Source organism: Aegilops tauschii, chromosome 7 (genome assembly GCF_002575655.3).
Source record: "Aegilops tauschii subsp. strangulata cultivar AL8/78 chromosome 7, Aet v6.0, whole genome shotgun sequence".
Taxonomy (NCBI): domain Eukaryota; kingdom Viridiplantae; phylum Streptophyta; class Magnoliopsida; order Poales; family Poaceae; genus Aegilops; species Aegilops tauschii.
The window spans coordinates 450301025-450445203 of NC_053041.3; the positions used below are offsets into that span (position 1 = coordinate 450301025).

Sequence of the window (144179 nt, forward strand, 5' to 3'; positions counted from 1 at the left end):
TGGAGGATTTCAGTACATACATGCCCCCCCATATTTGTTGCTTGATCCATATGGTTACAATCCATAAGCATTTCTCCTTTGGATTCATCTGTACTAGTTTTCTTAGGGAACTTTTCATCCACTCCAACATTTTGTGAAGAAGGCTACATTTTTCTAGAATGTAATCAAATGCTCATGTTAATCATGTCAGATCGAAGATGGCATGTTAGTGCATTTTACAAATCCTGTAAACCAAATAGGCCTGTATTAGTGTTCAAAACTGTATGTAGGCACTAACATGTTTTCCTCTTTTGCAGATAAGATTAGGCCCAGTGGTGGATAATGTGATAAAATATAACAATCACGTCGAATGCCTAGATATGCATCTCTCAGAAATTACTTTGAACTCCTACCGAGGGACCTTACTGGGGATTATATTCACCAGGTTCTTTGTTGTCAGAGCAAGGGTGCTGAAGGTAATACGGTTTGCCCTACATTTATTTCGCACAAATGAATGGTTTTTGATCAGCGCCGGTGCCGGCGGCAGAATGGAATAGGCTCCAGAAATGCTGAATTTCATTTTGGAACTTTAGATGATAGAGTAATCGGAAGTCATCGTGTCAACCCCATACATGACTTCTCAGTGGCTGACCACTTTGCAAAAATTATGAGGTTTCGAAACCAGACTTAGAAGTGGTAATGTTAGTGTGAACCTCTCTGATATCCTTGTTCAGTGGATCTGCGTGAGCGTTTGCAGCTGATGAGCTGAATTTCATTTCTAATATCAGTTTGAACCTTGTAATATTCAAATTTGAGCCATATAACTCTGGAATTTGAACCTTGTAATATTTCGAGCTTTTGTGGTAGAGTTGTTGAAATGGCATTGTATGAGACTCATATATTGGTAGCTCTATTTTGACCTTAATATGCAATGGTCTTAGATTTTATTAACCATTCTCGAATTTGTTTACCTTGTCGGTCTCACAACACACGATCTGTATAGCTAACTCGACTTCGGTCTTTGACATTATTGCACACAGTTGGTTTCTTCAACCGTGTGCCCTGTAGAGCGCAGAATTAATTATCGCACTCGAGTGTCAATCATCACCCTTCTATGTAACTTTGACCTCATCACCCACGGGTAAACTTATGACCGAAGTCATTCCACACACTTCATTTTTACAAAGCTTTTTGCCAATAAACGCCCACGATTTGTCCCTCTTCTAGCCGACGCGTGGCCAAACTAGCCAGGCGGGAAGCTTGCGTGGTAGCGCGGCAACAGGCTCACCGACGATACATTTGGCGCCTCTTCGAGCCCACATGTGGTCAAACGAAACGCGTGCGGTGTGGTGTTGTCAAGCATGCACTGGAATCCTCCGCTATGAACGCCATGACAAGACGTGACGATTACAGGTCGGCCCGCCCCCATTTATTACAGTGGCCATTTAACCCTTGTGTATCTTCAACCTTTTGATCGTGCCCCACCATTTCAAGAAGCACACCCACCATGACAAATTCTTAGATGGTATCATGCGCGGATCCAATGGCGCTCCGAGCGGCTGCCGACAACGAGCAGCGGTTCACCATGCATGCCGTGCTGGACACCCACAGAAAGTTCACCCGGTCTGGGTGGAGCACTCCATCCAAATCATGGAGCTGTTTCTTGCGGAAGAGAAGTACAAGGTGGTCGGGTTCGACCTCGAGTACACTCGCGCTCGTGTCGGGTATCATAGCAAGGTCGCCGTTGGCTAGATGTGCGTGCGCTACCACGTCCTCGTCTACCACTACTCCCTAGCCACAAGGCCTTGCGAGCGTTTCGCTTGGTTTGTCAACAACCCCCAATACATTTTTGCTACGGTGGATATCGCCAACGATGTAAAGGCGCTCGAGAATTCGGGTATCGCCTGCAGAATCTTGTCGACATACAGGGCCAATACAAGATCTCGGGCAGCAAGGAGCATGAGAAGGACTCACTGGTTCACCTCGCCGAGGCCATCATTGACCCCTACTACAGAGACATGAAGGATTCCTGCAACAAGGACAAGCGTGCCTGGCACTTGGCCTGGATGGAGAAACTCGACAAAGCTCATGTCGTGTACGCGGCCAAGGAGGCGTACACGAGCTACGACATGTACAGGTGGATCATTGACATGAGGAAGTGCCTCCTTCCCCAAAATGGCAAGGGATCCAGCCGGAAGCAGAGCAATGGCAAGCGTCGTTGCAACAATAAGTAGATGATTAGATCCTCGTCTCTCCTAGTTTAGTATGCATGTAATTGCTTCCTTTGGTGTGTGGAAATGTTATGTGTGTAGTCACTTGTGTAATTATATGCTTAATTTGGTTTTGCAATGCTATCTTTTTAAGTATATATGTTGATGCTCTGGTGACGGCGCAAATCACATCGCACACAGACTAAACAATGGAACCCGTCGGTGATGATTTCATCAATCACTGATAATTGTATACCAGCAATCGTTTGCTCACATCACACACGGCTTGTTAACACGAATCGTTTGTGTTGTTATCGGTCTTCCCACATGTTTCCGATTACAGACCTGTTTCCCGCGTATCACCACTACAAAAAAATACACTTCCATAATGATACGTATTTGTCACAGTAGGTCACGTTTTCTGTCATGCATGTACATCCATGACGATTTTATGATAGAATTAAGATAGTCATACCTGTGCTGTCGTAGAAGTGTTCCATGACATTACCAAAATTATCATCACGGAAGTGTCCACTTCCATGACAATAAATGCCGTGTCAAGGAAGTGCTTTCGTCAAGGGTGACTGACACGTGGCATCCATCGTAATGGGTTGCCGTTAAGCTATCGGGTCCGGTTTTGGATCCGATAACCCGCTAACAGCCACGACCGATGACGATTTTCCACGTGTAAAATTCTCATTGGCCGACGGAACCACATGTCAGCACCACGAAAGGACAGATGTCAACCGCCCAACGGACAGGAGGCGCCTATGATACATCGACACGTGGCAAGGCCCAACAGCGGCCCATTTAGGGCCCAGTCAAAATTAGCGGGCCAACCCATTAACGGCCTGCTTGCAGATGGACCATTCACAGTTAAGGCCCATACGTCTAGTGTCAAATCGACACGTCAACGACCCGTCCTAAACTTGTCATCATCGCAGCCCATGGTCACTTCTGGCCCGTTAACAGTCTGCTAAGTATTTGGGTCGAATTACGGCCCGGCGTGTTTTCGGCCTGTTAAAGGTCCTGCTACATTTGGGCCCATTTATAGGCCATTGAAACTTTCGGCCCATAAACGACCGTGAAGGATTTGGGTCATATTCGGCCATGTCTGACATTCGGCCTGTTAGAGGCCCACTATAGATTTGGGCCACTTTTAGCCTGTTGTGATTTTTGGCCTGTTAACGGCGGATAAAATCCATAGGCCATATGTGGCCCAACGTCACATCTGGCCTATTAACGGCCCATATAAAGCTGACACTAATCAAGCCCGACTGAACTTCCGGCCTGTTAAAGGCCCGTGTAGTAGGTCGGCACATTTAGAGCCCGTCTGAATTTCAGCCTGTGAACGATCCGCATTTTAAATGGGCCACCAGTTCGGCCTACTAATGACCAGTGGGTTATTTGGCACAATCAGGGCCCAATCTCACTTTCGGCCTATTAAAGGCCCATGTTTTTTATGGGCTCAAGATATCTACACATGTAAATAGCCTATTGTTATTGAGGGCCCAAATTATGTTTAGGCCTATTAAAGGCCCACTGTGGGCACAGGCCTACCAAAAAATATGAAAGCTTATGCTGATTAGGCCTAGATATTTTTAGTGGGCTACATGCAAATTACGACCCATAGTCGTTTTTAGCCCAATTGGAATGGGCCTGACGAATGTTGGCACGTTGGGCTCCTACGAAGCTTTCGGCCGAATACATTACTAAGATAAACCTACACTATACAAGCATCATAATTACTGCATCCTTTGGCAGCATCATAAATGATGTATCACAACAAAATAAATTCCAACCATACAACAAAAGGCTTGTTGGCATAAAGTTTACAGTCCTTGCAGAGAAAAGCACCATCAGATGTATAGAAGCACATATCATTTGACCTAAGTGCTAGGTTTCAGGCTGTAGAATATAATGGAGCAGCATGATCTTCCCCTTTTTTCCGCCATTGCTCTTGAACAACAAAGCAAATGTCGGATAGTCTGGTTTCAAAACCATTCATATCTTGACGATATTTGTCAACCACTATTCTTGTTTCTGAAACGACGTCCATTAGGGATTGGACTTGTGTCTGGAGCACAGATATATCACTCTGTCTAGCTGGAAGATTTTGTTCAGTAGGCGATTTGGATGAGGTTACCTTGACAACAAACCCAGAATTAAGCAGGAAGGTGCTTTTTGCATTGTTAGTGGAGAGATACTAACGCACTGCAGCAAGAGGTGACATTGTGCCTATGGTAGCCTCGTCAACTTCAGGTGGTTGTGGCTATTGAATCATTTGTTCCATAGCTTGCTAAAAGTTTGAACTTGTAGATTAGTGTAGCAGATAAGTTACTAATGAGACAAAAACAAACAAAGTAGGTTTCACCTTTATACATAACTTATTTTGGAGAACTACTATAATACATTAGCATGTATTGTAGTGCCAACTACATAATAAAATCACTTTCGGAACATATGTCCATGTAGCATGCCTACTGTATTGTCTATTTCCTCACATTCGTTGACATCTAAGGATAAAGAGACATGGTTTAAAGTAGGATGAACATAATATGCCATCATTCATATCATGGGCAAACAGATATAAACCAAACAGGCTATTGTATCATTGTGTGCACACGTGAACATCACAACTAGATTACAGATCAAGACCAAGAGAATATCCTTCATCTCTTGTAAACCAAGTAAGGTGAAATGATACGTTAAGACAACTATGTATAAAAGCGAACAGAGTAACTGACATTGGCTGCAAACCAAGCAGATAAATGAACACATCACAGTACCAATCAGTTCAAAGGCAGGAGGAGTAAGGACTTACAATAGCGGCTTGAACTGGTGTAATCATGCCCTTCATCTTGCTGGTGTGGCAATCCTTGAAGATTTGCATTGCATTCGGTTCAGGTTCTTTTTGGTCCGCACGGTCTTTCCTCTGTATTTGGAACAAGTCAATATAGATACGATAATACGGCACAGAAAAAAGAAGGAAGTCGCAACTATTTACAAGAGCCTCGCAGTGTGCAATATAGCTACGAGATCCTGTTGTCTGTTGGAATTTCACTTTAGAATGGTTGGTCTTGTTCTTTAAACAGTTAGCCTAGAAGAAGATACACTTGTAAGGCACATACATAAATACAAGTTCAATATGTGTTCTGATCAAATACATATAGCCTACATATGAGACAAAAATTCTGGATAGTGAAATCATAAATTTATGATGACCAACAAAAAATTGCTACGTTGGCAAAATGTTAAACTAGCGCTTATTACGCTAATAACCGATTAGCGATCGCATCTAGTGGCTTCCTACAGTCAGCCTGGCTCTGGTACCAAGGTTGTCAGGACCGGTTTTCCAATAAAACATTTATTGAGAAACCGACCCTTATATGAAACCAGTATAGAAGAATCCTTCTTACTGGTGGACAAATCCTTGATACAGAAATCCAGAAGTACTAAATATTATACAAGGTTGAGCTGAGGTTGCTCAACAATTTATTACAAGCACGCCGATATAATACATAAGGGCGGATATGACACAAGGAGTATGGTGGCATAACTACTGACTCGTAATAAGAGTGGTGGTGGATATGTCACAGCGAAATGGGTGACAAGACTCCTAAATTTTACAGCTCATCGAGCGCCGGAGTGAGGCTCGATGATTTTATTGGTGTATTGGAAGCGTATATAACACAAGTGACCAATTCCAGGATCGCACGGAACTGACTGGGACTCCTCTAGGCGTCGGACTCTCTATCGAACTCTTCATCCATAAGATCGCCTTCGTCAACATCTGGCCAAATCAACAAGCCAGGTGAGTACTTTGAATGTACTCGCAAGACAGTTTGGACATAAGATATAACAAATGCAAACATGATGCACATGAGCAGATTAGTAATGCGCACTTAGATAATAAATTGCACTGCACGATAAATAAAAAGGAAGTCAGGCGGTAGTCCTCCCGAAATCCCAATAAAATAGCTGAAGACCGATCGGGTGTCTGAAGCGACGCCTCGAAAGGTAAAATAAATTAACAATGCCGCAGTCAGGCGTCAGAGCGACACCACATAAAGGGCTCATATTGAAATATAAATGACAGTGCGTGCCACAGTCGGACGTCTAAGCGACATCTCGAAAAGGGCTTATATCAAAAGTAAATAGCAAGAATGCCACAGTCGGACGTCTGAGCGACATCACATAAAGGGCTTATATCAAAGTAAATAACAAGAGTGCCACAGCCGGACGTCTGAGCGACATCACATAAAGGGCTTATATCAAAAGTAAATAACAAGAGTGCCACAGTCGGACATCTGAGCGACATCACATAAAGGGCTTATATCAAAAGTAAATAACAAGAGTGCCACAGTCGGACGTCTGAGCGACATCACATAAAGGGCTTATATCAAAAGTAAATAACAAGAGTGCCACAGTCGGATGTCTGAGCGACATCACATAAAGGGCTTATATCAAAAGTAAATAACAAGAGTGACACAGTCGGACGTCTGAGCGACATCACATAAAGGGCTTATATCAAAAGTAAATAACAAGAGTGCCACAGTCGGACGTCTGAGCGACATCACAGAAAGGGCTTATATTTCATTATTCGAATTCAAGTAGCTCATGAATTTAAATCATCTCAAGGGAATACTCATGTATGTAATAATAAACTGGTTAGTCCATCCACAGGAATAACATTCAGCCGGGTTTACCATTCATGTTTATACACCGGGGATTTCCACTGAGACTAACACAGAGACTGACGCTGAGACGGACGTTGAGACTGATACTGATACTGATATGGATATGTTGACCAAGATCCTTGACCATGGACACGGTTACTCGGATGGGTTTGACTCTGCAGAGTTTGTACTCTTTAACCACAGCCAACGGATTTCAGTAGTCACAAAGGACTAGTTCCGTTTACGGTATTTTAGGAGAAACACATCTAACCAGTACACACCCATTCCACATTCCGCTGCCAGGGATCACCCTAGGCAACGTTCAAGAAAAACTTTAAGACGGGGAGGCCACAACCTCGAGTAGCATGGGATCAAATTTATATCGCGCGCTCTAAGGGGTGCCCCCCTCTCGGTCCCAACTGGAAACACCCATGCCCCCTGACCGGATGACGGGCTTTAATCTAGGGCCATGGAATCCTCATCACGGCCCCTCTATTTGGTGTGTACGAGGAAAGAGGTTTGCAACTTACTAAACCGTATTCTTTGCAGAAAACATGTGGCAGCACGAAAAGGGGACGGACGGTAACGTGGCTTGATCCACGTTAACACTGGAGTTTAACGGTTGACATAAGACTGGCATGCTTCAACAATACCATCTTATCACCTTTCATGTCACCACATGATCATGTTATCTCCCATCAAATGATCACATCAAGTTTCGAAGCATACTGGTAGTTGCCTTGCATGCAATATAACACTCACTGATGCTCATATAAACATGCCATGAACTAACTATTCAAGCAAACATGCAAAACACTCATCATATCAAAGTTTCAAACATGCTTGCCTGGTTCGGAGCAGTCCGTGTCTAGCTCGGTGAAGTTTGCGGCTCCGTCACCTCCTCCGGTATCTACGGTATAAAGAGAACGCGTACTAACGTAAATACCGAGTGTGTATAAAAGTTGTTCCAAATATTTTTCAAATAAATATGATAAAAAAACTAGACAGAAAAATAAAGCTGACAGAAAAAGAATCAACTCAAAATCATCTCTCGTTTAAAAGTTATTAAAGTTTTAGTCCAGGGACCCATCTGTAATGAAACAGAAACTTTCCAGGGCTAGTTCATAAAAAGGACAGAAAACGCCTCAGTTAGAAAACGTATTTTGCCCGAAGGCGTTTTCAGAAAACGTTTCGAAAAAGAGAAAAAGCTGACGAGGGGGTCCCACCCGTCAGGTTTGAATTTCAAACAAAGCACACCAGCGCCCGAGGACCGCAGTGGCCGCCGGCGTCGATCCCCGGCGAGGTAGGGGAAGTGGTTGGTACCTACGGACTCACGGTGCTCTTCCGCACCTGTGGGTGGTGGAGTTGGTCGTCGGCGAGCACCACGTCAACGGCGGCCTCTACTCCGGCGGACGGTGGTCCGGGTGGTGATGGATCTCGCCGAGGAGGGCTGCAACCATCAAATTGGGGCTCGGGTTAGAAGAGTGGGTGCATGATGAGGCTGCTGGCAAGGTTTGGGAGGCGGGGGTGGTCTCACTAGAGGGAATCGTGCCGGAGCCCAAAGCGGATCGGGGCGGCCGGAGTCGGGGAAGAAGGCCTCCCCGAGGTCTCCCTAGTAGCTAGGCATGGCTCTGGTGAGGTGTAGGAGTGGTGCTGGGTTGAAGGCGAGCTCGAGGCTCCCTTTTATAGCCGGTCCGAGGCGGTTGCCGAGAACGGGATAACTCCGGCGATGATTACGGCGAGGCAGCGGTCGAACGGGGGTTTTAGGCGACTGGGCAGGTACGGATTGGTCTACTAGTCCCATCCAGAGGCTAATCTTGGTACAACTTGGGCGATACTCCAGGCCTTCGACAGAACGGCCTCACGAGCTCGTCGACGGCAGAGAGCACGCTCTGCGCATCGCAGGCCACGGCGACGGTGCTGCAGCGCGTCCAGAGAAGAGGACGGCCACGCGGAGGCTCCTGGTGGTGTGGGCGGTGCTCGACGGCGCCGTACCTCGCTGAGCTTCTCTGGCGGCCGCAGCGAGCGTTGCTGTCGCCGCTCACGGGGGCGGTGTACCTCTGCCAGCTCACCGCCGATGCTCGCAACCGTCCAGACGACCGTGCGGTGCGATGGATAAGAAGAAGGAGCAGTGAGCAAGAGGCCAGAGCGAGCACTGGTGAGATCTACGCCGAGGCTGTGAAGAAAACGACGCTGTCGACTGAACCCAACACTGGAACTCTGAATTTTCTGAATTTGAACAAAAACAGTGCATGCCAACTGTTCGATGAATGATTCTGGCATGTGGAAATTTTTTCTAGAGCTGATCTTTGGTGAGGTGGTCTCTCAATACATCTGGGGGCTGCCTGATTTATCTCAGAATTTTTGGAGAAGAAAAATAATGAATTTCACCCAAAATGGCAAATCTGGTCCAAACTTGCAGCAAGCAAAATTTGAAAAATTTGAATTGTGGACAAGTGGATCTTGAGGGATCTAGGTTGGGGGTACTAAGGACTAGTTAGAGGAGTTTGTTTGGAACCAAAACTCAAAAGGGATCTGGTGGTTCCTTTGTAAATCACTAAGGTTCAAAATAAATGACAGAAATAGTTTTGAGGATAAAATAAATAGAGTCAAAATCAAAATGGGTGGAACTTGCTGGGATTGGATATTTGACTTGACTCAAAGTGGAGGGAGGGGTTTTGGAAGAAAATTTTCAACCTAGGTCATGGCAAGAAAAAAAATTGAATGAGGAAGAATCAATTCATAAGTCATATGGTTATTTTTAAAAGAAAGGATTTCAAAGACTTTCCCAAAGAAAATATTTGTGTTGAGTCAACACTAAATGAAAATCCCTCAAGACCAAAGTAAATGTTGGGAAGAACACATAAAATACTTGCCTTAAAGGTTTTTGAGAAGGAGAGGTTTAAAAAAAATTAAATAACCTCCTTCCCCTAAAAAGGAAATTAATAAAACCAAATAAATTTTTTTGGGGTGTTACAACACCTACCCCCTTAGGAAAAATCTCGTCCCCGAGATTTCAGCTGATCCTTAAATAGGTGTGGGTACTCTGTCCGAAGAAAATCCTCTCTTTCCCATGTTGCTTCATCCGCGGTGTGATTGCTCCACTGAACCTTGAAAAACTTAATTGTTTTCTGACGGGTCCTCCTTTCAGACTCCTCTAGTATTTTTATTGGACGTTCCATGTAGGTGAGGTCTGGTTGCACGTCAATGTTCTCATGAGACACCTGCTTCTCGGGGTTGCTTACACATTTCCTTAACTGTGAGATGTGGAACACGTCGTGGATGTCTGACAGCTCTTTGGGTAGGTCTAGCTGGTAGGCTACTGTGCCTCTTCGTGCAACTACACAGAAGGGTCCAATAAATCTTGGGGCTAGCTTTCCTTTAACCTTGAACCATTGCAGGCCCCTCATAGGAGATACTCGTAGATACACATATTCACCGGGTTCAAAGCTGACTTCACGATGCTTTCGATCGTAATAACTCTTTTGTCGGCTTTGAGCTGTCTTGAGTCGGTCCCTGATTAGTCTAACTTTCTCCTCGGCTTCCTTGAGCATGTCTGGGCCGAAGATACGACTGTCTCCTGTTTCTGACCAATTTAATGGAGTACAACATCTCCGCCCGTACAAGGCTTCAAAAGGTGCCATTTGTAGACTGGCTTGGTAATTGTTGTTGTATGCGAACTCGGCATATGGCAAGCTTTCTTCCCAACTGGTTCCATACGTGAGAACACATGCTCTCAGCATGTCCTCTAGAATTTGGTTCACGCGTTCAGTTTGTCCATCAGTCTGGGGGTGGTATGCTGTACTGAATGCTAGTCGAGTCCCCAGAGTTTGTTGTAAATGATCCCAAAATCTAGAGACGAATTGAGTGCCTCTGTCGGATATTATAGTCTTTGGAACTCCATGCAGGCAAACTATACGGGAGAGGTAAAGCTTGGCAAGCTTCTGAGTGGTGTGGGTTGTCTTTACCGGGATGAAATGTGCCACTTTAGTTAATCTATCGGTGATGACCCATATGGCATCATTTCCGTGTTGTGACCGAGGTAGTCCGACAATAAAATCCATTCCAATTTCGTCCCATTTCCACTCAGGTATCCTGTTTGGCTGTAATACCCTTCTGGTTTTTGGTGCTCGGCTTTAATGCGTTGACATGAATCACAACATGCAATGAATGTGGCTATATCCCTCTTCATACCGTGCCACCAAAAAATTTCCTGGATGTCCTTGTACATTTTGGTCCCTCCAGGGTGGATTGAATATGGAGCGGTGTGGCCTTCGGTTAGAATTTGCTGTTTGAGGCCCTCTATGTTTGGTACGCAAAGTCTGTCCTCGTACCATAATATTCCCTCATCGTCTACGACGAATTCTGAAGCTTTGCCCAGACTCACTTTTTTCTTTATGCCTTCAATGCTGGGATGTCCATGCTGAGCTTTCTTAATCTATTCCATTAGGGTGGGCTGTATTTCCAGATTTGACACGTTGCCCTCAGTGACCATCACCAAGTTGAGTTTGGCGAACTCCTGCTGAAATTCAGGCCTCAAGTTCTGTAGACTGTCGTTGCCCGAGCTGGGGTTTCGACTAAGAGCGTCTGCCACTACATTCGCTTTTCCTGGATGGTAGTGAATGCCAACATCATAATCTTTGACTAATTCCAACCAGCGTTGTTGCCGTAAATTGAGTTCTGGTTGTGTGAAAATATATTTGAGGCTTTTATGATCCGTATATATTTCACAACGATTCCCAAGAAAAAAGTGCCTCCACTCTTTGAGTGCATGGATGACTGCTGCCAACTCCAAGTCATGAGTAGGATAATTTTCTTCATGCTTTCGTAGTTGCCTGGAAGCATATGCGACAACTTTGCCGTCTTGCATCAATACGCACCCGAGGCCATTCCGGGATGCGTCACAATACACTTCAAAACTTTTGTGTATGTCTGGCACAACCAATACCGGTGCTGTTGTTAATTTCCTTTTGAGTTCTTGGAAACTTTTCTCGCACGCTTCAGTCCATACAAATTTCTTATCCTTCTTGAGTAACTGTGTCATTGGTTTTGCTATGGTGGAGAATCCCTCAATAAACCTTCGGTAATATCCAACCATTCCTAGGAAACTTCGTACATCTGTTACGTTGGCTGGTGGTTTCCAGCCAAGTACGGCCTTGACTTTTTCTGGGTCTGCGGCAACACCTTCTTGGGTCAATACATGGCCTAGAAAACCAACCTGTCTTAACCAAAATTCACATTTGCTGAACTTGGCGTATAATTGATGTTTCCTCAATTCTCCCAGTACAATTCTAAGATGTTCAGCATGTTCTTCCGGTGTCTTTGAGTATACCAGAATATCATCAATGAACACCACAACAAATTTTTCCATAAATTTCATAAACACTTTGTTCATGAGGTGGACAAAATATGCGGGGGCGTTTGTCAGTCCAAACGGCATTACTGTAAATTCATACAATCCATATCTCGAGGTGAATGCTGTCTTGGGGATATCTTCTGTCCGTACCTTTAATTGATGATACCCCGATCTTAAATCAATTTTCGAGAAAACCTTGGCTTGTGCGAGCTGGTCAAATAAATCATTTATCCGTGGCATCGGATATTTGTTTTCGATGGTGACCATGTTGAGTGCTCGATAGTCTATACATAACCTCAGTGTCCCATCTTATTTCTTTGCAAATAATACTGGTGAACCCCAAGGTGAGGAGCTGGCTCGTATAAATCCTTTGTCTAGTAATTCTTTTATTTGCTTCTTTAATTCTACCAACTCGGAGGGTGCCATTCTGTAAGGTTTCTTGTAAATGGGGGTGGTTCCAGGTGCTAGTTCAATGATGAACTCTATTTCCCGGTCTGGTGGCATGCCTGGTAGTTCTTCGGGAAATACGTCAGGGAACTCACACACCACTGGAACTTTTCTTAACTCTGAAATGTCCACCTTGTTCAACTTTGGTTGTCGTGACATTGGTCTTTCTTGAGCTGCAACTTTTATCGTCTTGCCGTGATGATGAGTAAGAATTACCGTCCGATTGAAGCAGTCGATAAATCCCTTGTTGGTGGTTAACCAGTCCATTCCTAGGATAACATCCAGTCCTTTATTTTCCAATACAATGAGTTTTGCCTGAAACTTTAGTCCTTCAAACTCAATAACCACACCTTGGCAGTAACTCTGAGTGATTTGCTTATTCCCAGGGGACTTGATGATCATGGATTTTTCCAAAGGAAGCATCGAAAAATCATGTTGCAAAACAAAACTCTTTGAAATGAACGAGTGAGAAGCTCCAGAATCAAACAAAACCGTGGCAGGTATTGTGTTGACAAGGAACGTACCGAGTACAATATCCGGGGCATTCTGTGCTTCCTCCTTGGTCACATGGTTCAAGTGACCCTTCTTGTGATTGTTATTGGGGTTGAAGTTGTTACGCTTGGGAGCTGGATTATTTCCACCGTTGTTCGGCTTGGGGCCCGAGTTCCTTGGTTTTGGGCACTGTTTGGCATAGTGTCCTTCCTCTCCACAAGCATAGCAAGTAACACCTGGGCGATACGTAAAATCCTTGTCCCTTGCATGAATTTTTTTGGTTGGGCTTGGAACATTGGTCGTGGATTTGTTCGCTCCATTTTTCTGAAAATCAGTCTTGTTCCGGTTGTTGCGAGCATGAGTAGTCTTGTCCCTTTTGCGCTTGCGAAAATCCTCCAAGCTGTGGCGCTCATTTTCCAATGTAATAGCCTTGTCCACAAGTGTTTTGAAGTCTGGAAAGGTGTGTACGACCAGCTGGCATTTAAGTGCTGGTGCCAGACCGTCCAAAAATTTCTCCATCTTTTTATTTTCAGTCATATGCTCTTCGTTGGCATAACGAGATAATTGAGTAAACTGACTATTGTACTCAGTCACTGTCATGCTTCTCTGCTTGAGGTCATCAAACTCCCTTTTCTTGATCTTCATAATGCTTCTGGGAATATGCGCCCCACGAAAACCTTCTTTAAATTTTTCCCAGGTGATGTTATTTTCATTGGGGTGCATGTGTAGAAAATTTTCCCACCATGATGCAGCTGCTCCAGTGAGGTAGTGAGGTGCATAAAGTACCTTCTCACGGTCCGAACATTGTGCAATAATTAATTTCCTTTCAATGTCTCGAAGCCAATCATCGGCCTCGAGAGGTCTATCAGTGTGAGAGAATGTTGGGGGACGTGTCTTTTGTAGTTCAGACAATTTGGAATGCTGCTGGTATGGTTCACGGTGATTTCCCATATTGATAACATGGTTCATCATTTCTTGATGCTGCTGCTGGCTTTGCTCATAAAGGCGGCATACTTGAGAAAATGCTTCTTCACTGCCTTGCTGACTTGACTGCCCTTGTGTGAAATTGTGGCTTGTCTGGGTACCATAATTTTCTTCCGGCGGACTTGGCATGGAACGAGTCCAGGGACGAGGCATTTTCCACTCTGGGGTATTTTTGCAAAACTCATGAGAAAAACCGAGTGGCAAAATGAATAATTTTGCAAAGGCGGAATTTTTAAAGACTCCAAGATTTTTCAAGAAAAATACTTGATTGCGCATGGAGAAGGACTGCTCAGTACATATCTTACACGCGAGTCGTAATTATACAATACATCACTCAGGATGTGCGTACACATTCCTGACATGTTATTTAGGCTAGTGCACTTCTCTGAGTTCCTACATGATGCGCACACAAACTAATTCTCACTAAACCTACGTACATATAAACATATCATACAAGCTGGCACATCGCACGGCTGCTAGGCGCACTCAGTCAGAGATGGTGAAAACTTCCCTCGGCCTGCCGAGGGTAAGACCCAGTGGTGCAGGAGACTCAACCTCCTCCTCACTAATAGGCTCCAGGCGCGAAGTACTGCGTTGAGGAGTTGGTGTGGGTGCGGTAGGTGGTGCAGCTCTGACTGGAGTAGGAGCAATGACTTGGTCAAACTCCTCAGTGGTAGGCAGGCGGCGAGCGGTGGCTAGGATGGCAGGTGCATAGGATGCTGAGGACGAGACGTAAGTCAGTGGTGGTGCTGTATGGAGGAGCTCCCTCCTGTTGGCGGAACAACCCTGCACGAAGTCCATACGAGCAGCCACAAAGTCGTCCACGAGGTTATCAAAAGCTGCCTCAAGAGCTTTGAGATACTCAACAAGCATCTCAATAGCCTCATCTCTCTCTCCCCTAGCGCAAGCGAATGCATAGTGACATGTGTAAGGCACGTGGCATGGGAGGTAGCGGTAGCGGCGAGTCTTCATCGACGGGAGCGCATCCCGGAGATGAGCTATCGCCTCACGGGCAGCCATCTGCATGGCATGCCTCTCCGTAGGCATGGCCCTTCCCACAAAACGGAAGCGGCGTGACTCAGAATGTCCTCCCTTTAAGTGCACCACGGCCTGGTGCATAGACACGCTGTCGCTGATCTTGTGCTGTCGCTGAACTCTGGACGAGCCGATGGCCCGATCGCGAGCTTGGTGATGGAGACGAGAAGCTTGATAAACCCCTCAGGCACATTGGCGAACACCTGTGACTCGCAGTCGTTGCCAGCCATCTACAGAAGTAGACAAAAATTCTAGATAGTGAAATCATAAATTTATGATGACCAACAAAAAATTGCTACGTTGGCAAAATGTTAAACTAGCGCTTATTACGCTAGTACCGATTAGCGATCGCATCTAGTGGCTTCCTACAGTCAGCCTGGCTCTGGTACCAAGGTTGTCAGGACCGGTTTTCCAATAAAACATTTATTGAGAAACCGACCCTTATATGAAACCAGTATAGAAGAATCCTTCTTACTGGTGGACAAATCCTTGATACAGAAATCCAGAAGTACTAAATATTATACAAGGTTGAGCTGAGGTTGCTCAACAATTTATTACAAGCACGCCGATATAATACATAAGGGCGGATATGACACAAGGAGTATGGTGGCATAACTACTGACTCGTAATAAGAGTGGTGGTGGATATGTCACAGCGAAATGGGTGACAAGACTCCTAAATTTTACAGCTCATCGAGCGCCGGAGTGAGGCTCGATGATTTTATTGGTGTAGCAGAAGCGTATATAACACAAGTGACCAATTCCAGGATCGCACGGAACTGACTGGGACTCCTCTAGGCGTCGGACTCGCTATCGAACTCTTCATCCATAAGATCGCCTTCGTCAACATCTGGCCAAATCAACAAGCCAGGTGAGTACTTTGAATGTACTCGCAAGACAGTTTGGACATAAGATATAACAAATGCAAACATGATGCACATGAGCAGATTAGTAATGCGCACTCAGATAATAAATTGCACTCCACGATAAATAAAAAGGAAGTCAGGCGGTAGTCCTCCCGAAATCCCAATAAAATAGCTGAAGACCGATCGGGTGTCTGAAGCGACGCCTCGAAAGGTAAAATAAATTAACAATGCCGCAGTCGGGCGTCAGAGCAACACCACATAAAGGGCTCATATTGAAATATAAACGACAGTGCGTGCCACAGTCGGACGTGTAAGCGACATCTCGAAAAGGGCTTATATCAAAAGTAAATAGCAAGAATGCCACAGTCAGACGTCTGAGCGACATCACATAAAGGGCTTATATCAAAGTAAATAACAAGAGTGCCACAGTCGGACGTCTGAGCGACATCACATAAAGGGCTTATATCAAAAGTAAATAACAAGAGTGCCACAGTCGGACGTCTGAGCGACATCACATAAAGGGCTTATATCAAAAGTAAATAACAAGAGTGCCACAGTCGGACGTCTGAGCGACATCACATAAAGGGCTTATATCAAAAGTAAATAACAAGAGTGCCACAGTCGGACGTCTGAGCGACATCACATAAAGGGCTTATATCAAAAGTAAATAACAAGAGTGCCACAGTCGGACGTCTGAGCGACATCACATAAAGGGCTTATATCAAAAGTAAATAACAAGAGTGCCACAGTCGGACGTCTGAGCGACATCACATAAAGGGCTTATATCAAAAGTAAATAACAAGAGTGCCACAGTCGGACGTCTGAGTGACATCACATAAAGGGCTTATATCAAAAGTAAATAACAAGAGTGCCACAGTCGGACGTCTGAGCGACATCACATAAAGGGCTTATATCAAAAGTAAATAACAAGAGTGCCACAGTCGGACGTCTGAGCGACATCACATAAAGGGCTTATATCAAAAGTAAATAACAAGAGTGCCACAGTCGGACGTCTGAGCGACATCACATAAAGGGCTTATATTTCATTATTCGAATTCAAGTAGCTCATGAATTTAAATCATCTCAAGGGAATACACATGTATGTAATAATAAACTGGTTAGTCCATCCATAGGAATAACATTCAGCCGGGTTTACCATTCATGTTTATTCACCGGGGATTTTCACTGATACTGACACAGAGACTGACGCTGAGACAAATGTTGAGACTGATACTGATATGGATATGTTGACCAAGATCCTTGACCATGGACACGGTTACTCGGATGGGTTTTGACTCTGCAGAGTTTGTACTCTTTAACCACAGCCAACGGATTTCAGTAGTCACAAAGGACTAGTTCTGTTTACGGTATTTTAGGAGAAACACATCTAACCAGTACACACCCATTCCACCTTCCGCTGCCAGGGATCACCCTAGGCAACGTTCAAGAAAAACTTTAAGATGGGGAGGCCACAACCTCGAGTAGCATGGGATCAAATTTATATCGCGCGCTCTAAGGGGTGCCCCCCTCTCGGTCCCAACCGGAAACACCCATGCCCCCTGACCGGATGACGGGCTTTAATCCAGGGCCATGGAACCCTCATCGCGGCTCCTCTATTTGGTGTGTACGAGGAAAGAGGTTTGCAACTTACTAAACCGTATTCTTTGCAGAAAACATGTGGCAGCACGAAAAGGGGACGGACGGTAACGTGGCTTGATCCACGTTAACACTGGAGTTTAACGGTTGACATAAGACTGGCATGCTTCAACAATACCATCTTACCACCTTTCATGTCACCACATGATCATGTTATCTCCCATCAAATGATCACATCAAGTTTCGAAGCATACTGGTAGTTGCCTTGCATGCAATATAACACTCACTGATGCTCATATAAACATGCCATGAACTAACTATTCAAGCAAACATGCAAAACACTCATCATATCAAAGGTTCAAACATGCTTGCCTGGTTCGGAGCAGTCGGTGTCTAGCTCGGTGAAGTTTGCGGCTCCGTCACCTCCTCTGGTATCTACGGTATAAAGAGAACGCGTACTAACGTAAATACCGAGTGTGTATAAAAGTTGTTCCAAATATTTTTCAAATAAATATGATAAAAAAACTAGACAGAAAAATAAAGCTGACAGAAAAAGAATCAACTCAAAATCATCTTTTGTTTAAAAGTTATTAAGGTTTTAGTCCAGGGACCCATCTGTAATGAAACAGAAACTTTCCAGGGGCTAGTTCATAAAAAGGACAGAAAACGCCTCAGTTAGAAAACGTATTTTGCCCGAAGGCGTTTTCAGAAAACATTTCGAAAAAGAGAAAAAGCTGACGAGGGGGTCCCACCCATCATGTTTGAATTTCAAACAGAGCACACCGGCGCCCGAGGACCGCGGTGGCCGCCGGCGTCGATCCCCGGCGAGGTAGGGGAAGTGGTTGGTACCTACGGACTCACGGTGCTCTTCTGCACCTGTGGGTGGTGGAGTTGGTCGTCGGCGAGCACCACGTCGACGGCGGCCTCTACTCCGGCGGACGGTGGTCCGGGTGGTGATGGATCTCGCCGAGGAGGTCTTTGGTGAGGTGGTCTTTGGTGAGGTGGTCTCTCAATACATCTGGGGGCTGCCTGATTTATCTCAGAATTTTTGGAGAATAAAAATAATGAATTTCACCCAAAATGGCAAATCTGGTCCAAACTTGCAGCAAGCAAAATTTGAAAAATTTGAATTGTGGACAAGTGGATCTTGAGGGATCTAGGTTGGGGGTACTAAGGACTAGTCAGAGGAGTTACCAAAACTCAAAAGGGATCTCGTGGTTCCTTTGTAAATCACTAAGGTTCAAAATAAATGACAGAAATAGTTTTGAGGATAAAATAAATAGAGTCAAAATCAAAATGGGTTGAACTTGCTGGGATTGGATATTTGACTTGACTCAAAGTGGAGGGAGGGGTTTTGGAAGAAAATTTTCAACCTAGGTCATGGCAAGAAAAAAAAATTTGAATGAGGAAGAATCAATTCATAAGTCATATGGTTATTTTAAAAAGAAAGGATTTCAAAGACTTTCCCAAAGAAAATATTTGTGTTGAGTCAACACTAAATGAAAAGCCCTCAAGACCAAAGTAAATGTTGGGAAGAACACATAAAATACTTGCCTTAAAAGGTTTTTGAGAAGGAGAGGTTTTAAAAAAAAATTAAATAACCTCCTTCCCCTAAAAAGGAAATTAATAAAACCAAATAAATTTTTTTTGGGGTGTTACAATACATAAATACAAGTTCAATATGTGGTCTGATCAAATACATATACCCTACCTGATACTCTGGATCAGACCAGTGTTTAACACGGGTTGTCCAGTCTTCATCTGTAATATATTCCATTGGAGATGGTTGGGCAATTTCATTGTTAGCCTTGCCTTCAAAGTGAGATTTTCTAAGGTGGTACCGATACTGTCGCAGAGCAGACTGAAAAACATGAGTGCATGCTTGTTTAGTTGCATCATCTTTCGGATCCAACTTGAACCTCATCTGTTGAAAAAGAATGTGAGTCTTATTAGGAGGAAGCTATAAAGTATGGGATAGAGCAAGACAATATTACAAATTGCGATGAATAACATTACTTGCGGATAAATGCTCAAGGAAGGTGTACTGGATCCACGTTGGGCGGATACATGCATGACACCTAATGGCAACGGCTGCCTCTGATACTAACTTGGCTGACTCTGACGTGGCCTTTTTAAACCTGCCTCAAAATGGATCTCCATTCGTCCTCCTTTAGATTTTGTTAATCTGTCAAGCATTATCCCTGATGTCTATTTTTGCTTGTGCCATGGTGCTAGTTCAACAACGAATATGGAAAGTGTTAGTGCACATCAAACTGTGAGAGTACATATAAAGGAGCATGGAACTGCAACTTGACTCGATCAGGTACTGTCTGGGTGTTGATGCTCATGAGGTTCATCTGATCTTGCCAAGTCCTGTTGTGTTAGCAGTGCTTCGGAAGTAGTGTTAGGTGTCAAGGAAGCTTGGGAACAGGCCAGTTCCAGAGCAAACGAACGAGTAACTCATTGAGATTCTGGTACAGTTGAAGTGGATTCTGCAGCTGGTGGAGCAGGTGATACTGTGTTTGTAGATTTAGCCGGTGGACTTGGACCTTCTACAGCACTATAAATACCAGCAGAATCTCGAGGGCAGATCCTTTTCCGTTTCACTCGACGAGTAACACCATTCCCTACTATATTCTTTTCCTTGCTCTTTTTTGACTTTTCCATGTCAAGCCGTACCCACAACACAAAAGAATAAAATCGCTCTTCAGAACTCATTGATGCATGATACAGAGAAGCAATACTTTGATGTAAGACAACCCTATGAGGATGGAATATGTAAGAAAAACAGGACGACGTGACATATTCGTAGCTACAATGTGTAAACTAAGCAGAAGGATTTTCAAGAAAATAGAAGTAATGCAAGCTAGACACCATATGAAAGATGCAACCAATATCACTCATCCAAGTTAAAAGTGTCTTGTCATAAGTGGCATTTCAAAAAATTAGAAGCAGTACAGCGTAGAAATCAATGCACGAAACCACTATCAAACTGCCATGTTAAAAGTGTCCAATCATGAGTGACTAATGCGGGATACACAACAGTAGTACTTTGATGTAAGAACATGGTATGATAGATAGATGCAGTGTATTCTAGACACAGAAAGGCATGTCATATGCACATGTATAACGTATAAACTCAGCAGGTGCAATTTAAACAAAATAGAAGAAATACAGGCTAGACAACATATGCAACATGAAACCAATTATCACACTGTCAACTTAGAGCAAGCACCTGCGATGGTGGAGTACGGGAGATGAACTCATCATGTAGACTTGGGACTTCAACTTCATTAGCAGTAGCACAGGCAAATCTAGAGAGTCTTTGTTTGCGTCAGTCTGGAGGACCACCAACATCCCCTAACTTACTCTTTTCCTTCCTATTTTCTAATATTGCCTTATGAAGTCAAAACCACAAGAAGATGAATAAAATTAGCTCTGCATAACTAGTTTATGCATGATACAGACGAACACTACTTTGATGTAAGGCAATTGTAGGATAGGAGGATGGAATATATACAAAAAACAGCATTGCATATTCACACGTACGATAGGAGGATGGAATATGTATGAAAAACAGTACGCAGAAGGCATTTCAACAAAATTAGAAGAAATGAAAGCTAGGCACCATATGAACATGCAACCAATATCACTCTATCAGGTAAAAAGTGTCTCGTCGTAAGTGACATTTCAAGAAATTAGAGGCAGTACAAGCTCTAAGACAATGCAAGATACAACCTACATCACACTCCCAAGTTAAATGTGTCTTATGGGTAAGTGATCGTTGCAGGTATAAGTTGTAAGCTACACAGATGCAATTCAACACAATGAGAAGCAATACAAACTAGACATCATACGGAACAAGCAACCACATATAACAGTTCCAAGTTAGAGCAAGCCGTTGTGATGGTGGAGTAGGGGAGATGTGCTCATCATCTACATGTATGTTCTAGAAATAGGAACACGTGTCATATTCACTTGCATTATGTGTAAAGTAAGCAGATGCAATTCCACAAAGTTAGAAGCAATACAATCTACACATCATACGCAACATGAAAACACATATAATAGTGCCAAGTTAGAGCAAGCACCTGTGATGGTGGAGTAGGGGAGATGTGCTCATCATCTACACAGCTACGTTGACTGTCCAGCCTTGTGTTGTCTTGCAAATCTTGTTGGGAGGATGGCGGAGTAGAATCTATAGAGACCCTCTATTTGAGTTGCTCCGAAGGACCACCATCATCCAGTGCCGGACTAATTTCCTTCAGCTGTATTGATTTTGCATTGTGAAGTCAAACTGATAAGAAAAAGGAATAAAATTCGCTCTTCAGAACTCATTCATGCATGATACTAACGAACACTACTCGGATGAAAGGCAAACACATGATATGAGGATGGAATATGTATGAAAAACAGGACGACGTGACATATTCACACCTAAGATGTGGTAACTAAGCAGAAGGCATTTCAACAAATTAGAAGCACTGCAAGCTAGACACCAATATCATTTCAACAAATTAGAAGCAGTACATGCTAGAAGTCATATGCTAGACACAACCAATATCACAGTGGCGACTTAAAGGAGCCTTATCATAAGTGACTGATGTGGGATATGGAAGAACAGTAGTCTGATGTAAGAACATGGTGTGATCAGATATAGTATGTTCTAGAAATAGGAACACATGTCATATTCACAGGCATTATGTGTAAAGTAAGCTGATGCAATTCAACAAAGTTAGAAGCAATACAAGATAGACATCATACGCAACATGCAACCACATATAATAGTGCCAAGTCAGTGCAAGCACCTGTGATGGTGGAGTAGGGGAGATGTGCTCATCATCTACACAACTACGTTGACTGTCTAGCCTTGCGTTGTCTTGCAAATCTTGTTGGGAGGATGGCGGAGTAGAATCTGTAGAGACCCTACATTTCAGTTGCTCGGAACGACCACCATCATCCAATGCCTTACCAATTTCCTTCCGCTTTATTGATTTTGCATTCTCAGGTCAGACCGACAAGAAAAAGGAATACAATTTTCTCTTCAGAACTCATTCATGCATGATACTGACGAACACTACTCCGATGAAAGGCAAAGTCATGATACGAGGATGGAATATGTACGAAAAACTGGATGGCTTGACATATTCACACATATGATGTGGTAACTAAGCAGAAGGAACTTCAACAAATTAGAAGCACTGTAAGCTAGATAACATATGGAAGGTGCAATCAATATCACCCTGTCAAGTTAAAACTGTCTCCTCATAGGTGGCGTTCATCAAACTAGAAGCACTACATGCTAGAAAACATATTCAAGACGCAAACCAATATCACACTACCAACTTAAAGGTGTCCCATCATAAGTGACAGATGCAGGATACACAAGAAGAGTAGTATCGTATAGTATGTACCAAAAACAGGAAAGCGTGTCATATTCACACGTATCATGTGTAAGCTAAGCAGATGCAGTTTACACTAATTAGGAGCAATACAAGTTAGACACCATATGCAACATGCAACCAGATATCACGCAGATGCAGTTTACACTAATTAGGAGCAATACAAGTTAGACACCATATGCAACATGCAACCAGATATCACACTACCAAGTTAGAGCAAGCACCTTGGATGGTGGAGTAGGGGAGCGGAGACTTGGAACTTGTAATGCATTAGCAATAAAAGGAGAATCCGTACAGATGCTCCATTTACGTTGCTGCAAAGGACCACCATCATCGCTTTCCTTACTCTTTTCTTTCCTCTTTTTTGATTTTGCCTTGTCAAGTCAAACCCACAAGAAAAAGGAATAAAATTTGCTCTTCAGAACTCATTGATGCATGATACTGATGAACACTACTTTCATGTAAGGCAGCCGCATGATAGGAGGATGGAATATGTATGAAAAATAGGACGTCATGACATATTGACATGTATGATGTATAAAGTGTAAACTAAGCACAAGGTGTTTGAACTAGTTAGAAGCAATGCAAGCTGGAAACCATATGAAAGATGAAACCAATATCACTCGGCCAAATTAAAACGGTGACCTAACAAATGTATTTGACCAAATTAGAAGCAATATATGGCAACATGCTAGAAATAATATGCAATACACTACAAAAAAAGACACATCTGTGACATTTTGGATCGAACAATTTTTTTTTCTGTCATACTTATGACACTTCTATGACTATAATTGTGACAAAACCTGGTATCATCATAGATGTGGTGGGCTCCTACTTCTATGACAAAAAATCATGACAGAAAATGGGCTTTTCATCCTGGACGGGCCGGAGACGCAGTTGCATGACATTCTTTGGGCCGTGTATGACAGAAAAAACCGTGGTAGAAGTGAGGGCGAGGAAAATATCAGGGAGTTCCCGGTTACGATGGGTGCGAGACATTGGGCTCTAACTGAACCCGAGCGAGGCATCGCCTAACTGAACCTGCGAGATTGCACTTCAGGCTACGCGTTACTGAACCCGAGCGATCGAGTGATTGCTTCGCTACTTCTGCTAACTGAAGCCGATCGATGCTGCCTCTGCATGAACAATGAGCGTTCCCGGGGGGGGGGGGGTTGGATGAATAGTTCCCGGTGGGGGTTGGATGAACAGGACCCCGTGGTGTTGCCGCTGGATGAACAGGACCCCGATCGATCGAGCCGGTTGGGCGTGGATGAACAGGACCCCGTGGAAGGCTGGATGAACAAGACCCAGTGGAGGGAAGGTTGAACAGTAGCCGGTGGAGGGCTAGTTGAACAATAGCCGGTGGAGGGCTGGATGAATAGTAGCCCGTGGAGGGGTGGTTGAACAGGACCCCGTGGAGAGGGTTGGTTGAACAATAGCCGGTGGAGGAGCACGCGGTGGAGGCTGGATGAACAGGAGCCCGTGGATGAACAGTCGTAGGTGGAGGCTGGAGGAAGTCGGTGGATGAACAGTATCCCGTGGAGGCTGGAGGAGGTCGACGGTGGAGATGAACAGTATCCCATGGAGTCCCGTTTCGCGGTACGCCACACCCCTCCTGATGAATAGGACCCCCATTTCGACCGTAGCGCTCCAACACAAGTCCGTTTCCTCCGTTTTGCGGTACGCCACACCCCTCCCGATCAACAGGAGCCTGTTTTGACCGTAGGAGGTCCAACAGAAGTCCGTTTCCTCCGTTTTGCAGTACGCCAGACCCCTCCCGATGAATAGGATCCTGTTTCGACCGTGCCAGTCGAACACAAGGCCGTTTCCTCCATTCTGCGGTATGCCAGGCCTCGTTTCCATCGGTTGTTCCGTCCAAGGTTGTTGGCTCCCGATGAACAGCACACATTCCATTGCCTCCCGATGAAAACGACGCGTTCCGTTGCCTCCCCATGAACACGACGACAATGCAGTTTCTCCGTTCTGACCCAGCCATGTACACGAGCACTGGCCGTACGTACACGCGACTAGGCGTTCGAGACCCCGCCCGTATGTACGTATGTGGCCGTATTTACTTTCTTGCACCCTGGCCGCTGTGCGTACATGTACATGCTATGTGCGCGCCTCTACTACGACACGTGCACGCCTCTACTACGACACGTGCATGCCTCCACATCGACCAGTATGTACATACACTGTCGGATTACGGGTTCCGCAAACTTTTGAAAGGTTCAAACTCTGGGGTGTGTCGTGGAATTGTCACGGCAGATATCCTCGAGCTAGGACTTAGTCGTGGAGCCATCGCAGCTAGGAAGCTTGAAGGGGTTAAGTGGGACAAGGAACACGAGGGTTTATACTGGTTCGGCCCCTTACGGTGAAGGTAAAAGCCTACGTCCAGTTTGAGGTGGTATTGATTAGGGTTTCGATGACCAGGGAGCTTAACTGCTATGCCTGGCTCTCGATGAGATCTTTCTTGTCCCTAAACCGCTGCCGGGTCGTTCCTTTATATAGGGAGGCTGACGCCCAGCAGCTCTCAGAGTCCCGGCCGTCTCATAAGAGTGTCCGGCTCGGACTCTCAACTATTCTTGCCTTACACTACAAGTTCTACCATAATAATGATTGTAACTACGGGCCTTAAGCCATATCCGGGTCTTAAGCCCATCTTTGGCCCACCGTCTTCAAGCTTGGCGACGGGCTTCTGGCAATGACCATTAAGAGTAACCCGGCCACTCCTGGCGGGTGACTCTAAGGTCTATATCCTCAACATTAGGCCCCAGATTGATTTGAGCCGGCTCATGTCAATCTTCAATTCTTTCGACAGAAAACCTCAGGCTTACCATTGTGTGAGAGCCATAACCCGGCGTGACGTCATCCTCTGGACTCCGGGTGATCCGCCGTGACGTCATCTTCCATTAAGTCCATTTTTTACTCCGCCAGATCCGCAACGAATCTTATCTTTACTGCCATCCCAAAAATCGAGGCGTTTCGTGGGGAGATAACCACGCCGCGGTCTCCTTGTTTCTCGCGCCCACTTATGAGCTCGCCCTTATAAATAGTCCGGCCTGACGGGCCTTCAGCCACTCCTCTTCTTCGTCTTCTTCCTCTGTCACCCAAGAGCTCGAACTCCGCCGCCGCCGCCGCGCCCCCGGTCTTCGTCAACCTTGGCCGCTGCATCACCCTGACTCGGTCCAGACAAGCGGCAGCAACCTCCGCATCTCTTCAGCACCGGTGAGTCCTCACTACTCCATAGGGCAGATCCGCACTAGGGCTCCGTAGTTCTTCCTCTGTTCTTCGTAGTTCATCGCGGGCCTTCGGTAGATTTGATTTTTACCACCCCTTTTTGATCTTAGACTTGTATAGAACCCTTGCAGTAGCTGTTTAGCACCCATTTCACATGCAAGTAGCCTTCTTTTTACTGCATAAGAGCCTTGTTCGAGCCCAAGAACTTCTCCAGCGTCTGTTTTTAGGTCTAGAAATTTTCCTTTTAGCCGACTGTTTTGATCCAAATTAGTCACTGCAATGTGTGAAACCTGTTTTCACCACACTTAGTAAAAACTGCGCTCGTTGAGTCATGGCGGTTTACATTTCCGGTTTAAAGAAACCACGCGCCGTAGACCTTCCGGCTCAAAGGAGGCTATGCGCCATAGAATTTTCCGGCTTATCTGTGATAAGGCCGTAGACAATCAAATTACTCTCAATACCTCGGGCGGCTTAAATAACCTGATGTACTTAGATATATGTCATTAGTCCCCTCCATAAGCCGCCACCTTAACATTGAACTGTAAATTTCCTCCGGCTTATAATTAAACCGGACGTTTCCTTTTATCATAGGCTGCCGACTTTCACCATGCCTCCCAAAGCTCCTAAAGCCTCCATCACTTGCAACTGGATGAGGTCCAATGTCACCAACGAGACTTTAGCAGATTTTGTCAAGTCAGGCTACCTGCCTAAGAAAGACGTCATGTCCTACCGTGCCCCTGACCCGTCAGAAGAGAGACCACAGCCAAAGGACGGGGAGGTAGTGATTTTTGCGGATCATATGAGCCGGGGCTTCGCATCACCCGGCTCAAAGTTTTTCAGAGACGTGCTAAACTTCTTTGACCTGCGGCCACAAGATATAGGACCCAACTCGGTGTCCAACATATGCAACTTCCAAGTGTTCTGCGAGGTTTATCTTGGAGAGGAGCCCAGCCTACTGCTCTTCAGAGAGCTCTTCTACCTGAACCGTCAGAATGAGTGCGCCAATGGGCCAAGTTTGGAGCTTGGTGGCATCTCCATTCAGCGGCGGAGGGACTGCCTTTTCCCTTACGCAGAGCCGCCAAGCCACCCCAAAGACTGGAACCTGACGTGGTTCTATTGCCAAGACACGTCGCCGACTGACGAGAGCCCGCTGCCCGGCTTTCGCCCTTCACGTCTGGAACCGACTCACCCTCTGTCTGACAAGTTAACTCAGGCAGAGCGCCAACCTCTGCTCCCCACCATCAACAAGATCAAGGCTCTCCTGGGCAATGGTCTCAACGGAATCGATCTGGTCCGGGTCTGGATCTCGTGGCGGGTGATCCCATTGAGCCGCCGCCCCGGCTTAATGTGCGAATACACGGGCCGAAAGGATGACCCCCAGAGACACAGCCGCAACGATCTCCCTGAAGATGTTGCTGAGGATATGACCAAGGCTCTTTTGAACGAGAGTCTGGCAGACTGCGGGAGGACCGGGTTAGCCCCCTTCTGCAAGACCAACCCAGCCCCAGCGATAAGCCGCTGATCTGAACATTTTATCTTCCTCTGCAGATAACCTTCATCTGAATCTTTAAGAAATCATCATTGTATTTTTCAGGCTGATGACAAATTCTGGAAGGTCAAATATGACCACGAGGCAGCCAAGAAGGCCAGAAAAGCGAAGAAAGCCGCCAAGAAAGCCGCTCCCCGTAAGAAGGGAAGTAGGCCTACTGCTTCAGAGCTCATGCAATTAAGCGATAGCTCCGAGTCAGAGGTAACCCCTGAACCTGTAGACTCTGGTTATATTTGTTATTTATTTCTGTCCACCTTATCAATACTATGCATCAACAGGATGACACCGGCGCAAGTAACCCGGTGGTTGAAGAGGTAATGTCACTTTCCTCCGACTCGGAGCCCTTGCCAAGGCTGAAAGTCCGAAGGGTAACCCGGAAAGTAAGCTTTTCACATCCTTTAGCTTATCAAGATCCTCAATTTATTTTGAAGCGACAGGTTCATGAGAGCCGGCGTCACACCCGGACCAACAAGGACGCCGACCTCTCCTCCGGGTTACCTGAAGCATCGAGGAAGCGCCGAACTGAGGTTATCTCCAACTTGTACCCTTTTCATCCTTTGGCGGGTGTTATACGTCAGCCGCTCAATTCTTCTGACTCAAATTATCAGGAGACTTCCCCCTCTTCGGGCGACTCTATGCAGTCGAACCTGCCGGCTTTCAAGACTGTGCCCGGGTAATAATGATCATCTCATGTTGTACTTTGTCTTTACTTACACTATTGTGCTTAACCTTTCTGTCTTTTCAGTGCCCAAGCAAAACTCAGCAAAAGGGCGAAGAAGAACAAGCCGGCCGATGAGCCGGACTTGCCTGAGCCGGAGGTAGCCGCTCAAGAAACGCCAGCTGCCTCTGCTCCTGAGGCTGCTGCTCCAACCAACAAGTCCATAGCAGAAGCTTATGTTAACCCGGAGGCCTCCAGCTCGGCTCAACCAGCAGATGACCCGGATGTAGTAATCACCCGGACAGAATTCGTTGAGCCGGGGAGACCTACTGCGCTGGCCAAGTGTTCTGTCAAGGGGGAGCTGCTACAGCCCCGCCGGGTTAATCTGGACCTCACTGACTACGCCAACCTGAGCATCGGAGAGCTCGTCTCCGGCTACATCAGCCAAGTGCACAAGAGCCGGGATGCAGAGATCAGCATGGTGAACCAGATTCAGCAGAAATCAGAGGTACCACTCTTCTTTCTTCTTGCTTACTGTATAGCTATCTTGTTATTCTTACCATGCTCTAGCCCCCAAGTCTACGACTTATGATAGAATATGCTGTAGACTTAAGTTCCGGCTTACTCAATTGAACCGGCAATTTGTAGATAGAAACGTTCAATATGCATTAGCCCCCAAGTGCCAAGTGTCTTTGCTTGGAAAACGCTTGGGACTTTTAAATTTGCATAATAACTGTTCATGCTATAACCCAGAAATTATGCAGGCTGCGGGCAAGAAGTTTGAAGCTGACATCGCTGATCTCAAGACCCGTCTGAAGACGTAAGAGACGGAGACCCGGAAAGCAAACGCCAAATTTGTGTCCAGCATTGTTGCGCAAGAAAAGCTGAAAACAGACTTTGACGCTGAACGGAGAGCCTGGGCCGAAGAGAAGGCCACTCTGGTGAACCGGGCCGAACAGGCGGAGAAGGCTCTCTCAAAGAAGACCGCCGAACTCTCCGGTTTAAAGCGCCAAGTGTCCCAGATGGTTGCCGCAATCTTCGGTAAGTCATGTCACCGGCTTTCATCAAGTTTAGAATCTTTATATCTCATAACTCATCCTTGTCGGCGGCTTATCTTATTCTGTTAAACAGGTCCCAGAAGCGCCAACCTCAACCAGAGTGTGGTAACCAAGCTGAAGGCCGTGTACACCCTGGTGGAGCAACTCTACACCGGGTCACAGCGTGCCTTGGCTGTGGTGGCCCTATCCAACGAGGTGCCGACTCACCTGGCGGAAGTCCTTCGCCAGCTCGCCGTTCTGCCTCAACGCATCCAAGAGCTGCGTCAGGCCTCTGCAAGAGCCGGAGCTATCGCCGCGCTGAGCCGGGCCAAGACGTTCCTTCCAGAGTTAGACCCGGCGGACATCGCCCTCGGCTATCCAAGTTTGAAGGAAGACGGCACAACCTTCGACCAAAGGGACATTGCCGCCTGCGTGAAGATCGTGCGCCCGGTGGCCACCCTCATTGGAAACGACACAGATCTGACCAAGTACCAGCCGGGTTACAATGCGGAAAATCAGAGGATCCCGACCCCGCGCTATGAAGCCCTCAGCTTAATCCCGCCGGCTCGTCAGCAGACCTTCGCCCCGGAGATTGACCCGACCGGGTTAATTGACGAGGAAGCTCAATTCGAAGCTCTGAGCGGCATTGACTGGAAGTCATCAACTTTCCAGGTCTTGGGAACAGCCGGAGGAGAAGAGAGGGATGAGCCGGAGACGTCAACCCAGCAAGCATCTTAACTCTGCGGGCGGCTTATAAAACAATGCTCCACCCTTTTGGACTCGATGAGTCTTGTAATAGAGTAGGATCAATACTTTAAATTTGCCGTGCAATCATGCACGCGTTTGAATGCTGAAGTCCATTGAAGTTGTTTCCTTTATATTTCTCCGGGTCATAATCGATTATTCATTTTCCTTAAGCTCAAAATAATTGCCCTTAACTATCCTGCATAGAAGGACAAATCACAAGTCTCTAGGCGGCTTACAACACTGAGAAGCATAGTTTTAAACGTATAACCCGGAATATGAATCAAAAAGGACTGGTCCTCAGTTATGTCCTTGATATAAACGTAACAACACACTTACCAGCCTGCAAGCACACTTCCGGCTTAGATAACCTGGGCAATGGTACCTCAATTCCGGTTTACCAGCCTTAATGACTCCGGTTGTATTCGATTAACCCTGTAAATCAAAGGTAAGCCGGCAAAGTGAAACCCGGTCATACACACTTTGAAAATAATCAGAAGAAACTCACTATAAATCAGAAAAACTTAGGGGCTTCCAGTTCGAATACGACCAGAGACCCATCCCAAAGGGGTTATGCTAGGATTCGAATACGATCATATAGCCCCCAGTGGGTGTGGCGATGCCAATCAAAAGGGTATCGACAGCTATGTTCTCTTTGGTTCGAATACGACCCATGTTTGAACAGGAAGCCCCCAAGTGATTTTAAGAATTGTTTAACGACGCTGATTCGAATAAGATCCATGTCGGTTCCCAAAGGGGTTAAACTATGATTCAAATGTGATCAAAGAAAACTCCCCAATGAGCTCGGCACTTTGCCAATCAAATGGGTATCGACAGCTATGTTCTCTTTGGTTCGAATACGACCTATGTTTGAACAGGAAGCCCCCAAGTGATTATACTGCGTACGGCTAGATTCGAATACGATCATACGCCGGATCCTCCTTCAAGTTATCATGTGATCTTGTAATGAAAACAACACGTTCACCTTTGGAGGAGAAAAAGGACAGAGGTCCTGCTTTATTGCTTATCATAATATATACATGGCTTATAGAAATATGTACATCATGAGAGCCGGCGGCTCAAGTGTAATAAGGCCGAAGCTGAGCTATGTTCCACGGCCGACGGGTCTCTTCCTCCGACTTACGTGAATCTTTGTGCTCCCGAATGTCAATGAGGTAATATGACCCGTTGTGCAAGTTCTTGCTGACCACAAAGGGCCCTTCCCAAGGTGGGGATAGCTTGTGCGCATCTGTTTGATCTTGGATGAGACGGAGCACAAGATCGCCTTCCTGGAAGACCCGGGTTTTAACCCGGCGACTATGATAACGGCACAGGTCTTGTTGGTAAATCGCTGAGCGAGCTGCTGCCACATCACGCTGTTCGTCCAACAAGTCAAGAGCATCTTGGCGCGCCTGTTCATTGTCCGCCTCAACATAAGCCGCCACTCGAGATGAGTCATGTCGGATGTCACTGGGGAGGACTGCTTCTGCCCCATAAACCATGAAGAAAGGCGTGAAACCTGTAGACCTGTTAGGAGTAGTGTTGATGCTCCATAACACGGAGGGCAACTCCTCCACCCAACAACCCGGCGTCCGTTGCAAAGGGACCAAAAGCCGGGGCTTGATGCCCTTCAGGATCTCCTGATTAGCTCTCTCAGCTTGACCATTGGATTGAGGATGAGCCACTGAGGAAACATCAAGTCGGATATGCTCTCGTTGACAAAACTCTTCCATGGCGCCTTTGGATAGATTGGTGCCATTGTCAGTTATAATGCTGTGCGGAAAGCCAAAGCGAAAAATCACCTTTTTCATAAATTGAACCGCCGTGGCCGCATCACACTTGCTAACTGGTTCAGCTTCCACCCACTTTGTGAATTTGTCAACTGCCACCAAGTGGTGGGTCTTCTTATCCTTGGATCTTTTAAAAGGCCCAACCATATCAAGCCCCCAGACCGCAAAGGGACAAGTAATTGGGATCATCCTCAGCTCCTGAGCCGGCACATGAGCCCGTCGTGAGAACCTTTGGCAACCATCACATTTACTGACCAAGTCCTCCGCATCAGCATGAGCCGTCAGCCAATAAAAACCATGGCGAAAAGCCTTGGCCACAAGAGACTTTGAGCCGGCGTGATGGCCACAATCCCCTTCATGAATCTCACGCAAGATCTCTTGACCTTCCTCAGGGGAGACACAACGCTGAAACGCTCCTGTAACACTGCGGTGATGTAACTCGCCATTGATAACAATCATTGACTTAGCCCGCCGGGTTATTTGTCTGGCCAAAGTTTCATCCTCAGGCAACTCTCCCCGGGTCATGTAAGCCAGATAGGGCATTATCTAGTCCGGTATGATGTGGAGAGCCGCCACCAGTCGTGCCTCCGGGTCAGGGACATCCAAGTCTTCCTCTGTAGGCAACTTAACAGAAGGGTTATACAGGACATCCAGGAAAGTATTAGGCGGCACCGGCTTTCGCTGAGAGCCCAGCCGGCTTAGAGCATCAGCCGCCTCGTTCTTCCTGCGATCAATGTGCTCTACTTGGTAGCCCTGAAAGTGCCCAGCAATGGCATCAACTTCGCGGCGATAAGCCGCCATGAGAGGGTCCTTAGAGTCCCACTTGCCTGATACTTGTTGAGCCACCAAGTCTGAGTCACCGAAACACCTTACCCGGCTCAAGCTCATCTCCTTAGCCATCCGAAGACCGTGGAGCAAGGCCTCGTACTCAGCTGCGTTGTTGGTACAAGGAAACATCAATTGCAGCACATAATGGAACTTATCACCCTTAGGGGAAGCCAATACGACTCCAGCCCCCGAGCCCTCCAATTGCCTGGACCCATCGAAGTGAATAGTCCAGTATGTGTTATCCGGCTTTTGCTCGGGCACTTGTGACTCTGTCCAATCATTGATGAAATCCACCAAGGCCTGAGATTTAACAGCAGTGCGTGGCACGTATTTCAGACCATGAGGTCCAAGCTCTATAGCCCACTTAGCCACTCTCCCTGTGGCTTCTCTGTTTTGAATGATATCACCAAGAGGGGCAGAACTGACCACAGTGATGGGATGACCCTGGAAATAATGCTTAAGCTTTCGGCTCGCCATGAACACACCATAAACAAGCTTCTGCCAATGTGGATACCGCTGTTTGGACTCGATGAGCACTTCCCTGACATAATAAACCGGCCGTTGAACCGGATGCTCCTTGCCCTCTTCCTTGCGCTCCACCACCACAGCCACACTGACGGCTCGTGTGTTAGCAGCCACATACAGCAGTAAAGGCTCCTTGTCAACTGGAGCAGCAAGGACTGGGGGCTCGGCCAGCTGCTTCTTCAAATCCTCAAAAGCAGTATTGGCTGCATCATTCCAGACAAAGTTATCAGTTTTCTTCATCAACTGATATAATGGCATGGCCTTCTCACCCAAACGGCTTATAAACCGGCTCAAAGCAGCGATGCGACCCACCAAGCGCTGAACGTCATTTATACACGCCGGCTTAGCCAGGGAGGTGATGGCCTTGATCTTCTCCGGGTTAGCTTCAATGCCTCTGTCAGAAACCAAGAAACCTAAGAGTTTGCCTGCAGGAACACCAAAAACACACTTGGCCGGGTTAAGCATCATCTTGTAAACCCAGAGATTATCAAAGGTTTCCCTTAAATCATCTATCAGGGTTTCCTCCTTTATGGATTTAACCACAATATCGTCCACATAAGCATGAACATTGCGCCCAATCTGGTTATGAAGACAGTTCTGCACACAACGCTGATAAGTCGCCTGTGCACACTTGAGTCCAAAGGGCATAGACACATAGCAGAAGGCTCCAAAGGGAGTGATGAATGCCGTCTTCTCCTGGTCCTTGACTGCCATTTTAATCTGATGATATCCGGAATAAGCATCCAAGAAACTTAAGCGCGCACAACCTGCCGTAGCATCAATAATTTGATCAATATGGGGAAGGGCAAAAGGATCAGCCGGACACGCCTTATTTAAGTCCGTGTAGTCCACACACATCCGCCAAGTGCCGTTCTTCTTGAGTACGAGCACCGGGTTAGCTAACCATTATGGGTGAAAAACTTCAACAATAAACCCGGCCGCCAAGAGCCGGGCCACCTCTTCGCCAATAGCTTTCCGCCTCTCTTCATTAAACCACCGAAGGAACTGCCTGACCGGCTTAAATTTCGGATCAACATTGAGAGTGTGCTCAGCAAGTTCTCTAGGTACACCTGGCATGTCAGACGGCTTCCATGCAAAAATGTCCCTATTCTCACAGATGAAATCGATGAGCGCGCTTTCCTATTTTGGATCCAGATTGGCACTGATGCTAAACTGCTGGGATGAATCTCCTGGAACGAAATCAACAAGTTTAGTCTCATCGGCCGACTTAAATTTCATTGCCGGCTCATGCTCCGTAGTCGGCTTTTTCAGAGAGGTCATATCTGTTGGGTCAACGTTGTCTTTGTAAAACTTTAACTCCTCTGTTGCACAAATAGATTCTGCATAAGCTGCATCGCCTTCCTCACACTCCAGGGCCACCTTCCGGCTTCCATGAACCGTAATGGTCCCATTGTGACCCGGCATCTTGAGCTGTAAATACACGTAACACGGCCGTGCCATGAACTTGGCGTAAGCCGGCCGCCCAAATATGGCATGGTATGGACTTCTTATCTTGACCACCTCAAAAGGTCAATTTTTCCACCCTGTAGTTGTGCTCATCTCCAAAGGCCACTTCCAACTCGATCTTTCCGACTGGATAGGCCGACTTACCAGGTACCACACCGTGGAAAATAGTGTTTGACTGGCTGAGGTTCTTATCAACCAACCCCATACGACGGAACGTCTCATAATAGAGGATGTTGATGCTGCTGCCTCCATCCATGAGCACCTTAGTGAACTTATATCCTCCCACCTGAGGAGCCACCACTAAGGCCAAGTGACCCGGGTTATCCACCCGGGGAGGGTGATCCTCCCTACTCCACACTATAGGCTTCTCAGACCACCGCAAGTAGCGTGGAACCGCCGGCTCAACAGCATTCACATCCCTCTTATGAAGCTTCTGATCTCGCTTGCACAGACTAGTGGTAAACACATGATACTGTCCACCGCTAAGCTACTTTGGATTGGTCTGATAACCCCCCTGCTGCTGTTGATGACCCTGGCCTGACTGCTGATTAAAGCCCCCTTAACCGTTCTGAGGATTAGAATTTGAGCCGCCGCCCGGGCCATGAAAGCCGTCGGCGCCTGAGCCGCCGCCCGGGCCATTGTAATTCTTAAAGGCCTTCATGATTGCACAATCCTTCCATAGATGGGTAGCTGGCTTCTCTCTAGAGCCATGCCTTGGACAAGGCTCATTCAACAGCTGCTCCAGCGTCGGGCCTGACCCGCCGGCTCGGGGAGGGGGCCTCCCCTTGCGTCGCTGGTTATTACCTTGTGAGCTGGCGTTGGCTACAAACTCTAGGCTGCCATCGGCCTTGCGCTTGCCTCCTCCTTGGTTTCCCGGGTTATGCTGAGGACCCTTGCCATTGCCGTTCTTCTTTCCCTTCCCTGTCCTTTCATCATCTGAAGCGGGGTCCTTGGTACCATCAGAATCGGCGTACTTGACAAGAGCCGCCATCAGTGTACCCATATCATTGCAGTCGCGCTTAAGCCGCCCGAGTTTCATCTTCAGGGGCACGAAACGACAATTCTGCTCCAACATTAAGACTGCAGAGCCGGCATCCATCTTATCTGATGAATGTATGATCTCCTTGACCCGGCGAACCCAATGTGTCGTGGATTCACCCTCCTGCTGCTTACAGTTAGTCAAATCCACAATTAACATAGACTGCTTACAGGTATCCTTGAAGTTTTGGATGAACCGGGCTTTCAGCTCAGCCCAAGACCCGATGGAATTCGGTGGTAGCCCTTTCAACCAAGTGCGGGCAGTCCCATCTAACATCATGGTGAATTACTTGGCCATTGCCGCCTCACTGACCTCCAGCAGTTCCATGGCCATCTCGTAACTCTCGATCCAGGCTGCGGGTTGTAAGTCAGCCGTGTAATTAGGCACCTTCCTAGGGCCTTTGAAGTCCTTGGGTAGACGTTCATTGCGGATAGCTGGCACTAAACAAGGGACACCCTCAGTCCTGGTAGGGATACCCACGTCGACGGAAGTCATCGGATAAGCCGGGGGAGTTTGGTAAGCCGTCAACTGAGGCACCTGCTCCGCCACTTGTCGCGCTCTGTCTTGGTCTACTGCGTGAAAGGCTCCGTTATGAGCCGGGCCATGGCCAGGGGGCGGGTCATGGCGTCGGACATTACTTGAGCCGGTCGCTGAGACCATGTGTCTGCTGTAACTCGGGCTCCGGCCTGGACGAGGGGTCGAGTGGATCCTGTCCCGGCTGTAGGAGTACGCCTCTTGTTGCGCCACTGCTATCTAAAGGAGTTCCCTGATCCGGCGGGTTTCAATAGCCGTTGGAGAGTCACCGTCAATTGGGAGAGCCGCCAGTCGTGCTGCCGCGGCGACCATGTTCTCCAGCGGGTTAGCATAATGACCCGGTGGTATTGGCATGTACTGGGGCGTGGCAGGGTGCACCTGAGGAGGCCCCATCACTTGCGGCTGAATAGGTGTCCCGGACCCGGGCACTATGACCCCTGGCGGGTTACTAGACCCTGCACCTGGCGTGTTGAAGAGGTTTCGTGGATCGTAAACCGGAGGGAGTCGAGATTGGGCCTTTTGATGCCTCGTTCTCAGGACCTCATTGGACGCGTTTTGATCCATCGTGAGCCGGAAGGACTGCGCTTGAATCAATTGGGTTTGGGCGTCGAGAGCCGCCCTCTCCGCAGCCATCCTGATCCCTTCTGCTGCCAGATCCTCCTTAGCTTTCACTAGATCTAACTTTAACTATGCCACCTCCGCATCATGCTGAGCTTGATCCGCCGGGTCAACCGTGGCGGTTAACAGGGCCGTCATCTTGTCCGTGAGATCCATTAGCACCTGAGCCGGCGAGGGCACCGGGTTTCCCGCTCCAGCAGCAGGGTTCTGAACAGGCTGCGCACCGGCCATGAAGATTCCAACCCGGCTTGGCGGCTCAAACGGGTCCGGAATACTGTCACCATCGGAACAACCCATGAGCCTGCCACTTTGAAGCTGATACAACGAGTTTGACTCATCGGTGGACGACTCGCCGTCAGAGCCAGCGGCCGTCTCATCACCAGATCCAGATCGATCAGAAAGCCCTCCATGGATACATCCCACAAAAGCATGCTTTAAGGCAGGCCGGGCCCGAGCGGGTCGTGCACGCTGAGCCGTCTCGATGAGATCGGCGCAGAGATCCGACTCAGGGTCCGGCTCACCAATCTTGCCAATGAAAAAATGAATTCCGCCGAAGGGGACCCGGTACCCGTACTCAATTGAGCCGGCATCAGGGCCCCAGTTTGCATCGTCGATGTAGAGCTTGCCGCGACGACTCTTGGTCATCCGGCCCACAGTGTATCCCTTGAGCCCTTCGAAGCTGCCCTTCAAGAACTCAAATCCACCGTGCGCTGGCCCCACGGTGGGCGCCAACTGTCGTGGAATTGTCACGGCAGATGTCCTCGAGCTAGGACTTAGTCGTGGAGCCATCGCAGCTAGGAAGCTTGAAGGGGTTAAGTGGGACAAGGAACACGAGGGTTTATACTGGTTCGGCCCCTTACGGTGAAGGTAAAAGCCTACGTCCAGTTTGAGGTGGTATTGATTAGGGTTTCGATGACCAGGGAGCTTAACTGCTATGCCTGGCTCTCGATGAGATCTTTCTTGTCCCTAAACCGCTGCCGGGTCGTCCCTTTATATAGGGAGGCTGACGCCCAGCAGCTCTCAGAGTCCCGGCCGGCTCATAAGAGTGTCCGTCTCGGACTCTCAACTATTCTTGCCTTACACTACAAGTTCTACCATAATAATGATTGTAACTACGGGCCTTAAGCCATATCCGGGTCTTAAGCCCATCTTTGGCCCACCGTCTTCAAGCTTGGCGCCGGGCTTCTGGCAATGACCATTAAGAGTAACCCGGCACTCCTAGCGGGTGACTCTAGGTCTATATCCTCAACAGGGTGGGTGCGGAGATCTCAACCTACCCAGCCTGCCTACTCGCGATCCTCCTAAGCCTAGCGCGACGGGCTCAAAGAGACAAAGAGACATAACAGTTTATCCTGGTTCGGGCCACCTTGCGGTGTAATACCCTACTCCAGCGTTTTTGGTGGATTGCCTCGAGGGGCTGAGGATGAACTAGTACAGTGGATGAACTGGCCTCAGGAGTTGAGATGTTCTTGAGCTCAAGAGAGCTGGTGAGATGGATCCGATGCCCTCGCTCTGAGCTCGATTCGATCTTCCTTCTATGGTGGTGGCTAAGTACTATTTATAGTGTCCTTGGTCCTCTTTCTAAATGTTGGCGGGAAGGGATCCCACAACGGCCGGATTTGAAAGCGGACATGTAGTACAACTTATCCTCACTAAAGTGGTCTTCGCCTGCGAAAAGCCCCTGGTCATGACGATGCAGTGGGCTCGGTGATGACCTCCGTCCTGCCGTCCTGGCGGTCTTGGTCTCGTTGCACCATAATGGAAACCTTTGGCTGATTCCTCGAGACTCCATGCCTGTGGCTTGCCTCCCTTGCGCCGAAGAGGAAACTGGTGCCACCTGGCCTTGGTCGTCATGGCTCACGTCAGCTGAGCCTCGTGAGGTGCACCTTGCATAGAATTCTCCGCCCCTCGGGAGCCAGCCTGAAGAGGCCGATCCCCTCGGGGGTCTTGGTGTCATCCTCCTCGCGAGGGTCTTGAGTCGTTGATGCTGAAGCTGGGCCGTACCAGGCCGTTGGTGGAGCCACGTGGTGGGCTGCAGGCAGGCAAGTCTGGATACCCCCATATCTAGAACGGCGATAGTAGCCCCAGGGCCCAAGGCGTGCTCGAACTTGGCTTCTGGACAAAGCCAAAGGACAACTGTGGAGCGCCGGGGGCCCTAACCGCCTGCGGCCTTGATGACGTGTGGCGATTAATGGGACGTGGGCGTCTCCACTTCCCCACGGTACCTCGGCAACTGTTCGACTTCACGGAATGATGCGGCATGCAGAAGATCATCATGGGGCGAGGTCGTGGAGGCCCGCGGTTGGCCTTCCTTGGCTATAAATGTGGGAGAGGGGCAGAGCCCCCTCGCTCATCTCTCCTTCGTCTTTTTCCCACCCGCTTGTTCTCCTTCTCCGTCTTGCTTCCATGGCGCCGCCGAGGAGGTTCTCAGCGGCCGAGAAGGGGAAGGCTTCTAAGGAGGGACCAGCCTCTCCGCCTCCCAAGAGAGGCCGCGGCCGTCCCCGTAAGCACCCCGCAACCCCCGCAGTGGCCTCCAGGGGGCGCGGGTGTGCATCCCCCAGGGCTCGCGTTTCTCTTGGTGCCCGTGATGGTACCTCTTCTCGCAGCTGGGGCCACTGGCTTTGGAGCAGTCTCCATGACGAAGGAGGCGCGCCGTGATCGTGTGCCCTCCTCGACCGCGCTTCTCCTCGCTGGACGTGCTCCCAGAGTTCGTGGTGTGGTCGGAGAGCCCGGCCGGCACCTCGCTCCGGCTTCCGTGCTTCTTCTCTGGTGAGCTTCCATCCTCGGGGCTCGATGGTCTCTGGCTGCAGGCTGACGGCTGCTGCAGCAGAGCTTCGTGGGTCGGGATGGAGGTCGCCGCCTCTGGTGGCGTGGTCCTTACCCGCGGCTGGCAGACGTTCGCCCGCGCGCGAGGCCTGGGCGGAAGGTGCACCCTCCACATCAAGTATGATGGCTTGGCGACGCTCTACGTGATGGTGTTCAGGGAGGACGGCCGCCGCGTGGGGTGCAGCCCGAAAGACAGCATCGACGACGAGGGTGGCAAAGGTGAGCTTATCCTTGGCGGTGTGCGCTCCTCTTCGCGCGAGAGCAGCCCTTCCTTGGATGAGAGCTCGAGCAGTGGCAGCTACGACCGGCCCCCACGCCGTCGCGCTCGGGTCAAGGACGGCGGTGGTTCTTCCCGCTGCAACGCTCCGGTGAAGCTAGATAGGAGTCCGGCGTGAGCCTGGGGCCGCCGAACTTGGACTCAAGACCGGCCGTGGCCCCAGGTCGCCTATGGAGGAACTGGTGGAGCGCTGGGCCACCTTGAAGTGCTGCTTGAGGACGCGGCACTTGTGTCGGGTTCGTGCGTCCTCGGGTATTCTTTGTTTAGCCTTTCCTTTCTCCTGTAATTCGGAAAAAAAGATAGTGTACCCCGCCGGGGCATGTAATGAACTGTGGTAGTTATGCCCTTTATGCTATGCTTGCTATCTTGATGTTGTGTCGTAATGTTTGTGCTCTCAGTAGGCCAGGATAGGAAAACTTAGCTTGGTACGCGTGCAGTAGCTTTCTGCCTCACGAGGATTTGGCTTCTGGTGCCCAACGAGGCCCCCTTTCTTGGGAGCTGGAGGTCACAGACCTCGGGAGATGCCTCGGGGTCTCGGGAGCCACCGCGGAAACCGCTGCAGGGTTGTTTTTAAAGGAAATGGAAATCTGACGAGCACCTCATTCCTCCTTATGCGAGCCCCCTGTCATAGATCCTCTCTGGCTTAATGCACCGCGTCGCGTTGCCTGGGGGGCACGGATGTAAGGGGTGCTGATGCCTGTGAGCTTGATCGAGGGATCCTCGCGAGGATAAGGCCGAAGCACCAGGGCAGCGGGGTTCGGCGTGGTGTGTGCGCGCGAGGGCAGGCCCCAGGCGCACACACCTACCTAGCCCCCACGCGCGAGGAGCGCGAGGGAGAGTGACGGGCAACTGTCACCTCTCTCTTATCCTTAGGCTAAAAAGCAAACGAGCGGGAGGAGAAGAATTCAACTCGGCGAACCGAAACACGAAAGCACCAAATCCATAGAAAGATTACTAAAAGACTGCAAGCAACTTCGGAAAGCAATTGAACAGCCGCGTCCGGCACCTAATCTAGTCTTCTCACCAGCGCAGAGCTAAGTGGTTCCACTAAGACGTGGGAGGGAGCCTCATGAGGCCCCAGGGCGGCTCTCAGGAGACTCCGGGGCGTGTACAGCCCCACTCATTATTACGTGAGAGTGTCACGAGCGAAGACCTTCACAGGCCGGAGCCTTGCTTCACAGGCCGGAGCCTTTCTTCAAGGGTAGAACTTCTGGAGGTGCTGGATGTTCCACGCGTTCTGGATGGGGACCCCGTCCTGTGTCTCCAGGCGCGCGGCGCCAGGCCTGGAGACACGGGCAATCCTGAACGGGCCCTCCCACATGGGAGAGATCTTGTGCAGCCCTTCCCTGGGGAGCACCTGCCTCAAGACGAGGTCGCCCACCTCTAACGTCTTGGAGCGGACGCTGCGGAAGTGATACCGCCGCAGTGCCTGCTGGTACCTTGCCGCCCGGAACGAGGCTTGACGGCGGCATACCCCAGCACGAGATACATCCTCCGCGTGGCGTCCTGACGTCCCTCGTCAAACGCCAGGACCCGCGTGGAGCGATGCTTGACCTCATGTGGTAGAACTGCTTTTGCTCTGTACACAAGGAAGAACAGCGTCTCTCCCGTTGGCTTGGTCGCGGTGGTGCGGATGGACCACAACATGGATTGTAGCTCTTCCAGCCAGCCCCTACCGCAGTCCTCGAGCTTTTTCTTGAAGGTTCTTATCTTGAGGCCCCTCAGGACTTTGGCATTGGCCAGCTCGGCTTGGCCATTGCTCCTGGGGTGTGCCACTGAGGCATAGCATATCTGCGTTCCAAGGTTAGCATAATGTGTTTTGAAAAGGTTGCTAGTGAATTACGAGCCATTGTCGCTGATGATGCGGTTAGGATCCCCAAACCAGCTCATGAACTTGACGGCCGATCCAGCTGGGATGGCGCGGACAGCTTCTACTTCTGCCCGTTTGGTGAATTTGTCGATGGCGACGTAAAGGTATCGGTAGCCCCCTGGCGCTCGAGGGAACGGCCCCAAGATGTCCAGCCCCCAGACCTTGAACGGCCATGTGAGCGGGATTGTCTGGAGGCCCTGCGCAGGCTGGTGAATTTGCTTGGCGTGGAACTGGCATGCTTCACAGGAACACACCAGCTCTGTGGCGTCGTTGAGCGCAGTGGGCCAGTAGATGCTGCTGCGGAACGCCTTGCCCACCAGAGTGCGTGATGAGGAATGATGCCCGCAGTCCCCACCATGTATGTCCGCTAGCAGCTCAAGTCCCTGCTCCCTCTTCTAGGTATGCCTCCATGTGCTCGTCCTTGGGTGTGTACTCCTTGTTGGAGAAGTTGATAAGGAGCTGGGAATCGCCCTTGATGGTGATGCGTTTCACCCCCAGCTCCGCCGCGGCCCTGAGACCAACGAGCAAGCCCTCGAACTCCACGATGTTGTTGGAGACCTTCTTGCCCTGCTGGAATTAGAGTTGTACCGCGTAGTAGAGCTTGTCCTTGGCGGGTGAGATGAGGACGGCTCCTGCTCCTGCGCCTTGCCATGCGAACGCTCTGTCAAAGTACATGATCCACCCATATGGTTCCTCGTCCCCACGTAAGAGGGAGCGGTCCTCGCTCACCCCATGGTCGGGGATGTCAGTCCATTCGGCCATGAAGTCAGCGAGGGCCGCACCCTTGATGGCCCTAGTGGTGCTGAACTCGAGATGGAACGGCTGAAGCTCGATGTTCCATTCTGCAACTCGCCCGGCGGCGTTCGGGCTCCGGAGCACCCTCTCCAGCGGGTATGCCGAAACGACTTTGATGGGGTGGCCTTGGAACTAGTGGCGCAGCTTTCGGGAGGCGGCGAGGAGCGCGAGCAAGAGTTTCTGAGGCATGGGGTAACGCGCCCATGCCTCCCTCAGCACCGTGCTGACGAAGTAGACAGGGTGCTCGACGAGGGGAGAGGCATCGGTGGAATCTTGTTCTTCTTGAGGACGTGGGCCTTCGGTGGCCTCGCGAGGTCCGTCCTCTGGAGCCCCCCCCAGTTGTGGGGTCAATCGCAGCCTCGGGAGGGATATCGGCCGCTAGGTTGGCCGACGCCCTAGGTGCGCTGTCCTGTGGGTGCTGCACTTTGCTTGGCGGTTGAGCATCCTGTCGAGGGTCGTTGGACGGGCGCTCCTTCCTTAGCGCCACCAGGGCGGCACTGGCTGAGTGGCGGTGGCTGCCAAATAGAGCACCAAGGGCTCGAGAGGGCGTCGTGCCACCATCACTGGTGGGTTGTCAGGTATCTCTTGAGGTCTTGAAAGGCTGCGTCTACCTCTGGGGTCCACTCGAACGGTCCCTCCCTTTTCATCAGCTTGAAGAACGGGAGGGCGCGCTCCCCCAGCTTGGAGATGAAGCACCCCAGTGAGGTTACGCAGCCCGCCAGCTTCTGCATCTCCTTCAGGGTCTGCGGGGGGCTCATGTCTTCTATTGCCTTGACCTTCTCTGGATTGGCCTCGATCCCTCTATGCGACACCAGGAAGCCCAGCAGCTTGCTTGAGGGGACCCCGAATACACACTTCTCGGGATTGAGCCGAACATCCACCTTGCGCAAGCTGGCAAACGTCTCCTCCAGATCTGCTATCAGGGTCCCAGCCTCCCGAGACTTCACTACTATGTCATCAACATAGGCCTCTGCGTTTCTCCCGAGCTGCGTCCCCGGGGCGATATGCATCAGCCGCTAGAAGGTAGCCCCGGCATTGCGCATCCCGAAGGGCATGCAGGTGTAGCAGTACACCCCGCAGGGGGTCAGGAACGCCGTCTTCACCACATCTTGCATGGCCATCTTGATCTGGTGGTAGCCTGAGAAGGCGTCCAAAAAGAACAATAGGTCGCATTCGACGGTGGAGTCCATGATGTGATCGATGCAACGAAGCGGAAAGGTATCTTGAGGGCAGGCCTTGTTGAGGTAGGTGAAGTCCACACACATGCGTTCCTTCCCCCCTTTCTTGGGGATGACAACGGGGTTCACCAGCCACTCCGTTGTATGGCATGACGATCTGGGCGATGTCGAAGTCGATGAGCTCGGTGCGGTAGTTGTCGCGGGTCCCGAAGGTAACGGGGAGACCGATTTGCCCCAGAGGGCGGGTGAAGCTGCCACCGACCCCGGAGAAGGGCTTGGTGGGGCGGAGCCGGCCGGGAGGCACGTGCAGCTGGCCGAACGCCTCCGCGAAGAGCACGTTGAGGCCAGCCCCGCCGTCGACGAGGGTCCTGGTGAGCGCCATGCTGCAGATGGTGGGGGTGCAGAGCATTGGGAGCGCTCCTGCTCCTACCGTGGTCGCTGGATGGTCTTCTAGGCCGAAGGTGAGGTCGGCCTTCGGCGCTGCCCAGTCCGGGGGAGCCCCTGAGCTCACCTGGGCGACGCTTACTTGCCGGTAGAATTGCTTGATATGCCGATCAGAAGGTGGTGCCTGTGAGTCGCCTAAAAGGGCCGCAACGACAGGAGGCACCGGTGCCGCGAAGCACGCAATGAAGAGGCTACGTAGCTCCTCTCAAGAGGCCACAGAGGACTCCGGCAGGTGGAGCAGCCAGGCGCGCGACACATCTACAAGGGCCATGGGGAGCCAGTTGGCCTTCACCTTGTCATTTCCGCCGGCCGCCCAGACTGCCTCCTCGTACGCCTGGAGGAAGCCAGCCGGGTCCGCCGTGCCGTCGTAGCGTGGCGGCAGCTCGGGCCTGAACTTGTGCGGCCATTCCACCCGTCGCAGGGAGGGGGTGAAAGGGCGCAGCCCCAGCGCTTCTTCGAAGGCGCGCGTCGGTCGAGTCGACGGAGAAACGCCCACCATTGAAATGGCGTGATCTGACGGATGGAGCAGAGGATCTCCGATGACCCCCTACCTGGCGCGCCAAATTTTGGATTATGGGTTCCCCAAACCCTTGAAAGGTTCGAACCCTGGGGTGCGTGCGGAGATCTCAACCTACCCAGCCTGCCTACTCGCGATCCTCCTAAGCATAGCATGATGGGTTCGAAGAGACAAAGAGACACAGCAGTTTATCCTGGTTCGGGCCACCTTGTGTAATACCCTACTCCAGCGTTTTTGGTGGATTGCCTCGAGGGGCTGAGGATGAACTAGTACAGTGGATGAACTGGCCTCATGAGGTGAGGTGTTCTTGAGCTCAAGAGAGCTAGTGAGGTGGATCCAATGCCCTTGCTCTGAGCTCGATTCGATCTCCCTTCTATGGTGGTGGCTAAGTCCTATTTATAGTGGCCTTGGTCCTCTTCCGAAATGTTGGCGGGAAGGGATCCCACAATGGCCGGATTTGAAAGGGGACAAGTAGTACAGCTTATCCTGACTAAAGTGGTATTCGCCTATGAAAAGCACCTGGTCGTGACGCCGCGGTGGGCTCGGTGATGACCTCCATCCTGCCGTCCTGACGGTCTTTGTCTCGTTGCACCAGAATGGAAACCTTTGGCTGATTCCTCGGGACTCCGCGCTTGTGGCTTGCCTCCCTTGCACCGAAGAGGGATCTGGCTCTCTGCGCCCGCTGGCGCCTGCCTGGCGCCCGCCTGGCCTTGGTCGTCATGGCTCACGTCAGCTGAGCCTCGTGAGGTCCACCTTGCATAGAATTCTCCGTCCCTAGGGGCCAGCCTGAAGAGGCCGATCCCCTCGGGGGTCTTGGTTTCGTCCTCCTCGCGAAGCTTGGCCCCTCGCGAGGGTCTTGAGTCGTTGATGCTGAAGCTGGGTCGTACTAGGCCGTTGGTGGAGCCACGTGGCGGGCCGCAGGCAGGCAAGTCTGGATACCCCCATATCCAGAATGCCGACATATACGTTCGCGACCAGAATGACAACGCTATGTATGCTTCGACCAGGTGGGGCCCGACTGTCAGGCACTACCTTGCGTGCGAAGATGTAGCTGGTGGGTCCCAGCAGTCAGGGGGCGAATCGTTTTTTTCCATAATATGGACGCACCTCCTTGCGTGCGAAGATGTAGCTGGTGGGTCCCAGCAGTCAGGGGGAGAAAACGTTATTTTTCAGGGTAAAAAGAATGCAGTTGCATGCATGCGTCCATGGGCGTGGTGCGTCCCCACTGTTAGCCTCTCACATACAGTCATCTTCTGATGACTCTCGTTTGTTGACCACGTTGACCACACCGTGCCGAGCGCACCAAGGGCGGTGGACGACGGCGAGGCCCCATACTGGAACGACCCAAAGATGGGGAAGACGCGGCAGTGGAGTCACAGATGGAGAGGAGTGGGAAACTTGACTGGTTCGGGTGCGCGGCAGCACTGCCGCCCACGGGAGATAGGAGCAAGAATAGAGGTTGAAGAAGGAGCACAACTGTTGGATTAACATCCAATGGTCCAACTGCTAGATTATCAATTTTTGATTAAGTTGACAAAGCCCTGTGTACACGTCTGCTTAGTAGGCCCACAAGTCAGCCGCCAAATCTGCCGTGTCCCAGCTGTCATCGGGAGAATAGTTTTTTTTCGCATAACAAGGAGGCACTTCCTTCCGTGTGAAGATACAGCCGGTGGGTCCAAGCTGTCAGGGAGAGGAAACAACTTAATAGGGAGGAACTTTCCTTGCGTGCGACCATGGACCTCATGGGTCCCAGCCGTCAGGCTCTCACGTACAGTCCTCTTCCGATGACTCACGTTTGTTGACCACTCCGCGCCGAGCGCAGCAAGGCGATGGACGACGGCGAGGCCCCAGACTAGAGCGACCCGGAGATGGGGAAGACGCGGCAGTGGAGTCGTAGACGGAGAGGAGTGGGGAACTTGACTGGTTCGGGTGCGGGGTGGGCCTACAATCGGCAGAGAATAACAGGAGGTGCGGACTAAAGGGATGGCCTGGTCGCCGGCGAGGTAGCGTTTCGCTGCGAGGCGCGCAAAACAACACCACTGGATGCCGGAGGTTGGAGCAGGCGGTCCCGGCAGCACTGGGGGAAGAAGATGAGAGATTGAAGAAGAATGTCGGCGTTGGAGGTAAATCCAACGCCTTGCTTAGGCTTTGACCTACTGGCCCACATGTCCGCGGACTTGCTGGGCTGGGTGAAAATATCATGTTGGGCTGGATGGGGAAATGTTATAAAAATGTAAACACATGATTGCACATCTATTACTGCATTGGCCAGTAAAATCTTTGCAAGCTTATGTACGCAATCACTAGGAGTTAACTTGCCAAGTTATATATAAACAATTATTATTATTATTTTGTAAGAACTTTCAATTTATAAAATAAAATATCATTTTAATTTGATGAGTTAATAGGACGTGGGGTATTATTATTTTTTAGGCTAGACGTGGGACAATTGAGTTGGTTCTAGGGAAAAGTACTGGTAGAAAACTCAGTTTACATTGAAAAAGAAAGTGGAAGAAAATTCAGATATAGGATTAATGAAAACGAAAAATAAAGGAAGTGGGAAGGTCTATAAAATGGTTGGACGAACGATAGGTTTAACGGAACCTTATGTTGTTTCTATTATATATATATATATATATGTAATAAAATAAGATATATATATACACACACTATTATAGAAGGGAAAACATAGGTTCAGTTTTGCATTCTTATAGAAAAATAGAACTGATCTGTGCGTCGTCTTGAAAAAACAAACATAACTTGGGCTCCTGATGTTATAGACAAGCTAGGTTGGGAGGCCCAGAGGTCGCTTGATCCAAAAAACGTTGAAACATGTCGTGGGCTGCCCATGTTAAATAACAAAACCTAGGCCATGGACCTAGTGGGCCCGGGACTGTCAGCCTCTCGACGAACAGTTGTCTCCCGATTCCTCTTGTTTTGCTGACCATGTTGGGAACGACAGACGGCGGCGCCGCGGCGAGAGCACCAAGGCGGAGGACGAGGTCGAGACCGCGGACCGAACGAACCAGAGCGGGGGAAGACGCGGGCGGAGGGGAGTACGAGGGTTGACTTGTTCAGGTGCAGGGTGGGTCGGTGGAGTTGCCGCCGCCGGACAATGTGTGGGAGTAGAGGGATGGCCTGGCCAACGCCATAGGCTATGATGGCCAGCAGTTGTACAGGAAGAGGACGAAAGATTGAACAAAATAAAGAAATACAAATGGATAGGTGGTTGGTCCCATATGTCTGTGTACGAGACCTGCTGGGTCCACCTGAGAAGGGGAATATGTTGGGAGGAAGGAGATTCAAAGCACGGCAGCCGAGTGAACTAGTTTTTTTTAAACGGACGAGTGAACTAGTTACATACATAACCAAATAGCCACTAAAAAAAGCAAACAGGTTAACGGGTTCTTAGAAGAAATATTTCGGACAAAACAGATAATTACGACACATAGACTAATGCATGAAACACTCAGATGATAAAGGTGCTTAAACAGATAAAGTACAACATCTAGACCTTCCTTGCACGCTTGATCATGACGTTGTGGCTGTCCGTGTACTCGTCGGTTACGGGAAGCAGACACACCCCCATGTCCAAGATCCGCCTGTACATGTCGTAGCATGCGTATGCGTCCTTGGCCGTGTAGGTTATGTAGGCTAGATTCAGAGGTACCTCCCACGTGTTCAGGTCCTTGGTATCGTTGTCTTCTTTCATGTTGGCGTAGCACGGGTTGATGATGGTGTCGGCGAGGTCAACCACGGAGTCCTTCTCCTGCCCGTTGCCGATGATCTTGTATTGTTTCTGGATGTCGACAAGCTTGTTGCACCAGATGGCCGAATCGTCGTGTTCTTCCTTCTCTCCACTGTAGTGAAGGTGCAGTCGATGCTACCGATGAAATGGGCGAATGCTCCAGAACCTCTGATGGCCCTACAGCAGTGGTAGACGAGAACCTCGTCTCGCACGCATACCTGGGCAACCGCGATCCGATGGTCCCTGTTAGGAGATGAATGGATGGGCACAAGGTCTAGTCATGCGACCTTGTGCTTTCTCATCCTGTAGGTACTGCTTGAACTCGGCGAGGCAGAGCTTCACAGAGTCCGGGTCGTTGGTGTAGATCACATTCAACTTGGTGCAGCCATGGGACTGAACAGAGAACTCAAAGGTGAACTCTTTGCTGAAGTCCATATCCAGTAGGCTCACCCCTCAGATCGCCATTGGAGTCTCTTCAAGTGAACGGGTGAGTAGGCAGCAGCAGTTCGTTTTTCAGCTCTTGTGGAACTGGATTCAACAGTAAACTGAGTGTGTATAGGCGACAACAGTTACTACCCCTCCCTCGCCCGCTGCATGCCCGGTAGAATATGCATCCTCGGCGCATTCAAACGCCTCCATTAAGAAACCTATTCCGGCCACACACGTCGGTTCATGAGTGGCTCTGTATTGGTATTGTAATAACAAGTGTTAGTGGTCACTTTACATAAATTTAATTAGCTTTAATTATAATATATTCTTGAAACAAGCAATGCATTGGCTCGTTCTATCAGTGCCACAGGATCAACATGCACAACAATTAGAATTATTATTCTCAGGACGCACATGATCAGCACATTTGCCGCACTTTCACACAAACAATACTGCCAAGTTTGAACAGTTTGTTATGGTTGCTGTCCTCTGCATCATCATCATGTGTTTCCCAGCTTGCAAGATTCAACAACAAATAAGATTCAAATAATAAGTACAACAAAGATGCCTACACATCTCATTGATTCCTAGCTTCCAAGATTCAGAACCACCAAATAAGATTCAAATAATAAGTGCAACAAAGCTGCCTACACATCTCATTGCTTCCCAGCTTGCAAGATTCAGAACAAACCCATTAGAGCCTTTTGATAAAGTGAATATCGGGATTAAATCCATGTTGGCTAGCCGTGTCATACAACCCAAGAACTTGGCGAATGCTCTTGACCATCACAACATCTGTAGTAGAGTATTCATGTTTGCACAGATAAGAAAGAGCATGGATTTAGGACTCTAGTAGCCGTAGAGATGGTTCTACAAACATTGGCCTTTTCTTTTGGCCACCAATTCCATCTATGTTCCTGATGCGTCAATCTTTGACGCATCCATTGAAATTGCTATAATAGTGGCACGAGTTGAAGCAAACTTTGTTTCCAAAACAAGAAAACATTGCGATAGAATAGCTTTATTTAAAAAATACAACGTTGGCACAGCATGAGAAAGCACAATCATGTTGATAAAGAAAAATACTGACCGGTGTGAGGGGCCCTATGCCGCCATAACTCGATCTGGTGAACCTGCAACTCCACTCTGATGAGGTCAACCTGCAGCTCCATGATTCAATTCATGCGCCTTTTTCTACAGTTCACCTAAAATGAAGCAAAGATTCCATCATTCAGCTAGCAAGAAGTACTTGCTCTCGTGAGATGGAAGGTTCTTCTTTAGTAGTTGCACTAAAATTGAGCAACATTAAGGTTAGCTGTCCTGCTCATGTAAGGTGCAACTATAATCTCCTTATCCTTTTGTGCAGTTCCACGAAAATAAAGTGCCATTGTGGTGACAGTGACGACTCATCTTGCAAAGGCTAATAAAATGTTGCATGAGATTACCAACAGAATTTGACAGAGATTTTGGAAACTCCAGTCACCATTTTGTGCAATTCAACCAAAATTGAGAGATCTTGGCCATGTGACATTTTAGTTGAACTGCACAAGACACTCATTCCAAAAAAGTGCTTTGTGCAGTTCACCAAAAGGTCACAATAGCAACAAGGTGAAATGGATATCCCTATCTGCACAAAAGATAGAAAGTAAACAGTTGTTGGTCAACAAGTATATACGAAACATACAGAAAATGAAAAGAAGCATTTTAATTATGTTCATGGCAATCAGGCAAGCACAGTAGAAATTTTAAAACGCAAGCAATGCTTCATGTTACCGGAAGCATTACAATCAACTATGACATTCGTCAAATATGGGATTACTTTAATGGTGGCATTGCTTGTTTACCAGATACAGTAAATCAATAGCAGCTAAAGAGTTGGTTTAAGGTCATGGGACCATGGGGACACCAGGTCACTCAGCGGCGTAAAGAAGCAACTTACTTATCATACTGGGGAAAACAGCAGGAGTACCATTTGTTAACACAGTTTAATTGCATCATATCACTGGAGGCATTAGATTAACAATAACATTGGTTAGACATATCCTTAAGGTAACAGTGTGATCGCTCCATTTTACATGCGCCCTTACATTAACAACAACAAAAGGTTGTATAAGGGCATGCGACAGTGGACGCATCAGCACAATGTACCTACAAGGAGGGATAAAGTGGTGATGCCGAGTTTGTTCATGCTCTGTGAGGGCAGCAAATCTAATCCTGGAGAAGTTTTACTATGTGAGGGCAGCAAATCTAATCCTGGAGACCTTTTACTATGCGTGGGCAGTAAATCTAATCCTGGAGACCTTTTACTATGTGAGGGCAGCAAATCTAATCCTGAACATACTCTGTTGACTTGTTGACCAGCCGCCACTTTCTATCTTTTTTTCAACCAATAATAGATTTGTTCCTTATCCCGTTTGTATTGAGTTTTCCCATTATTTCCCTTTTCAACCAAGAGACCGGTTGGGTATCCGGTCTCTACTACTTTCCCCATGTTATTTCCTCTTTGAATCAAGTCCTAGATTCATGCTACGACTTTCCCCCCTTTCTTCGTTGTTTGAACCAAGTCCTAGATTCGAATGCATGAAGTAGCTTTACCTCTAATAATAGTAAAAATTTAGGTGGATTTGGAAGAGATGATGGAAGTAGAAAAAGATGCACATGTAGAAACATGGGGAGTGGGGCAGTAGAGCAAGGCCGCTTTCGAAGAACTTGTACCTGAGGTTCGTCGGGATGTCGGCGGCGGCAGGTCCGATCTGTGCACAATACGGCAGGGAGGAAGAAGGGTCAGAGGACCTCCCGAGCCGGCACTGTGTCGGAGAGAACGGCACGGGTAGAGGATCGGGCCCCGCCGACAGCTGTGGATTTCCTCCCTCGGCGGCGATGACCGCGTGAACGATGCACCTTTTAGTCCTCTACACACACCGGCCATAGGGATCCGGCCGAATCTGTGACCAGCAGTGAGCAGAGAGAAAATGTCGCTACCGCTGTCTTGTTTAGATCTGGAGAGGATGAGAGAATGAAGAGAGAAACCCTAGTAAAGCAAGCGCTCAGGCCCCTGCGTACATATATAGTGGAGTGATTATCTTTTTCTCTCCACAACAAGCGTTGAAATTTGTGTACGTGGCATTAAAGAAAAGAAACTCTCTATTTAAGGTGACTAACTATACGACTCCTACTTACTACTAGTAGTACTAGTATTGTTCGCTTGTGCTCCCCAGCCCTCCATTCATTGAACAACCCCACGGGTGAATAAACATACAGTACTAGTATTTATATAGAATGAACAAGCTTGAACTATTTTCGCGTAGTTAAAAGTTGAGGGCGGGGCTTTTCCCGGGCAGTACACGCGTCAGTTTTTGTGTAGGCGATTTGACAGAGAGGCTAGGAGGGTGAGGAGTAGCGGATTCAATTTACTTATTGTTGGAAAGGTTGGGCTGTGCGATTTGGCGGCGCGTTACTGCTGGAAAGACTTGTGATATGACTAATCACTATAGTCATGAATTACTGGCGCTACGATCGGGGTGATGCCCCCCTTCCGTTCCGCACTCTAATCTGGTGCATGACACGTCGACCCGGATGCTGGCTCTCCCACATGTTGGTGAAGTACATAGTAAGAAGGAGAAAAGAATCATGCGGTATATACTACTACTACTCATGTCGGAGGAGTGCGAACCACGGCAGCCTAGTGCAGTGCGAACCACGACAGCCCAGTGAACCTGCAGTAGAAAACAATGTCGTGATATGGCCATAAAAAATGTCCTATGGTCCAGACTGTAGCATGTACAGTACTACTCCTCTTTGTTTGGATCCCTGAGTTAGAGGTAGTTTGGGTTGAAATAGCATCAAATTATCAAAACAGGAGCGGTTAGTTTGAGCTAGTTTGCTCTAACCCAGTTAAAAAAAAGCCCGGTGGAGAGGTTCTAATTGGGTTAGTTATCCTCGCGCCCACTAAAAGAGAACTAAAAAAATATCCCCTGCCCGCACCAGATCGCTCCCTCCGCCCCCTCACACGACTCCTCTCTGTTCCCCACTGGGCCACTGCCGCTCGCCCTCTCTCTCCTCCAGCCGCTCTCTCCCTTTGGCCTCTGCCGCCCTCCTTCGGCCACCCTCTCCCTCCGGCCTTCGAAGGTCGCCCCGCTCCCCCTTCACCGGTCGTTTTTCTCCCTCTGTCGTGTGTGGCGGCGGCGCATCTACCAGGGAGGTCGCAAGAGCGGTGACTTTGTTTGTTCCTTCTCCGTCTCACAGCCATATCATTTATCTTGCTCGCTCTAGCGCTAATTCTGAGTTGGAAAAGTAGATCCTAATCAAACTTGGTATAGATTTGTGGTGCACACATGGAATTGTTTGATGCTACTTGAGGAGGTAATAAATCTTTCTAGAGGCCCAAAGATTCAGTTCACCATTCTAGGTATTTCAGTTTCGGGTTTGCAATATTTCTAGAGGCCCAAAAATTCAGTTCACCTTTCTAGGTATTTCAGTTTCAGGCTTGCATTATTTCTAGAGGCCCAAAGATTTAGTAAACCTTTCTAGGTATTTCAGTTTCAGGCTTGCATTATTTCTAGAGGCCCAAAGATTCAGTTCGCCTTTCTAGGTATTTTAGTTTGAGGCTTGTATTATTTCTAGAGGCCCAAAGATTAAGTTCATAGTCGTCGGCAAGCGGCCCTGCTACCCATGCCGGTGTCGACCTCAACTCGCAAGCGCCGACATCGGAGGGGTTCCCGGGGCTTGGCTCTACAGAGCCTTCCTCCAGAGCGACGATGACGAGCTCCTCCCTAGGTGCGTGAGGGGCTCCGGGCTCCCTCCCTATCGTGAATGACTTCCGTGATGAGTTAGCTCATGCTTTGTTTCATGGAGTGTATTTTTTGTGAGGCTTTATTGACGACTTGTATGTTTAAGGGGGATATCTCATTTGTATGGACAAAGTAAAATTTATCATGTTTTGCATGCTTGATTTGTAAAGATGGTTCATTTATGTCAATTGCGAGCAGGAGGAGGCCACAAAAGAGCCGGCCACACCAAATCCGGCAGGAAATTGGGTCCAAAGTAGTCAAATGATTGCGAAAGAGCATTTATTGTCAATCTAACCCTGCCATCCGTACACCTCTTTGGTTTTGAGTTAGTTCAGGGTTAGTTTAGGGTTAGAACCTAACTCTAACCTCTAACTGAGTTAGAGTTCTCCTCGTCTCTGTTCATCGCCATCATACTTTCCCCATTCCAGTGGTTGCGGTATCCTGCGAATCAAAGAGGCCCTTTTTTTGCGGGAAAAATCAAAGAAGCCCTTAGACGTCCGGTAATTTTTTATAAACGTGTTATGTCCAAAATTTAATGAGCGTGCTCCGGTTTCTACGAAAATAATCTACCCCAGCATATGCTCAGAGTCGTGCATGCACTACGACCCAGATGCTCTATGTCCCACATGTCGGCGAAAGGGAGCACGTGAAATAGCCTAGGAGTACATATAGGATTATAAATGCGTGAAAAATATGTACTGTGAAGCGTAGTTGCGGTTCGAAAAGGAGACCTAAAGTGATGACAGCTATAGGTCGTACGCACCCAACTAGAGGTACTAGACATACGACTATTTTTTCCCTCAAAAAAAGAGGTACGAGTGCTCAGTACTCCTATTCTATCAACACGAGTCCCATCTGACAATAGCGTTCGTGCTACAGCTAGCTCTTCTCGCTCGTTTCTCTCTTCTAATTCTAAACTCAGCCGACGCCCGGTGGGCGGGGTGGGGATTTGCCGATGGTCGGTTTGCTCAACTGCGGCACCACGTCACAGTGAAAACGTTATGACTGGAATAAAAATGCTGTATACTCCCTCCGTTCCTAAATATAAGCCTTTTTAGATAGTATTTCAACTGGAATACAACATGCGGATGTATGTAGACATATTTTAGAGTGTAGATTCACTCATTTTGCTCCGTATGTGTCACTTGCTGGAATCTCTAGAAAGACTTATATTTGGGAATAGAGGGAGTACTATACTAATAAAACATTAAGGCCATGAGGCGATGCAGTGCTGGTTGCAGGAGGCAAGAAGAAGAGATGCATCCATCGACGACGTCCACCTCCTCGACTCAGGGCGCCGGCCCACCGAACGGCGGCTAAGTAGCAACGGCTTTCGTGGCCAGGTCGACGTGCTTCTGAACAATGGTGTCCAAAGATTCCAGCCGCTGGAAGAAGGCCAACGTCTTTCTGTCCTCGCTTGCCTTGTAGTGGCCTATGTAGACGATTTCCTCGTATATGTGGATGTGCAGGTCGACGGTTTCTTGCATTGCGAGGCGCTGCACAGCGAGCGCGGCCTCGAGGTGCACATTCATCGTCGCGACCTCCGGCACCTGCAGGGCAACCAGGGCTTGAAAGAGTTCGTCACCATGGAGGCCGATGAGGGTGGCAGGCAATGAGGAGCCTGGGCGCATGGGCTGGAGCAGTACGGCAAGGCCGTCCGCGCGCTTCTTGATGGCGGTGAACTTGCGGATGGAGTTGACCATCATGTCGTCCATGCAAGAGGCGAACCCGGCGTCGGCAAGGGCTACGACGCCGGCAGTCGCCAGCCCCGTCTAGAAACACTGCGGCTCGCATCCATCGCCTTCATAGGTGCTTGTAGCTTCTGGTCACTTGGTCTTGGATTGGGGTGAGCAATGTTGCGCAGATACTAGGAGTAGATGGATTGGAGTGGTGGGGCGCCTTCATATGAGAGTCCAAACTCTGTTGCATTTACATCGTGCTGGCTCTATTCTGCTTCTCCAGTTAATTACCTCTGCATGTAATTGAGGATGCATTATTGACCGTTCAACGTCTCGGGAACTGCTACCCTCTCCCTCCTTCGCATTCAACAATGGAAGCACCTGTGGAGGCGACTGCCACTCGCGTCTATCGCGTGTCAGGAGACGTTCCCGTCGACGACGAGGTGCCTATGGTGACTTCGTAAATTTCAAGATGATAGTGTCGGCTCATCTTTCGGAGGTGCTCATAGGGGTAGGGTGTGCGTGTGTGCGTTCATAGGGGTGAGTGTATGCGCGTGTATATGAGCGCTTGCGTCTGTACTATGAAAAAACGTAAATGCGTGTCAAAAAGAGACTAGTCAGTATACTCAATATTGTGCACCGCGATCAAGGCGGAAAGGAAAACGAGAGAACTATGTATTTATTTACGGTGCAGATTCACTCATTTTGCTCCATATGTACTCCGTATCGGTGTAGTCTAGTCACTTGTTGAAATCTCTAGAAAGGCAAATACTCCGTTTTGGTTTACAGGGCTATACTAGCAAGTACTACAATAGTGGGCTCACATAGCAATTTTGTCTCATGCAAGAGCCTGGCTATATGCGTGCTCCAAGGTTCGCAACCGCCACGTTCGGGTTGCACTTGACTCTTCGCCTCTTCGAGAAGACGAACAATGATGTTACTACTACTGCTTCTACAGTATCGAATCCACTACTGCATGTCCGTCCACCGTGAGCGGGAGGGGTAGCTTGTTGTAGTACTATAAGCAAAAGCCTGTCCTTGTCTGCGAGCCACCGCATGCATGGGCAAGGGAGAAGGCGTGTAGTAGTAAAATCAAGGTTCTCCTCGTTATACGAGTTGACGCGACACATCATAGCACTGTCCCCACATGCATGCCTCTAAACTTGGCTGAAAGACCCGCAGTGTACAATATATTTGCTGCAACCTCTAACATTTACCCACCACAAATTAATATATATATATATTCCCGTCTTGACCAGATGAGCGTGCAAACTACAGTCACCAGGATGACAGGTAGGGCTAGAAGATTATTTTGATCAAAAAAAGCTTCGAGACGGCTACATAGCATGGAGCCGACCCCAACGATTTTAAGCTTACAAACATGGTACACGCTATCCTAGACTACTCTACACATGAAACTGCCACATGAGCATCCGGGCTGCGCTTGGCTCTTTGCCTCTTTGGGAAGTCGAACAATGATGGAGTACTACTGTAGTGGAGGAGTACTACAGTATGCTTCTGGCCATCTGGCAGCGATTGAACTCCTGCATGTCCACCGCGTGCGGGAGGGAGAGCATGTAGCGAAAGCTTCTCCTACTCCTGCCAGCCACCACGCTCATGGGCGAGTGCTCCTTCCTTTGCATGTATGACAGGTGGGTGGCCGCCCACCTGTCATACAGCCAAAGGCAGGTGCAGTTAAGGCACCGGAGCTCAGTCTGCGAGGGAGAGGATAATCAAACTTCTCGTTGTTGTACGAGTTGATGCGACACATCAAACCACTGCACTCGATATATTTCAATAATTTGCGTTTACCGATGCATTAATTACAACGCATGCATGCCGTGACTCTCCTTTTGATACTTGCATGTGTTGATTTAATGCACCTTGAAGTAGTATGAATATGTGACGGTAAAGCTTTGTAATGCCCTCGCCCTAAAGCGAGAGATGGTTGTGCACAAGGAGGGGGAGATCATGCAGACGGAACAGGACCCGACGATGGCGCTCTCTATGGTCTCGATGGACCTCACCTTGCTCCACATGCCTTGTGCCTCCGCCCCTTGAAGCCTCGAGTGTATGAGGTTCGAATACAACTCGTCCGTTCGGCTGATCGAGCAAGGTGTAGGTTTCTTGATTGATGTGTTGTTCGATTGATTTGTGCAGTGCAAGGGAGGGCACCTGGCCTGCACGGACTACCGCGTCGAGCGCCCCGGGAACCTGCGGCAGTGCCAGAAGTGTGAGCGCGGTGGTGGCTTCGACGTGCAGAACACGGCGGTGGACGTCGTCCTCTCGTCGGTCAGGGTGGAGTGCCTGCACGAATGTTGTGGGGTCTACGTCACTTACCACAAGCTCGCCGATCACCAGAGCGTGTGTCCGCTCGCGCCCTACAAATGCCCCATGCCCGTCCGCGGCTATGAAGGCCCACCGCTGGCGCTCTCCCACCACATCAGTACCGCGCATCCCATGCCCGTGCATAGGATCCAGTACGGCAAGGTGCTCTAGCTGCAAGTGCCACGTGTTTTTCTTGGTCGGCGGCATGCTCGACATCGGCGCGCCTATCACCGTGTCGGTCGTCTGCACTAGAGTTTGGGCGTCCCCACTGCCGTACTACGTGGCCAAGCTGTGGGCGAATGGCCCATCGGGGAGCCGAAAGGCAGGACCGACACCGTCAAGGTGGAAATGGAGGTGACAAGCAGCAAGGATCCCGGCGACGTCGCCGTGCAGGAGCTGACCTTCTTCACAGTTCCGCCCAAGCTGCTGGCCGGGGCTAGGCTGGTGTCCCTCCACATTCAGATTGACAAGCACACGTCCTAAATGTTTCTACTGTGCCTTCTGTTTATCTTAGTAATATGCTAATACAGGGATTAGCTCGGTCTACTTCAGCGTAAGAGATGGTGGGTTTTGGTGGCGATGCAACAATTACTTCGACATCAGATCAGTAATTTCCAACAGTCGAACAGATATTTTGTGTCTGTTGGACATAAAGTTCCTTTGGGTAAGAAGTACTACTTGTCATTGAATTGATAAAAGGAGATGTATCTAGACGTATTTTAGTTCTAGATACGTCCCTTTTTATCCATTTTGATGACAAGTATTTTCGGACGGAGGGAGCTTATATGCTTGTTTGTTCACGAAGTGTTTCATAATTGTGCGAGTTGACGCGACACATCAAAGTAGTACTACTAGTAGTTGTAATCCCTCCGATCCTAATTTCTCTGCGCATAAGTCGAGGCACAGATACCAAGCAGGGCGTGGTTGTGTTGGACAACTCACCCGACTGCGCACCAGGCAAACGAAGCTCGTGTTGTGTTGGTGCCGCGTGCAGCCCGCACATTAACCAAAACCTCGCGCCTCTAGCTTAGCCTCCGCGTTTGAAACTTCTCAATCCCAAGGCCAAGGAGCAACGTTAAACCTATGATAGAGCCAATCGGATGGTTGAGAACACTACAATTTGTAGCTACAGATGCGTGTGTGAGAGAGGACGAGTGCGTGCGTGCACCTCTTCTCTTCCTGTATAATGTACTAAACTCAGAGTACAAGTGTATGTGGGTGGCATCGACCTAGGGAGCTGTCGGATTACGGGTTCCGCAAACACTTGAGAGGTTCGAACTCTGGGGTGCGTGCGGAAATCTCATCCTACCCAGCCTGCCTACTCGCGATCCTCCTAAACCTAGCGCGTCGAGCTCGAAGAGACAAAGAGACACGACAGTTTATCCTGGTTCGGGCCACCTTGCGGTGTAATACCCTACTACAGCGTTTTTGGTGGATTGTCTTGAAGGGCTGAGGATGAACTAATACAGTGGATGAACTGGCCTCCGGAGGTGAGGTGTTCTTGAGCTCAAGAGAGCTCGTGAGGTAGTCGGACGAGAATCGATCCCCCTCTATGGTGGTGGCTAAGTCCTATTTATAGTGGCCTTGGTCCTCTTCCCAAATGTTGATGGGAAGGGATCCCACAACGGCCGGATTTGAAAGGGGACAAGTAGTACAATTTATCCTGATAAAAGTGGTCTTCGCCTGTGAAAAGCCCCTAGTCGTGACGTTGTGGTGCGGTCGGTGATGACCTCCATCCTGCCGTTCTGGCGGTCTTGGTCTTGTTGCACCAGAATCGAAACCTTTGGTTGATTCCTCGGGACTCCGCCTGTGGCTTTCCTCCCTTGCACTGAAGAGGAAACTAGCGCTCTGTGCCCGCTGGCGCCCGCCCGGCCTTGGTCGTCATGGCTCACGTCAGCTGAGCCTCGTGAGGTGTACCTTGCATAGAACTCTCCGCCCCTCGGGAGCCAGCCTGAAGAGGCCGATCCCCTTGGGGGCCTTGGCGTCGTCTGCCTCATGAGACTTGGCCCCTCGTGAGGGTCTTGAGCTGTTGATGTCGAAGCAGGGCCATACCAGGCCGTCGATGGAGCCACGTGGTGGGCCGCAGGCAGGCAGGTCTAGATACCCCCATATCCAGAACGCCGACAGTAGCCCCCGGGCCCAAGGCGCACTCGGACTTGGCTTCCAGGCAAAGCCAAAGGGCAAGTGCGGTGCGCCGCGGGCCCTAACCGATGCGTGGTGATTGATGGGATGTTGGAGTCTCCACTTCCCCATGCCGCCTTGATATTTGCCAGGCTTAGTGGTCGCCCGTTGCTAGAACAGCTCGCTCTTCGCAGATTTTCACGCTCGGCCTTCGCTCCTTCCTTTGCCAATCTTGTAACTCCACGCGTAGATCCGGTGTCGGTGCCTCGCCCGTTTTCGGCTTCCTTCATGGCCCCTTAGCCGAGGAGGAAGAAGGGGATGCCGTGCGCCCCGGCCGGGCCCCCGCCGGCCTTGGAGCCAGCTCTTGAGCAATCGACGGTGATCAACCAGGAGGGGCTGGACAAGGTCCGCCATGCCCTTGCTACCGATTCCAATGAGTGGAAGGCAACAACCATCCATCCCGCGTCTTGGCGCGTGAGTGAGATGAGTGCCACTGAGATCCCCATCTTCCTCCACGCTCGCCTTGCAGGTCTGGCTCCCCCTTTCTCTCCTTTCTTCAATGTTGTAATCTCGCATTACCAGATCCACCTGCTGCACCTGGACCCCCGTTCTGTTATCCTTCTCGCTGTCTTTGCCTTCCTCTGCGAGGCCATGGTCAGCATTACTCCTTCCGTGGCCCTGTTCCGCCATTCTTCTTGCTCCGGTTGGTTGATGCTCGCCAATGCTCAGGATGCGCGACCTTAGAAGCCGTGGCCGCAACCACCGGCTCGGGGATCGACTTCGAGCTTTCGCCTGCTGCGAAGGGGTTCCGGAAACGTGGCTGCTCATGGATGCCGGCACGTACAACCCCCTGCTCCTGACTCCTGGGGCGCCGGCCTCGCCTAGCTCCGGTTGGGGCCATGCGAAGCTCTCCGACCGGCGCCTTACTTTCGTTTGGAAGAGGTTGGCGAGGCTGCAAGATCTGGAGGTGGCGGCGCTGATGGTGGTGAAGGAGTTCATCAGGCAGTGCATCGCTCCCCTTCAGCGCCATTCTCGCCCAAGGTGGGACCTTGCCAGCGTCGAGGATCCCATGAGGCTGCAGAGGCCGTTACCGACTGCTGGGACCTTGAGCATGGTGCTTAAACTCCTGACGGGCGAATCCGAGCCTGCCGACCTTCCTGGAGATGGCTGCCTCCTCTACCAGTGCTTGAACAAGACGGCCTTTGTGGGGCAGATGCCCTTATTCGACGAGTGGGGGTTGCTCCCGGAGGGCCTTGAGGGGCCTCGCGAGAACCCCGTCTTCGTGGCTCCCCTGCTACTCGATCCTGCCGCGTGCGCCCCAGTGTGGAAGTAGGGGGGTGCTCGTCGCCAGCAGCTGTTGTGGGTTCCTCCAGAGGCCCGGCGATGATGGTGGCCCGAGATATCGAGGCTACCAAGGTCTGGAAGGGGGCCGCTGCAGGGTCAGCGCAACCCCTGGCTTTGGAGGCAGAGGCTCCTGAAGCTCGGGGTGATGGCTTCGAGGTGGCCGCCGATGGCGAGGCGCTCACCGACGGCTCCAGAGCCGTTAGCCAGAAGACCCCGTCAGACGCCCTTGCTCCCGGGGCCCTCACCCCAGACACCCCGCTGAACGCTCCTCCTCCCGAGGGTTGCCTGCAGGGGTCCGGCCGGCCCCGCCTGAGTCTTGAGTCGCTCCTGAAGAGGAGGAGATCTCCGTGCCACAGTGATGGCACCCGTCGACCGCTGAAGCTGAGGAGATATGTGGTTGCCGATGAGTAAGTACCTTTGCTCTTGATTCCTTGCGCGCCACGTTCTCTCCTGACCAAGGCCTTCCAGGGCTCTCGTGAAGACGAATCCTTGGGAGGCGAGCGCCTCCAAGGATCCCGGCTTGACGCCAGCACACAGCCCCCGGCGCCCTGGTCCTGCGCAGGGCGCGGGGCCGACTCCAGCTGCCACCATGCCGCAAGGGGGCCTTGGGCCCAAGCTTCTGGCTCCCTCTCTCCGCGGCTCAGCCTGTGAGATGGGGGACGCACTAGCGATCCTTCCTCTGGTCATTGCTGGCAGGTGGGCGCCCCTTGGGCGGCCTTCGTCTTCAGGTTGCGGGGCTACACCGGCCAGCCCCCGGCCACCGGCAAGTGAGACGCCCAGTGCCTCCTCGGCAGCCTCCGGGGCCAAAGAAGGCCTTGGTGATGCGCTGGCGCTTGCACGCGGGCGCAGTGCCGTTCGCTTTGAGCTCTTCGGTGAGGCGATTCGTGCAATGATCGAGCTTGGCAGGGAGCTTGCTAATGTCGACACCAGTCTTCAGGCGGAAGGCCGCCACCTGGCGCATGAGTGGCAACAGCTGAAGGTTGCCATCAACCTCGGGAGACTTCAGTGCGACGAGGCTGATGCGCTTGCGGCGGCCTCGCTTGCAGCTTCTCGCGAGGCTTGCGCCTGCGCCATGGAGGAGGCTGAGGCTGCCAACCGCCGTCGCGAGGCGGCCGAGGAGCGGGAGCTGGAGCTTATCTTCAAATGCTGCCCTTGAGCGAGAAGTTGAGGAGCGTCTCGCCCTCCTGGCCTCCTCATCAGACGAGGCGGCCCTTGCAGAGGCGGAGCTCCTGAGGCTCCATGATGACTTGACGCTGGAGACCGAGGAGCACAACATGGCGTTGGAGAGGCTGGAGGTGAGGGAGCGCCAGGCTGCCGCGGCTGAGGATTCCGTCGCCGCCCGAGAAGCCCAGGTCCAGCTGGAGGTGGAGGATAGGGAGGCGAAGGCACGTGCTGACTTAGCTGAGGGGCACCGCCTGGATTTGGAGCTGCTCAAGCACGAACTTGAAGGTAGGACCTCCGCCCTGAAGGCGAAGCTGCAATCTGTGGAAGAGCGTGAGAGCGCCGCCCAAGAAGCCCTGACTTCTTCCGAATCTGCCTTGAATTCTGCCCGTTACGAGATATCCTCTCTCCAGAAGCAAGTCAAGGACACCGCCTCCCTCCTGAAGAAGGCTTCGAGTGAAAAGAGTCGTCGCCTGACATTGGAACGCAAGCACGGCTCCATGCTCCAAGGCTTGCGCATCAGAGCTAACCAGGCCTTGGGTGCTATCTGTGACGAGAGTGCTCCTCACCTGCACGAGAGTGACTACGCCAGCCATCTTAACTTCTTCACTGATGTTGTGACCTGCCTGGAGGATTAGGCTACAAGGGCTCGCCTGCTTGTTGAGGAGAGGAGCCGGGGCCTCCTCGGGCGTGCGCTCTCGCATGTCTTAAGCATCTCCTGAACCGCTATTCCCACTTTGATTTCAACACCGTGCTAGCCCCCGTGCCTGCGGCCATCCAAGACAAGCTCGCCACGTGGGTGGATGATCATGTGGACGCCTTGGTGAAGGAGCTGGCTCCCGAGGATGACACGGCCGTGCTCATTCCTGGAGCGGATGGTACTGGCAGTGGCGACGAGGAGGATGGCTGGGGGGCTCTGGCAGCACGAGCCGCACGGACGGAGGCGACGAAGAGGCCGCGCTCGGCTAGACCTGCACTTCTGCTTGCTTTATCCTGTATGACAAAACTTGGAAGTTCCCTCGTGAGAGCATTTTGAAAAGGGGGGGGGGCTTGTGATTGTGATGTACATAATTATGAAATGCCTTGAAATGATGTCGTGGTGCGACCCTTCAGGTTCGCAGCCTTAGGCGGGATGGTGGTTGTGACTTATCTTTCGGCTCCGCAAGTCTTGAGCGGGCCTTGACGCTGTCAAAACATTTGTCCTCCCGAGGCATGCTTGCTGCGGGCTTGTGAGGGCCTGGCCCTCGCGAGGTGCCTGTTGACCTGCCCTGGAGTGCTTCGCGAGGAACCAACTGCCAGCTCATGGCAAGGTGGGCGCATGGTGGCCGTACCCTTGAGCCCCCGGAGGGGAGCGATCAATCCCAGCGTGCACACCATACCCAGCCCCTGGTCGTGAGGCGCTTGAGGGCAGGGCAACAGTCACGAGCTCCAAAAAACGCAAGAACAAAAGGCAAGAGAGCAATGCAAGATGAGAAAAACTCCCCCCATTTTTATAAATGCACGAGAATGAAACCGCTCCAAAAAGCGGACAAATGTGTACAAAAAGGAGGCAAAAAGCAAATGGTTGCGTCTGATGCCTAGCTAGTCTTCAAGTCTTCTCACCAGCGCGGAGCTATGTTCTTCCACTGGCTGGGCATAGTCATTGGGGACAGTGTTGACGGCCAGCACGGACCATGGTGCTTCCACTAGGACATGGGTGGGAGCCCCCGTGAGGCCCCAGGGCGGCGCTCAGGAGACTCCGGGGTGTGTACAGCCCCACTCATTATTACGTGAGAGTGTCACAAGCGGAGACCTTCACAGGCCGGAGCCTTGCTTCATGTTGCTCGACGAGGACCCCGCCCTGCCGCCCCGACCACCGGTGGGGAGACCGGAAACCAGGACAAGACCAAGGGGCAAGGGAGACGCTCGCGGCGTCCTCAACGACCGTAGGCCCCCCGCTGGGGGAAAGGGCTCGCCGGCGCCTTCCTCGGCGGGGAACCTACCTCCAAGAAGGGCCCTGCTCTGCGCAGCGCGAGGAAGGCCCTGCCGCGGGGCTTCCCCCGCGCTGCTCCCAACGCCCTTCGTGCTCCTGTAGGGGATTCGCCGTCGTGAGAGTCCTGAGGGTAGCTGCGCCCTGGTTCACCTGCGATCCATGGTCAACGTAAGCGTGCCCCTGTGGAGTTAGCTGTACCCAGAGGTTGACGCCGTTGGAGATGTTGGCGGGGCTCAGCGGCGGCTCGAAAGAGATCTCGGCTTCGTGTATGTCCAGCACCCAGCCTGGCGTGGGGGGTCGGCTGCAGCCCTCTCCATGTGCTTGCCCCAAGTCCATCGTGACGGGGACGTAGGCTTCCGGGCAGGCCGTGCAAGAACCGCTGCCCGGCTGCCTCATGTTCCCGCCTTCTTCGGTCTCCCTCTGGTCCTGTCGACCAGAGGCCGGCGCTCCAGCAAGGCCCCTGGTGATGTCACCCAAAGCAGCCCCACGCCAAGGTGCATGTTCGGAGGGGTGAGGGCTTCTCCACGAGGCTGGCCAGCGCCAAGGGGCTCTTTAGGGGACCTGGGAGTGGGCGCGCGGTTGTGTCAGCGACGGACACGCGCCCCGTCCACCGCCTGCGACGTGGGCTGGGTGCAGAATGGTGCTGCTCCCCTGCACGCCGCATCCAGTAGCTCGGCGACTCGTTCCAGCAGGGCGTCGCGGCCGCTTTCCAGCAACCTGCACCTCAAGAGCTCTCGAGCCACGACGACCGCGGCCCGCATCTTTGTCTATTTCCCTGCGCGTGTGCGGTGCGGTTGCCGCGACGTAGTTTGCAGATCACGCGGCGGCGCGGTTGCGGCGCGACACCAAAGGAGGAGGTTGCGCCACGCGCCCCCCACGGCCGGCCACCCCAGGCGGAGTGCGGGCCATGAGCAGAGCGTAGTTGAGGTCCTCCTCGTCGGCGGGGGCTGTCGATGAGGCCCTGACAGCCCAGTGCCCGACGTGCGCCCTCGGGGCGTCGGCCATGGCGTCATTGGAGCGGTGGAGGACCGGTCGATGGAAGAGGATATCAGACGCACCCCTACCTGGCATGCCAAATGTCGGATTACGGGTTCTGCAAACCCTTGAGAGGTTCGAACTCTGGGGTTGGTGTGGAAATCTCAACCTACCCAGCCTGCCTACTCGTGATCCTAATAAGCCTAGCGCGTTGAGCTCGAAGAGACAAAAAGACACGGCAGTTTATCCTGGTTCAGGCTACCTTGCGGTGTAATACCCTACTCCAGCGTTTTTGGTGGATTGCCTCGAAGGGTTGAGGATGAACTAATACAGTGGATGAACTGGCCTCAGGAGGTGAGGTGTTCTTGAGCTCAAGAGAGTTGGTGAGGTGGTCGGATGAGAATCGATCCCCCCTCTATGGTGGTGGCTAAGTCCTAATTATAGTGACCTTGGTCCTCTTCCCAAATGTTGGTGGGAAGGGATCCCACAGCGGCCGGATTTGAAAGGGGACAGGTAGTACAACTTATCCTGACAAAAGTGGTCTTCGCCTGTGAAAAGCCCCTGCTCGTGACGCTGCGATGGGCTCGGTGATGACCTCCATCCCGCCATTCCGGTGGTCTTGGTCTTGTTGCACCAGAATGGAAACCTTTGGCTGATTCCTCGGGACTCCACGCCTGTGACTTGCCTCCCTTGCACCGAAGAGGAAACTGGCGCTCTGTGCCCGCTGGCGCCCGCCTAGCCTTGGTCGTCATGGCTCACGTCAGCTGAGCCTCGTGAGGTGCAGCTTGCATAGAACTCTTCGCCCCTCACGAGCCAGCCTGAAGAGGCCGATCCCCTCGGGGGCCTTGGCGTCGTCCGCCTCGCGAGGCTTGACCCCTCACGAGGGTCTTGAGCTGCTGATGTCGAAGCTAGGCCGTACCAGGCCTTCGATGGAGCCACGTGGTGGGCCGCAGGCAGGCAGTTCTGGATACCCCCATATCCAGAACGCCGACAGGAGCTAGAGATGGTGGGTGCAAGAAGTCCCGAGAGATAGGTGTAATGCGTCTGAAAAAAAGACTAGTCTATAGCTCGCCACGAGGCTATTCCTATCAAACGCTCCAATAACCGTAAGATATGTATCCAACGGTGCTAGTTATTGCACGTACACAACAGTAGAAAAAGAACTACCATTGCATATTCTACACCAGGGCCGAGAACACGTGCCCATGTTACGCCATTCGGGAATAATGCCGCACTTCGAAACTAGAACCGTCAATAAATTTTGAGCTTGCGTCTCGTCACGTTCCAAATTACTACTACTACCATGCTATATTTAATTGCAAACCTGTTCACACCGATCACAAGCTAAACGGTTTCCCACTTATGAGCGTATTAGTACTCGGTTATAAATACTACTATGCCAAGATGGCTGCACATTCCTCCTCAAGTCCTCATCCACAAAAACAAACAAGTCATTCAACATCCTTCCCTTGCGTCTACCATGGCCAGCGTGAGTTCTGGGTCAAGATATTACCACCAGGGAGAGGCGAGCATGGAAGCGGAAGCACGAGAGATGTCCCGCCTCGCCGCGAAAGCAGCCGACATGTCCCGCCGCACGGAAGTAGCAGCACAGAGGTCCTGCCGCGCCGCCGAAGCAGCACGGAGGTCCCGCCGCGCCGTTGATGTAGTAGACTGGTCCGGCCGCGCCGCGAAAGCAGCAGAGATGTCCCACGGCGCCGCGAATGCAGCAGAGATGATCCGCCGCACCGCGATGGCCTTGGAAAATGTCTCGCGGGCAGGCGACGACTCTTACAGGCGCATGCATGCGATCGTCCATAGCCAAATGTATCAGATCTCGGCCAACATGAAAGCCTCATTTGAACAGGCTACCGGTGACATCCGGCAACTAAGGGAGGGCAATGAGAGGCTCCGGGCCGAGCGCGACCTGCTGAGGGCGAAGATCGTCCGAAGTGCAGACCAGCAGGAGGAGACCAGTGCCTTGTTGAAGAGGACTGGCGTCATCGTCAAGAAACTTATGGACAAGAATGACATGCTCCACATCGAGCGTCATAGGTTGGTGGAGGAATCCGTGGATGCTGTCAAGCAGCGTCTTGAGGACACGAAAGAGCTCATCGCTGCTCACCGCGGAGACTAGTTCCCGCGGCCTGCAGCAACGCATCAAGAAAGTAGAGATCAGCAAGCCACATCATTGTCTTCCTTCTTCTTTTTCCCTTGTGTATTTTGGGCGTAGCCGCATGTGGCTTTTTTAATAATCTTCCTAATTATGTAAGACAATTATTATCCGCTATCGTCGTCCTTATATATTCATCAGTCTTGCTATAAGTCGCAGTAGATGCTATATAGGTCCGTCGGATCTTACATCAATATCTGTGCAAATTTTTATTTTCAGATTTTCTTTTTCTCTCTTAAATCTCAGTCGAGTGAGACATAGCCACGCCATTAAACAGAGGCTCGGGCGCCATTAATGGAGACCTTGGGAGAGAAGTGGACGACAGATGAAGGTCAAAGGGCTCTCCTCCCAGTAAGCACGCGCAGGGGTCCGATCGCACGGCTCTCGTACTCAAATAGCTACCCTTCACGGCGCCTCCTAGCTAATAAAAAAAAGGGGACGCATGGCGGCACGTAAATGGTAAATAGAATGCCCACGGTTTCAATAATGCTTGTGTTTCCGATTGTAACGTGACAGCACTTGTTCCAAAATGACTTTGTTGATTGTTAATGTGTGCGCCTTCGCAAATCGGATAGGAAAATCACCACAGCATGTTGGTGCCATGTCATGGCACCAAGCCAAGTTTCATGATTTTCATGCGTGTTTTGGATTTACAGGAATTAAAAAACCAAGTTTCTCAATGTTTCCAGCCGAGCCACGACGCCCAGAATTTTGAATTTCATTCCCATTTATTGCATGGGACCTAGAAATTTACCTGAGGACACACATGTGATTTTTCAACCAACTTTGGTGCACTGGAGCATGTGCTTGTATTTTAAATTTGAATTATGCACACAAAGGTGACACGTTCCCTCTCAGAACCATGAGCCTTCTTGAGAGAAGCTCCGGTTTGCAAGAAGCTTATACCAAAATTTGTTCCTATTCAGCCATTTTTTTTACCACAGCATGGTAGTACCATGACATGACACCATGCCAGGTTTCATGATTTTCAGGCGTGTTTTGGATATACAAGAATTTTCAAACCCAGTTTCTCAATGTTCTCGGCCGAGCCACGATGCCCAGATGTTTGAATTTCATTCCCATTTCTTGCATGGGACCTAGAAATTCACCCGAGGACACACATGCGATTTTTCAACCAACTTGGGTGCACGGGAGCATGTGCTTGTAGTTCAAATTTGAATTATGCACATTAAATGACTAGAAACTCAATTAATGTATAAAAAGTCCAAACAAACATGGAATAATTCCAAAATTTAATAGGGCACTCATGTAGTTCTATGTTGCGTCTGTAAAGAAACTCAAGGGGGGCAGCGTATATCGTTTCGCACTCAAAGGTGGCACGTTCCCTCTCAGAACCACGAGCCTTCTTGAGAGAAGCACCGGTTTGCAAGAAGCTTATACCAAAACTTGTTCCAAATCGGCCCAATTTTTTACCACAGCATGTTAGTGCCATGACATGACACCATGCCAAGTTTCATGATTTCCAGGCGAGTTTTAGATTTACATGAAGTTAAAATCCAAGTTTCTCGATGTTCTCAGCCGAGTCACGACGCCCAGATGTTTGAATTTCATTCTCATTTCTTGCATGGGACCTAGAAATTCAACTAAGGACACACATGTGATTTTTCAACCAACTTTGGTGCACCGGAGCATGTGCTTGCAGTTCAAATTTGGATTATGCACATTAAATGTCCAGATACTCAATTAATGTATAAAAAGGCCAAACGAACCCGGAATAATTCCAAAATTTAACAGGGCACTCATATAGTTCTATGTTGCCTCTGGAAAGAAAATCAGGGGGAGGCAGTGTATATCGTTTCGCACACAAAGGTGACACGTTCCCTCTCGGAACCATGAGGCTTGTTGAGAGAATCTCCAGTTTTGCAAGAAGCTTATACCAAAACTTGTCCCAATTCAGCCAAAAATTATACATATGAAAACCGGGTTTAGATTATCCCGAACATCTCGCTACCTAGACCAATGTACTATGATTTGAATTCAACATAAAATGGATACAAATATTTGAATTGGAGATCATATGGTACATGTAGTTCATAGTGAAATATGATTACTGCTATATGCATGTTTTTTGTTATCAAGATAATATTTAAATGATTGTATAACTTGACAACAATCATATTCAAATAAGGAAAATTGATTCAAATTTAGTGCATATGGTAGACAACAATATATATGTTCACAGGGTGGAGTAAAATGTTCATATATGATGCAAGATCAAAATGTACGACTACATCAATTATAAATAGCAAGGTCACCTAACGATATATTTGAATTCAACATAACGTGGATTCAAAAATTCAAATTCGAGATCCTGGCATTTGTAATCATATAAAAAGGGGCATTAATCTTTCTTTTGGTGGGAATTTATTTGTTTTTTGTTGTTGTTGAGGGAAGTGTGAATCGATTTGGTACTGTACATGGTAATCTTGTTCTCCCGAATTTTTTTACATTTTTCTTGTAGTTCTTTCAATGGCATTTATAGCAATATAGTAAAAGGGGACATAACTCTCTTGTGTCTTGTATGAATTGTTTTTTTGTACATGTTAAGTTTGTTCTGCCGAACAAGGAATCTGCACCTTGTTATCCCGAAATTTTCAAGCTCGAGTATCTTTTGTCTCACCTGCTTTGAAACTCCCGCCTCTTCAACCCGCGCCGCACCTTGTTATCCCGAAATTTCGACACGTGTGAAAACTCCCCCCTCATCCAAAATCGGTCCCGCAGCCCTGACACGCAAAATCCCCCTTCTACCCCTCAGCCAGAAATGCCGGCTCGACATCGCGGTGTCAAAACCGATGGAGGTACGCTGGTAACTTACCCTACATTTCGGGCAAGTGCACCCCTAAGCCATGGCTCCCCCTACCTTCCCCTTTGTTCCCCCCATTCGTACAGCGAGGCCGCCAAAACCCGTGAAACCCCACGCTTCTTCGTCGGCCTCCCGACCGCCGCCCAGCCGAAAACTATTCCTCGACGATGTCGTCCACCGCAACAGCTTGCCGTCCCTCATCCACGGCACCAGATGAGGATCCGTCATCGATCTCGTCGTCCCGCCAGATCAGCCGCCCCGTCCTCCACCTCCAAGGAGCTGCCCCGATGTTCGCCTCGTCCATCGCGCCACCTCCATCCCCACAGCACCGTCTTGATCTGCCCCACCGGAACCACAGCACCCTCACCAATTCCTCTAATGAAGCCGAGGCCAACTCGGCACCACCAAGGAGGTTCTGCACTCACCACTGCATTTTATCTTTTATTCGATCTCACGGGGCTGCCGGTGCTCGATACTGAGCAGCCATGGCGGGTCTCCATTGACGGCGCCGTCGCCGGCCACTTCATCCATGGCGTATCTCCCCCATGTTGTTGCTTCCTCGGTGGCGACTTCCACACCGGCACTAGCTGCAGCTGCTCCGGCTCTCGCTCGCGCTGCGGCTCTATTCTTGCTGTCGGTCGCGCTGCTGCATTGCTCTTGCTTTCGTTCGTGCTGCTGCTCTCCTCTGCTATTGCTGTCGGTCGCACTGCTGCTATGCTCTTGCTCTCGTTCGTGCTGCTACTCTGCTCTTGCTCTCGCTCGCGCTGCTGCTGCTGTACGACCTCTGGCAGCTATAGGAGTTGCTGCTTTAGCACTCGCTCGCGGTGCTACTGCACGCCTTGCTCTCTGCTAGTGTGTTCCCTGCTCGAGCGTCTGCTAATTTAGATCACTGCTTCTCTGCTACTAGTGCTCAAACACCCTAAACATCTATTGCAATGCTCTGCTACTAGTTCAATCAGTTTCGACAGTAAAATTCAGTTTTGACTGTAAAGTTCAGTTTCTTCAGTTAAGTTCAGAGTGAACAGTACTTACAGCATCTGTCGGAGCGGTCGTGGCCCGGCTGATGCGTTTTACATCTAGCACTTTTTGGTGATGTATTTTACATCATCTATTGCAGATGATATTGGAGTCCCATTTCAGATTAACATTGTTTGTCTTGTCCTGCTTCAGCCTCGCCGCCGCACACCTCACCGGAGCTGCTCCAACGATGGAACCGTCCATCACAGCGGAGCAGTACCCTCGGCGCCATTTCTAGAGGCCTCAGATCTTCTTCCCCACCTCCGACGGTCACACCAGCATCACCATCCTCCACGTCCAACCCAATAATGTTGAGGTCCACAAGGCTATGCCAAAGAGGTTGTACACTCATTGCATCACTTGGTTACACTACATTCATGTCGATCCCTCAGGGATCCTTTGCTATGGAACTACTATGGTACTAGTATTCGTGCATTTGGTTAGAAGGAGTGGAGCAAAGAAAAACTGGAGGATTTTTTTCCTTTGGTGTCTCTTTCAAAGAAAAAATGTAGGAATTTTAATATCCACTTGGACGTCCTTTTTAAATTAATATGCATGAAGAACAGAACTAATTGCATTACTGGCATAATAAGATTCTTATTTTTTCATTTTGACGTGGTTTGACTTTAATTTGACCTTGTTTCTCCATTCCCGTGTTCTTCCAATTCATGTGAACCAAACACCCAAGTTGACAGAAATCCTATGTTTCCAAATGCTCTGTTTTGCATGTGCATTCCTATCCTATTCCTGTGTTTTTCCTGTCCCCACATTTATAGAATCCTCCAATTCGAAGGAGCCCTTACGGATTTACTTCATTTTCAGATAGGTGTCAAAGAAAACTCTGTGTTATGTCCTGCTCCTGCCGTGCCGTGATCCACCCCACCTGAGGTGCACCATCGACAGAAGCATTCACTGCAGCAGAGATTCCCCCTGCAGACTTTCTTTCGCCGCCTCAGATCATCTTCCCCATTGCCGGCAGCCACGCCAACTGCATTACCATCATCGACTGAGCAGACCAACCAAAGGACTACACAGTTCCGGAAGAGAGGTCACAGTCCTTCGTGTTTGCTTACGTTATACATCGGTTATTATTACCTGCTACTTTATTGTTCAAACTTGAGTTTTAAAATGCTCGTGGGTCTCATATCGAGGCACCAACAAAAAGTATATGTCTACTATCTGGTTCATCTGGGGTCTTCTATGTGGTTGATGTTGGGTGGGCAACAAACAGTAGATGACCCATTGTCTATCTTTTTGAACTGAAGCTATAATCTACCTGCTATCATTAGTTTTGGATCTATCCACTCGTTTGCTACCATCAGTCTTGATTTCTGCATGCACCCCTTAGGCCTTACAAAATCTAACTATTTTTTTATTATGCATGTCAGTTATTGTACACAATCGTACTTGTCGGATATCGGGTTCCGGCAAAACCCTTAAGGTTCGAACACTGGGGTGCGCATGAAGATTTCCCCTACCGAAACACGCCCTCAGCCTCGCCGTGATCCCTAAGCTAGCTCAACCAACTCACAGCACAAGAGACACAAGATTTATACAGGTTCGGGCCACCGTTGTGGTGTAATACCCTACTCCTCTGTGGTGGTGGATTCCCTCTTGGGCTGATGACGAACAGTACAAGGGAAGAACAGCCTCGCGAGGAGAGGTGTTCTTGAGCTGGTGTGGTGTGTAGATGAACTAAATTCGTCTTGCTACTGTGGTGGCCAGCCCTATTTATAGAGGCCCTGGTCCTCTCCCCAAATATTGAGCGGGAAGGGATCCAACAACGGCCATTTTGAAAGGGGACAACTAGTACAAGCTATCCTGACTAAAGGTGGTCTTCGCTTGCCGAAGGCGCTGGTGGTGACGCCGTCTTGGGCTCCATGTTGACCTCCGTCCCGCCGTCCTGCTAGTCTTGGTCTTGTTGCACCGATATGGAAACCTTTGCCTGGTGCCTCGGTACTCCGCGCCTCCGCTTGCCCCCTTAGCACCAAAGGGGAAACGATGACACTGCGCAGGCTGGCGCCCGCCTCGCACCTGCCTGGCCTTGGTCGTCATGGCTTGAGTCACGGGAACCTCGCGAGGTACCCTTTTCCTTGATCTCTCCGCCTCCCTCACGAGCCTGCCTGGTGAGCCCGCTCCTGAGGAGGCCTTGTGTCGTCCGCCCCGTGAGGCTTGGCCCCTCGGGAGTGTCTTGAGTGTTTGTTGATGAAGACGGGCCGTACTGGGCCACTGGTGGAGCCACGCCACAGGCCGCAGGCAGGCAAGTCTCGGGACCCCTGTTCCCAGAATGCTGACAGTAGCCCCCGGGCCCAAGGCGCGCTCGAACTTGGCTTAGCGACGAAGCCAAAGGGCAAGTGCGGAGCGCTGCGGGCCCCAACAGCCTGTGGCCTTGGTAGACGCGTGGCGACTAATTGGACGTGGGCGTCTCCGCTTCCCCACGCTGCCTCGGCAACTGCACGACTTGACGAGTCTCTGCTGCATGCAAAAAGGGTTATCATTACCTGCGATCCTGGAGGTCGATGGTTGGCCTCCCTTGGGCTATAAATGGGGAGGGGCGAGAGCCCCTCATCGCCCATCTCTTCTTGCTCCGCCTGCTTCTTCTTCCCTGCTCCACCTCCGATCTTGATGCCAATGGCGCCGATTCATAGATTCTCCTTCGAAGAGAAGGGGAAGGCTCCCCGAGATGGACCTGATCCGCTCCCGCCGAAGAAGAGGCCGGCCCACTGCCGTGGTGAGGTCGTGGGGCTGGAGATGACGAGGCGTTGGTGCGAGCGGCCACCTCCTGGGTACCCGCTACTTCAGTGCGCCCCAGCGAGGGCTCCGAAGAAAAGGGCGGCGAGCGGCGCCGCCCGCGCCGCAGCCGCGGTCGGCACACCATGGTGGCGCGCGCTGTCGGCCCGGGAGTCCATGCCGCGGACTCCTCTCGCGAGCTTGTGCTGCATGCGGCGATGCCTCCAAGCACCTGGATCCGCTTCCCTTCATTCTTCTCCACCGAGATGCCGCTGAGGGGGCCTCTCGAGCTTTGGCTGTAGCATGCCGATTGTGGTGCCCCAGCGACCGGAGCGGAGGTTAAAGTCGTCTCCACTGGCAAGATCTTCATGACCCGAGGCTGGGGCGAGTTCGCCCGGTGAGGGAGTCCTGGATTAGGGGGTCCTCAGATAGCCGGACTATATGCTTATGCCGGACTGTTGGACTATGAAGATACAAGATTAAAGACTTTGTCCCGTGTCCGGGTGGGACTCTCCTTTGCGTGGAAGGCAAGCTTGGCAATTCGGATATGTAGATTCCCTTCTCTGTAACCGACTCTGTGTAACCCTAGCCCCCTCCGGTGTCTATATAAACTGGAGGGTTTAGTCCGTAGGACAAAAACAACAATCATAATCATAGGCTAGCTTCTAGGGTTTAGCCTCTACGATCTCGTGGTAGATCAACTCTTGTAATACTCATATCATCAAGATCAATCAAGCAGGAAGTAGGGTATTACCTCCATAGAGAGGGCCCGAACCTGGGTAAACATCGTGTCCCCCGCCTCCTGTTACCATTAGCCTTAGACGCACAGTTCGGGACCCCCTACCCGAGATCCGCCGGTTTTGACACCGACATTGGTGCTTTCATTGAGAGTTCCACTATGACGTCAAAAAAGGTTTGATGGCTCGCCTTGTTATCAAGGACAACATCACCTCCGGGGGAGCCCTGGCTTTAGGCCAAACCCTCTGACTAGGCGGCTTCATCATGACCACCCGTTCGGCCACCGCGCCGACGATGACTTCTCGGGTCATCGAAAACAGCCTCCACGTCAGCTCGGAATACGCCGAGCGGATGGATCCAATGGAACTTTCGTCCTTGAACGAGCTCTTGGATCGCATCGCTGCCTTGGGAGTCGCTATGGACTATGATCGGATTGGGCTTAAACCCGATCAAAGAGAGATTAACTCTCCGCCGGTCACCCATCAAATAGCGGTGGTGGAGGAACAATGCAGCGATTCTTCCTCTATTTTAAGGATGAACTATGTCCGGATTCCCGACCTCTCCGAGCCGGATACCCTCTCGCGGGAGGACATGACCCAAACTCTGAACTTAGAATCGGACAGCGGGCCAGAAAAATTGGGCAACAACCCGGAACCCGAACTACCAAGTTCAGCCTCTGGGTCTCGGATCGGGTCAGGGTTCGGACTTAAATCCACCCACCCACCCAGATACAAGCGATCTTTCCCACATTAGACAACAATCCCAAGATACAGTACATCACTTTTGGGCCAGATTCCTCCTTGTAATGAGCAAGGTTAAGGATTGTCACGAGGAAGACGCAATCTCATTCTTTTGCAAAAATTGGATCGACAAGGGAATCCTTAATGCCATAAGTCGCCGTGACATATCACACTTCGCTGATTTGGCGGCCATAGTACAGAAGTACTGTGCGATGGAAAGCGCCTGGAAAACCAAGGCAAACTTCTGGGATCCTCCGGCTCTCACTAAACCCCCCGTCCGCACCAAAAGGGTGCACTCTCACAAGTCACCCGATCCAATCACAAAGAAACCAAAGCCCACTATAGGGTGTGGAACCGTATTGGAGGGATGGCTCAATAGGCCATGCAAAATTCACACCACACCGGATACCGTACCAACACACAACCGTAGAGCATGTTGGATACTTCGGTAGGTGGCCAAGGGCGGCGAGGATCTCCTCATTAACAATACCGCAGAGCATCATCCCGCAGAAAACAACAATACAGTGTTGACAGTCTTCGAGACTTTCACCTCAAATAAAAGGCGCAAGAGAGCACTCCGCGGCCTCGCCGAAGTCTGCCACGTTGCAGCAATAAATCCCTGGAATGACATGGCTATAACCTTTAATGCCAGTGACGAACCTCAATTCCGAACAGTCCGAGCACCAGCCGCTTTGGTCCTTAGTCCAATTGTGGACGGCTTCCGGCTTACTAAATGCTCATGGATGGTGGCAGCGGATTAAACCTCATCTGTGAGGAAACTCTCGACAAAATGGAAATAGACAAGAGCCGCATTGAGCAAAGCAGCACGACCTTCCGAGGGATTATCCCTTGTCGGGAGGCACGATGCACGGGCAAAATCACACTCGATGTGGTATTCGGCACACCGGAAAATTACAGGTCCGAAGAGATAACATTCCAAGTGGCCCCGTTCAGTAGTGGATACCACGCCCTTTTAGGGCGGGACACATTCACGAGCTTCCAGGCTATACCCCATTATGGGTACATGAAGCTCAAGATTCCCGGGCCCAACGGAATAATCACTCTAGCCAGCGATCCGGACATAGCACTTCGCGCCGAAAATATAACCGCCGCCCTGGCCCTTGAGGCATTATCCGAAGCCCCCGCGGCCGACGAATTAACCGCATTACGCTCCAAAGTGGACAGGGACGACATGATACTCGATAAGCGGTCCAAGTCCACCTCTTTCAAACCAGCGGACGAAATAGTCAAATTCCAAGTCCACGCAATGGACTCTACAAAAACAGCATCCATCGGGGCACAGCTGAACCCCACAATCGATGTTGCACTGCGGGCATTCTTACGCAAGAATTGGGACATCTTCGCCTGGCACCCTTCAGATATGCCAGGGATCCCACGCAGGCTGGCCGAGCATAGCCTCAACATATTGAAGGGATACAAGCCGGTCAAGCAGACACTACGGCGCTTTTCAGAGCATAAACGACAAGCTATGGGAGAGGAGCTAGCCAAGTTACTCAAAGACGGATTCATCAGAGAAATAAAACACTCGGACTGGCTAGCAAACCTGGTGATGGTACCAAAGAAGGATAAATCCTGGCGCCTATGTGTCGATTTCAAGGACCTCAATAAGGCTTGCCCCAAGGATCCCTTCCCTCTCCCCCGCATCGATCAAATCATCAACGCTACCACAGGACACGACTCATTGTGCTTCCTTGACGCATACTCCGGATACCATCAAATCAAGATGGCGGAGTCCGATCAAGCCTCAAGGGCATTCATCACCCCATACGGCCGTTTCTGTTTCAACACCACGCCTTTCGGGCTCGAAAACGCCGGTGCAACCTACCAACGCATGATTCAGACATGACTGGAAAAACAAATCGGCAAAACAGTCGAGGCATACGTGGACGATGTGGTCATCAAGACCAGACATGTCGAATCTTTAATAGACGACCTGAGGCTCACGTTCGACAACCTCTGAACATACGACATCAAGCTCAATCCGGAAAAATGTGTTTTCGGTATTCCTGCCGGAAAGCTCCTGGGCTTCATCGTTTCCAACAGAGCAATTGAAGCAAACCCGGCTAAAATCCAAGCTTTGTCACAGTTGGCTACCCCAACAGACCTCAAGCAAATCCAGAAATTAACTGGATGTGTGGCTGCCTTAAGCCGCTTTATCTCCCAAAAAGGCACTACCTCTTTATCGCCTTCTTCGACGCACTGAACACTTCGAGTGGACGGATGCGGCAACGGCCAGACTGGAAGAAATAAAGGCCCTCTTGGACAGCAACCCAATCCTGGCCGCAACGAACATTGGCGAACCCATGTTGTTATACATAGCTGCAACACACCAAGTTGTAAGCGCAGTGCTCGTCGTCGAACGAGAGGAGGACGGACATAAGTTCCCGCTTCAAAAGCCGGTATACTACGTATCCACTGTCCTCACACCATGCAAGTCACGGTACCCACATTATCAAAAGATAGCATACGCGGTCTTCATGGCATCCCGGAAACTACGACACTACTTGTCAGGACCCCGATTCTAAGTCACACCGATCTAGCCTGTAACACCTCATATCACTTTGCGGCCTCACGCACGGTATTCCCACGGGTGTCGCCTTACCATGGCCCGGGACCGTTTGCGCCTTTTGGCTCACGTATATGATAATGTCGCTAGCATCCATATGACAGAGAACCCGGGCCGACATGACTAGTCGTGAACCCAAAGTGGCACTAACTTATGGGGACAGGCATAGATGAATCAACATCGAGCATGTCGGTCAGCAGCGTGTGAATCCGGGCTGTAGCACTGGGCTAACAGGACTCCGGGAACCCGGGCTGTAGCAGGCTAGGCATGACTCCGGATGTCACCGCGTGACATTTCCCCGAAGGGATAGACACAGGAACGAAGTGAATCACATGCCGGCCAGTCAGGTGTCCGGAGCAGTAGTGCTGGGCTAGCAGGACTCCGGTGAACCGGGCTATAGCGGACTACTATGGCTCATGGAAGCACAAGACTACATTTCCCCATAAGAGAGGCTACCAAGGATAAACAACTAGGTTGTCGGATCCCACACATACCAAGCATTTCAATCATACACGCAATATGCTCGATATGTGTAAATACAACATGGCATCACAACATAACTCTACGACTCAAGTATTTATTCATTAGGCTCCGAGGAGCGAGATATTACAAACATAGGTCTCATGACCCAACATTCAGAGCATACAAGTCAAAGCACATGCGGAAGCTTAACATGTCTGAGTACAGACGTCTACAAATGAAAAAGGCTGAGAAGCCTGACTATCTACCAGATCCTGCCGAGGGCACAAGATCGTAGCTGAGGTATCAAGCTAAACATCGAAGTCCACACGGAACTACTAGCGAGACTGACGTCTCTCTGCAAAACATAAATTAAGCAAACGTGAGTACAAATGTACCCAGCAAGACTTACATCATAACTATCTACATATGCATCGGTATCAACAAAGGGGGTGGTGGAGTTTAACTGCAGCAAGCCAGCTTTGACTCGGTGGCTATCCTAACTACGACTGCAAGTAACTCTTTTGAGGTGGCGCACACGAGTCCACATATTCACCATATCAATACTCCACTATGGATCCGCTCCCGTCTCCCTACGAGAACGCCATCCATAGCACTCACGCTTATCTTGCGCATTTTAGAGTATCCACTTTCACTTGTCTATGAACTGTTATAGGCAACCCAAAAGTCCTTTACCGCGGACACGGCTATTCGAATAGATCATATTAACCCTGCAGGGGTGTACTTTGACACACACGCCCTCACCACTTACCGTCGTTTACACGACATGTACTCGGCAACCTTCAAGCGGAAGCCCAACGTGGGTGTCGGCCACAGCCTACCTAAACACTCAAGTCTCTAGTCCAGGTTTAGCGCCTATTCAGGTTCCATCCGCAGGGAGTCCGGCCGAGGTTTCCACATACGGCCCCGAACGATGCGTGCAGGGTTCCCGAGACACCAAACGGGCGCCCGGTACACCGTGCCACGTGCCTACCGCATCACAGCCCACCCCTCCGGTCAGCGCTGCCCACGGCCTCCAGCATACTACAAACACCAGAAACTACTTGCAACTCCTAGACAGAGGACAAGGGTGATTAAGAAGCCGAGAGGGTCCATTGGTTTCGGGCCCAATGCTTGTAGTAACTGTATCATGGATCACAAACACGGAACTCAGTTCCTGAGGACGGCTTCAATGAGACAACCCACCATGTACTCCTACATGGCCTCTCACCGCTACCTTTACCAAATCGTGTTCACACACTTAGCTCACACACAGTAGGACATGTTCATCACCATTCCAATTCATCCCCGACGAATCAGACCTGACTCAACTCTAAGCAGTAGCAGGCATGACAAACAAGCATGAATGAGTAGGCACATCAGGGCTCAAACAACTCCTACTCATGCTAGTGGGTTTCATCTATTTACTGTGGCAATGACAGGTCATGCAGAGGATAAGGGGTTCAACTACCGAGCATGTAACAGTTGAATCGTTGTTGTCCTAATGCAGTAAAAGAGAGCAGGAGCGAGAGAGTGGGATTGTATCGGAATGAACAAGGGGGTTTTGCTTGCCTGGCACTTCTGAAGATATTATAGTTCTTCATCGGTGTCATCGATCACGTCATCGGAGCATCGGCTACTGAGAGGGGACGGTTACCGGCAAACAGAGAAGGACACAATCAATGCAATGCGACAATATGATGCATGGTCATGACATGTCAAGAATATTATGATTTACACTAATGCATCTAGCAACAGTTTAAATGAGGTCCATATGAACTAAGGGTTCATATGCAAACTCCATATTTAGCATTTATAATGTCATTATCATGTTTTCACCTATACAGCAGGTATAACTTAGTTTTACATGCATGAAAATGATACAGATGGATAGATTGCATTTTTCTGATAATTTTTCATATATAAATTATTTCATTCTGAGTTACCGTTGAATTTATATGAATTTTAGAAGTTTGTAGTATTTCCTGAAATTTTCTGGTTTATTTTAATCCAGAAAATGTATACTGTGACAGCATGACGTCGCTGTGACATCATCAAGTCAATAGGGGCGGTCCAGGTCAAACCTGACCAGTGGGTCCCGCATGTCAGTGGCTAACTTAACTAACATGGTTAATTAATGTTAAACTAATCCTAACCTAGATTAGTTAAGGGCCTGGGCCCACATGTCATGGGCTTATAGTTAAACTGGGAGTTACTCCCGTGTTGACTGAGATTTAACCTGATGCGGGGCCCGCCTGGCAGCATTTGTTAGTGAGGGATTAGTGGTGATTATCGCCTAATTAAGCGGCCACGTCAGCCACCGGAGTTTGACCGGCGGCAACAAAAACCGCGGCGGATGTTCGCCGGAGACGCTGTTCCGGCAGCGATTCGACGCACTGAGGGTACCACTGGAGAGCTCACGCTCGCCCGCATCTAAGGGATGTCACAGGGGACGCCGAGGTGGCCGGAAACATCGACGACGTCGAGCTCCGCGGCGGTGCTGCTACGGGAACAACACCAACGCCGGTGTGGTGTGATAGAGGACGTGCTAGGGGTGGCGTTGGCTTCCTGGTGATGCGCTGGACATGTTTCAAAGCTCGGGCACGGCTGGTTTGAGCTCTAACGACGGCAACAACAACCATGGCAGCGGCGAGTCCACGACCAAGTTGGGGAAGTTGGCTGGAGGTAGCGCGGGAGTGAGGGGGCAGGGAGAAGAGAAGGAGGGGCTCGGTGCGGAGACTCACAGCGAGTCCAAGGAGCACGAGGGCGAGGTCGGGGACGCCCGGTAGCTCCTGAATCGACGACGAGGATCCATGGTGGCCGGCGATGGGAACGGCGATGCTGGCGACATTGTGGCGCGTCCGTAGTTCCATGGCTTGATTAAGAGGATGAGGAAGACGTCCCGGAGCTCTTGGACAGGTCAGGGGAGCAAGGGGGTGGCTCTGGCCGCGGTAATCGGCGTCGGCGGCGACGAGCTTGCTCGGTTGCTTGCGAGGGAGAGAGCAGAGGAGGGGGAAAGCACGGGGAGAGGTCGAGGGGATTCCAGGGGTGTCGTGGCGCTCGGGGCCGTCTCCAGCAGCGAGCACACAGGCAGGAGGTGGCCGGCGTGTGGCCCCGCGTGGCGGGCACACGCCCTCGTGCCCACTGGCATGAGGAAGAAGACGCCCCTGTCCCTGGGCTAGGCCAGGAACAGTGCTCGGCCGCTACAATAGCAGGCCAGGTAGGTCAGGTGGGTTTCCTTTCTCTCTCTTTTTTTCATTTGTTTCTGTTTTCTAATATTCTGTAGTCTTTAGGGCTTTATTAAAAATACTTAGACACTTCCAAAAATCATGAAACTACTCATGATCACTGTTGGGAATATATCCTATAGTAAACATTTTAGTTTATTTGCATTTGAGCATTTAAAATATTTAATAGCATTTAAATGCCCAAATGCAAATACAGTATGATTTAATCCAGAGCCCAAATATGTCATGGAAAAATGTGCATCACCTCTGGTTACTGTTTCTAGCATTTCCCAAGAATGATGAACATTTTTGAAAGCCATTTGGATTTACTGGAAATATTTTGGCTGAACCTAGTGAATTCCTTTAATGCTAGGGTTTAGGCAATCCCCATTTCAAGTTTCTTTCAAAGTTTAAACATGATGCACACATGAAGTTAGCCTAGTGCAATGTCAGAAGCTAGGGATGTGACACTACTTTCAAGAGTGTTCAATCATGGTGGCCTCCGAAGTACCACTCAACGATATAATAAATAACCGCGATGCCACGGGCTGGATTGCTAAGTGGGCCATCGAGCTCCTCCCGTTCGACATTACATATAAACCACGGCGAGCCATTAAATTGCAAGTACTGGCTGACTTCGTCGCCGAATGGACAGAAGCCGAACTCCCTAAAGAGTACGGCGCATACTCCAATTGGATCATGCACTTTGACGGCTCTAAGATGTTGGCTGGTCTGGGAGCGGGCGTTGTCTTGACATCCCCCACCAGAGATACAGTCCAATACGTACTCCAAATACTATACACAGACTCCAACAATGCAGCCGAATACGAGGCTCTGTTGCACGGTCTTCGGATGGCGGTCTCCATGGGCATCCAATGCCTAGAAGTGCGTGGGGATTCGAACCTCGCAATATCTCAAATAAATGGAGACTTCGACGCCAAGGACCCGAAAATGGCGGATTATCGTAATGCCGTCCTGAAAATGTCAACTCGATTCGAGGGGCTTGAATTTCATCATGTGGTCCGAGAAAACAATCAAGCGGCGGATATCCTTGCCCGCATCGGCGCTAAGCGCGACCCCGTCCCACCCAACATCTTCTTGGAAAGGCTGTTCAAGCCATCCGTGGTGTGGCAAGGGGAGACCGGCAATACTTGTCCGGATCCGACCACAACCCCAGATCCCGAACACACTGACATAATCGGAGGCTCCGCCACCGAAATAACACCTTCGGCCCATCTAATCATGGCTATCATCGCCCCGTGGACCGAACCCTTCTTAGCCTACCTAAATAGGCAAGAACTCCCCGAGGACCAAAATGAGGCACATTGCATTGTGCGGCGCTCTAAAGCCTTCAAGGTCCACGAGGGAGAGCTTTATAAAAAAAGCGCTACCAGAGTACTTCAAAGATGTATCTCCGAAGAGGAAGGGCGGTAGCTCTTGGCCTAAATTCATGCTGGACTTGGCGGCCACCACGCCGCAGCTCGGGCCCTTGTAAGCAAGGCCTTTCGTACAGGTTTCTACTGGCCGACAGCCTGAGCAGACGCACAGGACCTCGTCCAACATTGCGTCAGTTGCCAGCTCTTCGCCAACCAAAGCCATATGCCGCCCACCGCTCTCCAAACAATCCCCATAACTTGGCCCTTTGCGGTCTGGGGGCTCGATATGGTCGGACCCCTTAAAGGAGGAAGCCATAAGAAAAAAAAACCCGTTGGTCATGGTGGATAAATTCACCAAATGGATAGAGACCAAACCAGTTAAAACGGCCGAATCCGGACCAGTGATAGACTTCATATCAGGGACCGTGCACCGTTACGGTGTCCCCCATAGCATCATCACCGATAATGGCTCCAACTTCACAGCCGACGAGGTGAAAACTTGGTGCGGCAACATGGGCATTAAGCTCGATTACGCCTCCGTCTATCACCCCCAAACAAACGGTCAAGTCGTACAAGCAAATGGTCTTATTATGAGCGGCATCAAACCCAGACTAGTGCGATCTCTGAAGGAATCAGACACGCACTGGGTCGAGGAGCTCGGCTCCGTACTATGGGGGCTGCGGACCACGCCAAATCACACTACCGGATACACACCATTCTTCATGATGTATGGCACAGAGGCGGTATTGCCCTGCGATATCATTCATCACTCACCTCGAGTGCGCATGTATGAAGAGAGAGAAGCCGAGCTTGATCGGCGGGACAATTTAGATGCCCTGGAGGAGGAGCGCGACGTCGCGAAAGCTCATTCCGCATTCTATCAGCAATAGGCTCGCAGGTATCAAAGCAGAGAAGTACAGGCCAAAACTTATAACGTTGGCGAACTCGTTCTACGCCTACCGGAGAAGAAAAAGGACAAGCTCAAGCCCAAGTGGAAGGGTCCCTTCATCATTGATAAAGTTCTTACCGGAGGAGCATACCGTCTGCGTGATGCATCAGATAATCGACTCGAGCCGAACCCATGGAACGCGGCCAGACTCTGAAGATTCTATGCCTAGTGTCAAACTCTGTGTTCGTCTCCTTCCCTCCGCCTATTTTTAGTAATATCCTCTCTCTTTCTTTTTATGGCTCTAAGGCTTTAAGTGTGACTCGACTACACACTCTTGACGCGCTAAATCCTCAAGTATGCGCGCTCACTATACCTGGGGGCTTCTTATAAAGAAGCTTAATATAATTATCTCCCGGGCATCACGCCCACTGCATATGTGTCGCTTTCCCATATGTACCTTTTCTTCACCATTATATGCATCGATATGACTTAAGTTTTGGCCAAGCTGGGTTGCCTGGCTCCTGTGTTTATGCCCTACGTTCCCGTTAGTTCGGCTAGGGCATAAGGGGAGCACCTCTGCGATTGTTACTGTCGGGTACTCCGGACGTGTACCTCGGACTGGGTGAAGCCGAAAGCTAGCGTTCTTAAGGGAATATTCGGTCGGTGAACTAAAGATGTTTTTTACCTATTACAATACAAACCCCCAGATGTTGCATATACTGCGTTTCTGCTCGCAGTTCGGACATGCACATTAATGCATGCGTACCCAGGGAAAGGAACCCTTAACGGAACTATTCTCCCTAGAAGATGTTTCTTACTATCCATGTAATATAACATAGCTAGTTGGGTACTTGTCTGTTCAAGCAATTATGACCCCTACGCCTGGTTTCCACGTGTACCCCAGTATACATAACTGAGTGGGTATTCAGAAACACTCCGGACTATCAGGTCCGGAGGCTGAAGCGAAAAGGTCCGCCATGACAAATTATTTACAATCCGGCTAGGGACAAAATATGTCAATTGAAGTACACAGTCACTTAGACTCACATACTTCTTCTTCTATGCCATCCAACAGGCTTTCTAGCCTACAATCCTGTTGGGAATACTTTGCGGCTAATCCTACCTGGTCATATACCAGACTAACGGGAATCTCTTTGCCATCTGACCCTACAGGTCCGATCTGGGCCATGTGATTCGGATCGAGCTTGGTATACCGTGTTTTTACCATGGCCCAAGCTTCCCTCGCACCTTGTCGACGGGCAGATATCTTCCATAATCGGAAGCGCCACCACGCTCCCTTGAGCATCTGTACAAGCTCCCCCATGCTTCCTGGCAGGGAGGCGGATGGCCACAAGGCCTTGGACCCGCCCTGCATCACCTGCCGAACTTGTTCGTGCAGTTGCGAAAGCTCTTGCAGAAGATCGCCTGAGGATCCGGGCATCTCCTCTTCGGGACGACCAGTCAGTATACCTACAGACATAACTCTGTTAGCCTGTTTCTTCGCCGAAGTACATAAAGGTTCGTTTGAGCACATACTAAAAATGCCGCGTTGAAGCCTTCTATTCTCCTTCACGAAGTCTGCTAGTTGGGCCCGAACATCTTTCAATTCTACGCGCAGCCAGGTATTGGCATCCTGGAGATCGTTTTTCTCTCGCCTGACCCGTGTAACTACACGCTCGCCAGCCTCTAGTTGTCATTGAGCTCTTTGTTCATCCTCTTGTAGGGTCTCCGGATTCACTCCGGGATTGCCTGCGGAATCTATTGTTAGATCTGCAACATGCCGAACACCAAATGGTACACGTAATTACGTTTTTTATCGATCGAGAGAAATATTACCAGATGAGGCCTTCTTGGATTCCTCCATTCGGCAGCTGCGGCCCTTAGCTGGGCTTTACACTTCTCCAGCTCTTGAGACAAATGGGTATTCTTCTGTGTAAGAACCTATTAATACAATGATCCTTAAATCAGTTGTACCAACTGTTTCAAGTCTCAGGGGCTACTGATATACATAATTATCAGATTTTACTTACGCGTATATCTTTTAAATACTGGTCTGTGGCTCTAGCAAGCCCATCTTGAGCAGCTCGGATGTACACGTCTCCCGAGTTAAAGGCATTGAAAGCCTCTTCGGAAAAACTAGGGTCGTGGAGTGCGTCCCGCCGACGTCGATGATTCATAGCGCTCTCCACGTCGGAATTTGTAGTGGATATTCTATCTGAATCCTCCGTAGGAGGACCATTCGGTGTCGTCCCCACGTTAACCTCCACCCTCGAGGCCGGTTCTGGAATCCAGCTGGTAGAGGCGTGACGGGCAGGATCCCTGGATACAGTCCGGCGAATGTTCTTTCTGCCAGGACACAGCGGATATAGTTATATTTTAAAGATAACAATCACGGAGCGTGTTTTAAAACCATACCTGTTCGCTGGTGGCTCGGCCATGTCTCTGCTGGCTTTCCTTTTCGGAAGCCTACCCGGTCTGGGCGCCCCTTGTTGGGGAGTCGCCGCGGGGTCGGCATGGCACGCCGATGGCCTTCCCTATATGGCACAATACATGTGTGGTGGGTAAGGTGGAAAGAGTGAATCCTTTTCGGAAGATAGGTCTCCTGTTTTACTTACATGTGATGCAGGGAGGAGGCCGGGATAGTCGGCAATGATGGCCACCAAGGTGCCGTCACAGCTTGCCTGGTAAAACACCTTGTCACCGAGCTCCACAAATATGTCCGGATCTTTTTCGAGTCCGGGATCGAGGGCCCGGTTGTGGTCCTCTCGCTGTGGAGGCGGGCTGTGGACCTCCCTCATGGCTTTCCGTATTTCTTGTTATGGACTAGCGATGTAAATATTTGTGATGAAAGACTGCGGGAATGAATAGAGTTGAGTAAAAGACAGCAGCTCACCCAGCTAGGGGGGTTGTACATGGAAAATCCATCCCGTGGCTTAATGCGGATGAACTACTCTTCTTCTCCTTTATATAAATCGGACAGTATTTTCGCCAGAGCGGTGGCGGAGTCCGGACCTTTCCGACCGCAGCGGGTGGCATCGTCTTCTCCATTGAAGTGCCACATGGGACGCCCCCGATACTGGAGTGACTGCACCCCCCGCATTATGCATATTGACATAACCTCGATTATTGTCAATCCAGATTTGGCTAGCGTTTTTATCCTGCCCATCAATTGAAGGACATCACTGCTATCTTTCTCCTTGGGGCTCCGTGGATGCCAGCTACGGTGTTTCTTCAATGGGGCATTTATGAACTCAGGAAGACCCATTCGGACAGGGTCAGGAAGGGAGATGTCCTCTATATAAAACCACTCGGAAGGCCAATCTTCGGATGTCTTCTTCGGAGTGCCGGACAGGTATCCGGTCCCGGCGATGCGCCATATTTCGGCTCCGCCCACCTGGAATATTGATCCCTCCTGATTGCGAGGGACGAGGCAGACCAACCTCTTCCATAGCTCGAAATGAGCTTCGCAACCCAGAAATAACTCACAAAGGGCGACATAACCTGCGATGTGTAGGATGGAGGCAGGGGTAAAATTATGCAGCTGGAGGCCATAATACTCCAGGATCCCATGGAGGAACGGATGGATTGGAAATCCGATGCCCCTCAGCAAGTAAGGGACAAGGCACACTCGCTCCCCCCTGGATGGGTTGGGAAAACTCTCCGCTTGCTCCCCGCCGTCAAAGGTGGCTAATCCGGCTCAAACGGGGACAAGATATGCAGGCGGGAGAAACCCCTGGGTCTGCAGCTTCACCAATTGGTCGTGGGATATGGTACACTTCTCCCAATCACCTGGCTTGGCGCTATGGGGGCGAGAGGAGGAGATGCGGTGGCCGGCCATGATGGGATGGTTTTTTCCGGGCGCGCTCTGATGAATCCTTGCTTGGGGAAGATGGTGCGGTTTGGATCTGAGGATCCCCGCCTCTTTAATAGACGATTTATTTACATGGTCAGGGTGGCAAGTGTAAAAATGCCCCGGCTTCTCGCATTCTCTCGACACATGGAGACTGACATTATTAAGGTACAGAAGCCGATGAGTGCAACATTAAATGGGAAGCCGGACATTGCTCGTTACAACAGGTACTCTGGAGAATTCGGAGAAGAACCCGCCTTGCAATGCTGAAGACAGTCTGCGTGCCGGACTCATCGTCATTGAAGCCTGGTTCGGGGGCTACTGAGGGAGTCCTGGATTAGGGGGTCCTCGGACAGCCGGACTATATGCTTATGCCGGACTGTTGGACTATGAAGATACAATATTAAAGACTTCGTCCCGTGTCTGGGTGGGACTCTCCTTTGCGTGGAAGGCAAGCTTGGCAATTCGGATATGTAGATTCCCTTCTCTGTAACCGACTCTGTGTAACCCTAGCCCCCTCCGGTGTCTATATAAACCGGAGGGTTTAGTCCGTAGGAAAAAAACAACAATCATAATCATAGGCTAGCTTCTAGGGTTTAGCCTCTACGATCTCGTGGTAGATCAACTCTTGTAATACTCATATCATCAAGATCAATCAAGCAGGAAGTAGGGTATTACCTCCATAGAGAGGGCATGAACCTGGGTAAACATCGTGTCCCCCGCCTTCTGTTACCATTAGCCTTAGACGCACAGTTCGGGACCCCCTACCCGAGATCCGCCAGTTTTGACACCGACACCCGGGTCTGCCAAACGGGAGGCGCCCTCGTGATCCATTTTGAATACGATGGCGCCTCCATGTTGTTCTTCAAGGTCTTCGACGTGGAAGGCCGTCGCATGGAGTGCTGCCCCGGAGGGGGCAGTCAGGAGGTCGACGCGGCGGGGGCCGGGCCCGCCGTTCGCTCCTCCAGCGGCTCCTCCGGTAGCAGTAGCGACGCTTGGGAGTCCAGCGATTCTCCCGAACTCTTCGACACTCCGGAGACGAGCGATGACAGCTACGCACCCCCGAGCTCTCTCCGAGCCCGGCGCAAGGCGGCTGCATCGAGACATCGCCGCCGCTGATCTGGATGCGGTTGTCACCGGTCTCCCGTGGCCCACTGTTGATGATGGCGTCGGCCACGGAGGCACGTGTAGTTAGGGCTCCTCAGAGTTCTCGTCTTTTGTTCCCTGTGAGGAATTGAAAAACAACCCGCGGGGGCGTGTAAAGGGGTCCGCGATGTCTTTTGCTGACGTTATCCTTATTATGAAATCGTGCGAGTGCTTGTCCTGTCTCGGCTTGGTTCCCCCTTTCTAACCTCGCGACGACTTGGTGCTCTACGCTGACAGGTCCCGGTCCCCAGGCAAGCTGCAGCCGTCGCTGGTATGCCAGGTCGCGATGCCATGGTCAAGGCCAGGAGGTGAGCGGTCCGAGGTCCAGTAAGAGCCCCTAAGGCGCGATGCTCAGGAGGTCCCCTTTAGCGTGCAAGCAGCCGCCGAGAGGTGAGAAAGGAAGGCAACGTTGCCGTCACAGAGCCGCATCAATTGAGAATCCCGTGTCGTTGTGATTAGCCGTTCCAGGCATGAAACTTATCTTGGTAATATGGAGTCGTTCCCCTGTGTTGCTCCGGACTCGTGCGTCGGCAGCCGTCGCGCAGCTAGGTTAGGCCCGTGTGAGCCTCCCCCTTCTCTCCCGCACTCTCCTTCGTGCTCTACGTCCTCAGGTCCCGGCCCTCGAGCAAGCTCAGCCGCCGCTGGTATGCCAGGTCGCGATGCCGTTGTCAAGGCCAGGGGTGAGGGCTGGAGAGCCAGTAAGAGCTCCTGAGTCGCGATGCTCAGGAGCCCCCCTTTTAACGCGCAAGCAAATCGTATGGGAAAGAGAGGGAGCTCGTGGTGCCGCCCACGCTAGACCTCAGGAGGTTCCTGTAAATCATCATGAGAAAAGCACGGGTTGCCATTATGATTGCCGGTTGGCCATTGGTTGCTCCGAGAGAAGGGTGACGGCACTGAGGGCCTGGTGAGGTGACACGCGCGGGGCTGCCGCGGGCCAGAGCTCGACCGCTCAGACTTGTCGGCGTTGCAGGGACGGACCCGTGTGCAAGTACCGTGCCAACGTGAGCAGCTTCCGTGGTAGGTGGCAATCGAGCAGGCGATAATCACAGGCAGATTAGGCATGAAAGGCAAACCAACTTAGGTAAATGCAGAATGGATACATGCCACTGGGTCAGACCCAGCGGCTTGGGGATGATGCAGCCCGAGGGGCGCCCCCAGCAAGGTAAGCTAAAAACATAAAAGGGATACATGCCGCAGGGGCGGACCCACGCGACCTGGGAATAATGCAGCCCTGAGGGCACTCCCAGCTGAAATGAACTTGGCGGATGTCACCTGGTTCCGTTGTAGATGGGGGTGTTGGAGCAGCTTGGAGATGCGCGGTGAAGGGGCCGACCCTAACGAGCCGCCGGGGCCCTGAGCCTCGGGAGGCTCTGGGGGTCCAGGTGGTTCCGTGAGGACCATCTCCATCTCCGCTAGGACCACGTGGTGCCTGGCCTCCTGAGCCGCCAGAATGCTCCGCAGGTGACGCTGGTAGGTGGCAGCTGCGTTTGGCAGGCCAAAAGGCATGCGAACGTAGCTGTGCGGTGGACCCTCGCAGCATCCCACGTGCGAAGGCCAGAAGCGCTCCTGAGATGCGGCTCGGTTGAGCCCTGGGACGTCGATGCAGACGCGCAGCCCACCATCCTCGCCTGGATGGGGAGCCACGCCAGGCAAGCGGTGGTCGCCGCGCATAGCCCTCGCTTCCTGAAGCTCCTGAGTGGTCTTGGTCATGAACTCCTGAACGTTGGGCTTTCCATGCCCTGTGCCTTCCTGAGGGAAACATGCCGCAAGGCACGCCTCCAAGTGGTGCCCGAGCGCCTCCCTCGTGATGTTGGCAAGGTATGAGGCCCTCCAGAAGAGAGTCCCCGAGCCCTACCCGAGGAGGGCGCCAGGCGCGCCTTCCTATGCGATGGAAGGAGGCGCCCCAAGCACGGGCGCTGATCCTGACGCGGCACCACCCGAGATGCCGACCTCCTGAGGCCTTGCGCGGAGCGGTTGCTTCTTCTTCTTGGGGATGGCCTCTCGAGGGTTCTTGCGCTTGCTGTCCGGGTCCTCGATTGATGCAGCTTGGAAGGCACGCTCGAGGGAGCACACCGCATCCCTCTCTTCGCAGGGGACCGTGATGATTCCGCCAGTTCCTGGCATCTTGAGGACGTTGTAGCCGTGGTGGGTCGCCGCCATGAACTTGGCCAGGGCTGGATACCCGAGGATGGCCTTGTATGGCAGGTGGATGTGGGCGACGTCGAAGTCGATGAGCTCGGTGCGGTAGTTGTCGCGCTGTCCGAAGGTGACAGGGAGGCGGACCTGCCCTATCGGGGTGGTGGAGCCATCAATAACTCCTGAGAAAGGCTTGGTAGGCTGGAGCTGATCATATGGCACTTGAAGGTTGTCGAACATCTCAACGGACAGGATGTTAAGCCCTGCGCCGCCATCGATGAGGGTCCTGGTGACTTGAACGTTGCTGATGACAGGTGAACAGAGCATTGGGAGGACACCAGCAGTAGCCGCGCACTTGAGTTGATCTGCCGAGCTGAAGGTGATGGCGCACTTGGACCACCTGAGCGGGCGTGTGGCCTTGAGCCTGGGGAGGATTGTGTTCACCTCACGAGCAAACTGCTTGAAGATGCATTGTGAGGCTGGGGCATGAGCTCCGCCCAAGATGCAAGAGATAACACGTGGCTCCTGGAAGCCCCCAGCCCCCTCGTCCTGGTGATGGTCGTCATTCCTTCTTGGCGGCGGCGGCAGAGGAGGAAGGCCTGCGTTGCCCTGGGAGCGGTCCTCGAGAGGTTGATCCCTCCAGGCACCCTCGCGAGGCTGGTCCTACCAGCGATCCTCATCAGGTCGGTCACGCCACTCCTGGCGAGGGCCACGGTCGTCCCATCGTCCTCCGCCACGTCCTCCTCCTCGGCCGTAGCCCCAGTCATTGCGCTCGGGGCGTGGACCGAAGCGTCCTTCTCGAACAGCCCTGAGCTCCTGGCACTCGTTGGTGTTGTGGGTGTGGAGGTTGTGGTAGGCGCAAAACGGTCGGCTGCCCTTGGACGACTCCGGCTGGTCCCTGCCGCGCTTCATGTCTGGCTCTGCCGTGAGCACGGTTACTCCCTTGTGCTTCATGTCCTTGGCCTTGGTCTTCTTTTCTTCTGGGTCAGCAGGAGGGAGCTCAAGGAGGGAGAGGCGCCCCTCCTCAGCTCGTGCGCACTTGGTCGCCAGGTTGAACAGCTCCAGGGATGTGCACAGCTCCTCGTGGATGGCGAGCTCCTCCTTCATCTTGACGTCGCGGACGCCATCAGAGAAGGCTGAAATGATGGCCTCGTCGGTCACCTTGGGGATCTAGAGTTGGCCGAGGGACGGTCGCGAGTGCCCTGGAAGTTGGCGATGATGCGGCTGCGCATCTCGTCCCAGGATGAGATCGACCCTGGAGGCAGGTTCAGGAGCCACGAGCGGGCGCCGTCCTTGAGCGCCATGGGAAACCAGTTCGCCATGACCTTCTCGTCTCTGTTGGCCGCCTCGATGCTCAGCTCGTAGAGCTGCGAGAACTCCGCAGGGTCGGGGTGCCGTCATAGCGAGGAGGCAGGTCCAGCTTGAACTTGCCCGGCCAGGCGACACTACGCAGCTCGGGGGTGAAGGCGCGACAACCTGCTGTGGTCACCGGGGCCCTTTGCTAACGCAGAGCTTGCTCTTGATGGTACCCACGCACCGCCACCATGGCTAGTACGCGGTCTTGTCGCGCCGGTGCAGGGAACACGGGGGCGCCTTCTTGATGCGAGGGATTTCTTGGCAGCTTCTTTCTTGTCGCGCGGGCGCTGGATGCGGTGGGTCACGTCCAGGGGCCGCGAGCCTTGGAGCCAGGGCACTGTCTTGGGGCAGAGGTGGTGGAGGCGCTCCATGAGCCGCGTCGCCCGTACCTGGCGGAGGGCGAGGCAGCGAGAGGGACGGCGCGGAAGAGCCCCCTGCGGCGCTGACGAGCTCGGTGATGCAAGCGAGCCATTCTTCGTAGAGGTCGTCGACGAGGCGGTAGTGTAGGAGCTCATGTGCCAGGAGTAGCGCAGCCTACGCGTCCGCGGGGGCGCGACAAGCGTGGGACGACGAGCCAGCTGGGGTCAGCGATGGAGTGGCGGTGCGGCCTTCCCGCCGTACCGAGGGGTGCAGTGAAGATGCTTTCTGCTCGTTCCTCGCCGGGCCGGTGGCAGCGTTGGCGGCAGGTGACGGAGAACGACGAGGAGGTCCATCGACAGGAGCCATCTGGGCGACGCATGCGGTGAGAGCGGCCCAATGCTCAGCGCGGGCTCGGCGGGCGTCCGACATGGATGCGACGAAGCGATGGGACGCGGATCAACGGAAGGAAGATTTCGGCGCACCCCTACCTGGCGCGCTAAATGTCAGATATCGGGTTCCGGCAAAACCCTTATGTTTAGAACACTGGGGTGCGCACGAAGATTTCCCCCTACCGAAAGACGCCCTCAGCCTCACCGCGATCCCTAAGCTAGCTCAACCAACTCATAGCACAAGAGACACAAGATTTATACAGGTTTGGGCCACCGTTGTGGTGTAATACCCTACTCCTATGTGGTGGTGGATCGCCTCTTGGGCTGATGATGAACAGTACAAGGGAAGAACAGCCTCGCGAGGAGAGGTGTTCTTGAGCTGGTGTGGTGTGTAGATGAACTGAATTCATCTTGCTATTGTGGTGGCTAGCCCTATTTATAGAGGCCCTGGTCCTCTCCCCAAATATTGAGCGGGAAGGGATCCAACAACGGCCATTTTGAAAGGGGACAGCTAGTACAAGCTATCCTGACTAAAGGTGGTCTTCACCTGCCAAAGGCGCTGGTGGTGACGCCGTCTTGGGCTCCACGGTGACCTCCGTCCTGTCGTCCTGCTGGTCTTGGTCTTGGTGCATCGATATGGAAACCTTTGCCTGGTGCCTCGGTACTCCGCGCCTGCGCTTGCCCCCTTATCACCAAAGGGGAAACGAGGACACTGCGCGGGCTGGCGCCCGCCTGGCGCCTGCCTGGCCTTGGTCGTCATGGCTTGCGTCATGGTAACCTCGCGAGGTACCCTTTGCCTTGATCTCTCCGCCTCCCTCGCGAGCCTGCCTGGTGAGGCCGCTCCTGAGGAGGCCTTGTGTCATCCGCCCCGCGAGGCTTGGCCCCTCGCGAGGGTCTTGAGTGTTGGTTGATGAAGACGGGCCATACTGGGCCACTGGTGGGCCACGCCGCGGGCCGCAGGTAGGCAAGTCTGGGGACCCCCGTTCCCAGAACGCCGACAGTACTGAACATGTAGAGAAAAAGAGAAGATCGTTGCGTGGGAATATAATGTCATGCAGATGCCGCTCCATGGTGGGCGAAGTGCCCCGCCCTCCGCCATTCCAGATTGTATTCCAGAGGAAGATAACTATTCAGATGGGGATTCAGAGGGAGCCGACCACTCCTATTTACCACCTGAGGTGTTTGCTCTAACCTGGCATGCTGATGTTGGTCATATCATGCATATGGCGCCTTCCATTGCTTACATTATACATCTTATATGTCATCAGCTTAGTTTAGATTTGCTTTGTGTGAATGCCACCTGTTTGGTTTCTATATCATACTCCCATTGTTCCTAAATATTTGTCTTTTTAGAGATTTCAACAAGTGACTACATACGGAGCAAAATGAGTGAATCTACACTCTAAAATATGTCTATATACATCCGTATGTGGTAGTCCATTTGAAATCTCTAAAAAGATAAATATTTAGGAACGGAGGGAGTATATGAGAATTATGCAATGCCATCTTCTTTAGCCAGGCATCATATACGTGAATCATGCAATGCCATCCTGTTTAGCCCGTCATTGTATATGTGAATTGTATCGTGCCATGTTTTTTTCATAATATATTCCATTTGTCAATAATGTTTATACATTCGTCTACTCTTCCTGTGCATCAACCATTTGAGTCGGTCATGGGAAATTCTGGAGTGACAACAAGGTCTCTGAGCAGTCAGTGCTACCTGTCGATGCAGATTTCTGGCTGGTTACAGATAGCTCCTCAGAGGAGGATTCAGAGACAGATGACCAGTCTTATCCCCCCGAGGTGCATGCTCTAACTTCGCAGGGTTATATTGCTCATATCATGCATATGGTGTCTTGCATTGCCATGCCATCTGCTTAGATTAGACATGCTTTGGGTGAATGCCTCCTGTTTGCTTTCTATATCAGATATGTGAACTATGCAATGTCATGTTTTTCAGCCAATTATCATATATGTGAATTATGCACCACCATGTAGGCAGGCATCATATATGTGAATTATCTCATGCCATCGTTTTTTCATTACGTATTCCATTTGTCGACAATCTGTGTATATTGATCTACTGTTCATGTGTATAAGCCATTGGAGCCGGTCATGGAAAAATCTGGAGTGAAAACAAGGTCTTCAGAGCAGGCAATGGTACTTGTTGAAGCATATATCTCGATGGTTACAGGGAGCTCCTAAGAGGAGGATTCAGAGACAGATGACTAGTCCTATATCCCACCTGAGGTGTATGCTCTAAGTTCAAATGTTTATATTTCTCCTATCATGCATATGGTGTCTTGCATTGCTTAGTTTAGACATCATATGCACAATATTGAATTCCATCTGCTTAGTTTAGAGATCATACATGCGAGTGCCAGCTGCTTAGTATATGAATCAATTATGTGAATTATATCCATCCTGTATACTTAGACAACATATATGTGAATTATTTCATCCCAACCTATTTTAGAAAGACATCATATAGTTTTGTCATGTAAACATGTTTAGATACTCATCATATGTTGAATTACGCCATTATATCCTGTTAAGTTATCCATCATATATCTGAAACTGTGTCATGTTATCCTGTTTAGTTAGGTATCATATATGTGAAATTGTGTCATGCTGTCCTGTTTGGTTAGACAACATATATGTGAATTACCACATCTGTCTATCATACAATGTCTGTACGTTCAATTTATTTTCTTGTTTATCAGCCATTTGAATTGGAGAGGGTGATGGCAGTATCTAAGGGAGCAAAAACCCGTTCTTCACAAAAGACAGTGCTACCCATCGATGCAGATAGAACCATGGTCGTACTGGCCCACAAACTAGCCCCACCACACATAATCGAGACTCTTCCAGATTGCACACTTACACCGTTGGGCAGAGAACCAGCTACAACCCATCTAACCGCTTCTAGTTGACAAAGCACCATGTCCACCACAGAGTATGCCCACACGAGCAGTTTGTAAAGAAACTGCAATGCCAAAGCACGAAGACCACCACAGCGAACCCAAACTCCACGTTTAAAGCAGAAGAGCAACTGTTCTTAGGTCAGATAACGTAGCTATGGTCCATACTCCTTTGTTGTTGCATCACTGTATTTACTCATACCAACTGCTTTCGAATTTGAAGGATCCAATTGAAACTCCGATGGCGCAACATGTATGTTTTAAACCTATTTCTTTAGCTAGATTGTTGTTCTAACTTCTTGCTCTACGTTGATATCAGTTTCAGTTGTATAAACAGTTATGTTCTCATGTGATGCACATTACAAGTGGTGCCAATGTTGTGTAGTTTCTCACACTTATATTCTGTTTATGCTGCTGTGTCTTCAAAATATATGAGTTGAACCGTGTCTCTATCTTGATTAGGCAACATAAACTAGAATGATATGGACAATACAATGACCATAGTACATAGATATATGTTTGTTTCATGTTGTTATCCTGACCACCTTACTAGTAAACCGGTTTACCAAAACGAGTTTCGTATACTACATGCTAAACCTGTGATGTGTCTGCTTGTTTCTCTTGTAGTATGCAAACAGAATATTGGAGAAGAGCACCCCACTATGCAATGGTAGAGAAAGTAATGCAGATAAGGTTCAAGATAGTGAGACAACCCTGTTGGTCTCCAAGAAAGGTGGTAAAAACGATCTTGTAGACAGTGAGAAAACCCCACAGTCCTGCGTTGATGTAGTGTTCGAGTTACTGGCCTGTACCGCTGGCACAAGCTCTTCGAACCAGCTGCCTGAATCACTTCGGCTTCTTCAGTCTTAGCTAAAAGCTGAAAGGCATCAGTCAGCTGTGTTGCGGCAAGAAGCCGAAGGACTGAGGAAGTGCCTGCAGAATTCAGATGCATACTTTCTTGTGCAACAGCAAGCGTTGGAGGATTTAAGCGACAAACAATAGAAAGTTAATAAGCTTGCTAAGCATCTTGCCAGCATTATGGGTACCCAGGTGTAGGATCGAAAGTATGTCTAGAGGGGGGTGATTAGACTACTTGACCAAATAAAAACTTAACCTTTTCCCAATTTTAGTTCTTGGCATATTTTAACAACTTAGCACAAGTCAAGCAATCTTAACACAATTCAAGCAAGCATGCAAAGTGTATATGAGCAGCGGAAAGTAAAGCATGCAACTTGCAAGAATGTAAGGGATGGGTTTGGAGAGCGCAAATGCAATAGGAGACACGGATGTATTTGGCGTGGTTCCGATAGGTGGTGCTATCGTACAACCATGTTGATGGAGACTTCAACCCACGAAGGGTAACAGTGGCGTGAGTCCACAGAGGGATCCACCCACGAAGGGTCCACGAAGAAGCAACCTTGTCTATCCCACCATGGCCATCGCCCACGAAGGACTTGCCTCACTAGGGTAGATCTTCACGAAGTAGGCGATCTCCTTGCCCTTACAAACTCCTTGGTTCAACTCCACAATCTTGTCGGAGGCTCCCAAGTGACATCTAACCAATCTAGGAGACACCACTCTCCAAAAGGTAATAGATGGTGTGTTGATGATGAACTCCTTGCTCTTGTGCTTCAAATGATAGTCTCCCCAACACTCAACCCACTCTCATAGGATTGGATATGGTGGAAAGCTGATTTGAGTGGAAAGCAACTTGGGGAAGGCTAGAGATCAAGATTCATATGGTTGGATTGGAATATCTTGGACTCAACACATGAGTAGGTGGTTCTCTCTCAGAAAATGAGTAGTGTAAGTGTAAGCACGTTTTGATGGCCTCCCTCATGAATGAGGAGAGAGTGGAGGGGTATTTATAGCCTCCACACAAAATCTAACCGTTACACACAATATACCAAACTCGGTGGGACCGAATCAGAAAACTTGGTCAGACCGATTTAGTACATAATGTGACCGTTAGGCAATTACAGTGGGACCGACATGTCAACTCGGTGGGACTGATATCATTTGGGTTAGGGCATAACATAATCTCGGTTTGATCGATTACACAAACTCGGTTGGACCGACTTTGTTAATAAGCTAACCAGAGAGTTGGTCAGGCAAACTTGGTGGGACCGATTCGCTCGTCTCGGTGGAAGCGAAGTGTTACGAAAAGGAAACAGAGAGTTTGCATTGCAGACTTGGTGGGACCGATCGCTCATCTCGGTTAGACCAAAACGTTACGAAGCGAAACAGAGAGTTTGCAACCCCATCTCGGTGAGACCGAGATCCATATCGGTGAGACCGAAGTGACTAGGGTTTCTGGCAGTGGCTATGTCAAATCAACTCGGTGGCGCCGGATGGATCAAATCGGTGGGGCCGAGTTTGACTTTTGGTTTGGTACATATGTGGATATGAGGAAGTGGTTGAGGGCTTTGGAGCATATCACAAAGCACTTTGAGAAAGCAAGCCATTAAGCAACACCTCGTCCCCTTCTAATAGTATTGGCTTTCCTATAGACTCAATGTGATCTTGGATCACTAAAATAGAAAATGTAGAGTCTTGGACTTTAGTGCTTGAGCCAATCTTTTGTCCTTAGCATTTTGAGGGGTCCACAATCCAAATCCATGCCATGCCAATCATTGAACTTTCCTAAAATATTTATCTTAAATGGCATTAGTTCAATGAGCTATATGTTGTTAATCATTACCAAAACTACCCAGCGATAGTTGCACTTTCAATCTCCCCTTTTTTGGTAATTGATGGCAACATATAGATCAAAGCTTCGACAAATAATAATAAGATAGAAATACATTGTCGCTTTGAGAAGTATGTGATAAGCAAGAGCTCCCCCTAAATTTGTGCATTATTTAAATTTGCTTTGGACTGTTCACTCTTCCATGTCACATACATCTTGGTGGAGCGCTCAAAATGATAACAATTGAAAAAATGCACTCATCACCAAGCAAAGTGAATGACCATAGATGGATATAAGAGATAATATCATTCAAGCACACATTAAGATAGCATATGATCAAACACATGATCATCCAAGTATCTCACAAAAGACATAATGTATCAAGCAAACACACAATAAAGTATCAAGCAAATAAACTGCAAAGAGAGACAAAAACAACACTCTCTCTCTCTCTCGAAGACTATGATCTATACATATTTCTCCCCCTTTGGCAACAAGTTACCAAAAAGTTAAAAATAGGCATAGTGCTATGCGTCTCTCAGGCTTGGTCTTCATGAGGTGGTGTAGAGATGACTCTAAGGACGAAAGCTTATGTTGAAGTAGCTGGAGCTGGTGGAGTGGCTGCTGGAGGTGGCACTGAAGCTGTAGCTGCTAGTGTTGATGTAGTGGCTCTAGTATCTGGTACTGGCACTGCAGCAGACCTCTGACCTCTTGGCACTCTTGTGAAAGCATCTGTAGTACACTTGCCTTTCTTCTCCTCTACCTCCTCCTGGAGTTGCTCAACTACTGACTGAATCTCAGTTACTTTGACATCAAGATCATAGAATTTCTGTTCAATGATCCTCTCCAAACTCTCCTGATTTTGAGTCAGGGTGGACAACCCCTAATCAATCCTCAAGGTGGATTGGATCAGATATCCAAGTTGATCTTGCTTACTCTTTAAGAACACCTGAGATGCCTCTTCAGCACTTGGCATCTTTGCATCTTTCTCAGCCCTTGCCTTCTCTCTCTTCTCATGTGCTTGCACCGAGGAAGGATCTTCCTCATCCATGACAACAGTGTTATCCTCAAAATCTGGCTTGAGAGGTAAATGCTCCTTGTCCAACAAATAAGTGCATGTGCCCGTCTTGGAGTTGATGAGCATCTGAATTTGTGGAGCATACCCACAAGACCTCTTTTGATCTGCAGTTGTCCTCTTGATTGTTTCCACAATCAAACTCATCACTTTGAACTTTTGAGGAACATCAAATATGTGCAGCAAGTTTATGGAATGTCCTCTTATCATTTTGTGATCTCCAGACTTGGGCAAAAGAGTATGCCTCAGGATGGTATTGATTGTGGGCAGGCCTGACAATAATTGCTTCACTGAGCCAAACTTGTGAGTTTCCATGTCTGCATCAGGAATTTCCTCGTACATACTTGCAAAGAGTTATGGTCTTTCTTCTTCTTGGCATACACATCCAAGTCATCCTCATGAGATTCTGGGGCATTTATTAATCTGGCCCATTCATCAACAGTGGTTTGGTACCTAGTACCTTCTGACATCCATACAATTCTGCCATTAGGATAGAAGTGAGCAGTGGAGTAAAATTGCATGATCAGCTCATCATTCCACTTAGTGAGCTTCTGGCCAACAAACTTGTCCACTTCACAAGCCTTGAAGCTGTCATAGACACCTGGGAGGTGATCTTCATTTTCTCTAATGTATGTCCAGTCAACCCATCTCATGTCACATACTATGGGCTTCTTGTCAAGCAGAATAGTCTCATAGAAATCTTGCTGTTCCTTAGTGTGTAACCTGTAATCCACATCAGTTCTCCTCCTTACAGCATATGGGTCATTCTTCCTCCAAAGTCTCAGACCTGCATCCTTCCTGATCCTCATGTCCTCTGCCACAGGATGTGTATCATTGTGGTCTGGAATCTTTGGTTTGAGCTTCCTCAGCACTTGGGCTTCAGCTTCTTCTTCTTCAACTTCAGGCACTGGGGCCTTGTTCTTCTCCTCAGCAGGAATATTTCTTGTACTCCTCTTGGGTGCAGTCTTGGTGGCTAGAGCCGCGGCTTTGGGAGCAGGTTTGGGCTTAGCAGCAGCCCCTGACTTAATTGCATCTCCCATTAGCTTTTGTGCCTTAGGTGTTGGAGCAGCATCCTCTTCCTCTTCAGAATCTCTCATCATAGAGAGCTTTCCAATGATCCTGGCAGTAGTCTTCTTGACCCTCTCTTTTATCTTCTTCCCTTCTGCAACAGTCTCTTTGGGTTTAGATCCCAAAGTTTCTTGAGTGGAGGCTCTGGACTTAGACATAGGAACTCTTTTTGCTGGTGCCTTTCTGTTCATGCCTGGCTTTGTGGATGCAGCAGTGCCAAACTCCTTCTTCACCACCTTCTTCTTTGAAGTGGCCTCATCCTCAGCTGCAACATAATATTCATCCTCTGAATCTGAAGTTCTCTTCTTTCTTGCTCTAGTATCTGCCTTGGGCAAGTTACTAGGTGTGCTCCTGCCGCCCTCATCATAGCTGCTGGAGGGACTAGTGCCCTCACTCAACTGCTCTTGCTGTTCAGATCTGTTCTGGCTGTCACTCTGGTCAGACATCTTGCAGACAAACTGTCGGTAGACCCTGTGAATAGGTTGTAGATGAGGTAGAGTAGATGAGCATCACCAAGTACAGAGGTTTTGCAAAACAAATTGAGTCAAAAAACTTAGTTTTAGTTATCTATAGAAGTGATCTCGGAGCTACCGAATTGACAACCTCGGTGATACCGAAACAACACTTGGAACCTAAACTAGTGAACTCGGTCAGCCCGAGTCACAGTTTGGTGGCACTGAGATTGCTAGGGTTTCATAGAAACTTGAACTCGGTCACACCGATTTGCAATTTTCGGTAAGACCGAAAAACGCATGTGCAATGGCCTAAGCCGAATCGGTGAGACCGATTTCTATAGTTCGGTCGGTCCGAGATGAGTTCTGCGGAGGGCTAACCCTAAAATTTTCGAATCAATCGAGGCCTAAGGAAGATTTAGCTGGATATTTCAATCTCGTTCGTGGCAAGAATCATGGCATTGTCCTTGTGCTAGGAATCGGAGTTAAAAAGATAGCACAAGGGGTCGAACACGTACCCTAGAACGGCGGGTGTTCGCTACAACGGCGACGGTGGAGCAGAATCCGTCGACGGTAGCAGAATCCAATGGCGGGAGATCGTTGGCGGCGAGGAGACGATCCAGAGACCCGAGGAAGCAGAGCAGGACACGCGTGGGCTGAGAGGATTTGAAGTAAATTCCAAAATCTCACCCGTGGGTATTTATATCCCGACCCTGTCGGTGTGACCGAGTGGAACAACTCGGTGGCACCGAGATTGCAGAATCGCAAGCGGTTGCTGCAACTCAGTGTGACCGAAGTGTTCAAATCGGTTGCACCGAGATGAAAACTTAGATCAACTTAGTGAACTCGGTTTGACCGAAATGGATGTCTCGGTCAGACCGAAATGCACAAAGAGGTTTTGGAAGTTTAAGTCTATGACGAATTGGGGACTCCGAGTGCTCCTCACACAGAGTGGTTCGAATGTAGCATGAATAGAGTTTGAGACGAGAAAAGCATAGATAGCTAGAGAAGGTTCTTAGGCATTCTTGTCCATCCACTTGGCAAAAGAGAAAAAGAAACCAAACAAACAAAAAAACAAGTGGATGTCCTCGAATGAGTAAAATATGCAAACGACATGCTCACACAATAAGATGGCAAACGAAATATGTGACAAGGCATGCACAACCAATTCTAGCATCTATCAAACAATTGGCGATGACTAGGTCATCTATATATGAGTATATTGACTTAGGAGTCAAATGAGAACATTTGATCATAGGTCATACTCATCGTTTAAGCACAAGTGGGGTTACCACTTTTACATAAAGCATTATTGTGTTCACACCATTAGAGTTGCTTTAGCTCAATTCTTTAGAGTAAAGCTCCGCCTAGATGTGAGATCCCCCCTAAGAGGGATGAACTAACCATGGGTTTTGTTGATGATGACTTCATGTAGGTGTTGAATATGTGGATGCTCAATGTTGTTGTAGATCATTTGGAGCAATCCATTGGAGTGAGTTGCACTTTCAATACCTACACGGGTTAGTCCCACAAGGAACAAACAAGGATATCCATAGACATAGAGTGATGCACACACAAGATGATGTCCATTAAAGCATTAGGTTACCTTGTCCCTTGTCTTACCAACAAGAGGGTTTGTGACTCCTTGAACTAGTGCAAGATGTGGAAGTAGATTGCACTTGTCCTTGCCAAAATGATATGAGTGAAGAATATTGGCGGAGTCACCCTCAAGAACTCTCTAGTCCTTCTTCTTTGGCATCCACATCATCTTGATGGGAATCCTTGGGGTTGTAGTGGAACTTGATGAAGTAGAACTTGATGTAGTCTTGGGAACCCACTTGACCAAGGCCTTGGGAGCTTCTTCAAATGCATCAATCTCCTCTTGAAGCTTGTCCTTGCCTTTTTGCTTGTGGTCTTGTGGTGGAAGATCATCTTGAGCTTGTGTCCCTTGGAAAGAAGTAGGATCATACTTCTCTTGTTGGGGAACAAACTTCGTCTTGGGCTATTGATCTTCTTCCCACTCAACTCCATTGGCATTGAACTTCCATTCAAAACCAACACCTTGATTCTTCCGGTGCCTTCCTTGCTTGTGTACAATTTCCTCAAATTGCTTACTTCCGGCAAGGATTTTGTAGACACCTTTCTCTATAATTCCCTTCAATAAGCTATTTTCATGCTCAAGTGTAACTTGGCTACGAGAATTATTAGTGGAATCAAGAGAACTACTAGGAGCAACAACATTGGATTTAGCATGATTATTGTTACTACTAGAAGAAGAATCTTTCTTACTCTTGTTGCTAGACTTTACTTGTGGCATGTAAGTAGATAAGAGTAAATGCTTGGCAATGTAAGAAGAACTTTTCTTACAAAGATCATCATTGATTGCCTTTAAAAACTCATGCTCTTGCTCAAGGTTGAGCTTTTCAAAGCGTAACTTCTCATGAGTCTTTAAAAGTTCTCGATGATCTTCCAAGGTAGTTTCATGAGCTAACTTAAGAGTGTTTAGTTCTTTAGTTAGACGTTCAATCTTCTCCTTATCATCGTCATTTGTTTTATCTTGATTAGCGTGATTAATTGACGTTTCATCATAGTATTCATCACTAGAGTTGTCAACAAGTAAATCATCATCTCCTAACAAGTCATCTTCATCACTATTGAAATCAACATACTCGGGGTGTGATACCTTTGGGCCTTTATCCATGAAGCATCTTCCAATTCCTTCATTTGGTGAGTCAAATATGTCATAGGAGTTGGTTGACACAAGTGCTAGACCGGCAACACCTTCATCTTGAGTATATTCGGAGTCGGAGTGATAGCTTCTCTCGGAATGATGGTCAGAGTCGGAGCCGAATACCCATTCACCAACATGAGCTTGATGTCTTCGCTTTGTGTAGCTCTTTGATGATTTGTCCTTCCTTTCCAAATCCTTGCTTCTCCGGGAGGTTCTTCATTCATAACGATCATCTCTACTCCTTCTCTCTCTTGGTGGTGATTCTTCTCTTCTACTACTTCTTTTAGGTGAATCTTCTCTCCTTTTATAAGGAGTCGTACACTCATTGGAGTAGTGTCCGGGTCTTCCACAATTGTAGCTATTTCGTTCACGACTCGAAGATCTTTTGTCATTCTAGGACCTTGACTTGGAGCTTCTTTCCTTGCTTCTAGTCTTGTAGAACTTGTTGAAGTTTTTCACCATTAGGCTCAATTCCTCATTGAAGGTTTGTTTCTCACTTGATGATATGGGAGCATCACATGAGGCTTTGTAAGCACCACTTGTCTTGTTCTGAAGCTCTTCCTTATCCTTGAGTGACATCTCATGAGCAACAATTCTTCCAATGACTTCCATTGGCTTGAGATCTTTGTAATTGGGCATATTTGGATCAATGTGCACACGGTATCATATTTTCCATCCAAGGCTCCTAGGATCTTCTTGATGATGAATTTATCGGTCATCTCTTCACTTCCTAAGCCGGCAATCTCATTTGTGATGAGAGCAAGCCTAGAGTATATTTCAGCGACACCTTCACCATCCTTCATTTTGAACTTGTAAAGTTGACTTTGAAGCACATCCAATTTGGATTCCTTGACGGAGTCGGTACCTTCGTGCATATCAATCAAAGTATCCCAAATTTCCTTTGCATTCTCAAGGCGGCTGATTTTGTTGAATTCTTTGGGGCACAATCCATTGAAGAGGATATCACAAGCTTGAGCGTTGTATTGCAGCATCTTCAACTCTTCCGCGGTAGCTTCACGGTTTGGTTCTCTCCCATCGAAGAATCACCTTGCAAGCCAATACACACAATAGCCCAAACGGCGGGGTTATGTCCAAGAATATGCATTTTCATCTTATGCTTCCAACTAGAAAAATTAGTACCATCAAAGTAAGGACCTCTACGGTGGTAATTGCCCTCGCTAGACGCCATACTCTCCTAGGTTGTGAAACCAAGGCTATGATGACCAAAAGCTATGGAAATCAAGGCAAATGCAGACCAAAGCTCTGATACAAATTGTAGGATCGAAAGTATGTCTAGAGGGGGGTGATTAGACTACTTGACCAAATAAAAACTTGACCTTTTCCCAATTTTAGTTCTTGGCAGATTTTAACAACTTAGCACAAGTCAAGCAATCTTAACACAATTCAAGCAAACATGCAAAGAGTATATGAGCAGCGGAAAGTAAAGCATGAAACTTGCAAGAATGTAAAGGGATGGGTTTGGAGAGTGCAAACGCAATAGGAGACACGGATGTTTTTGGCGTGGTTCTGATAGGTGGTGCTATCGTACATCCAGGTTGATGGAGACTTCAACCCATGAAGGGTAACGGTTGCATGAGTCCACGGAGGGCTCCACCCACGAAGGGTCCACGAAGAAGCAACCTTGTCTATCCCAACATGGCCATCGCCCACAAAGGACTTGCCTCACTAGGGTAGATCTTCACGAAGTAGGCGATCTCCTCGCCCTTACAAACTCCTTGGTTCAACTCCACAATCTTGTCGGAGGCTCCCAAGTGTGGTCCTATGAAAATAACAGTCGACTGAAACAAAATAGGCCAGTCCATTTTTTCTGCACCGTCCGATGTACAAAGAACGGGCAGATCGCCTTCATCTACCTCCAGCCAGTCAGTGTTGTCGACCTTCCTCGAAACGCCAGTGGCCACCGGCCAAGTCCCCTGCCTCCGCCCTCCCCTCGACCTCGCCGCACCGCCGTGCTTGGCACCGCCCCCGGCCATCCCTTCAAGCCCCGCCGACCTCCAGATTGGGCGCAAGCGGCTCCTGCGCCCCACACCCCTATGATAGACACCGATGTGACGCTTCCCCGGCAAACAGGCGGACTAGGTGCTCCGCGCGCCTAAGCGGGGGCTGCTACTTTTAATTGCAATTCAACTAACCCTGAATTGAAATCTAGGCGGGCTACTAACCTCTAGCCAAGGTGAAGTAGTAAATGGGAGGAAGCCTTGTGCATCTAGTATCACTAAGAAGATGCAGTAAGAAGCACTCAACTAGTTTCTTTCGTGGGATGAATACGGTGTGAGCAGAGACGTAAGATTTGCACGAATAAGGGAAGAGGAGTACCTCTTTCTAGTGAAGTGTTGTGTCCTCCTTCTGTTTTTCCAACGATCTTCTTGTGGTTCGCTGGATACGAGAAGTTGTGGAGGAAGGTGGATCCTTGGATGAACCCATGGCCAAGTTGTTGAGTGTGGTGCAGTGGCCGTCTGTCGGCGGCGGGGAACCAGATCTGAGGCGGCGAATGATGGTGTAGTGTGAACAACTCCGGTGTGGTGGATGGTTGCGACAGTGGAGCGGCAGCGGTAAGGCGCAGAACGGCGTGGTCGAAGTGGTTCGGGTACGGCGCATGTCAGTGTCGGCGTCGTGGAGGCAGCTCTGCCTCAGCTTCAGCTGCTAAGTCCTTGAGGGCGTTGCGGTTGCGGTTGAGTTGGACGACGACGTCGGGGTACCAGCTCCGGCGTGATGGAGGAGGGCGGCGGTGGATTTGGCGCGATGGGGTGGAGGACGGAGGATGCTGGGGTTTCGCGGCTGGTGGAGAGGGCGTTTTGGCGCCCACGGAGTAATGGGGAAATGGAGGGAGGGGGATTTATGTTTCAGTTTGGGACGCGCTTGTTTGAAAGTTGGGAGAAGTTACAAACTTTGCCCCCATCTAAAATTTTGGACATATTGCGGGTTGGGGATAGGACAGTAATCTGAGGTGTCCCAAATGGTGGGCGGGATGGATTCCGGCCAAGCGCATGAGTGTTTAGTCGCCCACGGCGTATCAATGACTCTTGGAGGCAGTTGAGACTGGCGTCTTGGTGAAGTTACAAACCTACCCCAGTTTAGACCATAGGACATCGGGCCAATAGGCTACACAGGCCAGAGTTAGGACAGTAATTTCCTACCACCAAACATTAGTCTCGCGCGATTTCGGGTGACTAGAGGCTTATTTGGTGCTTCATTCAATATTTGGGAGCAGAAGCATTAACGTTGTCGGTTCTCTTGAATTGAACTTTCAGGATTTGTCAAACTTCACAAATCTTGACTCTCAAAAATCCTAAAACTATGATTATTTTGGAATGGAGGGGGTACATTTGAATATACATTGTACACCAGTATATATTAAAAAATATGCAACTTACCTCAGTTCATGCATGGTTCCACATATATCTCCTTGGTTGCAAAAAAAAAATTAGACATGCGTATGAATATATAGCATGTTCAAACGCACAAGAAAGATTGATGCTCCCTTTTAGATCTGATTTACAAATGCCATTATCTCAGATTCAAATAGATGAATGCACTTCCTATGAATTCGTATCTTCGAAACCCCCTTTATGTTGAATTCAACCTGTATTATATTTCGTAGCTAGCAATTTGGAATGTATCCATGTAAGTGACAAATGTATAAAGTGCTTCACACTAACAACATGGAGTGCACTAATTAATGTTTATATATGAATTGCAAAAGCAATGCATTGCCTGTATTTCAAACCGCTCTCACTCTATGGATCGATAATATGAAATAAACACATGCACATGCTAGAATTCAATAGAGTATGGGTGTCTGATAGACCGATTTTTGTTCATATGCAAATTGTAAAATTCATGATCTCATCCAAAAATAATAATACCATTTATATTTTAATTTAATGCGTAGAACCGCCTTTTACACGTAGATGCACTATGCCTTGGCTCGTTCTCACACACACGCTATATATCTCTCTATCTAACGCATAAGTGCACACACTTTATATACATCGGCATTTCTCTTTCACACATGCTCACAATCTCTCCCGGGGTGTCGGGGTGTCTCATGCACACACTCTCTATATATCTCCCTCTCTCTTTATGACTACTATGTACCACTCTTTTCACTAATCTCAGTTGGAAAACACTATTTCTCTCACATGCATATATACACACGCACGGTCTCTACTAGCCCTCTATACGCACATATATGTGCCTACGTGTCTCCCGCATGCACATTATCTTTAGGCCTCTCTCGCACACATTGCACCCCCCTAGACACACCTCTCTCTTAGTAGTTGGAAGATATGATTCCATCAGATCATTTGGTAGAATACCCCTGAGTGTTAGGCTGGATGGTAATACGAGGCAAAGGTTTACCCAAGTCCGGGCTCCTTGCAGTTGAGGAAAAAGCCTACTCCTGGTACTGTATATTAATGATAGGGGTGTGTACAAAGTACACGTGAATACCAGGCATTGTGCGTGTGTGTATACTATCAGCGAACTAGCCCCGGGGCTTCTATAACATACTCGGGGCCTAGGGTTACAAATCATATATAGTCGGCTTATCATCAGTGGGGATAGAGTCCTCCACGGCTCTGGTAGCTTTGTCTTGTACGCCGAGTCCTCCACATAGGTCTTCATATAATGCGTCTCGGTCCAACCTATGTGGCGCGGGATGGAACCGACCCATGAGTCCTCATGTTGACCCACCACTACTAGAAATGATGTGCCCACCCCAACTAGAAATGATGTGCCCACCACACCACACGCAATCGGCCACTAAGAAAATAAGCATATACAATATTACTATGTTATACATGAAAGTTAATTGCATGGTGCATCCAAAAATATTTGTTTTGCATTGTGAATGTTTATATTTTCTCCTAAAATATTAGTCACGGGAAAGAGAAACGAAGGGATATCTCTCCTTGTCTCCACCGGACACCCCCTCTTTCTACACCACTTTCACGTACGCACACAAACTATCTCTTGGCCCTCTAAAAGTATCCATGCCCCTGACATTCACGTGTGACAGTCACTGTATTTCAAGCGAAAGCACTATACGGTCACTGGACTTTAGAATATGCTCATTACAGTCACCGTATACATTCTCGTGGTGATCATACGGTATCTAGCTCACGATATGTCTCCGTATTTTGTTGATGACACTGACGGACATTGTATTTGATGGGTGCTCCGTATTTCGTTGACGACACTTACGGTCATTGTATTTGAAGCGAAAGCACGATATGGTCACTGGACTTCGGAATAAGCTCATCATAGTCACCACATACATTTTGTGGTGCTAACCAACCTGTGGTTGGATGGTTAGGAGGACAGTGGTTTCCCGAGCCAACGAGGGTTAAAGTCCTGGTGCTCGCATTTATCCTAGATTAATTTCAGTATTTTCTGGCGATGTGCATTCAGTGGGAGGAGATTTTCCCATCGACTACAAGGCACCTATAGTGACTCGTAAAATCTCAAGATCATATGCTGGCTCACTCTCTCGAAGGTTCTCATAGGGGTAGGGTCTGCGTGTGTGCGCTTATAGCGGTGAGTGCTTGCGCGTATATATGAGCGTTTGCGCCCGTATCGTGTTAAAAAATACATGTCATGATTATACCGTCACTGGCTCACCCATACAACTTCGTATTTTATTGATGACACGATCAATTGACCAGTCAAACGTTCCACGTGGCGCAACTAGTTTTGCACCATCGGCGCGCGTAACCGTGCGGCCCACCTGTCAGCGCGTATAAGAAAGAAGGAAATGGTAGTTTGAGTCTGTACTGTGATAATAAAATACATTTTAGGGTGATCATACGGTTACTGGCTCACCATACAACTCCGTAATTTGTCGATGACACGATCAGTTGACCAGTCAAATGGTCCACATTCAACAGCGCACATTACCATAGGGCCCACCCGTCAACGCTAATAAGAAAGACAGAAATGGTAATAAATTAGTGGTTGGTGGGGATTCGAAGTCGTGAGACCTCTGGTTGGTAGTCACCGGCGGTGGGGGCGCGGTGATTGGGCGGTGGCATGGGGATATCCGGAGAAAAAGCTCGGTGTGGGGGGGGGGCTAGAGGGATGGCCGGGGCGGCGGCGGACCGGCGGTGGGGAGTGGTTTCGGGGAAGGCGGGGAGGCGAGGCGACGCTGGCGGTGGGGGCCGGCGGTGGCTGGCGGCTCAGGGGGTGGAGGTTGAAGTTAAACTGCAGGCCCTTGATTTCGTATCCAACGGCTGGAAAATCGACTGACCAGAGATGAAAAAGTTAGTCGACTGACGTGTAGCCTCACCCCGCACGTACACATGCACGCATGCAACACTCGTATGAACACAAGCACGCATGCAGGCGTGCAACACTGACATGTACACATAACGAACACATGCACGCATGCAGGCGTGCAACACTGACACGTACACATGCACTCACGAACACACGCACACACGCATGCAACACTAAAATGTACACATGCACGCACACAACACTCGCACGCCTGCATGCACACAACACATGACGCAAGACACACGCTCAACCTATACGTGCATGCACCCTTTGTGAAGGACATGGATTGTTACGGGTATTAATCAATCTTATCTGTGATAAGCAGAACATTGATGTTTGCTGTGGTTTTTATGAATCACAACGTATCGAACAGGCTATCAGCATATATATGAAAATTTTAAAATTTTGTTACATTATATAGTAGGGTTATCTACATGAAATAGATGATGTCACATTCAATGAACAATCATCGGTTTATGAAATGCCCGCTTCTGACTGCCCTGGCCCAGCAAAAGTTCCTCTGCTGTGCGCTGCCTGCGTTGGGTCACTGACATGCAGGCCATGTACCAAAAGAGCCCACACGTCAGTGGAAGAATAGTGCAGTGTCGTACGTCAGAGTCGACGACGCCGCTCACTGCACGCCCGGCTGAACCTTCCTCCTTGCCGCATTCTGACGCCTCCATGAAACCCGTGTGGAAGCCGAGAAACCCACTCTGGACACACGTCCGTTCATGACCGGGCCGGCATTAAACGCAACGCCGGCCGAGCTCCTCCCGTCCGCCGTCTATTTAATCTCCTATTTAAACGAGGCTAGACGTCGGCCAAGAATCACACACCTCCACCGCTCCCGTATCTCCTCCTTCACCATTTATTCCACTCTTACAATGGCTTACGAAGAGTAGTTTATCCGGCATCCAAGCTGGCAGGGTGGCCCGCCGATCCCGCTGAATACGAGCTATGCATCTTGCTCATCCACCTCCCTACCCTCGCCCGACGGAGCCAGTTGCCTCCCCAAGCCGGCGTGCGGTTCAGCAACTAGCCGCTCCAGGCCTGCTCCATGAGGAGCGGCGAGCTGCTCCATGCCGGCACAGGGGGGAGGGGCATCGTCGCTGCCATCCACGCCACCACCTCGTACCACGCCTCCCGTGTCTACAACCGTGTCTCCCATTTTTGTGGCCGAGACTCCCATGCCTGCGGCCGCGCCATGCAAGCAGAAACAGAAGCCAGGTGCACGGAGAGCGACGAGTCGGTGGCCAGCGCCTCCGTGTTCGCCGCCATCATCGAGGAGAAGTAGAACACGTGAGGCCGCTGCCGCTTGGGTCCCATGAAGGCCACCATGGAGGCGACGCCGACGTACACAGCAGGTGTCTTGCCAGATCCTTTTGTTGCGAGGACCTTCGTCGATCCTGCATGGGCTCCACGGAAGCGGAGAAGCCCCCTTCAACCTCCATCTTGGGCATCAGCCAATGATGTCAGTTGGGTAGTGGGGAAGCGAGCCGTCCTTTGCGCTGAAGCATATACCTCCGGGGCTCCCGGCAGTCCGGTGATTGTGCTGCTGGACATGGGAAAGACAAATGGATTGATGGGCGACCATTTAGGCTAGGTATTATTATACATGTGCTGTTCCGGACTAGCACCGCTTAGTTGATTTGAATGTAATGAAATCCGTCATGTTTGTATAAAAACCTGGTATTTTATATGAATTCCATCATTGTTTATATGAAATATCGCCGTGTTTGCATGAATTTCATTCGGTTGGTTGAGTTGCTATCAGAATGTGTGCGGCTATGGTTGGATGGCGTAATTTGCGGGTCGCCGGTCCGTCTGCGGCCGTCTCGGGCAGCATGGTGGGACAAAAAAAGCAAAGCTCGTGCGAGCTTGTCTCCAATGCACGCGCTGGAGGACGCATGAGCGCCCAAGCTATTCCTCGTTCATCGATGGCAAAGGCACTGGTAGACAAAAGGGTCGCCAATATTTTGGCTACCCCGGGCAAAATCCAAACATCCCCTCCCAGCACATTCAAATCCCTCGTTCGTTGAGAAATTTTGCCATGTGTTGTTTTCATGGACTAGCAAGACGCCTGTGCATTGCACGGATCATCAAGATGCATTTTTTTACAAAACATCTGTTGTGATTGACCCATGCAGGAGTAATCCCATGTGTAAAAACTAATGATATCTCGAGAATTTTATCGGAAAAATGGTATCTCGAGAATTTCATCAAAAAAATGAAAGATGAGAGATAAGGTGAGGAGGAGTGGGGCATGGTGGTGACTAGTGGTCGGACTGGGCGGAGGCATGGGGATGGACGGCACCGGCAGGCGGCAGCGGCCACCATGCTAGATTGTTCCAGAGACTTCCTTTTTTAATTGCTCATCTGTCGGGGGGATGAACCCCGGGCAGGCAACGGAACCCGGATGCTTTTCAAAAACAACGAGGCTGGCGTCGCCCCTCAAGCCGGCGCGTGCTTGGCCGGGTCGCTCGACCCGGCCAGGCCCCGCGACCCGGCCAGGCACATCGACTCGGCCTCGACAACCAGTACAAGACGGCCGAACCCGGCACAACCAAGGCTTCCCCAACAAGCCAGCTCCCTCTGTGGCGTGCTCCGCAACCCAGCCGCAGGTCAGCTCTCGTCCCATCCAGGCCTCTGGTCAGCCACTGATGACTAGGGCAACAGTGCCCCGCCCATGCCTCTGGTCAGCCGGAATGTGGCAACAGTGCCCCTCACCTACCCGCTGACCAGGGCTGGCATGGCTACAGTGCCCCCGTCGTCACCGCTGATGACAGCAAGCGGCGACCTGACGGAGCGCCACTGTACACGACTCGACTCGGCCACGCCCTGACGATCGACAAGAGGGCGCACTGTCCCCCTAGGCATGCGGGGCCCGCACCTTGGGGAACCCGGTGAACCAGCCCGGGTCCCAGACACTGCCGACCCGGACCCACCAACTTTTAACATTACCATTGTACCCCTGGGGGGTTGGCCTATAAAGCCCCCCAGGCGCCCTCACGCATACGGGCAAGCAAGTGAAGTAGAGAAGTTAGCCACCGAACAACAGAATCCACCCGAGGAGAAGGAGCAGCCTAAGCCTTGGCCAGCCTTCCATCTCCCTCCATACAGCTCTAGGAGCAACCTTGTACTGTCGCATATCAAACCACACTCGGCAGGACTAGGGGTGTTATCTCTCCGGAGAGCCCCGAACCTGGGTATGTCTTGCGTCCCGCGTTCGCTCATGTGAACCCCGCCTCTGGAGCCCACTAGTGCCCTCGAGCCTCCTCCTCTCTTTTGCCATCCCATGGCATCTGCCGTGCGCCCACTGTCGGTGTCAAAACCGGCGGATCTCGGGTAGGGGGTCCCGAACTGTGCATCTAAGCCTAATGGTAACATGAGGCGGGGGACACGATGTTTACCCAGGTTCGGGCCCTCTCTATGGAGGTAATACCCTACTTCCTGCTTGATTGATCTTGATGATACGAATATTACAAGAGTTGATCTACCACGAGATCGTAGAGGCTAAACCCTAGAAGCTAGCCTATGGTTATGATTGTTGTCGTCCTACGGACTAAACCCTCCAGTTTATATAGACACCAGAGGGGGCTACGGTTACACAGAGTCGGTTACAGAGAAGGGAATCTACATATCCGAATTGCCAAGCTTGCCTTCCACGCAAAGGAGAGTCCCACCCGGACACGGGACGAAGTCTTCAATCTTGTATCTTCATAGTCCAACAGTCCGGCACAAGTATATAGTCCAGCTGTCCGAGGACCCCCTAATCCGGGACTCCCTCAGTAGCCCATGAACCAGGCTTCAATGACGATGAGTCCGGCGCGCAGATTGTCTTTGGCATTGCAAGGCGGGTTCCTTCTCTGAACACTCCAAAGTAAATCTTGAACACACGAATCATGTCCAGCTCCGCAAAACAAATTCCACGTTCCACCGTAGAGAGCATAATAATCCACGAGTCTAATCTGCTGACAACTTTTACCTAGCGTGACATCACGCCGCGGCCCGGCTTTTATTCAAACCGCTTTTCCAACCTGCCATTGCACGTCTTGCAAGGCGGTTTTATTGTCACGTCTTGTCGAAGCAGAGATCGTGTCCCCCTTATCACAGGATTCTCATCAATACGGGCGTGGGTAACCCAACTGTGCCATTAGTATGACTACTTGGTTTAGGCAAGTTCCAAACGGTCGCGCGGAGGACGCTTGACATCCCTCCTCTTTATAAAGAGGTCAATACCTATCCTTTTCTTTCCACGCCTGATCCTTCCCTTCTCCCACCTCGAGTTCCAACACCCAAGGTTTGGTCCAAGCGCTCCGGACCTTCAACCATGTCTGGACCCAACCTTCAAGGCCGGTGGATGGCCTCTTTCGTCACAGAGGAGGACATTAAGAGGCTTAGGAAGGCTAGGTATTTGACCGCCAAAATCCTTCACAGGCTTCCTGCTCAAGGGCAGGTTATTCCCACTCCCAAACCCAACGAGAGCATCGTATTCATCTCCCACTTCCTCCGAGGGCTAGGCTTCGGTCTCCATCCCTTTGTTAGAGGGCTCATGTTCTATTACGGGCTAGACTTTCATGATCTAGCGCCAGATTCCTTCCTTCACATCTCGACGTTCATCGTTGTGTGTGAGGCCTTCCTCCGCATTACCCCACACTTTGGTTTATGGCTCAAGACCTTCAGTGTGAAGCTGGAGATGATCAACGGGCGACACGCAGAGTGCGGAGGTGCTATAACAAGCAAAGGTGTCGATGCTTTATGGCCAAAGGGTTCCTTCCCGGAAGTTTCCGACCTATGGCAACGGGAGTGGTTTTACATCACAGCACCCCAAGGTAGAAAGTGGGCAGCCGCCCCAGCCTTCCGCTCTACCCCTCTGCCACAGCTTGCATCATGGGTCAACAAGGGGCTGGATCGGGGATCGGTTGATGATGTGCGTACATTGCAAAGCCGCATTCGGGATCTCCTCAAGAAGGATATCAGTCTTGTCAAAGTAATTCAAGTAATGCTAGTTCGTCGGGTCTTGCGTGCCAACGTTGACCTCTCCGTATGTGGGAGTTCAACCCGGAAGGACCGCGAACTGTTCAGCACTTCTTCAGCAGGACGCTTGATGGAATGTATCAACTATTCTTCGGATCACGAATAAAGTATTCGGTCACCACAGAGGATGCGGGCCTCGACTGCAACCATCCAGATACCCAGGTAAGTAATTCCGCGACCGAACATGCCGTCATTATATTTGTCACAACATTACTCTGAAAAACCACCCTCGTCCAGGACTGGATAAGAAAGGCGGAGAGGATCAGGTGTTCGGCCCCTCTTCCTGAAGATTTGCTGGATCATGTACTAACCAGGATGCTGGCTCGCGCACCTTATCAGGTGCCATCAAGGGAGGACAAGGAGAGGAATGGGGAAGCCAAAAGCGTACTTCATGCTGGAGGTACGTTACACAGCCTAACCGGGGAAATTAGTACCCCCGTGTTGGAGGATGAACGGGGAGGAGAATCTAGCATCCCCTCTCCCCACGGGAAGAAAAAGACCGCCCCTGAAGACTTGGAAGCAGAGGTCTCCAAACGAGGGAAGAAACCTTCATCAGGGAGCCCTGTCCCGGAGGGCAACATTGCTGCACAACGCCCACAGGGGGCCAGCCGTTAACCGAGCCGTAAGTGAACAAAGGTGCTCAGTAAGCATACCGTTCTTTTCCTGAGAATAACGACTGAGACATATGTTTTGCAGTTCAGCTCATAGCCTCCCTCCACAATGTTTGTCCTCAGGGGATCTTCTTCCGGAGATGATGGAGAGCGAAACGCCTCCTCATACTTCTCCGCCTCATGAGGCGGACAATCCTGAGGTGTCGTCCTGGAGGATCTCTCCCGATCCGCAAAGACCAGAAGGTAACTTTTCAGCCGTCCGAAGTCTGGGGTTTTCGGCTCCTAGAGAGACCAACAGGAAAGCCCCGAACTGTCCGATATACAACCGGACACCTTGACGGGTCTTCTGTAGCAGGCGGCTATCTCAGAGGCACATCGTACCTTAATGGGTACGGTAGTTGAGAAGATATCATCCGCAAAAAGCGGGTTGAATGAGGCTTTTACGAGCCTGCTAAGAGGCTTTGAGGTACGCAAAGTGATATTTTTTGATTGTACCGTAAATGCAAGGTGCACTTTGTATAGAGAGTAGCCCCTGAGACTCTGGTTGCCATCCGGACGAGGCGAGCAGAGGATCATAGTCTCTGGTAATGATGGTGCCAATTTTGTGTGCAGGCTGCTGCAGCTCCGGCGGCTGACCGGACTGCTGAATTTGCTGAACTGAGGCGGCAACTTGACTTGGCGGATGCAGACATCACGCTTGTGAACAAGCGGCTTGACGAGGCACAGGGTATGTATATTTGGGTGGTCAGCAAATATTAATAAGAGCATGATGCTAGGATTTATAATATGCTTTGACTGCAGATGGTGCTGCCGCCATGCAGACCCTTAGGGCAGAGCTTGCCCGGGCCAAGGAGCAAGCCAGGAAAAGCAATGCGGTCGCCGTGAAGGTAGCTGATCAATTAAAAGCCGAACAGGCTGCTCATCGCCGAAGTGAGGATAAAATAGCCAGCATGGCTCTTGAGCTACAAAATGCCGCCAGCCGATATGAGCTTCACAAAAGGGAAAACCAAACAAAAATGGCTGACCTAAAGAAGGCCTTACAAGCAGCAAAGGAAACTCGCTCTGAGATCAGAGCGGCTCGGGAGGAGCTTCGGCAAGCCGGTGATATCGCGGCTGGGAAGCCCTTTTTATTGCGAACGAAATTCGGCAATCCGAAGTATGCCCCTCTTGATCAATTGTGGAGTTCTTCAGACGCATACTTGGATTTGGCAAAGAGTGCTACTGATGTGACGCAGTATTTCAAAGATCAAGAAGATCATGAGGTGGAAAGATTGTTCTGGTCGCAGTTCAGTGCTCCAAGGCGTCCGCTGCTGTTGAATGAGCAAATGGCCGAACGGGCCGAGCTCCATAGGTTATCCGGGCTTGCCATGAAGGCCGTCGTGGATCAACTGTGGCCGAAGGAACCAAGTCCGGATAGTTATTTTGGTCTGGTGCAACGATTTATTCGTGTTGTGCCGCATATCGATGCCGCCAAGAGGTCGGCGTGCATAGAGGGTGCGCAGATGGCCCTTGCCCGTGTTAATACATATTGGGCGAAGATGGAGGCCACCGATATTGCAACCAGGGGTCCGCCCGGGGGCCAGGACTCGCTCGAGCACTATTTTGAAGAAGTCTTAGAAGGTGCCCGTTTAATAGAGGCTCAGTGCTCAAAGAGTACCATGTTCGAATGACATGTATCTTGATTGTAAAAACAATGCTTTTGATAATAAAGGCTATATTTAAAGTTTTGCCCGTAAAGTATTGTAGTGCCTCCTGTGCGGCCCCTTATGTATATATGTATATAACCTGAAAGTTTGCAGTCGTCGGCTTTAGCCCCTCGCATATAATGCGGGGGTGTTCGGCAAAGCGCGTAATCACACTTGATCCAATGTCTTGGTCCGTTAAGGAGGTGGTAGCACGGTGAACGAGGAAATCGGACTATATAGCTTTAACACTTTCACTTAGCCATAGGAGTTTGACGGTGGGGCTACTATATAGCCCCTGGTATGTCCGCGTTCATCCGAATACGGTGCGTGTACATACGTGACCGGGAAACCGGTCCTTCGTTAATGCGGAGGAATCGCGAAGATTCCGCTGAGTCATCGAGTGGTTGACCAGTCTCTCGCTTTATCATGACAGTCAGTTTTCGGCTTTCTCTACTGAGGTGCTCGTCCGGATGAACCAGGGCACAATCGTAGTAGTTCTCCCAGTGCCACCTTAGCCGATAGAGCGGAACGTAAGGTAGCAAAACACGGGAGCCGGGCAAACCCAACTATTGACCAAAGACATGATTCGGAGCGGATGCATATAAGGCCAAACTCGCGACGCCGAACACTCCCGAAGGTATTCGGACTTTGCAACATATACTGGGCTGAGTACCGCCCTCGATAATGAGCCCTGAATTTCCAGGTACGTGCATTAATCTGGCGTGACGAAAGAGCGTCTGTGGTGAGAGCATAGATCCCAAAAACACATTGGTTGCTGCCCTTGTAACGTCTATTTTAGATCGGCGAATCATAAGCTTGCCAATAACGCCGGTATCCCTCTTGGTCCTTTTAAGTACCAGGAGGGTGTGGGCCAACAAGAGACAATAAAAAAGGTTTACACGGGGTCTTAATCTAAAAAGAAACCTTTGAACGAGGCCCTGCTGCACGTCTGCGCCTTTGTCTCCGTTGTGCCGTATCCTGGAAGGGTGTAGCACGATGGTCATCTGTAAAAAAAGAAAAAAACCCAGGTGAAAGAATCTGGTGTGACAGTGCGAAAAGTCGGTTATTCTTAATGAACCGTGAGAATTCAATCTATTGAGTGTTAATAGGGTCAAGCCGAACTATGGACCTTTTACACGTGCGCAGCCCCTAGCACCACATATGGGGGCATAGCCATTAATCAAGCTCAAGTTTATCTGGGCTGCTATAACTAGGTGTTCGCCGAACACGTCTAGCCATGTCTGTGGTCTCGAAGACCGATGAGGCTGTTCAGTGGTTCGGCTGCTAGAGCCGCCACGTAATCTTCCGTACGAAGAGAACGCTCTGTGTTTCCGCTGATTATGATGACGCCACGTGGACCGGGCATTTTAAGTTTGAGGTAAGCATAATGCGGTACTGCATTGAAATGAGCAAAGGCCGTTCTTCCGAGTAGTGCATGATAGCCGCTTCGGAACGGAGCGATGTCGAAGATTAGTTCTTCACTTCGAAAGTTGTCAAGAGAACCGAATACAACCTCTAACGTCAAAGAGCCCGTGCAGCGGGCCTCTACGCCTGGTATTACTCCTTTAAAGGTAGTACTGCTTTGGCTGATTCTTGACGGGTCTATCCCCATCTTGCGGATAGTGTCCTGATATATCAGATTAAGACTACTGCCGCCATCCATGAGGACTCGGGTGAGATGGTATCCGTCAATTATTGGGTCGAGCACCAAGGCGGCCGAACCTCCATGCCGGATACTAGTCGGATGATCCCTGTGATCGAAAGTGATCGGGCAAGCCGACCATGGATTGAATTTGGGGGCGACTGGTTCTACAGCGTATACGTCTCAGAGTGCGCATTTGCGCTTCCTCTTTGGTATGTGGGTGGCGTAAATCATGTTCACTGTTTTGACCTCCGGTGGAAATTTTTTCTGTCCCCCAGTGTTTGGCTGGCGAGGTTCGTCCTCGTCTTCACTTGGCGGCTCCCTCCCCTTGTGTTCGGCGTTTAGCTTGCCGGCCTGCTTGAAGACCCAACATTCTCGGTTGGTGTGCTTCACAGGTTTCTCGGGGGTGCCATGAATCTGACAGGACCTGTCTAGAATTTTATTTAGGCTGGATGGTCCATCTCTGCTGCCTTTAAATGGTTTTTTCCGTTGACCGGGTCGAGAGCCCTTGAATCCGGCGTTTACCGCTGTGTTGTCTGGGCTGTCTTCATTATTTCGACGCTTGTTTTTATTGCGTCGCGGTTTTCCATTGCCATCCCTTATTTCGGACGTGCCTGGATCGTTGGTGCCGCTTCGGGCCAACCAACTGTCCTCGCCTGCGTAAAAGCGGGTCATAAGAGTTGTTAGGTCTGCCATTGTCCTTGGCTTTTCCTGGCCGAGGTGTCTGGCGAGCCATTCGTCCCGTACACTGTGTTTGAAAGCATCTAGGGCTTCGGCATCCGGACAGTCGACGATTTGGTTCTTCTTGGTGAGAAATCTGTTCCAAAGCTTACGGGCTGACTCTCTGGGTTGTTGAATTATGTGACTTAAATCGTCTGCATCCGGAGGTCGGACATATGTCCCTTGAAAATTAGCCCTGAAAGCGTCCTCGAGTCCCTCCCAGCTTCCAATGGAATTTTCGGGGAGGCTTTTCAACCAGTGCCGAGCTGGTCCTTTCAACTTGAGGGGCAGGTATTTGATGGCATGGAGATCGTCTCCGCGAGCCATATGGATGTGAAGAATAAAGTCCTCAATCCAGACTGCAGGGTCTGTCGTTCTGTCGTATGCCTCGATGTTTACGGGTTTAAACCCCTCTAGAAATTCATGGTCCAGCACCTCATCGGTGAAGCACAGGGGGTGTGCGGCGCCCCTGTACTTGGATGTGTTGTGGCGTGGGTCCAACGGCTGTAGTGTTCGGTGTTAATTCCGAGCTGGTAGTCGATCAGTATAGCCGGTTTGGTGGCCGTGATCCTGCGTAGGAGCATGTTTCCTAGATCCATAGATGGACCTGGTCATACCAGCTTTTTTGTCCAGCTGCTCATGTAGATCATGTACTGGCTTGTGTGCGGCGTCATTAGCTGCTCTGTCTCGACCACGGGGTGGTCGGTCCGGCAGATCGGCCGTATTGTTTTTGGATGGAATGGGCGCGATAGCTTCATCGTCGAATTCGGGCAGCAGCTTATGTTTTGGGTAGCTCTTTGTCTGGCGATCACCGCCGTATCTTTCATCAGTGTCGAGCACTTCGTTCCATCTGTGGTTGAGTGTATCCTGCGCGGCTTTAAGCCGTTGCTTCTGCTTCTTCAAGCTCCTCACGGTGGCAATAAGCCTTTTGTGGAGGTGCTCTTGCTCCAAGTGCTTTTCCGGGATGATGTGTGCATCATCATCCGAACTGTTCTCCTCTCCAGAGAAAGGTTTATAAGTTTTGTCTTCGGCATCGCTGTGATTGGACAGCGGCCCCGGACTGTGTTCGTCGTCCCCTTGCTCGGCCTACTCCATCGCTGGGTCCACGGGGTCGTCGTTATCTCTAGCATCGTCCCGGGTGTTATTCCTTCTTATGTCGGTATCGCTGTTTTTGCTATGGCGGGGTTTAGAGCGGCGTCGTTGACGTCGGCGCTTTGTTTGCTTTTCAAGAGGATTGTCCTCCGTTACATCCTTTTGATCCTCGCCATTGCTTTGTTTGGGTGTGTCCACCATATATATGTCATATGATGAGGTGGCTGTCCAGCGCCCTGGGGGCGGTGGTTCCCGTTCTTCTCCAGCATTGCCGTCCATACCGTTGATGTCTTCGGAGTCAAAATCAAGCATGTCGGTTAAGTCGTCGACAATGGCAATTAAGTGGGTGGTGGGTGGGTAACGAATTTCTTCATCGTCCGCTTCCCACTCAAGCCGGACATAGTTCGGCCAAGAGTCTCCTGACAGGGAGAGAGATTTTAATGAGTTTAGCACGTCGCCGAAAGGCGAGTGCTGAAAGATATTCGCGGAGCTAAACTCCATGATCGGTGCCCAGTTAGCTCCGATGGGCACGGATGCACGTGGTTCGGAGCCTATGGCCGGAGACGAGTCCGAGGGTCCGATGACACAGACCTCCTTGGAAGTGAAATCTGTTTTCGGCTCTATCGCCGCAGAGTGCGCAGCCTCCGTGGCGGGGTCCATCCTCCCGTCCTCGGATGGCACGATCTGCTCCAGATTTAAAGCCGGGGCAGCTGGAGGTGTGATCTCCTGAACACCGACCGATAGCAGATCTAGGTCATGCTCATCGCGACTGTAGGGGGGCACCTGTCATGGGCTCGAATTCGTCAAAGATCAAGTCTCCACGGATGTCGGCAGTGTAATTCAGGCTTCCAAACCTGACCTGATGGCCAGGGGCGTAGCTATCGATCTGCTCCAAATGGCCAAGCGAGTTGGCCTGCAGTGCGAAGCCGCCGAGTACGAAGATCTGTCCGGGGAGGAAAACCTCGCCCTGGACCGCATCGTTGTAGACGATTGAAGGAGCTATCAAGCCTTATGGTGACGACACAGTGGAACTCTCAATGAAAGCACCAATGTCGGTGTCAAAACCGGCGGATCTCGGGTAGGGGGTCCCGAACTGTGCGTCTAAGGCTAATGGTAACAGGAGGTGGGGGACACGATGTTTACCTAGGTTCGGGCCCTCTCTATGGAGGTAATACCCTACTTCCTGCTTGATTGATCTTGATGATACGAGTATTACAAGAGTTAATCTACCACGAGATCGTAGAGGCTAAACCCTAGAAGCTAGCCTATGGTTATGATTGTTGTCGTCCTATGGACTAAACCCTCCGGTTTATATAGACACCGGAGGGGGCTAGGGTTACACAGAGTCGGTTACAGAGAAGGGAATCTACATATCCGAATTGCCAAGCTTGCCTTCCACGCAAAGGAGAGTCCCACCCGGACATAGGACGAAGTCTTCAATCTTGTATCTTCATAGTCCAACAGTCCGGCACATGTATATAGTCCGGCTGTCGGAGGACCCCCTAATCTGGGACTCCCTCACCCACCACGATAGTTGGCTCCCACCGCGGGGCAGCTCGAGGAGCTGGCTACTTTTTATGTTTTCATGAATCTCTGATTCTGAACAGCATCATAATGATTATGAGCTTGCATGCATGAAAAGAATAAAGCAGAACAATGCCATGGCTGTCAAACTTGGCAATAAGGGACTGAAATCAAGTCTGGATGCAATGCAATGCAAACGCTCTCCACCTACAGATTCATGCTCAGAATATGATCCTAACAGTGATACTGAGCTAGAGGGAGACCTAAGTCAATGTAGCTCCCTAGTGGAGGAGTCAGAGGAAGATGCCCTATCTTATTCACCCATCAAGGTGCTTGCTCTAACTTTCCAAGGTTACATTGGTCGCACATATCTTGCAACTGATGCTTTGCATTGCTTCTACTTTGTTGAACTGCCATTAGCTTAGTTTACACATCGTGTATGTGAATACGCCCTGCCTATCCATTTTCAGTACATATTCCATCTGTCATCATACCATATTTATCCATTCAAATGTTGTTCTTGTGTATCAGACGTTCAAAAGGAAGAGGGCGATTGCTGATCGTGGAGGAGCACAAGCAAAGTATTTGGAAAAGGTAGTGGCACCTGATAAATCAAATAGCCCATTAGGTGTAGTTGCAATATCACCTGACCCACAAAACACCCCAACTCTAGTAGACTCTAGCCCTACTACACTGGTCATTTCTGATGCCCAACTCAGCAGACCCCAACTGCAGCAAACAGTATGATTATGCCAGTTGACATAGCACCAGCTCTACAACGCAAAACCCCCATTCCAGCAAAGAGTACACCAAATCCAGTTGCCAAATCCCTTTTCGAACCAGAGAGAGCCCCAATTGCAGCAAGTAGGACCCATGTTCCATTTCTTCCCAGTTTAGAAGACGAAGCTTATATTGTTGTCAGGAACTTTGTGCGCATCTTTCCTTCATGGAAGGATTATACCGCAGACACAGAACAATTTCCAGTCTTCCTCCGCAACTTACGCGTAAGTAATGTACTAATGTTATTCATGGTCATTACTACATATGTTTCTGCTGACAGAAGACACAAGATTTCATTCTTTTAAATAGGCGAGGAGCAAACTGGATTGTGAAGACGAGCAAGGGTTGGTAGCGCTTTTCAAGCACTCGTTGATGAAGTATTGTTCCTACCTGAGGCAAGCGCACTTCGATGGCAAGCCTCCGAACGAAATTTCTGTAAAGTCTCCGGTGCTACATTTATCCGACGGTGACTGGAATAATCTTGTTACACATTGGTCTCGGCTGCGGCGTAAGGTACTGTCTATGATATCACATCACAATTTGAACTACATTTCTGCATTTGCCTTAATGTCTCACTTGTACGAAAACTATTAGTAGAAGAACATTCGTTCTCAAGGGACCACAAAATCTCGCAACTATACTGCACACTGCATTGCTCTTGTGAGTACCTCCTCCCTGTATGACCATACTTACTTTCATAGCTGTTTGATTATGTAGCATCACTGCACATGTTAGCCTCGTAATCATCCATTTGGTGGACATTATAAGATCCGTATGGACTCTTACATAAATTTAGAATCAACCCAATGCGTTTGAAGAGGTTTAGCTCTATAGTCCTCTTGTAAGGACTGAACGTGGTCTATCACTGTACTTAGATTAACAGCTACTCCCTCCATCCCATAATATAAGAACAGTTTGTACAGTACACCAGTGTTCAAAACACTCTTGTATTAGGGGAAGAGGGATTGGTTCATTGTGTAGCATTCTGCATCTTATCTCCCTCGCCCACCATTTACTAAAAAAGATCAGATCTATATTTAATCTTACCAACAAGTAGAATACACAGACAATGCTAGTGCAGAAGTGTAGCCCATTGCTCTTGTCAGTACATTTTGTCCTGTAACGCTTGTACTTCCAGGGATTGGTAGTTGATTATGTAGCATCAATCTACATCTTATCTTCATTATCCTCTATCCCTTCCAGTATTATCATATCTATAATTACTCTCTACAAAATGTAGAGTACAGGCAATGCTTATGAAGAAGATTATGTGCTGAAATTCTTGAGTTATCCTTCCCTTGACATGGAGAAGGGCATTATAAAGCCGGTGTTAACTGTTAATGTAAGTCAGTCCTTCTAAAGCCTTTATCCTCAACTGCTGTTTAATTTGCTCATACTCCCTATCGTTTACTGCTGTTTAGTTTGTTGTTTCTACCAAAATGCATGTTCGCAAGAACCGTAAGTTCTAAGTTTTATTGTAAAACCAAATTCCTTATTCATACCATGCACATTACTTAATACTCCCTATATGTATGCTTGTTTTTGTGGATCTATAATCCAGTGTGTGGTGAAGCAGCCCACGTTTGCACCTTGTCCTCTCCTGTTTTATCTTACTGATGTGGCTGATGATATGAACAACATGCCATGCACATTAACCAAAATAGATACAATGATTTTCTTTGCCCTTCATCTATGCTTGTTATGTTGACATGGTAATCCAGTAGTGTGGTGAAGCTCCCCGCATTATGAACAATGCCAAATTATGCTATTGATATTTTGAACTTACTCTTTATTTTCTAATTTCAAATTGGATGGAATTGACAGCACAATTATCATCTTTGTTTATACACGTGCAAAACCTGTCATCTCTCTGCTTTGTTTCAGGGTGATATGCCTGATGGCATGCACAAGTCTGCTGTAGGCTGTGAGACAAACCCAACATATATTGCAGCAAAGAAGGCAAAACATCTTGAAGATAGCGAGACAACCCCAAAGTCTTGTCTTGATGCAGTGTTCAAGTTACTTGAGACTAGCAGTCAGACAAGCTCACAGAATTCGTTATCTAAATCAGTTGGACTTCTTCAGTCCCAAGTTCTAGCAGAAAGGCATTCTGCAACTCAACTTCGACTTGAAGTCCTATCTCTAAGAAAGATTGCGGAGAACACCAATGAGAACCTCATCGACTACACCTGGAAGCTATGACCGACATGCTAGGCCGATCTCACAGCCTTGCTCAGCAGCTTGCGCAGCAGTTCCCCTGCAAGGCTAACCTTTCTTGAACTATCTTGGAAGTGGTCTCGGTTCAGTATTATTTTGTTACGCTGCAATGGTGCCCAGTTTTTGTAATTTGCTTCTTCGTTGCGCTTTATGATCACTGGTGGCCAACTTCGATGCCCAGTGGATGTAATATACCTTAAATCCTTTATTGTATAGTGTAGGTTTATTCTTAGTTACTATGCCGTAATTTCTTTATTGTATCGAGTAAGTTTGTTCTTAATTCCTACTAGTTACTACCATCATTCGCTATCTGGAAAAAAATTAGATGTAGTCGACCGGGCCGAAACATTCGACTCTAACTGGCCTGGTTTTTAGCAGGCCACAATTGGGCCGGCCTGCGTCTTTCTTGGGCCCGAATGATTGGGGCCTTCACACATTGCGCCAGGCCCACAACTTACACCGGCCTATATTTTAGTTGGGCCTTTTGTCGACCCAGCGCTTAGCTTGGCCCAGGTAGCGTTGGGCCATTAACAGGCTGAATATTGTACTGGCCTATTACATCCTAGATGAAACCACGGGCCTTTAGTAGGCCGAAATGCATGTTGGGCCTCAATTTTCACTAGTCGTCGACGGGCCTTCAGTAGGCTGAAATGTAGACCGGGCCTTTTTGGGCCCAGTTAGCTCTCGTGCCGTTACCAGGCCGAAACATATCTCGGGCCTTAGTTGGCCCACTGATATCATGGGCCTTTAAGAGGCCGAAAGCTTAGTACAGGAATCAACGGTCTGAATTACGCGACAGGCCTTTAACAGGCCCAAAGTCACGTTGGGCTTAACTGTTGCCACCTTTAGCACGGGCCGTTAGTGGGCCCGATGTCCCGTCGGACCATATATGGCCCATGGGCAGCACGGGCCATTCCCAGGCCGAAAGTCACACCGGGCTGAAATGGGCCCATGTCTACATCGGGCCTCTAACAGGCCGAAAGTCACTGGGCTCTAGTTGGGCCCAAATATTCGGCGAACAATTAACGGGCCAGATCTGGCTTCGGGCCGTAAATGGGCCCTAATATTGGGCGAACAATTAATGGGCCAGATCTAGCTTCGAGCCGTAAATGGGCCTTTATTAAGCAGGCCGTTATTGGGCTGGCCCACTAGTACCTAATTAAGTACTACGGGCCTTTGACTGGGCCGGCCTTTTTAACCTATATGGGCCTTTGTGGGGCCCAGCCACATGTCGACGTATCATAGGCATGTCTCCTCCAATGGACGGGCGACATCTGGCCCACTGACGAGCTGACAGGTGTTCCCTCCGGCCAATCAGAATTTTACACATGGAAATTTCCCATTGGTCCGGGCTGTTAACGGGTTATCAGATCCAAAACCCGACCCGATAGCTTAACGGCGTTCCGTTACGGTGGATGCCACGTGTCGGTCACCCTTGACGAAAGCACTTCTGTGACGCGCGATTTACCGTCATGGAAGTGGACACTTCTGTGATGATAATTTTGGTAATGTCATGGAACACTTCTACAGCACAGGTATGACTATCTTGATTCTGTCATAAAATCGTCATGGATGTACATGCATGACAAAAAACGCGACCTACTGTGACAAACACGTATCATCACGGAAGTGTATTTTTTTTGTAGTGGTTGGTAGGAGTTAACCATCGCGCGATCCCGACCTCCACTCATAAGGAAGGCAATCAAAAGAGCACCCCATGCTACAAATTTGTCACACAACATTCACCATACGTGCATGCTACGGGACTTGCCAACTTTAACACAAGTATTTCTCAATTTCATAATTACCAACCTAGCATGACTCTAACATTACCACCTTTATATCTCAAAGCAATTATCAAGTATCAAATTTATCACAGTATTCAATGCACTTTATATGATAGTTTTTATTATACCCAACTTGGATGCCCACCATATTAGGACTAAATTCATAACCAAAGCAAATTACCATGTTGTTTAAGATTCTCAAAATAATATAAGCGAAGCATGAGAGTTCATCTATTTCTTCAAAATAAAACCACCGTCATGTTCTAAAAGGATATAACTGAAGCACTAGAACAAATGACAAACTACTCCAAAAGGTATAAGTAAAGATCAATGAGTAGTCGAATAATTATGCAACTATGTGAAGACTCTCTAACATTTAAGAATTTTAGATCTTGGTATTTTTATCAAACAGCAAGCAAAACAAAATAAAATAAAACGACGCTCCAAGCAAAACACATATCATGTGGTGAATAAAAATATAGCTCCAAGTAAAGTTACCGATGAACGAAGACGAAAGAGGGGATGCCTTCCGGGGCATCCCCAAGCTTAGGCTCTTGGTTGTCCTTGAATATTACCTTGGGTTGCCTAGGGCATCCCCAAGCTTAGGCTCTTTCCACTCCTTATTCCATAGTCCATCGAATCTTTACCCAAAACTTGAAAACTTCACAACACAAAACTCAACAGAAAACTCGTAAGCTCCGTTAGTATAAGAAAATAAATCACCACTTAGGTACTCTTATGAACTCATTCTAAATTCATATTGGTGTAATATCTACTGTATTCCAACTTCTCTATGGTTCATACCCTCCGATACTACTCAAAGATTCATCAAAATAAGCAAACAACACATAGAAAGCAGAATCTGTCAAAAACAGAATAGTCTGTAGTAATCTGTAAATCTCGAATACTTCTGTAACTCCAAAAATCATACCAAATTAGGAAAACCTGAGAAATTTATGAACCAATCCAGAACAAAAATAATCAGATCAAAAGCACGTTTCTGCGAATTATCAAAACTAATTTACTGGGCGCAAAAGTTTCTGATTTTCAGCAGGATCAACACAACTATCACCGTAAGCTATCCTAAAGGTATTACTTGGCACTTTATTGAAACAAAAGCTATAAAACATGATTACTACAGTAACATAATCATGTTAACACACAAAAACAGTAAGGGTAAATATTGGGTTGTCTCCCAACAAGCGCTTTTCTTTAATGCCTTTTAGCTAGGCATGATGATTTCAATGATGCTCACATAAAAGATAAGAATTGAAACATAAAGAGAGCATCATGAAGAATATTACTAACACATTTGAGTCTAACCCACTTCCTATGCATAGGGATTTTGTGAGCAAACAACTTATGGGAACAATAATCAACTAGCATAGGAGGCAAAACAAACATAACTTCAAGATTTTAAGCACATAGAGAGGAAACTTGATATTATTGCAATTCGTACAAGCATATGTCCTCCCTCATAATAATTTTCAGTAGCATCATGAATGAATTCAACAATATAACCAGCACATAAAGCATTCCTTTCATGATCTACTTGCATAGAACTATCATGTGAAGCATAATCCAATTGAAAATTAAAATCATGATGACAAGTTTCATGGTTATGTTTATTCTTTATGGCATACGTATCATCACAATAATCATCATAAATAGGAGGCATGCTCTCATCATAATAAATTTGCTCATCAAAACTTGGGGGACAAAAAATATCATATTCATCAAACATAGCATCCCCAAGCTTGTGGCTTTGCATATCATTAGCATCATGGATATTCAAGGAATTCATACTAACAACATTGCAATCATGCTCATCATTCAAAGATTTAGTGCCAAACATTTTATAGATTTCTTCTTCTAGCACTTGAGCACAATTTTCCTTTCCATCATTTTCACAAAAGATATTAAAAAGAGGAAGCATATGAGGCACCTTCAATTCCATTTTTTATTTTATTTTATAGACTAAACTAGTGATAAAACAAGAAACTAAAAGATTCGATTGCAAGATCTAAAGATATACCTTCAAGCACTCACCTCCCCGGCAACGGCGCCAGAAAAGAGCTTGATGTCTACTACGCAACCTTCTCCTTGTAGACGTTGTTGGGCCTCCAAGTGCAGAGGTTTGTAGGACAGTAGCAAATTTCCCTCAAGTGGATGACCTAAGGTTTATCAATCCGTGGGAGGCGTGGGATGAAGATGGTCTCTCTCAAACAACCCTGCAACCAAATAACAAAGAGTCTCTTGTTTCCCCAACACACCCAATACAATGGTAAATTGTATAGGCGCACTAGTTCGGCGAAGAAATGGTGATACAAGTGCAATATGGATGGTAGATATGAGTATTTGTAATCTGAAAATATAAAAACATCAAGGTAGCAAGCAATAAAAGTGAGCATAAACGGTATTGCAATGCTAGGAAACAAGGCCTAGGGTTCATACTTTCACTAGTGCAAGTTCTCTAAACAATAATAACATAACTGGATCATATAACTATCCCTCAACATGCAACAAAGAGTCACTCCAAATTCACTAATAGCGGAGAACAAACGAAGAGATTATTGTAGGGTACGAAACCACCTCAAAGTTATCCTTTCTGATCGATCTATTCAATAGAGTTCGTACTAGAATAACACGAAGATATTCTTTCCGTTCGATCTATCATAGAGTTCGTACTAGAATAACACCTTAAGATACAAATCAACCAAAACCCTAATGTCACCTAGATACTCCAATGTCACCTCAAGTATCCGTGGGTATGATTATACGATATGCATCACACCATCTCAGATTCATCTATTCAACCAACACAAAGTACTTCAAAGAGTGCCCCAAAGTTTCTACCAGAGAGTCAAGACGAAAACGTGTGCCAACCCCTATGCATAAGTTCACAAGGTCACTGAACCCGCAAGTTGATCACCAAAACATACATCAAGTAGATTAACAGAATACCCCATTGTCACCACGGGTATCCCACGCAAGACATACATCAAGTGTTCTCAAATCCTTAAAGACTCAATCCGATAAGATAACTTCGAAGGGAAAACTCAATCCATTACAAGAGAGTAGAGGGGGAGAAACATCATAAGATCCAACTATAATAGCAAAGCTCATGGTACATCAAGATCATGCCAAATCAAGAACACGAGAGAGAGAGATCAAACACATAGCTACTGGTACATACCCTCAGCCCCGAGGGTGAACTACTCCCTCCTTGTCATGGAGTGCGCCGGGATGATGAAGATGGCCACCGGTGATGGGTTCCCCCTCCGGCCGGGTGCCGGAACGGGCTCCCGAGAGGTTTTTGGTGGCTACAGAGGCATGCGGTGGCGGAACTCCCGATCAATGGTGCTCCCCGATGTTTTCAGGGTATATGAGTATATATATATAGGCGAAAAAAGTCAGTCAGGGGAGCCACGAGGGGCCCACGAGGGTGGGGGCGCACCCAGGGGGTAGGGCGCGCCCTGGACCCTCGTGGCCACCTTGTTGCTTCCCTGACGTCTACTCCAAGTCTCCTGGATTGCGTTTGTTCCAAAAATAACTCTCCCGAAGGTTTCATTCCGTTTGGACTCCGTTTGTTATTCCTTTTCTGCGAAACACTGAAATAGGCAAAAAAAATAGCAATTTGGGCTGGGCCTCCAGTTAATAGGTTAGTCCCAAAAATCATATAAAATAACATATAAATGCATATAAAACATCCTAGATGGATAATATAATAGCATGGAACAATCAAAAATTATAGATACGTTGGAGACGTATCAAGCATCCCCAAGCTTAATTCCTGCTTGTCCTCGAGTAGGTAAATGATAAAAACAAACTTTTTGATGTGGAGTGCTACCTAGCATATTTCTCAATGTAATTTTATTTATTGTGGCATGAATGTTCAGGTCCAAATGATTCAAGATAAAAGTTCATATTGACATAAAAATAGTAATACTTCAAGCATACTAACAAGTAATCACGTCTTATCAAAATAACATAGCCAAAGAAAGCTTATCCCTACAAAATCATATAGTTAGGCTATGTTTCATTTTCGTCACACAAAATACTCCCATCATGCACAACCCCGGTTTCAGCCAAGCAATTGGTTCATACTTTTTAACGCGCTTTAGCTTTTTCAACCCTCACGCAATACATGAGCGTAAGCCATGGATATAGCACTATGGGTGGAATAGAATATGATGATGGAGGTTGTGTGGAGAAGACAAAAAAGGAGAAAGTCTCACATTGACGCGACTAATCAACGGGCTATGGAGATGCCCATCAATTGATGTCAATGCGAGGAGTAGGGATTTCCATGCAACGGATGCACTAGAGCTATAAATGTATGAAAGCTCAACAAAAGAAACTAGGTGGGTGTGCATCCAACTTGCTTGCTCACGAAGACCTAGGGTATTTTGAGGAAGCCCATCATTGGAATATACAAGCCAAGTTCTATAATGAAAAATTCCCACTAGTATATGAAAGTGACAACATAGGAGAGTCTCTATCATGAAGATCATGGTGCTACTTTAAAGCACAAGTGTGAAAAAAGATAGTAACATTGTCCCCCCCTTTTTTTGGGCCTTTCTTCTTTTTTTTGGCCTTTCCTTCTTTTCCTTTTTTTTTATTTGGCCTTTCTTTTTTTTGGCCTTTCTTTTCAAGGGACAATGCTCTAATAATGATGATCATCACACTTCTATTTACTTACAACTCATGAATTACAACTCGATACTAGAACAGAATATGACTCTATATGAATGCCTCCGGCAGTGTACCGGGATATGAAATGAATCAAGAGCGACATGTATGAAAGAATTATGAAGGTGGCTTTGCCACAAATACGATGTCAATTACATGATCATGCAAAAGCAATATGACAATGATGGAACGTATCATAACAAACGGAGCGGTGGAAAGTTGCATGGCAATATATCTCGGAATGGCTATGGAAATGCCATAATGGGTAGGTATGGTGGCTGTTTTGAGGAAGATATAAGGAGGTTTATGTGTGATAGAGCGTATCGTATCACGGGGTTTGGATGCACCAGCGAAGTTTGCACCAACTCTCAAGGTGAGAAAGGGCAATGCACGGTACCGTAGAGGCTAGCAATGATGCAAGGGTAAGAGTGCGTATAATCCATGGACTCACATTAGTCATAAAGAACTCATATACTTATTGCAAAAGTTTATTAGCCCTCGAAGCAAAGTACTACTACGCATGCTCCTAGGGAAGGGTTGGTAGGAGTTAACCATCGCGCGATCCCGACCACCACTCATAAGGAAGGCAATCAAAATAGCACCCCATGCTACAAATTTGTCACACAACGTTCACCATGCGTGCTTGCTATGGGACTTGCCAACTTTAACACAAGTATTTCTCAATTTCATAATTACCAACTAGCATGACTCTAACATTACCACCTTTATATCTCAAAACAATTATCAAGTATCAAATTTATCATAGTATTCAATGCACTTTATATGATCGTTTTTATTATACCCAACTTGGATACCCATCATATTAGGACTAAATTCATAACCAAAGAAAATTACCATGATGTTTAAGACTCTCAAAATAATATAAGCGAAGCATGAGAGTTCATCTATTTCTTCAAAATAAAACCACCGCCATGCTCTAAAAGGATATAAGTGAAGCACTAGAGCAAATGACAAACTACTCCAAAAGGTATAAGTGAAGATCAATGAGTAGTCGAATAATTATGAAACTATGTGAAGACTCTCTAACATTTAAGAATTTCAGATCTTGGTATTTTATTCAAACAGCAAGCAAAACAAAAGAAAATAAAACGACGCTCCAAGCAAAACACATATCATGTGGTGAATAAAAATATAGCTCGAAGTAAAGTTACCGATGAACGAAGACGAAAGAGGGGATGCCTTCCAAGGCATCCCCAAGCTTAAGCTCTTGGTTATCCTTTAATATTAACTTGGGGTGCCTTGGGCATCCCCAAGCTTAGGCTCTTTCCACTACTTATTCCATAGTCCATCGAATCTTTACCCAAAACTTGAAAACTTCACAACATAAAACTCAACAGAAAACTTGTAAGCTCCGTTAGTATAAGAAAATAAATCACCACTTAGGTACTGTTATGAACTCATTCTAAATTCATATTGGTGTAATATCTACTGTATTCCAACTTCTCTATGGTTCATACCCTCGGATACTACTCATAGATTCATCAAAATAAGCAAACAACACATAGAAAAACAGAATCTGTCAAAAACAGAACAGTCTGTAGTAATCTGTAACTCTCGAATACTTCTGTAACTCCAAAAATCCTACCAAATTAGGAAAACCTGAGAAATTTATCTACCAATCAGATCAAAAATAATCAGATCAAAAGCATGTTTCTGTCAATTATCAAAACTAATTTACTGGGCGCCAAAGTTTCTGATTTTCAGCAGGATCAACACAACTATCACCGTAAGCTATCCTAAAGGTCTTACTTGGCACTTTATTGAAACAAAAGCTATAAAACATGATTACTACAGTAACATAATCATGTGAACACACAAAAACAGTAAGGGTAAATATTGGGTTGTCTCCCAACAAGCGCTTTTCTTTAATGCCTTTTAGCTAGGCATGATGATTTCAATGATGCTCACATAAAAGATAAGAATTGAAACATAAAGAGAGCATCATGAAGAATATTACTAACACATTTAAGTCTAACCCACTTCCTATGCATAGGTATTTTGTGAGCAAACAACTTATGGGAACAATAATCAACTAGCATAGGAAGGCAAAACAAGCATAACTTCAAGATTTTAAGCACGTAGAGAGGAAACTTGATATTATTGCAATTCCAACAAGCATATGTTCCTCCCTCATAATAATTTTCAGTAGCATCATGAATGAATTCAACAATATAACCAGCACATAAAGCATTTTTTCATGATCTACTTGCATAGAACTATCATGTGAGGCATAATCCAATTGAAAATTAAAATCATGATGACAAGTTTCATGGTTATGTTTATTCTTTATGGCATACGTATCATCACAATAATCATCATAAATAGGAGGCATGCACTCATCATAATAAATTTGCTCATCAAAACATGGGGGACAAAAAATATCATATTCATCAAACATAGCATCCCCAAGCTTGTGGCTTTGCATATCATTAGCATCATGGATATGCAAGGAATTCATACTAACGACATTGCAATCATGCTCATCATTCAAAGATTTAGTGCCAAACATTTTATAGATTTCTTCTTCTAGCACTTGAGCACAATTTTCCTTTCCATCATTTTCACGAAAGATATTAAAAAGATGAAGCATATGAGGAACCTTCAAATCCATTTTTTTATTCTTTTATAGACTAAACTAGTGATAAAACAAGAAACTAAAAGATTCGATTGCAAGATCTAAAGATATACCTTCAAGCACTCACCTCCCCGGCAACGGCGCCAGAAAAGAGCTTGATGTCTACTATGCAACTTTCTCCTTGTAGACGTTGTTGGGCCTCCAAGTGCAGAGGTTTGTAGGACAGTAGCAAATTTCCCTCAAGTGGATGACCTAAGGTTTATCAATCCGTGGGAGGCGTAGGATGAAGATGGTCTCTCTCAAACAACCCTGCAACCAAATAACAAAGAGTCTCTTGTGTCCCCAACACACCCAATACAATGGTAAATTGTATAGGTGCACTAGTTCGGCGAAGAAATGGTGATACAAGTGCAATATGGATGGTAGATATGAGTATTTGTAATCTGAAAATATAGAAACAGCAAGGTAGCAAGTGATAAAAGTGAGCGTAAACGGTATTGCAATGCTAGGAAACAAGGCCTAGGGTTCATACTTTCACTAGTGCAAGTTCTCTCAACAATAATAACATAACTGGATCATATAACTATCCCTCAACATGCAACAAAGAGTCACTCCAAAGTCACTAATAGCGGAGAACAAACGAAGAGATTATTGTAGGGTACGAAACCACCTCAAAGTTATCCTTTCTGATCGATCTATTCAATAGAGTTCGTACTAGAATAACACCTTAAGATACAAATCAACCAAAACCCTAATGTCACCTAGATACTCCAATGTCACCTCAAGTATCCGTGGGTATGATTATACGATATGCATCACACAATCTCAGATTCATCTATTCAACCAACACAAAGTACTTCAAAGAGTGCCCCAAAGTTTCTACCAGAGAGTAAAGACGAAAACGTGTGCCAACCCCTATGCATAAGTTCACAAGGTCACTGAACCCGCAAGTTGATCACCAAAACATACATCAAGTAGATCAATAGAATACCCCATTGTCACCACGGGTATCCCATGCAAGACATACATCAAGTGTTCTCAAATCCTTAAAGACTCAATCCGATAAGATAACTTCGAAGGGAAAACTCAATCCATTACAAGAGAGTAGAGGGGGAGAAACATCATAAGATCCAACTATAATAGCAAAGCTCATGGTACATCAAGATCATGCCAAATCAAGAACACGAGAGAGAGAGATCAAACACATAGCTACTGGTACATACCCTCAGCCCCGAGGGTGAACTACTCCCTCCTCGTCATGGAGTGCGCCGGGATGATGAAGATGGCCACCGGTGATGGGTTCCCCCTCCGGCCGGGTGCCGGAACGGGCTCCCGAGAGGTTTTTGGTGTCTATGGTGCTCCCCGATGTTTTCAGGGTATATGAGTATATATATAGGCGAAAGAAGTTGGTCAGGGGAGCCACGAGGGGACCACGAGGGTGGGGGCGCCCAGGGGGTAGGGCGCGCCCTGGACCCTCATGGCCACCTCGTTGCTTCCCTGGCGTCTACTCCAAGTCTCCTGGATTGCGTTTGTTCCAAAAATAACTCTCCCGAAGGTATCATTCCGTTTGGACTCTGTTTGATATTCCTTTTCTGCGAAACACTGAAATAGGCAAAAAACAGCAATTTGGGCTGGGCCCTCCGGTTAATAGGTTAGTCCCAAAAATCATATAAGATAGCATATAAATACATATAAAACATCCTAGATGGATAATATAATAGCATGGAACAATCAAAAATTATAGATACGTTGGAGACGTATCAATGCTTCAACGCACGTTTCCGCGAGGAGAGCGCAGGGTGCGAGGCGCCAAACGCTGAGGAGTTCATCACCAAGGTGATCGAGGAGCTTCAGGAGGCTAGAGCCATGCGAGGCGGGCGTTGCCCCGCACCACCCGGCGCAGCTCCCTCCCCTGGCGAGGGCAGCGAGCTGCGCGCCTGCGTCAACATCCCAGGACTCAACAGGGCTGCGTCTCAGGAGCTCTTCTGGCCGTCCCACGTTGGCCGGTGCGAGGGCCCACCTCACAGCTACATTTGCATGCCTTTCAGTTTGCTGAACAGGGCTGCCACGCACCAGCGCCACATGCGGGGCGTCCTGGCAGCTCATGAGGCCAGGCACCAGGCGATCCTGTCGGAGGTGGTGATGGATCCTCGCGAGCCCCCTGGGCCTCTAGAGCCTCGCGAGGCTCAGGACCTGGGCGACTCGTGAGGAGCGACTTCTGCAGCACGTGTCTTCGGCCACTTCAACACTTCTTCAGCAATGGTGCCAGGTGACGCTTTTTTTGGTTTGTTCAGTTGGGGGCGCCCCTCCGGCTGCATCATCCCCAAGCCACGTGGGTCTGCCCATGCGGCATGTATCGTTCTTTGCATATATCAGAACTGGTTTTACCCTCTTCCATGAGTTGCTTTATGGTTATCACCCGTCTGTCCGGTGCTTCATCGCCATGAACGTCGTACGCCCTTGCAAACCCACCCACGACCGCCTCATGATTAAGGACTAGCACGGCATCTATGCTCGGGTCCGTCCCTGTAGCGTCGCTAAACCGAAGTGGCTGAGCTCTGGCTCACGGGCCAGCTCCCATGCACGTCACCTCCCATGGTCCTTGGTGCCTTGTTCTTGCATGAGCTAATCGGGGGCGGATAAGTTAGGGCGCGCGACCTGGTGCCTCGCCGCCGTGGGAGCCCCGCGCCAGTTGTCTTTCTTCATGACTTTCGCATGAGAAGACTCGGCACGGCGTCTATGCTCGGGTCCGTCCTTGCAGCGTCGAAAAACCCAAGGGCTGAGCTCTGTCTGGCGAGCCGGCCCCGTTCACATCACCTCCTGGGGTCGTTGGTGTTTGGCCTTCTCATGTGATAACCTCAGGAGATTCACTCAACGCAGGCTGCCTAACCATCTCCCAGGACTATCGCAAGTGTTCTGAATCAAATTCAAGCGCAACCCGCCTTGAGGTAGGGCCTCGTGAGTCCCGCACTGGCTCACGAGTGCCCATACACACCTCCTCCAGCCCTGTAGTGCAAGCCACGTGTCAGGGCGAGGCTGTACACGCCCCGGAGTCTCCCCTCAGAGGGAGCTCCCACCCACGTACCAGTGGAAGCCCCATGCTCCGCGCTGGCGGACGACACTGTCGAGGAGCGGCTATGCCCATGCAAGAGCGGAAGCACCATGCCCAACGTTGGTGGATAAACAACTGAGGGCATCCTAACGGCTGAAGTAACCTCAGGAGAACCACCAGGCTCGGTGCTCATCCTTACCGCGCTGCTTTCCCCTTGGGAGAGTCGCGCGAGGGGGCTGGGCACGGGGGCTACGCTCAGGTCACGCCTGGCGTACGCCACCTCGCAATGTCCCTCGGACCTGGTCTTCGCGCGCCCCTCCCGAGCGAGAGCTTGGGGAGGAAAGGTATGAACGGTCGTTCGTACGTCGAGGGGGACTCCTGGGCATCGTGACCCAGGAGCCTAACTGGTCACGTAGCCCCTCACCCCTTGGTCTCATCCTGGTGATCCGGACGCCCCAACGGCAGCTGAGGTATGCGTGGTGCCGGGCCCTGCCGACGCAGAACGCTAAGACCTAAACCCGCATCCCCCTCCTGAGGGCTGTTCGTACATCAAGGGGGACTCCTGAGCATCGCGACTCAGGAGCCTCACTGGTCACGTAGCCCCTCACCCCTTGGTCTCGTCCTGGTGATCTGGACGACTAAGGTATGCATGGGGCCGGACCATGTCAACGCAGAAGGCTAAAGCAAACAGGAAAGGAAATCGTAGAACCCTAGCAAATTATTACAAAGCATACTGTCTCTTAAAAAGCTCAAAGCATAAGTTCTTACGCCTCCACGAGGCACGAAAAATGTTGCAAGATTAACATGGGGGGTAAGCGCCGCCTTCGAGCCTCTTCTTTAGCCTTGGACGCCACCATCGCCCACCTGGGGAGCCCCGTCATCGACGACGTCACCTCCATCCTTGTCAACCGCGGCCACTGGGTCAACACAGAGGAACTTCTATAGCAGGGCTTCCACCTATTTATTCACGGCCAGGGCGGCAACATCGTTGAGCTCAGGATCCACAGGTTCGAGCAATGCACCAAGGTCGAAGCTGGGGTCCCGAAGATGCAGGTGGTTGAAGACGCGCGTCGCGGCCGAGGTAAAGAGTGCGCGAGCCTCTCCCTCCACCATGGGGCCCACTCCGACGATGATGCCTTCCAGCGCCGTGGCAAGCTTGGGGAGCACTCCGGCAGAGCCTTCCTCCGATGTCGCCAGCAGCTTCTCGTACCCTGCCCGTAAAGGGACTGCAGGGCTGCGCGAGACCTCTCCTCGAGGGAGACGAATGCATCGCGCCCCATGGTGGCCGCCTTCTCAGCTGCGACAAGGAGTTTTTCCCTGGCCTCCAGCCGAGCCTTCTCCTTGGAGACGAGCTTGGTATGGGACGCCAGGGCCGCATCCCCCTTCACCTTCAGCTTCTCCAGGCGACTGCGCTCCGTGGCCTGTTCTTGAGCTACCTGCTCCAGCTCGGCGCCGCGGTCGGTGAGCGCGGTCTCTTGGGTCTTTAGCTTCTCTTCCCGCTCCTCGAGCTGACGGGCGTCGGAGGCGTGCTCGTCGCGGAGGGCCTTCAGCTCGGCTTCCGCCGTGCGACAGTGTTCCTTGGCAGTCGCCGCGTCGTTCAGCGCTGCTTCGTGAGCAGTTGCGGCCACACCGGTCACCTTCCTTCCCTCCTCGGCGGCAGCCTCGTCCTGGCCCCAAGCTGCCCTGACGGACGAGTCAGCCTGGAGCCACCCCGAGACCAGCCCCAGGCGGTCTGCCGCCATGCGCCGATCGGAGCCCCGAAGATAAGCCCAAAGCCGGTCCAGCACGGAGAAGGCTTCCTCCAGAGCATCGAGCATGACAGGAGAACCATGGTGTGCCTGCCTGACAGCTTGGGGAGGAGGCGGCACCGACGCCAGGGCTGGCAAAGCAACGATAACAAGGACGGCCGGGGGCTCCAGAGCCCTCGGACCCCCAGCAGGCGCGCTGACAACGGGCGCCTCTGAAGTCAGCTTAGCAGCGGAGGCGGTCTTCTTGGGAGGTTGGGCCCCCAAGCCTCGAGAGGCCAATCCCGTCGCAGGAGGATGCGAGGTGGCCTCTTCCTTCCGCGCCGGAGTCGTCGTGGCCGCGGTAGGCCGCTTGGCCTTGGAGGCCCTGGCATCCTCCTTCTTCATCTTTGCCACCGATGTCAGCCTGGCCATCAAGAGGAAAATGTTTGGGTACTGCATCAAGAGCAGGAAGAAAAGACAAGGTGATACACTTACTGGTCCTCGGTGACGTACTCCCTCTTCCTACCCAGGAGCGCGGTGCCCCCGAGCTTCCTGGGCACAAGCTTCGCCGCGCTCTCAGGGGCGGACGAGCGCGCGGCGATCGGCTCTGCGACGATGGCGGCCGGCGACAAGGTGGAGGCGTCGCCATGGGGAAGCGACACTGTCCCACCCTTCTTCGGGGTCCCCTGCTTCGGCTTCCTCACGGGGGTGCCCGTGGACCTCGTGGTGACCCCGATGGAGCGTGGCGATTCCTCAATCGGGTGCTCACCGACGTCGTCGTCATCAGCGAGGATGCGGAGGAGATCACTCTTCCGCAGGGAAGATCTCTCCCCCACCCCCTCCAAGGTCGCCTCTGAGTCCCCCTCCTCCTCCTCGAAGTGCTTGCCAAAGGACACCAGCACCGGGGAGCTAGGGGGCTGGGAAGGTTTTGGCGGCACGAGCCCTCGCTCGTTGAAGATGGGCATAGCGGTGGCCACCTTCTCTCCGTCGTCATGGCGGTACAGCAGGAGATAGGCCACTGGGAGGACACCCGGGTCCTTCTCGAGCAAGGTGTGCATGGCCTTGCTCAGCTCCTCGTTGGACAGCTCAACTGGGCATAGCCGGAGTTCGTCTTCCGCACCCTTGAGGCTCCACAGAGGGCACGAGTGTGCCTGGAGTGGAGCCAGGCGCCGCGTTGGGAATTCCCTAACGATCATGGCCCCAGTCAACTTCTCCACCTTCAGGTCCGCCATCATCCTCTCCAGCAGCTTCTCTGCCCGAGGGTCGGTGAGCTTCTCGTGGGCCCACCGATCTAACTTCACTGGCAACGCGGTCAGCGGCTCCAGCCGAGCATGGGAGCACTTGGTGTCCATGAAGATCCACTTGTGCCGGAAGTCCTCCACCCTCTTCCCGGCCCTCGAGATTGCATTGCTGCCATTAGCTACGATGAAGCAGGCGCACCTAGAGCACTGGGCGTTGCCCATCCGGAGGTAGAAGAAGTAGCGGAACAGCGCGACGGAGGGCGCCAACCCCACAAATGCCTCGCAATAGAAGGCAAAGATTGACAAGAGGAGGATGGAGTTGGGATGAAGATGAAGGGTGTGGATCTGGTAATGGTTGAGTATGGCGTAGAAGAAACTGGAGAAGGGGGGACGAGCCCAGCAAAGACGTTGTGCAGGAAGAAGGGGTAGAATGTCTCCCCCAAGGTGTCCGGATTGGCTGAGCCGACACGGAGCATCATCTCCCCTCCCTCATTGGCGCTGCTTGCCGTCAGCGGGAGCAGGGCGACAAGGTGCTTCTCCTCAGTGACGGTGGACACACTGAGGGCCGGCTCGAACGAGGGGGCTGAGCGCGTGAAGGAGCGGCAGGCTTCACTTTTTCGGTTGCCATTGGAGGCAAGTCCAGGGAGAGGTTGGCAGATCTGGAGGCGCGCGGAGTAGAGAGAGAAGAGGATCTGGAGCAAGACGAAGGGGAGGCTATGAAGACTCGGCGGCAGGCGCCAGCCTTTTTGTCAGCCCTGGACGGTTACCAAGGTTGTGCGGGGAAGCAGGGACGCCCACGTCCCGTCAAGCGCCACACGTCGACCGAGGCCGCAGGCGGTTGAGGCCCGCGACTCTTCGCCCTTGCCCTTTGGCTTCGCCTTGAAGCCAAGTACGAGCGCGCCTTGGGCTCGGGGGCTACTGTCGGCGTTCTGGGAATGGGGGTACCCAGACTTGCCTGCCTGTAGCCCGCGGTGTGGCTCCATCGACGGCCTGGTACGGCCCATCTTCACCACCAACAATGCAAGACCCCCACGAGGGGCCAAGCCTCGCGAGGCGGACGACGCCAAGACATCCAGAAGGAGCGGCCTCCTTAGGCTGGCTCCTAAGGAGTGGAGATTTCTATACAAGCCCTCACCTCGTGAGGTTCGGATGACGCAAGCGATGACAACCAAGGCCAGGAGGGCGCCAGCGGGCGCAGGACAGCAGTTTCCTCTTTGGTGCTAAACAGGCAAGCGCAGGCGCGGAGTCCCGAGGAATCAGCCAAAGGTTTCCATTTCCATGCTACAAGACCAAGACCCCCAGGACAGCAGGATGGAGGTCATCGCCGAGCGCACCACGGCATCACGACCATAAGCTTTGCAGGCAAAGACCACCTTTCGTCAGGATGAGATGTACTAGTTGTCTCCCTTCGAATTTGGCAGTTGTGCGATCCCTTCACGCCTTCATTTTGGAAAGAGGACCAAGGCCACTATAAATAGAGCCTAGCCACCACCGTAGAAGGGGGCCGGACCTGGATCATTCATCCATACCCACACCAGCTCACACAAACACAAGAACACACCTCCTGAGGTTGTTCTCCCACTGTAGTAGTTCATTCTCAGCCCACCTCGAGGCTAATCCACCACAAAGCAGGAGTAGGGTTTTACACCGCAAGGTGGCCCGAACCTGGGTAAACTGCTGAGTCCCATTTCCTTCTAGTTCATAGAGGTAGGCCGTGGGATTGACAAGTAGGCAGACTGGGGAGGTTGAGTTCTTCGCATGCACTCGAGAGTTCGAATCTATCTAGGGTATGCGGAGCCTGGAATCCGACAATGCCTATATTCATGATCCTTACCATAGATATTGTCATAACATTGCGCTTTTCTATCAATTTCTCAACAGTAATTTGCCTACCCACCGTATGTTTTCTTTCAAGAGTGAAGCCTCTAGTGAAACCTATGGCCCCCGGGTCTATTTTCCAGCATGTATTTTCAGATTTACAAAACCAAAAACCCAAAAATACCTTGCTACAATTTATTTGTCTTTACTTTATTTTACCTTTTAGTAATCTTTTATATCTATCTTTATCAGATCTCATCCTTGCAAGTTACCATAGAGTGATTGACAACCCCTTTATCGTGTTGGGTGCAAGTGTTTGATTGTTTGTGCAGGTGCATATATTGGAGACTTGCTTGTACCTCCTACTGGATTGATACCTTGCTTCTCAACTGAGGGAAATATTTATCTCTACTTTGCTGCATCACCCTTTCCTCTTCAAGGGAAAAACCAACGCAAGCTCAAGAAGTAGCAGGAAGAATTTCTGGCGCCGTTGCTGGGGAGGTTCTACATCAAGCCTACCAAGTACCCATCATAAACTCTCATCTCTTGCATTACATTATTTTCCATTTGCCTCTCGTTTTCCTCTCCCCCACTTCTAAAATGCTTTCAGAAAAATACAAAAATATTTGCCTTTTTATTCGCCTTCTTCCATTCGTCTTTTCTATTTGCCTTTTGTTTGCTTGTGTGCTAGATTGGTTTCTTACCGTCATGTCTGAATTTGGGGAGGTTATCGTTGAGCATCATGTTGATTTTCTGACTTTGTTCACTAGGACCCCACTTAACAGTTCGGTGGTTCCTAAAAATCAAGAAAGAAGAAAATTAAACTGCGAAAGAATCTATGTTTTCGCACTCCATTATCTTCAAACGCATGTCTTCTCATGCCATTATCTTCAACTCGAATGTCTTCACGGACCACCATTGTCTTCATACATTTTTAGGGGTCATCTTCGATGAGTAAACTAAATCAATAGGGACTTCTACATGTGTTCTCCTGTGAATCTCACAAACACATTACTCCCTCAATCAAGTTTGCTGCCAATACTCCAAAACCAACTATGGGTGGCACTAGATGCACTTACAAGTTTTAATTAAATTGATAGCTGAGAATCTCTAAGATAAATATATAGATCAAAATAATAATTGAACTCCTTCTGTTCCAACATTGCAAATAATGAACCGCTACATTAACTAAGGGAA

At 49.5% G+C, this 144179-nt stretch overlaps 1 protein-coding gene across 1 annotated transcript; it reads right to left on the reverse strand.

Moving 5' to 3' along the window:
• Positions 1-18569: 18569 nt before the first annotated feature.
• Positions 18570-101727, reverse strand: LOC109746611 (uncharacterized). Its single transcript, XM_020305760.2, has 4 exons — positions 100674-101727; positions 99847-99855; positions 33409-33844; positions 18570-18672 (listed from the first exon to the last, which is right to left on the reverse strand). Exons 1-4 carry the CDS (start codon positions 101725-101727, stop codon positions 18570-18572), a joined length of 1602 nt encoding a protein of 533 aa, XP_020161349.2.
• Positions 101728-144179: the final 42452 nt, after the last annotated feature.

Excerpts from the sequence above, each read along its gene's own strand:
- LOC109746611 (XM_020305760.2), bottom strand. The coding sequence starts at position 101,727 with ATGTCTGACCAGAGTGACAGCCAGAACAGATCTGAACAGCAAGAGCAG. Across the intron at positions 18,673-33,408 it reads CTCATCGAGTCCAAACAGCG|GCAGCCCCCAGATGTATTGA; the intron begins GTATCCACATTG and ends GAGATAAATCAG.